The sequence below is a fragment of the Salvelinus sp. IW2-2015 genome, linkage group LG2 (genome assembly GCF_002910315.2).
Source record: "Salvelinus sp. IW2-2015 linkage group LG2, ASM291031v2, whole genome shotgun sequence".
NCBI classification, from domain to species: Eukaryota; Metazoa; Chordata; class Actinopteri; order Salmoniformes; family Salmonidae; genus Salvelinus; species Salvelinus sp. IW2-2015.
Genome location: NC_036839.1, coordinates 12,587,825 through 12,732,003, shown reverse-complemented (window position 1 = coordinate 12,732,003; position 144,179 = coordinate 12,587,825). Strand labels below are relative to the sequence as shown.

The 144,179-nt window shown below is 42.4% G+C and overlaps 4 protein-coding genes, 2 long non-coding RNA genes and 1 pseudogene across 10 annotated transcripts; 3 read left to right on the top strand and 4 right to left on the bottom strand.

The window, feature by feature from the left end:
- The window catches only part of LOC139029422 (coiled-coil domain-containing protein 148-like), a 51,285-nt pseudogene extending 24,638 nt beyond the window's left edge, over window positions 1-26,647 (top strand).
- Window positions 26,648-30,003: 3,356 nt separating this feature from the next.
- LOC111974528 (uridine phosphorylase 2) lies at window positions 30,004-33,021 on the bottom strand. Its single transcript, XM_024002284.2, has 8 exons — window positions 32,931-33,021; window positions 32,736-32,810; window positions 32,491-32,626; window positions 32,230-32,388; window positions 31,416-31,530; window positions 31,097-31,306; window positions 30,775-30,921; window positions 30,004-30,612 (listed from the first exon to the last, which is right to left on the bottom strand). The coding sequence occupies exons 2-8, from the start codon at window positions 32,792-32,794 to the stop codon at window positions 30,470-30,472; spliced, it is 969 nt and encodes a 322-aa protein (XP_023858052.1). The 5' UTR covers window positions 32,795-32,810; window positions 32,931-33,021; the 3' UTR covers window positions 30,004-30,469.
- Window positions 33,022-33,879: 858 nt separating this feature from the next.
- On the bottom strand, window positions 33,880-43,171 carry LOC111974535 (uncharacterized protein C7orf57 homolog). Of its 4 annotated transcripts, none has more exons than XM_024002303.2 (9): window positions 43,036-43,171; window positions 42,771-42,823; window positions 42,340-42,516; window positions 41,465-41,573; window positions 40,790-40,886; window positions 40,128-40,207; window positions 37,738-37,776; window positions 34,766-34,866; window positions 33,880-34,384 (listed from the first exon to the last, which is right to left on the bottom strand). In XM_024002303.2, exons 2-9 carry the CDS (start codon window positions 42,805-42,807, stop codon window positions 34,371-34,373), a joined length of 654 nt encoding a protein of 217 aa, XP_023858071.1. In that variant the 5' UTR covers window positions 42,808-42,823; window positions 43,036-43,171; the 3' UTR covers window positions 33,880-34,370. The 4 variants fall into 4 exon arrangements, with proteins under 4 accessions (XP_023858071.1, XP_023858064.1, XP_023858090.1 ...); XM_024002296.2 differs by having other exon boundaries at window positions 42,331-42,516; window positions 43,036-43,149; XM_024002322.2 differs by lacking the exon at window positions 37,738-37,776.
- A 10,125-nt stretch (window positions 43,172-53,296) lies between these two features.
- On the bottom strand, window positions 53,297-54,686 carry LOC111972149 (uncharacterized). Its single transcript, XR_002878386.2, has 4 exons — window positions 54,287-54,686; window positions 53,998-54,101; window positions 53,810-53,898; window positions 53,297-53,641 (listed from the first exon to the last, which is right to left on the bottom strand). It is a non-coding gene; the product is annotated as an uncharacterized lncRNA (long non-coding RNA).
- A 103-nt stretch (window positions 54,687-54,789) lies between these two features.
- Window positions 54,790-55,618, bottom strand: LOC111972147 (uncharacterized). Its single transcript, XR_002878385.1, has 3 exons — window positions 55,532-55,618; window positions 55,249-55,327; window positions 54,790-55,129 (listed from the first exon to the last, which is right to left on the bottom strand). It is a non-coding gene; the product is annotated as an uncharacterized lncRNA (long non-coding RNA).
- Window positions 55,619-57,353: 1,735 nt separating this feature from the next.
- On the top strand, window positions 57,354-95,872 carry LOC111974512 (activin receptor type-1-like). Of its 2 annotated transcripts, none has more exon segments than XM_024002254.2 (12): window positions 57,354-57,608; window positions 72,956-73,029; window positions 73,584-73,838; window positions 74,162-74,425; window positions 74,922-75,182; window positions 83,536-83,741; window positions 85,856-85,955; window positions 86,714-86,860; window positions 87,443-87,718; window positions 92,104-92,301; window positions 94,505-94,635; window positions 95,124-95,872. In XM_024002254.2, coding segments are annotated over 11 exon segments (2,040 nt in total). In that variant the 5' UTR covers window positions 57,354-57,608; window positions 72,956-72,962; the 3' UTR covers window positions 95,259-95,872.
- Window positions 95,873-114,672: 18,800 nt separating this feature from the next.
- Window positions 114,673-143,891, top strand: LOC111974507 (activin receptor type-1C). Its single transcript, XM_024002240.1, has 9 exons — window positions 114,673-114,860; window positions 126,551-126,781; window positions 131,786-132,037; window positions 132,552-132,782; window positions 132,932-133,099; window positions 133,861-134,017; window positions 134,610-134,734; window positions 139,279-139,409; window positions 140,871-143,891. Exons 1-9 carry the CDS (start codon window positions 114,791-114,793, stop codon window positions 140,994-140,996), a joined length of 1,491 nt encoding a protein of 496 aa, XP_023858008.1. The 5' UTR covers window positions 114,673-114,790; the 3' UTR covers window positions 140,997-143,891.
- The last annotated feature ends 288 nt before the right edge of the window (window positions 143,892-144,179 follow it).

The window sequence follows — 144,179 nt, the reverse complement described above, 5'->3', positions numbered from 1 at the left end:
ATTCAGACCATTTCCTCAGTATAATGTTGAAGCACCTTTGGCAGCGATTACAGCATTGAGTCTTCTTGGGTATGACGCTACAAGCTTGGCACACCTATATTTTCCTATATCTTCCTATATCTTCTATATCTATATCTTCTCTGCAGATCCTCTCGCGTCGCTGCACAGCTATTTCCAGGTCTCTCCAGAGATGTTCAATCGGGTTCAAGTGAGGGCTCTGGCTGGGCCACTCAAGGACATTCAAAGACTTGTCCTGAAGCCACTCCTGCGTTGTCTTGGCTGTGTGCTTAGGGTCGTTGTCCTGTTGGAAGGTGAACCTTCACCTCAGTCTGAGGTCCTGAGCGCTATGGAGCAGGTTTTCATCAAGGATCCTGACTAGTCTCCCAGTCCCTGCTGCTGAAAAACATTCTTCTCTGATGCTGCCACCACCATGCTTCACCGTAGGGATGGTGCCAGGTTTCCTCCAGACATGATGCTTGGAATTCAGGCCAAAGAGTTCAATCTTGGTTTCATCAGACCAGAAAATCTTGTTTCTCATGGTCTGAGTTAGGTGCCTTTTGGCAAACTCCAAGCGGGCTCTCATGTGCCTTTCACTGAGGAGTAGCTTCCGTCTGGCCACTCTACCATAACGGTCTTATTGGTGGAGTGCTGCAGAGATGTTGTCCTTCTGGAAGGTTCTCCCATCTCCACAGAGGAACTCTGGAGCTCTGTCAGAGTGACCATCAGGTTCTTGGTCACCTCCCTGACCAAGGCCCTTCTCCCCGACTGCTCAGTTTGGCCGTGCGGCCAACTCTAGGAAGAGTCTTGGTGGTTCCAAACTTCTTCCATTTAAGAATGATGGAGGCCACTGTGTTCTTGGAGACTTTCAGCGCTTCAACACTTTCCCAGATCTGTGCCTCGACAAAATCCTGTCTCGGAGCTCTACGGACAATTCCTTCGACCTCATGGCTTGGTTTTTGCTCTGACATGCACTGTCAACTGTGGGACCTGATATATACAGGTGTGTGCCTTTCCAAATCATGTCCAATCAATTGAATTTACCACAGGTGGCCTCCAATCAAGTCGTAGAAACATCTCAAGGATGATCATTGGAAACAGGATGCGCCTGAGCTTCATTCTGAGTCTCGTAGCAAAGGGTCTGAATACTTATGTCAATATAGTATTTCTGTCTTTTTATTTGTAATACATTTGCAAAAAATTCTAAAAACCTGTTTTTGCTTTGTCATTATGGGGTATTGTGTGTAGTTTGATGAGGGGAAAAAACAATTTAATACATCTTTGAATAAGCCTGTAACATAACAAAATGTGGAAAAAGTCAAGGATTCTGAATACTTTCTGAACACACTGTGAAACACACACACTCACAAATTCCAAAAGAGCAAGGGAGAAAGAAACGGAGAGAGAGGGACAGAGAAGGAAAAGGATGATGGATCATCTTGAAGTTGTAAAGTTGTGCATTAATAAACAAGATGTGCTCGGCTGCCTCTGGCGCGGCGCCGTATGTTACATTGGCAGATCTGTCAGCTCACTCACTTTCAATAAAACCAGTCAGCCGCATAATGCCTTCACACCGGCAGTTAGCCACTATTAGAACATAGATTAACATCATTCCCTCCGTTCCAATAAGGTAGCCAAGTGAAGCTGCCTCTGTGTGATCGCTGACACAATAATAAATAGCTACAGACACCCCTCATGGAAAACCCTAGAGGTTTCCTCCGGAACATTTTACCATAAAGGGAAAAGTCAATTTTACACCACGTACAGTTGAAGTCGGAAGTTTACATACACTTAGGTTGGAGTCATTAAAACTCGTTTTTCAACCACTCCATGAATATCTTGTTAACAAACTATAGTTTTGGCAAGTCTGTTAGTTCATCTACTTTGTGCATGACACAAGCAATTTTTCCAACAATTGTTTACAGACAGATTATTTCACTTATAATTCTCTGTATCACAATTCCAGTGGGTCAGAAGTTTACATACACTAAGTTGACTGCGCCTTTAAACAGCTTGGAAAATTCCAGAAAATGATGTCATGGCTTTCGAAGCTTTGAGTCAATTGGAGGTGTACCTGTGGATGTATTTCAAGGCCTACCTTCAAACTCAGTGCCTCTTTGCTTGACATCATGGGAAAATCAAAAGAAATCAGACCAAAATAATTGTAGACCTCCACAAGTCTGGTTCATCCTTGGGAGAAATTTCCAAATGCCTGAAGGTACCACGTTCATCTGTACAAACAATAGTACGCAAGTATAAACACCATGGGACCACGCAGCCGTCATACAGCTCAGGAAGGAGACGCATTTGGTGCGAAAAGTGCAAATCAATCCCAGAACAACAGCAAAGGACCTTGTGAAGATGCTGGAGGAAACAGGTACAAAAGTATCTATATCCACGGTAAAACGAGTCCTATATCGACATAACCTGAAAGGCCGCTCAGCAAGGAAGAAACCACTGCTCCAAAACCGTCATAAAAAACACAGACTACGGATTGCAACTGGGGACAAAGATTGTACTTTTTGGACAAATGTCCTCTGGTCTGATGAAACAAAAATAGAACTGTTTGGCCATAATGACCATCGTTATGTTTGGATGAAAAAGGGGGACGCTTGCAAGCCGAAGAACACCATCCCAACCGTGAAGCATGGGGGTAGCAGCATCTTGTGGGGGTGCTTTCCTGCAGGAGGGACAGGTGCACTTCACAAAATAGATGGCATCATTAAGAAGGAAAATTATGTGGATATATTGAAGCAACATTTCAAGACATCAGTCAGGAAGTTAAAGCTTGGTCGTAAATGGGTCTTCCAAATGGACAATGACCCCAAGCATACTTCCAAAGTTGTGGAAAAATGGCTTAAGGACAACAAAGTCAAGGTATTAGCATTCCCGTCAAAAAGCCCTGACCTCAATCCCATAGAAAATTTGTGGGCAGAATTGAAAAGGTGTGTGCGAGCAAGGAGGCCTACGAACCGGACTCAGTTACACCAGCTCTGTCAGGAGGAATGGGCCAAAATTCACCCAACTTATGGAAGGCTTGTGGAAGGCTACCTGAAACGTTTGACCCAAGTTAAACAATTTAAAGGCAATGCTACCAAATACTAATTGAGTGTATGTAAACTTCTGACCCACTGGGAATGTGATGAAAGAAATAAAAGCTGAAATAAATCACTCTCTACTATTATTCTGACATTTCACATTCTTCAAATAAAGTGGTGATCCTAACTTACCTAAGACATTGACTTTTTACTAGGATTAAATGTCAGGAATTGAAAAACTGAGTTGAAATGTATTTGGCTAAGGTGTATGTAAACTTCTGACTTCAGCTGTGCACTACATGACCAAAAGTATGTGGACACCTGCTTGACATCTCATACTAGAGTTGGTCCCCCTGTCACTGCTAAAACAGCCTCCACTCTTCTGGGAAGGATTTCCACTAGATATTGAAAAATTGCTGCAGGGACTTGCTTCAATTCAGCCACAAGAGCATTATTGAGATCTGGCACTGATGTTGGGCGATTAGGCCTGGCTCGCAGTCGGTGTTCCAATTCATCCCAAAGGTGTTCGTTGGGGTTGAGGTCAGGGCTCTGTGAAGGCCACTCAAGTTCTTCCACACCGATCTCGACAAACCATTTCTGAATGGACCTTGCTTTGTGCACAGGGGCATTGTCTCGCTGAAACACAAAAAGGCCATCCCTAAACTGTGGCCATAAAGTTGGAAGCACAGAATTGTCTAGAATGTCATTGTATGCTGTAGCGTTAAGATTTCCCTTCACTGGAACTAAGGGGCCTAGCCCGAACCATAAAAACATCCCCAGACCATTATTCATCCTCCACCAAACTTTACAGTTGACACTAGGCTTTGGGGCAGGTAGCGTTCTTCTGGCATCCGCCAAACCCAGATTTGTCTGTCAGACTGCCAGATGGTGAAGTGTGATTTCTCACTTCAGAGAACGTGTTTCCACTGCTCCAGAGTCCAATGGCGGCGAGTTTTACACCAGTCCAGCCGACGCTTGGCATTGCGTATGGTGATCTTAGGCTTGTGTGATGGCTGATTGGCCATGGAAACCCATTTCAATAAACTCCCGATGAACAGTGGTGCTGATATTGCTTTCAGAGGCAGTTTGGAACTCAGTAGTGAGTAATGCAACTGAGGACAAATGATTTATACGCACTACGCGCTTCAGCACTCGGCGGACTGACTTGTTGGAAAGGTGGCATCCTATGATGGTGCCAAATTGAAAGACACTGAGCTTTTCATTAAGGTCATTCTACTGCCAATGTTTGTCTATGGAGATTGCATGGCTGTGTGCTCGATTATATACACCTATCAGCAAATGATGTGGCTGAAGTAGTCGAATCCACTAATTTGAAGGGGTGTCCACATACTTTTGTATATATAGCGTATCTAAAGCCAATATCAAGACCTGGTTGTTACTCCGTAATCTCTGTATATCTGCTTTAGCACGTTAGTCTAATCGAATGTATGAATACAGGCTTACATGTTGCTATGCTGCATATATGCTATATACAGTATGTTGTTAGATATTATATGTTACGATAAACTTGTGACAGCACTGTTGTGACAGGCTATATCGCTGCATAAACCTAGCAAAAGGTTCCTTTCGCAAAAGTGGTTTCTAACCTCAAGAGCCTTTTCCTGGTTAAATAAAGGTTTAGAAAACTAGACTCCTGTTCTGTTCTAGTTGTAATTACATCTCCTTGCTGTCTTGTTGCAGACGGAACACGAGCCGAGCTTTGACTGGCATCGCTTCACCCTGACCCAGCTGCGTGCGGTGGCCCAGAGCTGGCAGCAGGACCGAAAAGCCCTGGTGATGGAGGTGGCCAGGCAGGCCCACCAGGAGGAGCTGGCCCTCCACACAGACCGCCAGCACCAGCAGGACATCTTCTCCCGACTCAGAGAAAGGGTAGAGGTACATGAAGCACACTGAAATGGCATCCTATTCTCTATATAGTGCTCTATTTTGACCAGAGCTCGTGGCAAAAGTAGTGCACTATATCGGGAATAGGGTGCCATTTGGGATCTATCCTATCAACAAGGCAGGTCCTACAGGCCCTAGTTTTTTCGCACCTCGACTACTGTCCAGTCATGTGGTCAGGTGCCACAAATTGGCTCAGAACAGGGCAGCACGCCTGGCCCTTAAATGTACACCGAGAGCTAACATTAATAATATGCATGTCAATCTCTCATGACTCAAAGTAGAGGAGAGATTGACTACATCACTACTTGTTTTTGAAAGAAGTACTGACATGCTGAATGCACCCATTCATAACCCACAAGACATGTCACCAGAGGTCTCTTCACCATCCCAAAGTCCAGAGCAGACATACAGTACCTTCGGAAAGTTCAGACCCCTTGATGTTACAGCCATATTCTAAAATGGATTAAAAAAATCAAAAAATCTGAAATCTACACACAATAACACATAATGACAAAACAAAAACAGGTTTTTAGACATTTTAGCAAATGTATTAAATATTATAAATATAAAAAACAGAAATATCTTAATTACATAAGTATTCAGACCCTTTGCTATGAGACTCGAAATTGAGCTCGGGTGAACCCTGTTTCCATTGATCATCCTTGATGTTTCTACAACTTGATTGGAGTCCACCTGTGGAAAATGTAATTGATTGGACATGATTTGGAAAGGAACACACAGTTGACAGTAGATGTCAGAACAAAAACCAAACCATGAGGTGGAAGGAATTGTCCGTAGAGCTCCGAGACAGGATTGTGTCGAGGCACAGATCTGGGGAAGGACACCAAAACAATTCTGCAGCATTGATGGTCCCCATCATTCTTAAACGGAAGAAGTTTGGAAACACCAAGACTCTTCCTAGAGCTGGCCGCCCGGCCAAACTGAGTAGTCGGGGGAGGGCCTTGGTCAGGGATGTGACCAAGAACCCGATGGTCACTCTGACAGAGCTCCAGAGTTCCTCTGTGGAGATGGGAGAACCTTCCAGAAGGACAACCATCTCTGCAGCACTCCACCAATCAGGCCTTTATGGTAGAGTGGCCAGACAGAAGCCCCTCCTCAGTAAAAGGCACATGAGAGCCCGCTTGGAGTTTGCCAAAAGGCACCTGAAGGACTCAGACCATGAGAAACAAGATTCTCTGGTCTGATGAAACCAAGATTGAACTCTTTGGGCTGAATGCCAAGTGTCACGTCTTGGTGGTGGCAGCATCATGCTGGGGGATGTTTTTCAGTGGCAGGGTCTGGGAGACTAGTCAGGGTCGAGGGATAGATGAACGAAGCAAAGTACAGAGAAATTCTTGATGAAAACCTGCTCCAGAGCGTTCAAGACCTCAGACTGGGGCGAAGGTTCACCTTCCAACAGGACAACGACCCTAAGCACACAGGCAATACAATGCAGGAGTGGCTTCGGGACAAGTCTTTGAATGTCCTTCAGTGGCCCAGCCAGATCCCGGACTTGAACCCGATCGAACATCTCTGGAGAGACCTGAAAATAGCTGTGCAGCGACGCTCTTCATCCAACCTGACAAAGCTTGAGAGGATCTCCAAAGAAGAATGTGAGAAACTCTCCAAATACACGCTGCCAAAGGTGTGCCAAGCTTGTAATTACAGACCCAAGAAGACTCGAGGCTGTAATCGCTGCCAAAGGTGCTTCAACAAAGTACTGAGTAAAGGGTCTGAATACTTAAGTAAATGTGATATTTCAGCGCTTTATTTTTAATAACTTTGCAAAAAATTTGCTTTGTCATTATGGGCTATTGTGTGTAGATTGATGAGGGAAAAAAACAATTTTATCAATTTTAGAATAAGGCTGTAACATAACAAAATGTGGAAAACGTCTGAATAGTTTCCAAATGCACTGTAGAGCCATGGCTACATGAAACTCTACTCCACAACAGGTAACTGATGCCAGCAGTAGAATCTGATTTTAAAAACGGATACAAATACACCATATGGAACAGCAGGGACTGTGAAGAGACACACACACACACACACACAAGCACAGACACACGCATACACACACACACGATAACACACGCACTCCACACACACGTACACATGGGATTTTGTATTGCAGAAATGTGGTAGCAGAGTAGTGGCCTGAGGGCATGAAATGTAATGTGATGTAATATTTTTTATTGTATATAACAGCCTTAATGTTGCTGGACCCCAGGAAGAGTAGCTGCTGGCTTGGCAGCAGCTAATGGGGATCCTTAATAAATACAAATGCACGCTCTGTCTGACTGTGCAGAAGGTCTTCACTAAGGAGGCAGCTTACTGACACTCACTTCCTGTTGCCAGCTAGCTTCTCACGCTCGGTTTGGGCTGCCACTGGAGATGGGCTGTGAATGCTAACAAGCTAATAAGGACAGCCTTGTCTTGCTGACATGATGTAACTGTCTAGGGAATGTTTGGTTCGCTCAACAAGCGAGTTGCGTACATGGAAAAACTCCCTCACTGTTGCTGAAGTGGCATCACAATTAGGTTTCCGTGTCAATGATGAACACCTTCTGTTTGTTTCTGTAGCCGTCTGTAGCATGCTTGCTTGGAGGTTTAAGTCGTATTGAAGCTGATTAGATAACAAAGCTCTAAGACCTGTTCTAACTCCTAATGACCTGGTGTAACTGGCCATTGTACACATGTGGCTTCCCACGCACTGTTGTCATGTACATGTTGACGATAACATCACTTGGCCTGTCCTATCTATGGCCCACATACTGTTCCATACAGTAGATACAACAAAATACATACACTAGATGGACATCATCAGTGCCTCACCAACACCTTATGGTAAAAGTGATCAAATCATATCTGTGGCCCACATAGAGAAAAAAAGCGTAGGCCCATGACCTATAGATGGCTCCCTCGGTGCACAATGCACAGACTGTAATAGAGGGAATTCATGCATTTTGTGCGATGATTCAAGCGCATTGCCAACTTAATCAGAGTCTTTACCAACCTTACCTTATATGAATCCCATTATAGTCATACTGTATATTTCTGTGCTGGAGTGGAGTTGGAGCAGAGATGGAAGTCTCCTTCCAGCCAAATCTCTCCTGGCTTCTCAGAGCCTTTATCATCCTGACACAGTGACACGAACAGAGCACAAGATGGATTCCCCTTGCCATTCTGTCAGCCTTCTTACAAATGCTTTGTTTCTGCATCCTTTGTCTCTGTTTCCAGGAGCCTTGCTAAATGAACAATGATTTACATATTCATCAGGATGAAATCCACTTTTGCAATTTCATTATCTTACACTGAACAAACATATAAATGCAACATGTAAAGTGTTGGTCTCATGTTTCATGAGCTGAAATTAAAGATCCCAGAAATGTTCATATGCACAAAAAGCGTATTTCTCGAAAATGTTGTGCACAAATTTGTTTACATCCCTGTTATTAAGCATTTCTCATTTGCCAAGATAATCCATCCACCTGGCAGGTGTGGCATATCAAGAAGCTGATTATGCAGCATGATCATTACACAGGTGCACCTTATGCTGGGGACAATAAAAGGCCACACTAAATTGTGCAGTTTTGCCACACAACACAATGCCACAGAGGTCTCAAGTTTTGAGGGATTGTGCAATTGGCATGCTGACTGCAGGAATGTTCACCAGAGCTTTTGCCAGAGAATTGAATGTTAATTTCTCTACCATAAGTCGCAACCAACGTTGTTTTAGAGAATTTGGCAGTATGTCCAACTGGTCTCCCAACCGCAGACCATGTGTATGGCGTCGTGTGGGCGAGCGGTTTGCTGATGTCAACGTTGAGAACAGAGTGCCCCATGGTGGCGGTGGGTTATTGTATGGGCAGCTATAAGCTACGGTCAACAAACACAATTGCATTTTATCAATGGCAATTTGAATGCACAGAGATACCATGACGAGATCCTGAGGCCCATTGTCGTGCCATTCATCTGCCGCCATCACCTCATGTTTCAGCATTATAATGCACGGCCCCATGTCACAAGGATCTGTACCCAATTCCTGGAAGCTGAAAATGGCCCAGTTCTTCCATGGCCTGCATAGTCACCAGACATGTCACCCATTGAGCAGGTTTGGGATGCTCTGGAACGACATGTACGACAGAGTGTTCCAGTTCCCAACAATATCCAGCAACTTCGCACAGCCATTGAAGACAAGTGGGACAACATTCCACAGGCCACAATCAACAGCCTGAACAGCTGTATGCGAAGGAGATGTCTCACGCTGCATGAGGCAAATGGTGGTCACACCAGATACTGACTGGTTTTCTGATCAACGCTGCTACATTTTTGTATCTGTGGCCAACAGATGCATATCTGTATTCCCAGTCGTGTGAAATCCATGGATGAGGGCCTCATGCATTTATTTAAATTGACTGATTTCCTTATATGAACTGTAACTCAGTAAAATCGTATAAATTGTTGCATGTTGCGTTTATATATTTTTTCAGTATATTTCATTACCTGCTATTGTAAAGCATTGGTAATGTATGATTTAAATTGGTTTATCAAACATTTTATGCACAATTCAAACATTGTTGTATTTATATCATAATTTGAGGGGACATGTTGAAAAGGTCTCAGTATGATTCCCTACCCCTATCACCCTTCAAGCGTCCCCATGATCCTCTCTGTGATTTACTGAAATCATGGAGCCTGAGGTGAGGCCTGGTGGTGCTGGAAGCAGCCTGGTGGTGGTACTGGAAGAGGCCTGGTGGTGGGGCTGGAAGAGGCCAGGTGGGGGTGCTGGAAGAGGCCAGGTGGGGGTGCTGGAAGTGGCCTGGTGGTGGGGCTGAATAGGCCTGGTGGGGGGCTGGAAGAGGCCAGGTGGTGAGGGGCTGGAAGAGGCGGCTAGGTGGTGGGGCTGGAAGAGGCCTGGTGGTGGGATGGAAAGAGGCCTGGTGGTGGGTGGAAGAGGCCAGGTGGGGGTGCTGGAAGGGCCTGGTGGGTAGGTGCTGGAAGAGCCCTGGGTGGTGGTGCTGGAAGCAGCCTGGTGGTGGTGCTGGAAGAGGCCTGGTGGTGGGGATGGAAGAGGCCTGGTGGTGGGGATGGAAGAGGCCTGGTGGTGGGGCTGAAGAGGCCAGGTGGGGGTGCTGGAAGCGGCCTGGTGGTGGTGGCTGGAAGAGGCCTGTGGTGTGCTGGAAGAGGCCTGGTGGTGGGGCTTCGGGAAGAACAAGAGATGCCACGCGAGCGCCAGGCCTACTACACCCTGCGACACACACCCCGATCCCCCTGGTCGTGGGCTGGAAGAGCCTGGTGGGTGGTGGGTGGCTGGAAATAGGCTGGTGGTGGAGGGGCTGGAGGAAAAGCCTGGTGGTGGTGCTGCAGGAGGCCTGGTGGTGCTGGAAGAGGCCTGGTTGTGGTGCTGGAAGAGGCCTGATGGTGGTGCTGTAAGATGCTTGGTGGTGGTGCTAGAAGAGGCCTAGTTGTGGTGCTGGAAGAGGCCTGGTAGTGGGGCTGGAGGAAGCCTGGTGGTGGCGATGGAGCTGGAGGAAGCCTGGTGGTGGTGATGGAGAAGGCCTGCTGCTGGCATCATTGGGAGCTGGGCTGTGTGCTGTAGACTGATGACCCACTGAGCAGCTCTCCTGTGGGTTATTATGGTGTGCAGTGGGAAGAGCTCCAGAATAAATGTTTCTGGGCCAAATTGACTACTGCAGCTCTGAAGTACAACTCTTCCCCCTGGCCAGGCTAGTGTAATGTGCAATACCAGGCCCTGGTGTGTTAACCTAGCTACCAGAGACACCAAGCCCCCTCAGATTTGTCCTGTTTAAAAAAATAAATAGTGGTATTTTCTTCTCTGTAATATTACTACCCACCTAGACATTTTATGAAGTTGGCTTTAGCTAGCCCAGATAGGTTCCCAGTCTCCCAACCTCATAATTATCTACCAAGAAGCCATTTCAGGGTATTAATCAGATTAGAGTAGCTAGCTTGTCTAACAATCTGAGCTGGCATGCCTGCTGACAAGGTTGGTAGACTTGAGAGAAGCAAGCAATAACTAAATGCAAGGCTTTAAAGTGCGACCAATTTGGCCGCATATGCGACAAAATATTTTGCTGTGCAACCAGGAGTTTTATTTTGGGAGCACTGTGTGACTATGAAAAAAATATCCCAGATAATAATTGTTGTAATAATAAGGCTTTGAGTGCCCTAAAGAAACAAGTGAATGCAGATTCGTTAGCGTCATTGTTGCATCATTACTACAGCGAAAACGTCGTTCTTCCAGCTCAACCAGGTCAAAACATCTGACCAATATTAATTAAGGGCGCAACATTTTTATCTTCCTATAATGGATCGCCGAGACCACATTTTTCATAAACCATGTCGTGGGCCATTCTAAAACTACTCGCGTGTTGACATCGTTAACCATTTGTTAGCTAACAAACAACCTGGTAACTTGACCAGTATGCCCAAACATGTGGGGGCACAGAAATAACGGAAAAAGGTGCTTCTTGCATGTCGCGTCATCCCAAAACTTGACCTTTTTAAAGAGACAGTGTACAATTTTAAGTGTAATGCATCTCAAAAGGAAAATAGTGCTTTTACACAATATAACAAATGTATATTCCACAAATGACTTTTTAATTTCAATGACAGGTATTCATACTAATATTTTAGCTTTTATAACAAACAAATGTATTTGCAGTGTTACATATTCGTTTCTAGGCAAAACATGTTGCTCAAAAGTATCTAGAATTCTTATAGGCCCAATATAACCTGTATCTCAATCAATTAAATAAATCTTATTTTCTGGTGCTTCTAAATTTCACCAGTGCTACAAATGAAAATGTTTCATTTAGAGCCCTGACTAAATGATATGGCTCTAGATTGAAGGAAAAATATATTTCAGATTTATTTAAATGGCCATATTAAGCCATATTAAGTCAATGGTTGTGAAGATGGGGAGATGTCTGTCCCAGTGTCGTCATTAGGCCTGGGCGTCCGGTGCTTCGGCCCCGGATGATTTTGATCCTACCCCGAACCTTATATATGTATATATATATGTATCAGTCAAAAGTTTGGACACACCTACTCATTCAAGGGCTTTTCTTTATTTTTACTATTTTCTACATTGTAGAATAATAGTGAAGACATCAAAACTATGAAATAACACATATGGAATCATGCATTTTAGATTTTAGATTTGTCACGACTCCGACCGAGGCAGGCTCTCCTTCCTGTTCGGGTGGCACTCGGCGGTCGTCGTCACCGGCCTATTAGCTGCCACTGATCCTTTTCTCCCCCTCCTTATGTGGTTATTGGGTGCACCTGTTTTGTATTTTGTTTGTAATTAGTTGGGCTTATCAGTCAGCCGGCCCGCCCGTTTCTTTATGCGGGATTGTTAGTTGGTAAGCGTGGTGTTTGTGTCAAACTACGTGTGTACGTTGGTACTGGACTGTTTTCGTTCCCCCCGTGTCTAGGGTAGTTTTATGAGAGTGTAACAGTATAACTTTAGACCGTCCCCTCGCCCCGACACGGGCGCGAACCAGGGACCCTCTGCACACATCAACAACTGTCACCCACGAAGCGTCGTTACCCATCGCTCCACAAAAGCCACGGCCCTTGCAGAGCAAGGGGAAACCCTACTTAAGTCTCAGAGCAAGTGACGTAACTGATTGAAACACTACTAGCGCGTACCGCCTAACTAGCTAGCATTTCACATCCGTTACACTCACCCCCTTTCAACCTCCTCCTTTTCCGCAGCAACCAGTGATCCGGGTCAACAGCATCAATGTAACAGTTAACTTTAGTACGTCCCCTCGCCCCGACCCGGGCGCGAACCAGGGACCTCTGCACCACATCAACAACGGTCGCCCACGAAGCATCGTTACCCATCGCTCCACAAAGGCCACGGCCCTTGCAGAAGCAAGGGGAACCCTACTTAAGTCTCAGAGCAAGTGACGTAACTGATTGAAACGCTACTAGCGCGTACCCGCTAACTAGCTAGCCATTTCACATCCGTTACAAGAGCACCCAGTGTTTAGAAGGGTGGCATAGTTTCACAGTGTTCATTAAAAGAACATTTGTTATTGCACCCTCTGTTTCCTGCGCTTGACTTCGCACTCCGACACCCAGTCCTTACAAGATTCTTCAAAGTAGCCACCCTTTGCCTTGATGACAGCTTTGCACACTCGTGGAATTCTCTCAACCAGCTTCATGAGGAAGTCACCTGGAATGCATTTCAATTAACAGGTGTGCCTTGTTATAAGATAATTTGTGGAATTTTCCTTGAGTTTCCTTGAGTCAGTTTTATTTACATACATATATTTTTTTAAATATATATTTACATGTCAGTATGATATGAGTTTCCATAACCACACATACTATGCAGTATTTTTTATTTTTTTTAACTGACACATTTTTATGACAAAAATAAACAATACAATATACTGAGCTAGGCAGTAGCAGGCACTGCAAGAAGCCCCTCGAGTGACGAGGTGCCTACTGTGACTGGTCGAAATTTCACAACGTAGTGGACCGCTCATGTCCCTTGACCCCTCGGCCACCCCTACAGCACCGGTTAGATGTCAATGTCATGACTCAGAAAACCGCCTGTTACATAACACAGAGCAAATATGGATATTGTGAACTTATTCCGAAACAGTGGCGAAAAAAGCGAGCAGGTTAAGGCAGAAGTGAATGAGATGGAGAGGGCAGAACAGCCAGAAAGTCAAAGTGCTACAGCAGCAGAGTTAGCCACAGGTTTGTGCAAGGTTGGGTCGGAGCTAACTAGCTAGTAGTCTCCCTCAGCATAAGGGTTGGCTGATGCTAATAAGCTAGCATTAGCACTCAGCATCCTTAAGCGACTGGGTGTCAGTCAGAGTTATTTAACAGTATATTTAGTGAATTCAATGACTTAATTGAATGAACCAAATCTAAAACGAGGCCGAATCAGCAAGTGCAGTCACCCTTTAAAACTAAGTAATGACATAGGAGTGAGCCAAGGAGGAGGACAGATGAGAACAGCAGGCCAGTTGAGCACTTAGAACAGCAGCAGCCAGGGGTAAATAGTAGGGAAGAGGCTGATTTAGGTGGCCCAGACACAGGCCCAAAACAAGTTAAGCTACCACAGTATCCCCTTGACCGTTTAAGATTGAAAAACTAAAAAGACACACCAGACAAGACACAGAGACAGCAACAGAAAGAAGAGTAGATGATGGAGAGAGACACCAGACAAGCCACAGAGACAGCATCAGAATAATAGGATATGATGGAGAGAGACACCAGACAAGACATAGAGACAGCACACGAATAATAAAATATGATGGAGAGAGGACACCAGACAAGACATAGAGACAGCAACAGAATAATAAAATATGATGGAGAGAGACACCAGACAAAACATAGAGACAGCAACAGAATAATAAAATAGGATGGAGAGAGACACCAGACAAACATAGAGAACGCAACAGAATAATAAAATATGATGGAGAGGACACCAGACAAGACATAGAGACAGCAACAGAATAATAAAATAGGATGGAGAGAGACACCAGACAAGACATAGAGACAGCAACAGAATAAAAAATAGGATGGAGAGAGACACCAGACAAGACATAGAGACAGCAACAGAATAATAAAATAGGATGGAGAGAGACACCAGACAAACATAGAGACAGCAACAGAATAATAAAATAGGATGGAGAGAGACACCAGACAAGACATAGAGACAGCAACAGAATAATAAAATATGATGGAGAAAGGCACTAGAAGAAAAGAACAGGCCATAACAGAAGAGGATAGACAAAGGAGGCAGTAACAAACAAGAACCTGAGACAGCAACAAGAGAGACTGATTACATCACTTCTTTTATTATAAGAAACAATGTGTTGAAAATTCCAAATGGTTTGCATAGTCAACTTACACACAGCACTGACATACACACTTACTACACCAGACATGGCACCAGGGTTCTCTTCACAGTCCCAAAATCCAGAACAAATTCAAGAAAACGTACAGTATTATATAGAGCCATGATTGCATGGAACTCCCTTCCATCTCAGATTGCTCAAGTGAACAGTAAACCTGGTTTCATAAACAGATAAAGCACAACGCCTCTCCTCTATTTGACCTAGATATTTTGTGTATGTACTGATATATAGGCTATGTGTGACGTTTTAAATGTATATAGTTCTGTCCTTGAGCTGTACTTGTCTATTAATGTTCTGTATTATTTCATGTTTTGTGTAGAGCCCAGGAAGACTATCTGCTGCTATTGCAACAGCTAATTGGGATCCTAATAAAATACCAGATACCCCCCCCACATAATTTGTGCCCCCTCAGATTTTTGGGGTGCATGACTCCCCTGGTAGCTACCCTGTGGATCAGGCAGCACCGATGGCGGCATGGATCAGGGGAAACTAGGCTGAAGAAACTCCCATGGGAGTGGGGGAAATCAAGTCTGTTACTGTACGTCTGGACAGAGATGAAATCAATCATTATCTAAAAATGTTTTTCTATGACATTACAGATTGATTGTAGTTTTATTGATGCTACATCATCTTGATTTGAAATTCACCCATGTTGGTACATGGAGAATGAGTTGGCACATTTCTATGAGATGAATATGGAATGGAGAACTAGACTAGGTCATTTCCAAGAAAGGTGGAGTTTAGTTAAGAAACACCTCTGCTAGCTGAAATTGAAATAATGTAATGTAAACAACAGTTATTTTCTTAAGATATTTCACACAATGTACTAGCAGACTTCGTGTTCACTGACTTGATTATATATTTTTTATCAGAGTACATTGTTCTGGCCCCTACTTAACACTACCACATGTAAGGACATTGCCATGGTTAGGCTACTTGAACCCAAATACCCTTGTTTACGTTCTTCATTTACTCCTCCACAGCTGTCTCCCGTTTAGATATTTGATTAACTATTATGCTTAGCACATCAACAAATGAACCAAATAGATTATGCATTGCGTTGGAAATCAACCCTGTACACCAGATGCTGAAAAGGAGACAAAGAGGGAGGTTTAATTGGCAAGAGGGGGGAAGAGCTCATTTTTTAGTCAGTGCTATCTGTAGTACTTGGCAGTAGCGACAACACTGTTATAAATTAACTTGTGTTCAGGCAGGTGTTCTGTGTTGAAAGCCTAATGGACTGGTGTTTAGAGAGGCTTAAGTGGGTATTGGGTAAGACTGTGTGTGGACCACACAAGGTGCTTGAGCTGCCATTTCCCAATAATTAAACACTCATCTGGGTCAAATTGATCTCCCACAGGACATATCATCCTGAAACCAAAGGCCTAGTGTGCTGTACCTTTAAAGTCACATGACTGGAGTGGAGTGTACACTATCCTTTTCCCCTGACACATCCAGACTGGCACCCTATTCCCTATATAGTGCAATTATTTTATCCAGGGCTCTGGTCAAACGTAGTACACTGTGTAGGGAAAAGGGTGCTATTTGAGACTCACATTGTATTTCTCCCTCGAAATTACCACAATAATGGCCAGAAGTGTAGTATTGCATGGCGAGATCTACAGTGGTTCCATACAGTGCCACACTCAATCTTCATATCCACTTCACCATCACTGTTTCTTATTGTACAATGAAGTGTACAAATTGATTCTGTGAATATCTTGGCTGACCACTCATTGTTTTAGGGAAGGCAGGGTTTACAGATGTAAAAAGCAGCTATGCTTTTATCATTCTGACATTTCTCGATTTAGTCATCATTTTTTAAGGCTGCCATGTTCAAACAGTATGTTTGTACTTGGCAGCAAGGCACAGAAAGTAAGATTTTAGTGATGATTGTGAGTAATGAGCATATTAGTCCTCTTGTGTTCTCAAAGATTCATTTTCATCCAACTCTAAATAAGCAAGACATATCCAATCAGTTCAAATGTTTTCAGTGTTTTCTCTGGAGCTTGGGGAAGATGAAGTAAGATTAGTTTAAGATCTCAGTTGGCTATGATGGGCACTACACTGTGCTGTTTGGTTCTTCATACGTACACAGTCATATTCAGTAGAGGACATGATAAACACTAAGACCGGCTAAAAGGCTAACTTGACAGAACAAAGCATGCACACACGATGCATGCACACACACACACGTGCAGGGGCACACACACACACACACACATATTTTGTTTTTATCAAAAAGGAGCTTTGGAGGTGGGCATGAGGAGGCTGTGACAGGAGGTGTGGCAATGGGTGCAGTCGGCCTGTTGCCACGGCTGTATTTTAGCTCACATTTTAGAGACCCCAGCTTTGTGGTGTAGAGAAATGTTTATATTTTTATGCCAATTTCCTACAATTCTACACATTTCTCCATGGAGCTGAGAGAAATGTTGCTGTTTTAAAGCACATTTCCTGCAATTCTATGGATTCTGTCATGGCTAATGTTGTGTTGTTTTGCTCAAACATAATAAAATCTGTAAGACTTTATTTGGACAGTCCATCTGTAGATGCTCTGCAGACTTTCAGTAACATTTCAACTAACGATCTGCAATAGCCCTAAACCTAACTATAGCCCTAACCTTAACCCATATCCTAACCCTAAACTTAACCCTTACCCTAACCGTAGCCCTAACCTTAACCCTTACCCTAACCCTTATTATAAACCTAACCCTAACTGTAACCTTAGCAAGCAGTTGCTTATCAACAGATGGTTTTTTAATAGTATGAACATCTGTAGAGCATGTACAGAAGGGCAATTCGGACAATCCAAAAAAAGTGTGATAATTGTTAGTTCTCAAAAATATATATTTTTTACACTGGTTGGACTTATGCACCCCGAAAAAACACGTAGGTGGCCCGCCCAAGGATTTCAATGGAAGAAAACACACACACACACACACACACACACACACACACACACACACACACACACACACACACACACACACACACACAACACACACACACACACACACACACACACACACACACACACACACACACAAAACCAGGTTTTTTGCCTCCCTCACATTTCTCCACATTCCCAGCATCAAGCACCCAGCTATCTTATCTAGGCCAGAGCAGAGTTTGATTGATGGTGCAATATGTGTGCTAGTTATCAAGGGTTTTAAAAACCTACATTTTCTCTGGTGGGTTTTTTCACCTCCATTGGTTACGTAACAAAGTTTGTGTTCTAAATGGCACTCTATTACCTCTGTAGGCTCTGGTCAAAAGTAGTGCACTGTGTAGGGAATTGGGTGCCATTGGAGACAGAGAATGTACCTGTGAGAGTAGCCTCTCAGGTTGAGAAATAGTGCACACAAAATAGGTATTGATCAAATGGGACTTTTAAATCACAATACGCTGATTGTCTGTTTGTAAGTATTGTTTTGATGTAGGGAAGATATTCGATTTTCCGTGTTTTCGTACAGTATGTTTGTGTCGTCAGTAGACTTTGCATGGCTATTTCGACTCAGATATCACATTCAAAATACGTAATATACTGTACGTTGACACAGAGAGCTGACATCCATGCACTCTGGCTTTTCCAGTACCTTACAGTAATGTGCAGCAATCCTTGAGTATCTAAGTCTTTGTCTAACTCAGTCATTAATAACAAGCCCTGCGACAGACTTTCCAGGGCGTGTACCAGTGCATCAAGCTGCTTCACGCTAGAGAAACAGGAAATAGGCTCCTGACCTGACTTTTCTGGCTCGGAAAAAGCTTACGGAAAGTATTCAGACCCCTTGACTTTTTCTACATTTTGGTACGTTACAGCAGTAAAAAAAATTATTGATTACATTGAATTGTTTCCTCATCAATATACACACAATACCCCAAAATGACAAAGGGGAAACAGTTTTTTTGACATTTGTACAGAAAAAATATTTTAAAAAATACCTTATTTACATAAGTATTCTAAATGGCACTCAACAAGATTCTCTGGTCTGATTAAACCAAGATTGGCCTGATTTCCAAGCGTCACGGTGATGCATGGTGGTGGCAGCATCATGCTGTGGGAATGTTTTTCAGCAGCAGGGACTTAGAGATTAGTCAGGATCGAGGGAAAGATGAAGCAAAGTGCAGAGAGATCCTTGATGAAAACCTTCTCCAGAGCGCTCAGCACCTCAGACTGGGGCGAAGATTCACCTTCCAACAGGACAACGACCCTAAGCAGACAACCAAGACAATGCAGGAGTGGTTTTGGAACAAGTCTCTGAATATCCTTGAGTGGCCCAGCCAGAGCCCGGACTTGAACCCAATCTAACATCTCTGGAGAGACCTGAAAATAGCTGTGCAGCGACGCTCCCATCCAACCTGACAGAGCTTGAGAGGATCGGCAGAGAAGAATGGGAGAAACCCCCCAAATACAGGTGTGCCAAGCTTGTAGCGTCATACCCAAGAAGGCTCAAGGCTGGTTTTGCTGACAAAGGTGCTTCAACAAAGTACTGAGTAAAGGGTCTGAATACTTATGCAAATGTAATATTTCAGTAAAAAAAAAAAAAAAAATCGCAAAGACGTCTTAACCTGTTTTTGCTTTGTCATTATGGTGTATTGTGTGTAGATTGATGAGGGAAAAAACTATTTCATCCATTTTAGAATAAGGCTGTAACATAACAAAATGTGGAAAAGTCAAGGGGTCTGAATACTTTCCCGAATGCACTGTAAGAGCTTTGTCCGGTACTCATGCATGGGAAGTGTTTGTTTTCCACTCTGGGGTTGTCTGCTTCAGGCAGGGTCACTCCATGTTAGTGCTGTTGCAATTACAGCGAACTCATCTAAGACGTAAGGGTGTCATGTAGAAATACCTCTAAACTCGTTAGAGCTCAGTCTGGACGAGGACGCCACCCACAGAACCTGCTGCTGCAATATCCACAGGCTGCTCATTAACATCAAATGTTAGGACTCACTCTCTCTCGCTCTCGCTAGATGAATTGCAAATGCTTACATTGTCAAAGSAAGTGAAATAGATAATAAACAAAAGTGAAATAAACAGGGCCTCCCGAGTGGCACAGTGGTCTAAGGCACTGCATCGTAGTGCTAGCTGTGCCACTAGATATTCTGGGTTCCAGGCTCTTTCGCGGCCGGGAGACCCATGGGGTGGTGCACAATTGGCCCAGTGTTGTCAGGGGAGGGTTTGGCTGGCAGGAATGTCTCCTGTGGCGGGCCGGGCGTAGTGCAAGCTGACACGGTCGCCAGGTGTACGGTGTTTCCTCCGACACGTTGGTGCGGCTGGCTTCTGGGTTAAGCAGGCATTGTGTCAAGAAGCAGTGCGGCTTGGTTGGGTCGTGTTTTGGAGGACACACGGCTCTCGATCTCCCGAGTCCGTACGGGAGTTGCAGCGATGGGACAAGACTAACACCAGTTGGATACCACCAATTGGAGAGAAAAAGGGGTACATTTCAACTACAATTGTTTTTAAATAAAAATAAATAAATGTGAAATAAACAATAAAAAATTCACAGCAAACATTAATCTCCAAAGGAATATTTCAAATGTCTTATTATGGCTATATTCAGTGTTGTATAGTACAAGCACAAAAGGGAAAATAAATAAATATGGGTTATAGTTACAATGGTGTTTGTTCTTCACTGGTTGCCCTTTTCTTTTGGCACCAGGTCACAAATCTTGCTGCTGTGATGGCACAATGTGGTATTTCACCCAATAGATATGTGTCTCTAAATGGTCATACAGTTGGCAGGAGGTTAGAAAGCGCAGTTCAGTTTCCACCTCATTTTGTGGGCAGTGTGCACATAGCCTGTCTTCTCTTGAGAGCCAGGTCTGCCTACGGTGGCCTCTCTCAATAGCAAGGCTATGCTCACTGAGTCTGCACATACTGTAGTCAAAGCGTTCCTTAATTTTGGGTCAGTTACAGTGGTCAGGTATTCTGCCACTGTGTACTCTCTGTTTACGGCCAAATAGGATTCTAGTTTGCTTCGTTTTTTTTMTTAATTCTTTCCAATGTGTCAACTAATTATCTTTTTTGTTTTCTCATGATTTGGTTAGGTCTAATTGTGTTGCTGTCCTGAGGCTATGTTTGTGTTTGTGGACAGAGCCCCAGGACCAGCTTGCTTAGGGGACTCTTCTCCAGGTTCATCTCTCTGTAGGTGATGGCTTTGTCTGAAAGGTTTGGGAATCGCTTCTTTTTAGGTGGTTGTAGAATTTAATGGCTCTTTTCTGGATTTTGGATAATTTGTGGCTGTCAGCCTAATTCTGCTCTGAATGCATGGTGTTTCATGTTGTACACAGAGGATATTTTTGCAGAATTCTGCATGCAGAGTCTCAATTTGGTGTTTTTCCCATTTTGTGAGTTATTGGTTGGTGAGTGGACCCAAGACCTCACAACCATAAAGGGCAATGGGTTCTATAACTGATTCAAGTATTTTTAGCCAGATCCTAATTGGTATGTAGAATTTTATGTTAATTTTGTTGGCGTAGAAGCCCCTTCTTGCTTTGTCCCTCAGATCTTTCACAGCTTTGTGGAAGTTACCTGTGGTGCTGATATTTAGGCCAAGGTACGTATAGTTTTTTGTGTGCTCTAGGGCAACGGTGTCTAGATGGAATTTGTATTTGTAGTACTGGCAACTGGATCTTTTTTGGAACACCATTATTTTTGTCTCACTGAGATTTACTGTCAGGGACCAGGTCAGACAGAATTTGTGCAGAAGATCAAGGTGCTGCTGTAGACCCTCATTGGTTGGGGACAGAAGCACCAGATCATCAGCAAACAGTAGACATTTGACTTAAGATTCTAGTAGGGTGAGGCCAGGTGCTGCAGATTGTTCTAGTGTCCTCACCAATTCGTTGATATATATGTTGAAGAGGGTGGGGCTCAAGCTGCATCCCTGTCTCACCCCACGGCCATGTGGAAATAAATGTGTATGTTTTTTGCCAATTTGAACCGTACACTTGTTGTTTTTGTACATGGATTTCATCATGTCGTATGTTTTCCCCCCCAACACCGCTTTCCATTAACTTGTATAACAGACCCTCATGCCAAATTGTGATAAAGGCTTTTTTTTTTTTATCAATTAAAGTATGAGAAGACTTTCCCTTTGTTTTGTTTTGTTTGTGTGTCAATTAGTGTGTGCAGGGTGAAAACGTGGTCTGTCGTATGGTAATTTGGTAAAAAGCCAATTTGACATTTGCTTTCACTGAGGAAATGTACGAATCTGCTGTTAATAGTAATGCAGAGTATTTTCCCAAGGTTGCTGTTGATGCATATCCCATGGTAGTTATTAGGGTCAAATTTGTCTCCACTTTTGTGGATTGGGGTGATTAGCCCTTGGTTCCACATATTGGGGAAGATGCCAGAGCTGAGGATGATGTTAAAAAGTTTAAGTGTAGCCAATTGGAATTTGTGGTCTGTACATTTTATCATTTCATTTAGGATACCATCAACAAATCAAATCAAATGTATTTATAAAGCCCTTCTTACATCAGCTGATATCTCAAAGTGCTGTACAGAAACCCAGCCTAAAACCCCAAACAGCAAGCAATGCAGGCGTAGAAGCACGGTGGCTAGGAAAAACTCCCTAGAAAGGCCAGAACCTAGGAAGAGGAACCAGGCTATGAGGGGTGGCCAGTCCTCTTCTGGCTGTGTCGGGTGGATATTATAACAGAACATGGCCAAGATGTTCAAATGTTCATAGATGACCAGCAGGGTCAAATAATAATAATCACAGTGGTTGTCGAGGGTGCAACAGGTCAGCACCTCAGGAGTAAATGTCAGTTGGCTTTTCATAGCCGATCATTTAGAGTATCTCGACCGCTCCTGCTGTCTCTAGAGAGTTGAAAACAGCAGGTCTGGGACAGGTAGCAGGTCTGGGACATCAACACCACAGGCCTTTTTGGGTTGGAGGGTTTGTATTTTGTCCTGTAGTTCATTCATTGTAATTGGAGAATCCAGTGGTTAATAGTTGATTTTAAGATTTGTATTTAATCATGTACATCCCTCAAACTCAGCTCTGGACCTCGAAGCCAGTTCCACTGAATTGTTTTATTGTTCCCCTAGAGTCAAAGCCGAGCATGTTGAGCATCTGATACATACTTCTCTCTCTCTCTCTGTCTCTCTCTGTCTCTCTCACGACAACAAGGATGACTAGACACTATACTGACAGATTGAAGCCTGAGAGACAACCTCCCACAGGTCTGATCTACGGCCAGTCTGAGGAGCCTTAATGCGAACATGAAACTCCATATATTTCCAACACTAAGTCAGCGTCCCAAATGGCACCCTATTCTCATAGTGCACTATTCCATATAGTGCAGTACTCAAAAGTAGTGCACTATATGGAATAGGGTGCCATTTGAGATCTCAATGTCATTTGATTAAGTCAGGGTAGGGCCTTTCCTCAAAGCTTTCCCCAAACAGACAGACAGCAGCCAGTTGTTGGTTCCTCTCAGGCAGGCAGGCTGATTGATTTGATGATATTACTGGTGCTAATGTGTGATAGACTGTGTTAATGCTTGGCTCTCTTTGGGGGATTCCTAAGCTCTGTGTTGATGAATCTGTAAATCTGTCTGCCTGTTTGGAATGCAACACTTCACTGCACATCTTGCCACAGGGACCCCGATGCATAACCAACCTGTCACTCACTCCTCAACAACTGTGTTTGTGTGTGCGTGTATGTGTGCTTGTGTGTGTGTGTGTGTGTGCATATGCGTGCCCATGCGTGTGTACTCACACTTTCACAGAGACTGATTGCACATGTAGAGTGTGTGTTTTTTCACAGGTCTGATTGGGTGGGTGGTACTGTATGTGTTGTGTGTGTGTCGCTGTGAGACCACGGTTCTTGGCAGTATGTCGTTGATGAAATAAGTGTTGTGCAAGGTAGGGCATAAAGAGCTGRATGTAACTGCCAAAATAAAGGAAACACTTGAGTAAATGAGGGTTCTGGCAGCTCTGTTATGGCCCCTTCGAGTGCAAGGTAAACACCAATAAATACACAGGCATTCTGAGTGATCACCTTCATATTGTGAATCACTTCTATCCTGATGGGAGTGGTCTTTTCTAGGATGGCAATGCCCCCATCTGTCACCAGATCTCAACCCAATTGAACACTTATGGGAGATTCTGGAGTGGCGCCTGAGGCAGTGTTTTCCACCACCGTCTACAAAACCCCAAATTAAGGAATTTCTTGTGGAAGAATGGTGCCACATCCCTCCAATAGAGTTCCAGACACTTGTAGAATCTATGCCAAGGTGCATTGAAACTGTTCTGGTGGGCCGTGGTGGCCCAATGCCCTATTAAGACACTTTATTTTGGTGTTTCCTTTATTTTGGCAGTTACCTGTACATTAGGGAAAAGGGACGGTGTGGGAGCATGATTTTCTGGGTCTCTGTACTGTCCTGAAGTATTCTAACACAGATGTGCTGTGGGGTGCTGTTTCAACACCACTCTTTCTCTTCCATTCGTCACCAGACTCTGGGGCTGTTACCCAGCTGGGGATCTGGCAATGTGATTTGGTCAAGAGAGGCAAATCATGTATCGGCACTAACCTACGGGCCTCTGTGTTTATTTGTGTGTGTGTGCTTGTTCTTTTCTGTGTGTGTGTTTGTGTGTGTGTGTGGCGCACGCTCGTGCTTGTTCTTTTGCGTGGGTGTCTGTGCGTGCGTGTCCAGCTGCAGCAATGGCGTGTCTATCAGGAGGAGGTTGCCAGGTTGGAGGCAGCCATTGTTGCCAGGCAGCAGGAGGAAGAGGAGGACAGACTGAGGAGGGAGCAGGAGACTTGGCCATGAGGTCACTGCAGAAAGAAAAAGTCAAGACCCCTTACACCCGACCCTCTCCAGCATATTGCATTGTCCCCAGTCATACTATGTTTGAACTTGTTCTGCGCTCCTCAGATTCTCTGACGGTCTATAATAACAGCTTAGTATCCATTCAATGTTAGTGTGGCCCAGGTTCATTTGAATGTTTTTAACTCCATGGATTATAATGTTGTCAGGAGGAAACGACCTATCTATGTTTGTTAGGCGAGGCATGGGTCATGATGATTTTCATTAGCTTGATTCATTGCATATTCAGCTGAAGGAGGTAAAATGGTGTGTGTGAGAGTCAGCGTGTGTGTTTTTGTGTGTGTTTGTGCGTGCGTGTGTGTTGGAGTGTGTGTGGTCCCTGACCCGCATTGCCCCTGGCATCCCCCCCAGGGTGTGTAGGGGAGCCGGTACTGTTTGATTGCGCCTCTCTTGTGGGGCTTGGTACGGTAGCACGGAACAGCTGGGAGAATCTCTGATTAATGATGTCGTTTAGGCTGAAATGGATTACATATACTTCTCCACCATCATCTTGCAGACAATGAAATATTATCTCATTCATTTGATTTACTCTTATCTGATTTCGCAGTGTCACAATCAATAGTGTTTCCTTCGTGTTGACTCGCTGCGGGCATTGTAAACTTTTGAGTTGCTTTGTGTTGGGAATGTTTGTTCCTCTGTATCTTGGGTGAACCTGTATTACGCAAAGAAACAGAGGAAGAGAGAGGAGCTGGAGAGTAGAGGTCAGCGAGACTAACAGAGCTGAGGAGACTCATGGGCAGAGCAAGCTGAGGGCGATAAGGAAAGGTAAGCATGCACCATGGGCCCTGACTGCAGCAGCAGCAGCTTCGCCTCAAGGACACTAAAGGAGAGATCTCGACAGTTCACTCCATGGCTATGGATGATGTTCTGTATGTTATTCTTTGTTTATGTTTAACAATGACTAATTTATGAACATGTATACACAAGTCCATGACCATTTGAGGAAATATCCCATGCGTTTCACGAACCACTGGTATGATTCGATGTCGTGTTTTCTCTTCTGTTCGGTACAGTCTCCTCTTTATCCATGGTCCTTGCTAAAATTCTATCCTCCTTTCAATCTCTGGCATTTAAACCGTGCTAGGAGAATGAGAGAGATGTTGAGTTAGTCAGGACAGGGTGAGGAGGACGGAGGACATGGGGACTGAGGGGAGATAAGATGTGAGGAGCAGCTCGTAAAGCTCTCTCAGCCTGCAGGGCCGCTGTGCCACCACAGATAGGTGGTTTCTGGGCTGAGGCTGATGTCCTTGGCCACTTCTCTCCCTTCCCGCTCTCTGTCCCTTCTGCCCTCAGGGTTTAGTTGTGCGAGGAGGTGCTGCTGCAGCGCAAGGAGCAGAGGGAGGCGCGGGAGCTCGAACGCCTGGAAGAGAAGAGACAGTCGTCTGGGGGCCGRGAGAAATTAGGTACGTCGCTTATCAGCACTTTTTCCCATTAGCTGCCCTGATTGGATCTGCCATGTAAAATGCTATGCCGGGGAAGATTTGTGGAAGGTTTTGACCCACTGTTTCATGTTGCTTTTGAGGCATCACTGCCACTTACTGGTGAGATGGAGAAATACAAGGAAATTACTAGGCAAACATCATATGGGTTTTTGGAAGTGTTTTCCCCACCCTCCACAGTGTCAAGGTGGGAGAAACGGCAGCGCCAGACACAGAGAGAATGATGGGAGGTGTTTAACAAAAAAAATACATAGTTCTCAATCCATCTTTAGGTTTTTATCAGCGAGCTGGACACAGTGAAGAAACTGTATGAATGTAGGTCCATTATCCTTCTATGTGAGGGTCGACGCTGGAGACGAGAAGCAGGTACAGGGAGAACATTTAATGAACAACAGACATGAACCAGGACAGGACCAGCGTCTGAACAGGGGAAAAATAACGATATCTATGCTGACACAGGGAATAACGTGAGGAGCAGACAGATAAAGAGGGGGTAATCAACAAGGTAATGGAGTCCAGGTGAGTCCAATATTGCGCACCGGAGCGTAATGATGGTGACAGGTGTGTGTAATCAAGGGCAGCTCCCCCTCTCTGGCAGTTAGACGCGTGACATTCTACACAYTTTCGATTTGGTTGTAGTTATTCGAAATTATGGAGTCCCCCCTTCCTGTGATTGTTTTCAATTAAAATTGTCAAAAATATATATTTTTAAATGGATTCATAGCAAAGAGCAATTTCTCAAGCTAGAATTTTGCTAACTCTCTTTTTGTCACCATGGAAGACCAAAACTGTGCAACTCAATATTAGGAAGGTGTTCCTAATTTTTTGTACATTCAGTTTATATAAAACACAGAAAATCACATTTTTGACTCCACTAGGCCTTTAAACATTTTGTATTATAATTTTGTTTTGCTCAAAAGCCCTCTAGGCCGGATCAGACCCCCTCGTGGGCCGGATGCGAGCCATATGTTTGACACCGTTGCTTTAAGTGTTTGGTTTTCTCCACTAGTTCCAAAGTTTGTTAACATGTGTCAATGTACTATTTTGTGTTTACTGCTTTTCTGTCTCACTCACTGACAAAAACCCCAGAAAATCATTCACAACAATGTTTGACCTTGCTAAACCAAACGTTACCCTCATGCAGTCAGACGTTCAAGCGGCTTCCCATCAAGGCCGGTGGGTGAATCAACATACAGTCCGTCTGTCTGGTACATTGTGTCATGACTCCACTGTGCAGGAGAGCACACTGGTTTACCTGCAGTCTATTGTGTAATCAGGCCAGTGACTGTCAGATCATCTCCAATTGAAATTTGTGATCAATGACTAACTGACCTTGGTTTGAGGAATGTGAGGAAAACACAGACACGTTTGACTAGAATACCAAAATATTTAAAAAAAAATGACAGACAAGGGTGTAACAGTATCGTCCTCATATTTTTTTTGACGCCTTTTGGACCGTACAATGTGTGCATCCCAAATGGCACCGGTATTTCCAGTGTACTGCACTTCTTTTGACCAGAGCCCTATTACTACTCTATTCCCTCTGTTGCTTTCCATATTGGGTCTAATCAAAGAGTAAGGGTTGAACAGGCCCTCCGGGTAGAAGGACTCCACAACACACTGTATGCCAAGGAGGTTCTCTAGTCCAGCCACCCAGACGGGACACTGACTCCACAGGATTCAAGTCTTCCACAAAGACTGTTTAGCCCTATTCAATCAAAACCGCTAACCAGTTGTCCAGAATAAGTCATAATATAAATAGCATTTTCCCAGGCCAGTGAGAGAGCATATTTGCATTGATATGAAGTTGAATAGCTTTTTACGCAACTTGGAAACCTGGCTGCAGGTACAGGTAATATACAGTGGGGAGAACAAGTATTTGATACACTGCCGATTTTGCAGGTTTTCCTACTTACAAAGCATGTAGAGGTCTGTAATTCTTATCATAGGTACACTTCAACTGTGAGAGACGGAATCTAAAACAAAAATCCAGAAAATCACATTGTATGATTTTTAAGTAATTCATTTGCATTTTATTGCATGACATAAGTATTTGATACATCAGAAAAGCAGAACTTAATATTTGGTACAGAAACCTTTGTTTGCAATTACAGAGATCATACGTTTCCTGTAGTTCTTGACCAGGTTTGCACACACTGCAGCAGGGATTTTGGCCCACTCCTCCATACAGACCTTCTCCAGATCCTTCAGGTTTCGGGGCTGTCGCTGGGCAATACGGACTTTCAGCTCCCTCCAAAGATTTTCTATTGGTTCAGGTCTGGAGACTGGCTAGGCCACTCCAGGACCTTGAGATGCTCTTTACTCCTTAGTTGCCCTGGCTGTGTGTTTCGGGTCGTTGTCATGCTGGAAGACCCAGCACGACCCATCTTCAATGCTCTTACTGAGGGAAGGAGGTTGTTAGCCAAGATCCGCGATACATGGCCCATCCATCCTCCCCTCAATACGGTGCAGTCATCCTGTCCCCTTTGCAGAAAAGCTACCCCAAAGAATGATGTTTCCACCTCCATGCTTCACGGTTGGGATGGTTTTTGGGTTGTACTCATCCTTCTTCCTCCAAACACGGCAAGTGGAGTTTAGACCAAAAAGCTCTATTTTTGTCTCATCAGACCACATGACCTTCTCCCATTCCTCCTCTGGATCATCCAGATGGTCACTGGCAAACTTCAGACGGGCCTGGACATGCGCTGGCTTGAGCAGCGGGACCTTGCGTGCGCTGCAGGATTTTAATCCATGACGGCGTAGTGTGTTACTAATGGTTTTCTTTGAGACTGTGGTCCCAGCTCGCTTCAGGTCATTGACCAGGTCCTGCCGTGTAGTTCTGGGCTGATCCCTCACCTTCCTCATGATCATTGATGCCCCACGAGGTGAGATCTTGCATGGAGCCCCAGACCGAGGGTGATTGACCGTCATCTTGAACTTCTTCCATTTTCTAATAATTGCGGCAACAGTTGTTGCCTTCTCACCAAGCTGCTTGACTATTGTCCTGTAGCCCATCCCAGCCTTGTGGAGGTCTACAATTGTAGCCCTGATGTCCTTACACAGCTCTCAGGTCTTGGCCATTGTGGAGAGGTTTGAGTCTGTTTGATTGATTGTGTGGACAGGTGTCTTTTATACAGGTAACGAGTTCAAACAGGTGCAGTTAATACAGGTAATGAGTGGAGAACAGGAGGGCTTCTTAAAGAAAAACTAACAGGTCTGTGAGAGCCGGAATTCTTACTGGTTGGTAGGTGATCAAATACTTATGTCATGCAATAAAATGCAAATTAATTGATTAAAAATCATACAATGTGATTTTCTGGATTTTTTTTATTTTTTAGATTCCATCTCTCACAGTTGAAGTGTACCTATGATAAAAATTACAGACCTCTACATGCTTTGTAAGTAGGAAAACCTGCAAAATCGGCAATGTATCAAATACTTGTTCTCCCCACTGTAGATAAGTGATATTTGTCCAGAGTTGTCAGTATTTCTTATTTGGGCTATTTCTGTGATTGTCAATTCAGACGATGTTGTCTCAACTTTGAACTTATTCCTTGCAGTATTTCCTCATATGCCTCCCTCTGCTATTCATCAACATCTGATACTTCATTGAACACAGAATTTCTGTGTTTTATGCCACTGTGACTTTAGATAAAACTTGCCTGTCATGACAAACCTTTCATGTATGTTTAGCTGTATATATTTGCTCATTTGACTGTGTAACATCCATGGATATTGTGACAATATGCTGATTGTACTACGTGTCAGTGCAGGCTGGTCTAGGCCGCAATTCTGTAGTGTCTCATCTCCATTTCGAAGCTAGTCCTTTCTTACTAATCCATGCGGAATAAGAGGATGTGGACCCATATCAGCCAGGCCTGAAATGAATTTATTCAGGATTTTAAAACGTCAGGTACAATGAAGTCAGATGTATTTCCATTTCTAAATATATCCCAGCTACACCAGTGCCTAACTCCTGCATGAGTCATTTGATTCAATTACAGTGCTTCTTTGTTTAAATATTTGATTCATTTTAAGTCACAGGATTTAATGTCATCCAGTAGTAACACAGAAAAACGATTTCATCTACACAGTCAAAGTACTCAAAGTCACACAATATATAATACCATACAAATATACACAAATACCACACAATTGCATAAGAGCATTTGAGCTTCGTTTAAACAAATCTGCAAAATGTATTTTCATGTACTCTTAGAACGCTTTTTAAATAATATCTGATCACATATCAACTTGTCTATATACATATATCCACATATCAGTTGGGACTGTAGCTATTTACACTCCAAGGGCAGCAGAGGTGATCGGAGGGAGCTTAGACGACGAGGCCCAGGCGTTTCTTGATGAAGTGGGCCACCAGAACCTGAGGTCTCTGTTGGTACTCCACCAGCACATCATGAGGGGTGGCGATCTGGTCCCCATCGAAACGGTTCAACAAAGTCACGCATACGACTGCAGCTGTGGTGAAAAAAAGTGAAATCTGTTAGAAATATCAAAACAATGTAAAAAAAAAACATTGTTAAAAAGTTTTTTTTTTTTTTAACTTTTTGATTACAGGTTCTCTCTGTCAAAGTTAGTGGCATTGGAGACAGTGGGACTGTAATTTATTTGGAATAATACCTTTGATGCCACAGGCACGACACATGGCTGCGAAGACGGTGGACTCCATCTCAATATTCCTGACTCCCGTGTTATAGGCTTTCCTCAGGTACTCCAGCTTGTCCTCAGTGGAGAAGGAGCAGAGAGCTCCATCCAGCCGACCCTGGCCTGGTGGACCACAACAGAAAACAGACTGGGTTAGACCAGAAGGCTAGTAGGCAACATTGGGAATGTACATCCTAAATTAAAGAGGCAGAAATACAACAAAACTTGCAGACTGTAGCTTTAACTTAGGGCTTTTGTGTAGCAGAGTGTACAGAGGTGAGTTACGTGATGTGGTTACCTTCATAGAAGTCACTGGTGCACATGGTGTTGCCGATGATGGTGGGCACGTCCTCTAACTCGGAGGAGCACTGCAGCAGCTCCTTGGAGACGCCCACGTCAAGCTCTGTGCTCCTTGTGATCACCTTACCTAGAACCACCTGCTCAAACTGGGCACGGAAGAAGCAGTCCACCGCCTTGTCTGTGACCACTACTGTTCCTGGTGCCAGACCTGTAATGGTGATATGATTTAGAGAGCTGTGGCACTCAACTAGATAAACATGTATTAAATGTGTATCAACATTTGAAAGAAGAATGGAAGGGGGACAGTATGCTCTTACCGACTCCACCGGAAGTGCCAATGCGAAAGAGGATGAAGTCGATGCAGCGGGCATGATGCAGCAGCTTGATGAGCTCATGGAGCATGATGGAGATGGAAGGGATGCCCATACCATGCTGCAGAAACAGTGGGGTGAGGTTAACAATCTTTACTGACTAAGGTTAACAGAACTGCAGGAAAGCAGTGCTCGGCAGGTGGGGTGGCGAAGGACACTACGTCCTGGTGTTGTGAAACACCGACTTGTCGTGCATGCTCTCCCTATCGAGTAGACTGTATCACGGTGACATCCAGACGGTTACCAAATGAACAATTATTTTCCCATGAAGGCTACCTTACTTGGAGGAAAACATTTGGCCACATTAGCTTTTGCCGGCGACACCGTGATACAGCTGCGCAGCGGGAAGCAACTCAGGTCGCCAGGCACTCTTCCCACTGGGCACACACTGGTTCAATCAACGTTGTTTCCACGTCATTTCAATAACATTCCTTTGAACCAACGCGGAATAGACTTTCAATTCCGTTCTGGCACAAAAAATGACTGCTGTGCATCACCCAGATATGTACCATACAATGGTGTTGGTAGAGGTGAGCATCGAGGTGGAAAAGCGCTATATATATCCAATACATTATTATTAGAAGATACAGCAACACACCAAACTGGACAAACATCTGAAAATAATAGAACACCATTTCAGGTGTCAGTCACCACATAAAGAATCTTCACTTCCAAGTTTTAAAGTCTTATACAGGCTATCGAAAGTCAAGTCAGATCATCATCTTGTGTGAGGGAGATGTATCCATCGTGCAATACTTACACTGATAGAAAGTACAGGTCCCACTTTGTACATGGAGTAGCGGTCGGTTCCCTCACAGATATCGGTGACGTCATCCATGTTTCCGGGCAAGGCCAGCTCCTGGTGAATGAACTGGGCAAAGGACTTCATCCGATTGGCACTGCCGCCGACGCACACAAACTTCATGGGGGAGATAGAAAGGCCGTTGTATTCCTCCGTCTATGAGACAAGCTTTCATAAATCAGGTATTGCAACTATTTGGTCTGGGTAACTTTCACAAACCTTGATGTCTCCAAACATTTCAGGTAGGTTGTGGGTCTTGGTCCCCAGGTTGAAGTGATAGAGAATGTCCTCTTCCATTGTATCCAAGTGGGGGTTCTTAACATGGATCTGGGGGATCTTGAAAGGGACCTCGGGTCTGTAATTGATATYGGAGAGCACATGACAATTGCATAACAGAAGGTTCTTTAGTGCAGGACAATAACCAGTAGTATAATAAAACCTCAAAGTAAAATACATATACTCACTCGATATATTCAGAATGGTCATTGACAGTCCCTATACCGTTCAGTAAAATAGGTGACATAGTTGTTCACTGTATACTAAAAGAAATATGAAGAAAACATTTATAATTACTATCAACTATTGAATTATAACACAATATATTATAAACACAATATTTATAGCCACAATATTACTACAGCCACAAGTGCAAAACATACCTTTCAGGCTAGAAAGGTTCTTCTGATTTCAAAGGGTAATATTCTCTGTTGTGCTGTGTAGCAGTTCCCAAATACTCTTTGCCTGTCTCTGCCTCTTGGGCTGATATAACTTTGACCTGTGACTTCTCTATGGAGTGATTGGTTGGGGAGGGAAGGGTAGTGACTGTCTGGTCCAGTCATTGGTCTGGTCTCTCCCACTGAAACGTTAAGTGATCTCAAACAAACGCTAACTTTGACAGACAAACTTTCCAAATACTTGGCCCAGATCCAAAGTCATGACTCGAAACAGTATATATATATATATATACTGAAAAATACTGTACAAGGGCCATGCAATTGAAATTTAGTGAAATAGTAAAAAGCCAAGTCAATGTTCTGATTGCCAGGTGCATTCAACCATTCTCAAAACATGATGAATGATGTTACATAAACAAAATCGCTGTCCTGGCAAGTTTTCAAACACGAGCTAGACTGTTACGTAATTGTCACCGAATCCCGGGCATCTCATGACGTTCAGATTCCAAACCAATTGAGTGTGCACAAATATTTGACTGTGTGTGTGTGTATCATCAAAACATATTACCTTAACCGGTTGTTTTAGATATGCCACATATCCTAGTCATTTTTTTATTTTWAAAAATCTTTAAATATAACCTTTTATTTAACTTAGGCAACTTGTTTAATCATTACGGGGAGAAACATGTCCGATGATATTGAATATTCACTTTGTATCCTGTGTCAATTACGTCGGTAGAACACAATTTCTACTATGACGACAGTGGAAAAGAGGAAAGAACAATTATGTAAGTAAAGTCATAGAGATCTCAGGTTTCTGGAACAATCTAGCTACGAATCACACTTCAACTAACACATGTCTAGATACCATTTCAAATGGTAATGAGTGCTTCATTGAGCTTCATTAAGCACACAAAGAGAGCGAGAACACATCCAATGTTTCCATGCACAACACATTTATTTTCTTTCAAACAAATCTTTATAGTAATCATAACGAGGCACAAAAAAAAAAAGATAACACTTCAAAACAGCAGGCATTTTTAGAGGAGCCCTTCTAAGCCATAGACACCTTTTAAAAGTAAACCATCAATCCCCAAACTACAACAGACAAACAAGAGCATAGCTCAGGCTAGTACATTAGCTGTTATTAGTGTTACAGTGAAAATGCAGTTCATTAGCAACTTCAGGCACAGAACAGAGCGGGTCTGTGAGGGCAATCTAACAGAATCAAGTTTTGCAGTTGTGTATACTTCTTGGGACAAGCATAAACACGTAGCATGACAAGAGGGCCTTAACTCTGACTTGAACCAAAATGAACTGCTTTAATTGATCTATGAGCGGTTGTGAACAGGCAAAACCTGGTGAAGGAACGTTGTGGAGGAGAACATTGAGGAGTCAGTCGTGCGTCACTGCCTTTGCTCCTTTCTACTCCTTGGAACCTGCAGGAATACACACAAGTTAATTTGTGTGGGTGTTTTCCCCCCACACATTTTGATTTGCAGTCCCACCCCATGATCACGGATAACAATGCAAGTCAGGATTTCCCCGACTGATTTATCAACAGGCATATCATCTTGTCTGAACAGAAACATCCATTGAAATTTTGCAACTCTACTTCGGTGTCCTTTCTGTAGATCTATACATTATGTAGATCTATACATGATTTATTGTAAAATAAATCTATATGACTTTATATACATTCAATATTTTATTAGTTAGTCTATGGGGCATGTGCTTCTGAGCAATGAGCCAAATTGCCAATTGAATTCAAATGAACTTGAAGTTCCAACATCAACCCACTGTCACGAACAGCTACTTACTTGATGAATGCATATTTGGTGCCCCTTTCTGGTCCTCTAAATAGCCAAAGCTCAAGAGCGTAGACATGTTGACAGGGGTCGAATTCTGAGATTTCTGAGATCTGCAAGACCAAAAGGCAAGCATTTAAAACACAGTGGTGGGACAAAATGGGGCCTAAATAAAATGCGGAAAACAAAACATTGAGCTCTTGAACATTTAAAGCTAGTGGAGGGTTCATAACAACCATAAAAAAAGTGGGAGAATCTGTCAGCTGATTGATATGGTGAGGGGGGAGTACACTAACAGCAAACACTGAATTTSGACCCTGAAAACACTTACCTCTAACAGATACAGTTGAACTAATACATGTTTTTGTACRCTACAAAATGGGTCAACAATATCTTCACATTTTAAAATGTCCTTTTATTCATTATGGTTCTAATAATTTATTGACTGTGTAGACGTAGCCATCTCTGACATAACGCTGTACGCTTAAAAGGGACATCTCTGTAGGCCTATGTTTGACAGGTCAATGTCACAGGTCACTGACAGGTGGCAAATGTAAAAAACAACATTTGCACTGTGACTTGCATTGTAGAGTAAAGACCACATTGGTAGCAAAAACAAAGTCAGGGGAGGTCATGTCATCACACTATTTGAAGCTAGCGATCTGTTTGTTGATGTATTGGTTCATATAGCTAACTGAGCTGAACGGTTTGTGAGGACATCTGTTTTCTTTCATCAGTATTATTTGCAGACAGGCAAGTCTGGCATTGGCCCATAGTGTTAGAGGACCCATTTRTGCATGYACATTGCCATTAAGATCTTCCACCATGTTGAAGTAGTTAACTGGGTGGGGATTCCTATGGGCTGGGAGCGATCAGATAATGTTTAGAGCATTGTCTACTAGTGACTCATAACCCGCAGTCCCATTTGTTTTATCCGTAGGGCGGTGATTCATAATCGCAGTCCCCTGAAGGGCGGGTAGGTGGCGGGTTGAATAAAGAGAAAACAATGCATTAGAAATCCCGAAATATATTTATTCTGCAATTCATGTCTATAGGCTACATTGAGGTTTTTGTTACATTATTTTTTATCTGCCATTAGTGGGTAAGCCTAAGCTTTAGCGCCTAACTGTACGCCCGCCACATACATGCCAATCGGCAAACGCTTTTGGGAACTTGGGAGATTTTTTTTTACGCCGGTCCGCTGAGGCAAAAAGGACAATGTTGGAGTTTAATTCAATAAGTAAAAAAAAAAGCAGCGAAATGGAGAGTTGAAAATAAAGAGAAGGGAGGGCCAGAAAAGCAATGTTTGYGAAAGATTTGGTGAAGTGGTAAAAGAGGATGATAGCAGTGCCGACTACGTTGTGTGTGATGACTGTGATGCGTTAGACAAATTCGAGAGTCAAAAGACGGGGACTTRAAATATGGCACCTCAAGGGAATTGTAGCCAGATGGGTTAAATGGAATTGTAACCTAACTGAAAACTGACTGTAGGTCTATGAGCTCTCACTTAGCCTAATATAATATAAACTCCTCCAGAATTTWGCACTTATTGCTGTAAAGTGATACACCAAATGTACATTTGGACTCTGGAACAGGAGTAGAGAAAAWTMATTTATTTCTTTCAGCATCTTGAAATAATGAATGCGCGGTTAGGGAACGTCTGTAAAGGTGCCATCTTTATCAGCGTCATAAAAYCTSATAGTATTCCAACCACATAAAATATGCATCCGAGACAAACTTAAATCMTATCAGAAACATGTTGGGTTGTTTTCACTGCTTTTAATTTCAAAATGATGTCATTTGGAAATTTTGCACGGAAAGCCTATCCTTTTTTAWATTTTTTATTATMCATTTTCTTCCAGTTCCTAAAAGTCTGCTGCARGAGAGCAGAGATAAAAGGGGAACTTAACCGACGTCAACTAGATTGAATTCATTGATTTGTTACATTGATGTCATAAATCACATTGATGATATTATTTCAGGGTTTATTTAATCTTCTAGGGCAGTAATGACTGAAGAAAKGCTGCATGTATCCAATTATAGACAAGTTGAAAAGCAGAAACATATCAAAAATAGGCTGAAAAAAAGAAATCCGGCACCCCGTCAAAAAAATTGTTCCGTCYTCACTGACTGTACATCACATTTTCTATCAGCCTATTTGCGGGTTAGGGTCCCAGATTTTCACTTTAACACATATAGTCGGGCGGTTGCGGATGGGTTATTAGGAATTGCAGGTGGGTCCGGGTGAACAAACAGCTGACCCATGCATCACTATTGTCTACTTCTTCAAGTTGGTTTAACTATGGTTTGTAAATGTCATCGCCATCTGGTGCCACAATAGATCAATGAGAAGATTTGGTTCAGGTCGCCAGCAATGCAGGTGGTGGTAAATCACCATTATTAGCTTTGTGCTTTTTTCAAACACAAAAGAAGAACTGACTACTTCAAAATGGAGATGGCCTCAATGGCGCTGCCCGTGCTGTTACAGACGCCATAATGGGACAAATAGAAAGACGAGCCCTTTAACTAACTCTATTCCTTGGCCACATCACATCGGCCTTATCCATTCTAAAAAAAGTATGGGGCAGGAGTTTTGGGCAGCGCTATATTGCATGAGAACTAGGGAGGCCAGGTTCAAGACTACCACAACAAATATTGTCAGCACATTGAATCTGCAAGCTTCTGGAGAGACAAAGGTGCAATCTGGGATATTTGCGCCCTATTTTGGTCACCAAAATGAATGATATGAGGCCAATACCTATCGATTCTTGAATAATGTCAAAAGAAAATTGTATAGCATAACTTGCCTCGTGAGCTTGTGAGTAAAACGGTCCCTTCATAACTCAAAATTGAATGTTGTTTTAATCCATTGTTTTTAAACAAATGCCTTTGTTAACAATATATGGCTTCAAACATTTTTAAAACTATATTGATGATACCATTGAATTGCAACCAAAGCGGTCTGTAAATGTTAAAATAGTTACATTTCTTCAGCCCCATCAATTGGTAGCGGGGCTGCTGGGCTGAAACACAAATACACCAAGAGTGTAGATTTAATTAACACTCATAAACTGTTGCGCTTGGTAAATGACCCTACTTTTCACATTGCAATCTACGTTTCACATTTAATGCATAAAATGTTGCCATGTGGCAACATACCATTTCTCTTCATCCACTTGCTTCCATGAATGAAGAAATACAAACACCATTGAACTTAACAAAAAAAGGGGGGGGGGGGGGGCCTTACACTAGCCAATGATGTCCTTTGGTGAAGTCACATGACATGCAACTCCTCTCCAGATCACATGCTAGTGGGAATAAGGAAACTCTGAAATTTCTGACTTGCTAACTGGTTGAACGCAGCACTTGTAGAACTACAACTAGTTAGCAAGTCGGAAATTTCAYAGTTTGAACTAGCCGCYAAGGCAGAAATAGCTAGCTGCTACTGAAATGCCCCACAAATTGTTCTCATAAAACTGTGTACACATCTCCTTCAATAAAAAAAATGGAAACTCAATCTCGGGTGATAAACATTKAATCAAATTTTCCAWGTATTTGTTCTTATGAYACGGATCAAATGCATTTGTTGCCAAATGTAAACAAGAGGGAGGGCCCTGGAAGTCATAGGCAAAAGACAGTGAAAATTGCATTTTCTGTCATTTTTAAGTAATTTTGGCATGAGTCATATGATTTTAACACATTTTTTGTAAAGATAAAATATGGCCAAACAATGTTTTTATATACGCATGGATAATACAGTACAATACTGCTTTAATAAATGTACAATATCATTAGTAAAAATATGGCGTGAATTATTTTTTCAAGATAACAATTTCAGAGAGTGTGAATGAATAAAAACAATAATTATAATTCAAATACCTAATTTATATTAGAAACCAACATTTATGATTTTTGTAGTTACCGTTGTCACACAGTGTTTCCATATCAATAAAAAAAAAAATGGATTTAGTATTTGTATATTTAAGGCCATTTTATGTACGAAAAACTAATCATAGTTCTATCATAATGTGTGCAGTAATTGAGTACACTATTTTGTGGCGATATGCAGCTTAGACGAGACTTAKATTTTTAAAGTTAGAAACAAACTATGTTCATCCTGTATAGGCCTAAGAGCTGGCCTCTGTTCTATCAAAACCGGTAAGCGGCAACAAATTATATATTTTTCCCATATTACTTCAAACACTTTGTCACATTTTGTTTTTGAATGAACACAGAAATGATGTTACCAGTTGTTTTTTTTCACATTACAAAACAGTACTTTATAATTATTTGTATTCTTACAGTACAAAGAATCCCATATCATTAACAATCAATAGGAATTACATACTGAAGTCATGTGTGTTTGACCTCTATTTCTATTTGACATGAACTATTTGAATGTAAATACACTGAACAAAAATATAAACGCAACATGTATAGTGTTGGTCCCATGTTTCATGAGCTGAAATAAAAGATCACATACATTTTCCATACACACAAAAAGCTGTTCTCTCTCAAATGTTGTTGACAAATTTGCAGACCATCCCTGTTTGTGAACATTTCTTTTTTGCCAAAATAATCCATCCACCTGACAGGTGTGGCATATCAAGAAGCTGATTAAACAGCATAATCATTACACAGGTGCACCTTGTACTGGGAACAATAAAAGGCCACTCTAAAATGTGCAGTTTTGTCATAACAACACAATGCCACACATCTCAAGTTTTGAAGGAGCGTGCAATTGACTGCAGGAATGTCCACCAGAGCTGTTGCCAGAGAATTTAATGTTAATTTCTCTACCATAAGCCACCTCCAAAGTCATTTTAGAGAATTTGGCAGTACGTCCAACCGGCCTCACAACTACAGACCACGTGTAACCACGCCAGCCCAGGACCTCCACATCTCTTCCACTGCGGGATCATCTGAGACCAGCCACCCAGACAGCTGATGAAACTGAGGAGCATTTCTGTCTGTAATAAAGCCCTTTTGTGGGGAAAAACTCATTCTGATTGGCTGAGAATGGCTCCACAGTGGGTAGGCCCATGCCCGCTTAGGCCCACCCATGGTTGCACCCGTGCCCAGTCATGTGAAATCCATAGATTAGGGCCTAATTTATTTATTTCAATTGACTGATTTCCTTATATGAACTGTAACTCATTAAAACCGTTTAAATTGTAGCGTTTATATTTTTGTACAGTATATATTTTTGTACAATATATATATATGACTGAATCTTTGAGCCTATAACAAAGAGTTACATCTTGTAAAGGTACCCAAGCTGTCTGGAGCTGCACTCTGCTGTGCTGTGAATGAAAAAGTATAACATTGCCATCTTGTGGATATATGGTGTAAATATTTCAATGGGGTCACTCACGTTTTCTTGAAATTGCCTGCTGCATCTTCATTCTTTCCTGATGCTAAGGACAAGTTCTCCATCTGGCTGTTGGGAGAGATCTGACAGCAAAAACAAAAAGTGTCTTGAATAGTCATTTATCATCTGGAATCACATCAGGGTTGAACACGAGGTGAAACCCCCTATTTCAGTTGGCAACATCAGCTTCTATTGGACATACTAGGTCATTTTATTCTCTATCACTGCAACTGCAAGAGAGGAATCTGATAAATATAGAATAATTCAAATATGATAAACGCTAGTGACAATTTGATGCTAATCAAATACATTTCAGCAACAAATGGGGACATAGCCAAAGATGGTGGTATAGTGGTTGGTTATAAGTTCACTAGATACGGTAGGTGTCATGTCTGAGAACTCTATCCATTGTTAGCTAATATTTGTACTGAGTCAAAAACATGTAGCTTTTCATGATACTAGGCAGGTGATATAATGCTGTCAAAAGGGAAGTCAATGTCCAAAATAATCTAAACAGGTCTGTCTGCATACTGGACTTCGAAGACTTCAGAATTAACTATTAACWCAATTTATAGTAGCCCAATATGATATGAATGGGGAAATATTGTTACATTTGCTGGGTAGCGCATCATCAGAAGTGAAATTGCAAGGATTTCTCCATTCACCTTCTCTTTGTCATCAAAGTCCCTTTCCCAAGTTGACTTATTATCACTCCCAAAGGGAGCATTAGTTGACATGTAGTTTTGAAAGCTCTCAGTTGGGCTGGAAGAAAGACAAATTTACAAATGTCAAATAACCCATTATACTAATAATAGCCTTAGCCTGTATAACTGGGCTGCAATCAGCAGGACTCAATAGTGTGCAATGTTTGATGCGTCAGAGGCGGCGGATGTTCTGAAGGACTAGTTGAAGGATGTTTTGATAACAGTGGCCCAGAGGGTGAATGTGCATACAGTGCTCTGCATGAGTTTTGCGATATCAAATGGTAACCACGCCCATATTGATCAGCCCACACCCCACCACACCCACCAAACGGGAGCAAACATACAAATGCTGTTGAAGAACGGTGCGCACTGTTTGGCGGAAACGTGTCATTCAGTACAAACCGCCACGCAATGTAGCAAAACGTTTAACAAACTGAACACACCCCTGTTTTACAATAGGGTACATCAACCATATAACCTCAAACAAATATGAAATTTGGATGATCAATGCACACAATCCATCTTGGCCTGGCTAAGTAGCCATAAATTACTAACAAACTAACTTCACAAATATATTCTTTTTTAATCCAGAGTAACCGTCATTATTCTCATCTTAATTTGCCTTTTTGGCTTTACCTTGCTTGCTCTTGAGCTTTTGGAGATCCAGAGAACCAATTTGGAGCTTTGTAAGATGACGCAGAATTAGGTTTGGTGTCCAAATTGGTCTCCTCGTGCCACAATAAACCTGTAAATGAATGAAAAGAACTTGGTTATCAATGTTGTACACTACAGTGGTTCCCAAACTGTGGGGTGTGCCCCAGGGATCAGCAAAGGGGGGGGGGGGGGGGGGGCCTTTTTAAAGGAAATCAGTCCGGCAACTTACTCTTTAAAGTTGTAATAGTAGAATGCACAAGCCGTCATTTTGAAATTGGGTAGCGCATCATCAGTTTTCCTCTTGTCATGTCATTAAAGGAAATCAGTCCGGCAACTTACTCTTTAAAGTTGTAATAGTAGAATGCACAAGCCGTCATTTTGAAATTGGGTAGCGCATCATCAGTTTTCCTCTTGTCATGTCAGTCATTGCATACCTTAGGGACTCTGCATACAGCCCTTAGCCGTGGTATATTGACCATATACCACAAACCCCCGAGTTGCCTTATTGTTATTATAAACTGCTTACCAACGTATTTATAGCAGTAAAAATAAATATGTTTTGTCATACCCGTGGTATACTGTCTGATATACCACGGCTGTCAGCCAATCAGAATTCAGGGCTCGAACCACCCAGTTTAGAATACTAGCTATTTGCTAGTTAACGATAAAAAAATGTTTTTAAAGTGTCTCGCTAGGCCATCCTTCCAAACTGGATGGGTGTGTCATTTTACCTAGCTGCACTTTTTTTCAGTCTATGAGCTAGACAGATAGCTAGCTATAACTTACTTCATTTCCACAGATGAAAGGGGAGATAATAATCTTTGTTATTTCTAGGTCAAACAGAATACCGTTTTTACCCCTCTGTCCTCCTTGTTTAGCCAGTTTAGTATAAGCAGAATCGGACTCATTGACTCCCGTACGGCGTCCTTTAGTCCTCTCCTCAGGACCATTGTTAGCATCGTCAGACATCCCAGGAATCTGCGAGGTCGGGGCAGCTTTTGTTGAATCATCATCACCATCACCATTGCCAACGCCTAAAATAAAAAAAACACACACAATTATAAAGGCTTTGCTTCAAGTTGTAGCTAGTTCGTTAGCTACTTCAACTAGCTAGCACCTTCACCTGGTAACGTTACATCTTAGATTCTTGTTAGAATTAGAGGTGTAACGTTAGCTAGCTAGCCAAGAGTAATATTCAGAGATATTAGCTAGGCCTTCACAGCTAACGGCGGTTAGCTACGTTAGCTAGCTAGTCAGCTTTGCACATTTGAAGACCAATTGTACTTGCCATGGTCGTTTTGTCGGCGATCTGTGTCAGTGTTCATATCTACTGTTGTCTTTCTGTTGAAAAAAGAACGCAGTACATTGTCATCCTAGCGTACACTGCTGGTCAAATTGCTAGCTCGGTAAGGACGTTAGCTTAGCAATAAGGCGTTGCCAGCTAGCGTTAGCAACTAGCTATACATGTTCGTTTTAGTACATGGATGTAAGTGTAGTGTAGGTAGCTAGTAAGTTAATGTGATGTTGAAGCATCATTCCAAAACATTACTTACATTTCCAGCTATACTGCGGTTGCAAATCTGGACACCAGCAAAAATAGTGCGGAGAAAACCCGAGTATGGATTTCGAGCTAACTTGCAGGGAGTGACAAAACAAACGTCTGACTGTGCCGAGAGTTTTGTTACCATGGAAACAGGGCTGGAGCATTACTTTTTTAGGGATGTGTTCAATAACCTTTTTCGGTAATGGGTTTAAAAACAGAAATTATGTGAAATTCATTTGAATCAGAGATGATATCTATATTTAGTTTTTGACTGTTTATTAAATAAAAATAAAGATATTTAAATTATGAATAATCCACCAAACCCTTTATTTGCTACTTATTGTAGCCTATCCATAACCCACAGTATAGTTAAAAAAATATGTTCAAAATATATATATTTAAAAATAATAACAATATTTTATCTTCTGCTTTATTATTTGAATACCTTGTAATTAGACCTCTATTATGCCTAGTCTTAAAACATTAGGCAAATTTTCCATGAATGGGCTTGCAATGCAGAAAATGAAAACAACATCTTTCCTCCCATCTCTATGGAAGCTCGTTCCTGCCACCAAAAAATGAAAATCTGACTACAGGTTATAAGATAGTAAGTCATTATTATGAGATAGTATGTCCTAATTATGAGATATGTAAGTCCTTTTTATGAGATATGCAAGTCATATTTGTGAGATAGTAAGTCATTATTATGAGATAGTAATTAATCATTATGAGCTAGATAGTCATAACTATGAGATAGTAAGTCATTATTATGAGATATGTGAGTCATAATTATGAGATACTAAGTCATAATAAGGAGATACTAAGTCATTATAATGAGATACATTTAGGCGATCTGTATCACATGAATCCAATGTGCACTTTGCATTGGGTCCTCAGCTTTCAAGGATAACCTTATGTATATCCTATAGTCAATCACGTGTGTGTGTGTGTGTGTGTGTGTGTGTGTGTGTGTGTGTGTGTGTGTGTGTGTGTGTGTGTGTGTGTGTGTGTGTGTGTGTGTGTGTAGAGAGAGAAGGTTTGTTGTGATATTGTTCCATATTAATGGATTGGAGCGTTTTGTTGATGTGAGTTGGTGTCTGTTTGATGACATCTGGTTGACATCAGATTTAATTACAGACCTGCTCCAGAACTTTGGCGACTACTAAGTGTATTCTAAACATCCCGCTTTGGGCTGGATGTGTCAATGTGTAGTTCATACATGCATAATCTCTGAGCAGAATTACTGTTTTACCCCAATTAACCACGAAATCCCTAGTTTGAAAGCAACAGTTTTTCTGGAAGCTGTGCTGCGCTAGTCTGAGTACCAGTCTCTTTAGCTAATCCATTCCGTGTACTCCATGTCATGTGCCAAACAGACTGGCCTTTCTGACATCTTCAAATATGAACATCATATCATTAATGTGCTCGAAGAGAACAGAGAATTTAAACCTGACTCAATCACCCTCACAGCTATCCTCCAATCACAACGATTATGCAAATATTGGAACTCAATCACTTTTTTTCTCCACAGAACATGTTGGTATCRGGTTGCTCAGCATCCGTTTTTTGTTTGTCTAGATGAAACCAGTTTGTAAAAAGTTGCTTGATTTTAAGCCTCAAAATACACCTTGCCAAGCTAACAGCTAAATGTTTGTTTTTGACTATGTTATACATTTTCATTATATTTTTCGAATGCTCCACATGTTGTCATGGAAAAAATGAAAGTTATTTCCAACAACCAATGAGCAACTCTGCCGTAAATCCAGCACATATTGAATGTTTCGATTGCTGAAAGGCCAGTCTTTTTGGCATTGACAAGGAGAGGCAAGTGGAATGTTAGCTAAAGAGAGAGACTGGTACTCAGACTAGTGCTGCGCAATTTCCCCTACAGTTTCATCCACTTCAAATCAAATCAAATCAAAGTTTATTCGTCACTTGCGCCGAATACAACAGGTGAAATGCTTACTTACAAGCCCTAACCAACAGTGCAATTTTTAAGTAAAAAATAGGTATTAGGTAAGCAATAGATAAGTAAAGAAAGAAAAATAAAAATAAACGTAAAATGACAGTGAAAATAGCAGTAGCGAGGCTATATACAGGTGGTACCGATACAGAGTCAATGTGCCAGGGCACCGGTTAGTCTGGCTAATTGGGGTAATATGTACATGTAGGTATAGTTAAAGTGACTATGCATAGATGATAAACAGAGAGTAGCAGCAGCGTAAAAGAGTGGTTGGCGGAGTAGGAGAGGGGGTTGGGGACGACACACACATGATGCAAATAATCCGGGTGGCCATTTGATTACCTGTTCAGGAATCTTATGGCTTGGGAGTAAAAGCTGTTGAGGAGCCTTTTGGTCCTTGACTTGGTACTGCTTGGCTTGCGGTAGCAAAGAGAACAGTCTATGACTGGGGTGGCTGGGGTCTTTGACGATTTTTAGGGCCTTCCTCTGACACTGCCTGGTGTAGAGGTCCTGGATGGCAGGCAGCTTAGCCCAAGTGATGTACTGGGCCGTACGCACTACCCTCTGTAGTGCCTTTCGGTCGGAGGCCGAGCAGTTGCCGTACCAAGCAGTGATACAACCAGTCAGGATTCTCTCGATGTTACAGCTACAGAACCTTTTGACGATCTGAGGACCCATGCCAAATCTTTTCAGTCTCCTGAGGGGGAAAAGGTTTTGTCATGCCCTTTTCACGACTGTCTTTGTGTGTTTGGACCATTCTAGTTTGTTGGTGATGTGGACACCAAGGAACTTGAAGCTCTCAACCTYCTCCACTACAGCCCCGTCGATGAGAATGGGGGCGCACTCAGTCCTCCTTTTCCTGTAGTCCACAATCATCTCTTTAGTCTTGGTTACGTTGAGGGATAGGTTGTTATTCTGGCACCACCCGGCCAGGTCTCTGACCTCCTCCCTATAGGCTGTCTCATCGTTGTCGGTGATCAGGCCTACCACTGTTGTGTCGTCTGCAAACTTAATTATGATGTTGGAGTCGTGCCTGGCCATGCAGTCATGGGTGAACAGGGAGTACAGGAGGGGACTGAGCACGCACCCCTGTGTTGAGGATCAGTGTGGCAGATGTGCTGGTACCTACCCTCACCACCTGGGGGCGGCCCATCAGGAAGTCCAGGATCCAGTTGCAGAGGGAGGTGTTTAGTCCCAGGATCCTTAGCTTAGTGATGAGCTTTGAGGGCACTATGGTGTTGAARGCTGAGCTGTAGTCAATGAATAGCATTCTCACGTAGGTGTTCCTTTTGTTCAGGTGGGAAAGGGCAGTGTGGAGTGCAATAGAGATTGCATCATCTGTGGATCTGTTTGGGCGGTATGCAAATTGGAGTAGGTCTAGGGTTTCTGGGATAATGGTGTTAATGTGGGCCATTACCAGCCTTTCAAAGCACTTCATGGCTACAGACGTGAATGCTARGGGTCTGTAGTCATCTAGGCAGGTTACCTTWGTGCTCTTGGGCACAGGGACTATGGTGTTCTGCTTGTTGGTATAAAGACTCAGTCAGGGACATGTTGAAAATGTCAGTGAAGACACCTGCCAGTTGGTCAGCACATGCTCGGAGCACACGTCCTGGTAATCTGTCCTGCCCAGCGGTCTTGTGAATGTTGACCTGTTTGAAGGTCTTACTCACGTCGGCTACGGAGAGCGTAATCACACAGTTGTCTGGAACAGCTGTTGCTCTCATGCATGCCTCAGTGTTGCTTGCCTCGAAGCGAGCAGAGAAGTGATTTAGCTCGTCTGGTAGGCTCTGGTAGGCTCGTGTCACTTTGTAGTCTGTAATAGTTTGCAGGCCCTGTCACATCCGACGAGTGTCGGAGCCGGTGTAGTACGATTCAATCTTAGTCCTGTATTGGGGCTTTGCCTGTTTGATGGTTCYTRGGAGGGCATAGCAGGATTTCTTATAAGCTTCCGGGTTAGAGTCCTGCATCTTGAAAGCGGTAGCTCTACCCTTTAATTCAGTGTTCAGTGTGAATGTTGCCTGTAATCCATGGCTTCTGGTTGGGGTATGTATGTACAGTCACTGTGGGGACAACGTCCTCGATGCACTTATTGATAAAGCCAGTGACTGATGTGCGGTTTCCTGTTTGCTTATTTCCTTATACAGCTGACTCAGTGCGGTCTTAGTYKCAGCATCCGTCTGTGGTGGTAAATAAACAGGCGCAATTTTTWWAAATGAAAACTCTCTTGGCAAATAGTGTGGTCAGCAGCTTATCATGAGATACTCTACTTCAGGCGAGCCAAATCAAGAGACTTCCTTTGATTTCGTGCACCAGCTGTTGTTTACAAATATACACAGATCGCCCCCCCCCTCGTCTTATCGGAGTGTGCTGTTCTATCTAGCCGGTGCAGCGTATATCCTGCTGAATGTTTTCCATGTCGTCATTCAGCCACGATTCGGTGAAACATAAGATATTACAGTTTTTGATGCCCCGTTGGTAGGATATTCGTGATCGTACCTCGTAACATCAGGCTGTGCTCAAAAAAACAATGTCAGACGGAAGGGAGGGTGGTGCGGCAGCTGCCGSTTCTCATACAGATGCTGTTATTTCATCTAAAACATCAGGTGTACGCCGACCCCAGCTAAGTAACTCATGCAAAGATTTAAAGTGCAATTATGTGTTTTATCTCCAGTACATTGCCATGATTATCAGTTATGTAGCTGCTCTTCTGATAATCTCAGTGCGTCCTTGCTGGGATGACACAATCAATCTACTGCCGGAGAATATCAACACCAAACACATTGGTTCACCGTTCCACGGGAGCGGACAGTACACAGCATACCATAATGTTCTGAATAATGGCCAAGTCTACCTCGCTCCCTACTCCACTGAACCGCATAGGCGTAACATACACAAGTCCAACATTTATCGGAAACTGTTAAACTACCTGTTCACTCCTCTCCTCCTGGGATGTGCAACTCAATCCTGGGCCTAACATCACCGAGCCAGCCTCAACCCTGGGCCTAACATCACCGAGCCAGCGACACTCACCAGAGTGGAAAGCAGTGGATGGCCTCGTCCACTGATCGTCGCCGCTGCGGAAGTGGGTGAGTGCTATGGTCCCATGGTTTCTCTCGACTCACCCGGATTCAGGAGGGAATTTGACTCTTCAAACATATCCAAGTCACTATATGCGATCCCTGACTCTGCTTCTGGTACGCAAGTTGTTTTAATTAGTTCCCTGCATCCAGTGCAAGCGGGAMGGATAGTTAATTGCACTATCGAACTGCCTCTAATCAAAATGAAATAAAAACACTGTCAGATAACACAGAAAAACTTTTTTCAATGTGTCAATCCCTCTCGAGTCATCTGGGATCCACAAGCTAAGCCCAATGGACTACTAGGGGGACACTTGAACATTCGTAGTGTCATTTCAAAAAGTGATCAAGTTCAACATCTTCTCACAGACTCCAACCTTGACTTCCTCTGCCTTTCAGAGACATGGCTCCATAAAAACTCTCCATATGCTGCTTTGATTGTGCCTGGCTACAATGTTTTCAGGAGAGACAGGACTGAAGGAAGTGGAGGGGGTCTGATGATTTACATTAAAGAACATATCCGATGTAAACAAATTGAGTGGTCATGTGATAATGGACCAGAATGTATTGGCCTGAACGTTACACTGTCTCTTCAAATGTATTTTACCCTTATTGGAATGAATAGACCACCTTCCACCAAAAGTGTGTTTTTTGATCAATTTAATAACATGCTTAGGGAATGTGATTTTGGGAAAGAGGTCATCTTAATGGGAGATTTTAACATTAATTATGAAGACAAGTCTTGTAGGAAAACCCTCAAACGGATCACTAATACCTTTGACCTTACACAGCTAGTTAAATGGCCAACCACGGTGACTTGTTGCTCGAAAACACAGATTGATTTGGTGTTCAGTAATAAACCAGAGAGAGTGACTAAATCATTCAATATGGTTAATGGGCTATCTGATCATAATCTGACAATTATAGCCAGAAAGCTTTCTAAGAGCAGGTTTAACCTCTCTACTGTTAGAAAGCAGGATCAACTAAGAATACCTAAGAGTGAATTAAATTATTTTGAAAACGCAATTAAGGGAATTAACTGGAATGATCTCTTGTCCTATACAGACGTGGAAGCTGATAGTCAGGTTTTTCTATCCACAATCCAGACTACAATAAATGGTTTCCTAAAGAAAAMKAAATCCAAACCTGGCCAAAAGAGCACTCTTCCTTGGCTAAATGGAGAAATCTGGAAATTGATGAAAGAACGAGATTATGCTCTAAAAACAGCCCTGAAATCCAAATTAGAGCACGATAGATGTAGGTTTACCATGTTGAGAAATAAGGTGATGAAAGAAATCAGACAGGCCAAGGCAAACTTTTTTATTAACATAATTAGTGAAGCAAAGGGAAATTCTAAATTGATCTGGGAGAATCTAAAAAAGTTAACAGGGAAAGACCATAGTAACATTGCAAAAAGACTAGAAGTCATGGTGAATAACAATCTAACACAGGATGCAGTCGAAATAGCAATAGCCTTCAATTCCTACTTTATTGACCCTGTCTGGGTACCGACACAGAARCCCTCCACTGGTTTCTTGGGCTCAGTCCTAGTGAATGACGCTCAACCTGTCTTCATCATAAGGGAGGTTTCTGAGTCAAAGGTGAACAGGGTGATTAGCTCACTAAATAACTCTAAAGCCAAAGATGTGTTTGGGCTGGACTCTACTTTTCTTAAAAACTACAAAGAGTCACTCATTGGCCCCATTACTAAGGTCACCAACACATCTATTCGTCAGGGGGTGTTTCCAAGGATATGGAAGTCGGCCATAATAATGTCCATCTTTAAATCGGGTGACCCTGCTGACGTGAGTAACTACAGGCCCATTAGTATACTACCTGTGGTTTTGAAGGTTGTTGAAAAGTGTGTAGCAGAACAACTGATAGGTTTCAGAGCAAGTGAGTGTAACAGATGTGAAATGGCTAGCTAGTTAGCGGGTACGCGCTAATAGCGTTTCAATCAGTTACGTCACTTGCTCTGAAACCTAGAAGTAGTGTTTCCCCTTGCTCTGCAAGGGCCGCGACTTCTTGGTTTCAGAGCAAGTGACGTAACTGATTGAAACGCTATTAGCGCGTACCCGCTAACTAGCTAGCCATTTCACATCCGTTACACCCACCTCAACAACAGCCCCTTCACATTACACTCCATGCAGTTTGGCTTCAGAYTGAAACACTCCACAGAAACGGCCAACTGTTTTCTTCTGAAAAATGTGAAGTCCAAGGGGGCGTTGTTGGGGCTGTGTTTCTGGACCTAAGGAGGGCTTTTGATACTGTTAACCATAAGGTTCTCATCACAAAATTGTCCAAGTTCAACTTTTCCCCCGATGCCTTGAGATGGATGAAATCATACCTTGAAGGCAGAACTCAGTGTGTCAGAATGAGCAATGAGCTGTTGCCCACTCTTAGCTATGATGTGGGCGTGCCCCAAGGGTCAATACTGGCACCCCTACTGTTCATCCAGTACATTCATGATCTGCCTTCTGTCTATACTGGGTCTGAAGTTCAAATGCATGCAGATGATACAGTGATATATATGCATGCAAAGAGCAAACAACAAGCTGCACAAGAACTCACTACTGTAATGGTCCAGGTTACAAAATGGCTCAGTAACTCATGTTTGCATCTCAATGTGAAAAAAACTGTCTGCATGTTCTTCACAAAGAGGACAATTGATGCTACTGAGCCAGATGTCTATGTGTCAGGGGAGAAGCTCCAGATGGTATCTGATTTTAAGTACCTTGGCATCATACTTGATTCCAACCTCTCTTTTAAAAAGCAGGTGAAAAAGGTAATTCAAATAACCATATTCAAACTAGCTAATATCCGATTTATATGAAATTGTTTGACTAGAGGTAGCAAAACTGTACTTCAAATCTATGATACTCCCCCACTTAACATACTGCTTGACTAGTTGGGCCCAAGCTTGCTGTACAACATTAAAACCCAATCAGTCTGTCTACAAACAGGCTCTCAAAGTGCTTGAAAGGAAGCCCAATAGCCATCATCACTGTTACATCCTCAGAAAGCATGAGCTCATGAGTTGGGAAAATCTTGTGCAATACACCGACGCATGTCTTGTATTTAAGATTCTAAATGGCCTGGCTCCCCCTCCACTCAGTACTTTTGTTAAACAGAAAACCCAAACAAATGGCAGCAGATCCACAAGGTCTGCCATGGGAGGTGACTGTATAGTTCCCTTAAGGAAAAGCACCTTTAGTCAATTTGCTTTCTCTGTGAGAGCTTCCCATGTCTGGAATACACTGCCATCAGACACACATAACTGCACCACCTATCACACTTTCACAAAAAACATGAAGACATGGCTAAAGGTCAATCAGATTTGTGAACATAATCCCTAGCTGTGCATTGCCGCTTTCCATGTTGTCTGTTGTCTGTAGCTTGTGAGGTGTGGAAACACTTTGTTGCTTTTATGGATTTTGTCTTGTTGCTTTTGTACTATGTTGCTCTGTCTGCATGCTCTGTCTTGCTTGTCCTATGTTGCTRTGTGTGTGCTCACTGCTCATTGATTGTCTGTATTGTAATTGTTTTTAATAACCTGCCCAGGGACTGCGGTTGAAAATTAGCTGGTTGGATAAAACCGGCACTTTTACTGAAACGTTGATTAATTGTGCACTGTTCCTGTAAAAWAAATMGAATAAACTTAAACTCAAACTCAGTATTGATGGTAAGGGCAGATTTCCCACTCGCCATCGGCAGATTCTTACGAGGCACCCCGCCCTGTGTCCTCTATACCTGCGTCTCTTTCTCTTGCCAATGACGAGGATTTCGGCCTTGTCGGGTGTCTGAAATACATCKTGTGCGTCCTGCTTGTTGAAGAAAAAAATCTTTGTCTAATCCGAGGTGAGTGATCGCTGTCCTGATATCCAGAAGCTCTTTTTTGCCGTAAYATACGGTAGCAGAAACATGATGTACAAACTAAGTCACAAATAACTCGAAAAACCACCACATAATAGCACAATTGGTTAGACACCCATAAAACGGCTGCCGTTTCTTCAGGCGCCATCTCTTTTTCAAATCAACACCCTAGCTGATTTGGAAAGGCACACACCTGTCTATATAAGGTCCCAAAGATGACAGTGCATGTCAGAGCAAAAACCAAGCCATGAGGTCGAAGGAATTGTCCGTAGAGCTCTGAGACAGGATTGTGTCAAGGCACAGAAAAAAAWYATTCTGCAGCATTGAAGGTCCCCAAGAACACAGTGAGAAACAGGATTCTCTGGTCTGATGACYCCAATGTTGAACTCTTTGGCCTGATTGCGAAGCGTCACGACTGGAGGAAACCTGGCACCATCCCTATGGTGAAGCATGGTGGTGGCAGCATRATGCTGTGGGGATGTTTTTCAGCAGGAGGGACTGGGAGACTAGTCAGGATCGAGGCAAAGATGAATGGAGCAATGTACAGAGAGATCCTTGATGAAAACCTGCTCCAGAGCACTCAGGTCCTCAGACCGGGGSAAAGGTTCACCTTCCAACAGGACAATGAACCTAAGCACACAGCCAAGACAACGCAGGAGTGACTTCGGGACAAGTCTCTGAAAGTCCTTGAGTGGCCCAGCCAGAGCCCGGACTTGAACCRGATCAAATATTTCTGGAGATACCTGAAAATAGCTGTGCAGCAACGCTCCCCATCCAACCTGACAGATCTTGAGAGGATCTGCAGAGAAGAACGGGAGAAACTCCCCAAATACAGGTGTGCCCAGCTTGTAGTGTCATACCCAAGAAGACTCGAGGCTGTAATGACTGCCAAAGGTGCATCAACAAAGTACTGAGTAAAGGGTCATTTGTGACATTTCCGTAAAAAAAAAAGAAATTAGCAGACATTTCTGAAAACCTGTTTTTCTTTGTTATTATGGGGTATTGTGTGTAGATTGACGAGGGGAAAAAACYGTTTAATACATTTACGAATTAGGCTGTAACCTAACAAAATGTGGAAAAAGTCAAGGGGTCTGAATACTTTCTGAAGGCACTGTATATGTATCTATTGTAGGTCCTAGGATACAACAATGAATAATGTGGAACAAATAAATACCACCAAAGGATACCTTACAACTTACAATAATGAACATCTTGTGAAACAGCTGTGAAAACCAACCTGCCAATATTTAAGATTTTAATACATAAACYTTGATATTTTTTCGGTACAGTTGTGTCATGAATACATTTTCACAGATTGTTTGCACACATGGCAATCATAGACTAAAATACTGAATTCTGTTGTGTAGAATATAGAGGAGGTGGTTGCTGTGTGGGTCGGAGTTTCCGCCTGTCACTTCTTCTCAACAGGCAGCCAATCGCGGAATGGGGACTTGAAGAGGGAGAKTGCAAAGTCCAGGTACAGCTGCTCTCTTTGTTCTGAGTGTTTGCAGTGCTAGTGTTTTTAGGTAATCTGTGTATCTCACATATTATGTGCCCAGTATGATAGAGCAAGAAAACGTTTAATCAGACAATGACAACATGACAATAACCGTAGCTGTAGATTATGTAATGAAAAGTTGAAGGGTTGTTGTTAATGGAGGACATCAGGTAGATCCACATCTGGGTGTTGGGGAGAACATCTAGGTCGTGGAGAACAGGAGCAGATTTATAGGGAAAAGGGTAGGAGACAGAGATGTAAACAKGCAAACACACAGGTTACACTTTACTGTTAGAAAATATGATGGATTAGTGCAGTGTTATAAATGGGAGATATGTACTTTTAAACAATTTTGGAAGGTATAGCCTACCTCAAGCTGGTCCACCTCCGACTCAGAGCACAGAGAATCAGACCGTTCCGTACGCACTGGCTCTGGTGAGGCTTGGACAGTCGATGGTCCTAAAGTCATTTGGAGGTAAATTGAAGAGGTAKATTTTTATAAGCTCAGCATAACTACCATTTCTTGCTTTCTCAAATGTCAACCAATGRTTAACATACTTTGTCTATTGGGCTTCACTGAAGWATAGGCTGTCAGGGRTTTCAGTGGTCAACCTTCCAACTGCTCCTACTGGGGAAGATTGTTGGCTTCCACCAAGGTAACTCTAGGAAGACAAAAAATATCAGTGTTAGGGAATCTAAAACTAGCTTCAGGATATTTTGTGTGCAAATGCAAATAGTTATTATCTGAGATGTTTAATATTCACTTTAACAGATGGTGACCCCAGCTAGGAGCAAAYGAGCAGCGAGGTTTCCCAGGTCTTCCCAGGCTTCCTTTTGTCCTTCTTACATTGTTGCCTGGATGTCATAYCACTTGGTCCCCTTCTTGATTCTGCTCCYGTAGCTCTCCTTCTGTTTCTCCTGTGCCTTGTCGATATTCAGTTTCACCTTGATTGATAACAGGAATACATGCAATTATAGTTCATTTTACAAATACATTTCTTACATATCTCTTGGAGGGACAGAAAATTAATTAACACCGGATAATAATTTCTTCCTGGTCAAAAACCACCACATCCTTCTCAGTCCGTGCCTGAAGGTGGTCCTCGAAGGCGTTCTGATCTGGTTTGTCAACTTCCACCACATCAGATGGGGTTTCAGTGATCTGAAAGTACGTTATACAAAAATAGCAATAGACAAACAACAACACTAAGTCAATCACAAATTTGAAAGACTACAGTAAATGTAATAATTATATCTACAATTGCATTGTTTACCTTAGTCAACAGCTGCGATTCCTTCCGTACTCGGTGGAGGCCTGGAGGCTGCTGTTGTGTGCAAAGAGAATTACCTTCAGGTTGTTCTCCCACCGTTCCTGGTACCCGTCAAGGGACTTGCCCTTGAGGGTCTTGAGGGTCTGGTTGGGCCATTCACCAAACCTGGAGGAGGGGGCTAGGAAAGCGATATCTATTGACACTGTAAGATATTGAAATATGTCTGATTATGTACCATGGAAAAACAAAAACAAATTGTAAAAAATAAATAAAACAAACCCTTAGTGATAGAATATAACCTATAACATCCGTACCKTGTTCAAGCGCTCATGACCTCGGTCACTCAAGATGACCTCAGGAGAACCGTGGGTGTTGAAGATGTCCATCATCGCCTTGGAGATGGCCTCGCCAGTCTTGTCCTTGATGGGTATCATACAAAAAAAAACATTTTTGGTTCCAAYCACCCTTTTTGATGGGTTACAGAAGGGAATTTAAGGTTAAACACGTTCTCTTCTTTTACTGAATGGGTACCACCCACTTGGTAAAGTGATCGGTCTCCGTCAGACACCAGCTGTTGACATTCCTTGATTTTGTGAAGTGTCTGATGAGGTCCACCCCTAACATTTAAAGTGTTCGAGAGAAGATTACTTTATTCTTACATGTATCGGTGTCATCCAGTATGCAGATTTTCATATTTGTAAGGATACTGACACACACACACACACACACACACACTCTATAATATTGAACTCTACTGTGGTCAAATAAAGCAACCATTACAAAACAGCTTATCAGGGCAAAATTTGAATTGGGACAATTACCGATCAAGTGCCATGGTGAAGCAACTTTGATGGGCTTCAGCTCCGGGGCCACAGTCTTCACCCCCTCAAACTTCTAGCAGGTTAGACAGGGTACTGACCTTTAAGCAAAAAGTGACAAATTGAGACATTGCGTGCTCTCTGATATGACATTCATTGAAATCATAATAATTTCATATATGACAGAATGAGATTGATAAACAAAAGCTTATTTCACTTGCCCAYCTGTCCACCTCCTTGACAATTCCTCATGAGAAGAAGTGTAGGTTGATTTTAGCAATCATGGGCTTCACTCCGAAGTGGCCAGCATGCATCTCGGTCAGCACGGCCTCCTTCTCCTCCTTAGTAAAAATCCCCATCCTGTGTGGCTGGCCATCCTTCCCCCGTAGGTACGTGTGATTGCCTAACAAGTTGGAATAGACGAGTTGTTGAAATACCCAAGTCTAAGTACATTTGCACTGCTATGGCACTTTTTGGTAAAGGGACACTATTTGTAATGACAGTCCCTAAATGAGATTTGGATGGGGGGGCCCCCTACCTCGTGGAAAATACACGAATTACCTGCCTTTCTACACATTTTGCCATGATTTATGACATGTTAATGATTTTGAATGAGAGTGACTAACAACATCAATGGGGGCTCCCTGGAGGTAAGGGCACCTGGGCACGTGCCCTGCATGCCCGGTTGGTATTCGGCCGTTATTAATACAAGTTTAGATAGCTGGCTAGACTAACTTAACAGTATAACAATTGTTAGCTGACATGGCTAATTGAGTGACTGTCAGTGACTGACATAACAAGAGAAAAACGGTTGATGCACAACAACATTTCTAAATTGCACCTTGAGTATCTTACTATTCTAACTCACAACAGTAAATTGAGACCCCGACTGAGTTCCAAAAAATGATTATGCTCAGGTAAAACAATTCGGCAAATCTATATTTCCAAGTCATATTCTTGAAGATCAAGGGGTATTGCTTTAATTGGAATGACTAGAAATCTGACAGACCTTGGTTTTTAACGTAACGATATAGCCTAATCGTATTATTATCTGTAGTACAAGCAATGGGTTATAAGAAGCCTACATAATCAACCCATAAAGTAAAATGCAACATCCATTACAGGCGAGCTATGTAAACTCTGATATTGGTTTATCCTGCAATAGATGTCGTTCAATTGGTCATATTAATTTTGCCTTCTTCTAATGCCTCTTAAAGGGAAAGCAATCTAAAAGTAACGGAAAGTAATCAGATTACGTTACTGAGTTTGGGCATTAAAAAAATTATGTTACTGATTACAATTTTGGAAGGGTAACTAATAACTGTAACAGATTACAACCTACCCAACCCTGCTTACTATCTCATAACTGGTAATCAGATGTATTTATTTTTGCTTGCAGAAATGAGCTTCCARACTGATGTAACTCGATTGGATAGAACTAAGGTTGGTTTTATATTACGACTCCTTGTATTTTATAAAATAGCGTATGGCTATTCAGGGATTTTTTGTTCTTGAATGTAGGTCTCAAGGATTAGAATTTGTTGAACACTATTACATAGGCTATAATATTTTCCTAACATGCATGTTTTTCAAATCAGATTACTGAAAATGTATACATTTCAAATTCAAATATCCTAGATGACCGCCTGCCCAGGTGGCTGGTGTGGGAATATGCGCAGAGGAAATGATGTGGTAATGGTCCTCTTATTACAGTGAGTTGCAGGCTACTTCCTCCTAGGATTTGCCGTAGCCTAGCTCTGCTACATGAAATATCCGCCTAGGGGTTATTACCGTTCGTGTATCGAGTGAAGAACACCAAAGCTTATGGAACGCTGGCGAAGTTACTGACCGCAATTTTGCATCACTTTGGATTATGAGCATTCGTTGTATTGTAACATAGTATCGAAGCCGAAGTAGGGCAATGTCGGCTGAAACCGGAGTCTTGCATTTAAGAAACCAAACAAATGGGCTATTGTCGGTGAATTTTCGGGATATAGCAGAATAGCCTGACTTGTGCAGTAAGCACATTGTAGGTTACGTCTGTGCGTCCTCAAATCACTTCGTAAGTTTTACACGCYAGGTAAGTTGTTTTGGTTTGTTTTTATAATTATATATTTTATTAGGAATGTGTGGCTAACGTTACCTGTAGGCTAGAGTCCTATGCGTAGCCTATACTTTGGACTTGCGGGGACCCTAAATAGTACAAATGTAGCCTTGTATGTAGCCCACTATCACAGTAGTTTTCTCGCTAAATAAGGCAGTGAGTGGCACATTCCGTCTCTCACAAGCTTTACGTCAACCAGATAAGGTTAATTTATCTATTTGAAATATTAGCCCTATATATAAACTATTATTTAGGTAACTTTTTTCAATCTGGAGAAACAAGAAACAATACATAAAAAGACTGTTGTGGAGGAAAACATTGGTGTTATTATTTACAGAAGCCTAGACAGGATCAACGTTGCCACAATAACCAACGCAAACTCAAGTATGGCAAGATATAACGTTAGGCTAGATTTGGGTATTTTTTTGGCGGCGATTTTTGATGCTCAGGGGTTAGTCACTCGTAGGCTCAATTGCGTCAAATTTTCTTTCACTTTGTTAGTGTGCCTTTTGTCATGCAGACTTTGTTGGGAGCATCACTCTTGATCGTGTGCCTCCTTCAAGCCCACGCTGGGCAATAAGAACCACAATGGTCCTGTAGCCAGAGTGGGGGGAGAACTATAAATATTTAACGAGATTGGGGCACACATTGAATACTACCTGATAGTTCACAGTTAACTTTGTGTGCACAGACAGCACACTAACTAATTACTTTTTGCATCACTTGGGCTACATTACATCATATGAACACTTTATATAGCATGTACTTATTAAATATTTGTTCATTACGTTTTGCACTAGTATGTTTTCGGGTTTGTCTTATCACAGAAGTGAGGTGCAGAAAAAATGTGATCAAATTATCACGTGGCAAAGAAAGCAGACTGGTGCATCTGAATGTGGTGCATATTCAATTTGAAAGGTATAAGGATTTTTGTTCAATCATCATACAACACTTACAGGTCATTGGTATCATCATTGAAAAGAGCAGGACCTCTAAATTAACTTCTCAAACAGGTTATACACACACACAGTCAGTTATTGGCTGTGAATGTCAATCTTAATATTATCAGCTGTCCCGTACTCCCTTCTAATTGATGAAACAAATAATGTCCTTCCATCCCATGGGCATTGGTGTCTCCAGTGTGTCATAAAGTCTCCAAGGTTAGCTGCCATGCTCAAATGAGTCAAGAGGTCATGATGATGATGATGATGTGTAAATTCTCTGCTATCTGAGTAACTGGGTTACAGTTGCGACAACTATGTGAGATCATCGTAATGTGTCGAGGCAGGTATGCCTCGCAGCTCGCCCAGAACCTTGAAAATAGTCTCTTTTTGAAGCTGATGATTGACTGCCCTGCTGTTGACGTTGTCACACATGTGCACGATGTGTGTATTGGCAGGTGAATTTGGTCATGGAATAGACTTCTAGACAGATTGGAATACACAAATGAGTGTTGGTCACTGGTCATTTCTTTGGTTGGAATCTGTAGCTCTGACCTGTCTATGAAACAATGCTAGAAATGGTGCCTATAACTGATACATTTCTTTTGAGGAAAGTTGTTAATAATAGTTTGTACCTACTACTGGAGCTGTGTGAGTGGTTGGTGAACTGGAGTGTCTCCCTAGGTGAGTTGATTCCTGCAGTCTGCTGATGGCGGTCAGATAGCGCGACGTCAGTCTGGACGGAGACAGGGCTCCCACTCTATTCAGCTGAGGTGAAAGGTCCGTCTGACTTGTTCGTGCCTGCTCACCCATAACGTCCTAATAAGCTCTCTTTCTCCAGTGTCCCTCCTGACAATGTAATCATTGTGCTTTGGGCCAATGACACTAGTGGATGTTGTGGAAATCTATTGTAGACTCCTCAGCGCTTTAGTGCTCCTTTCTTCCGTAAAGTTAATTTCAAGTAGCGGTCAAAGCAATGGTATCTTGCGTATGTGATTCTGGATATTACCATTTTCCCTTTATTGTCGCTCCTTAATGTTTTTTTCAAAACTTTATTTGACTTATGGAGTATATTCTGCGAATCTCTAGAGGCTGTTTGATTCATGCACCCTTTACCTACTGGGGTGTTATAATGGCGTACAGCAACCAGAAATGCTCTATTCTGATGTTTATGTTCAAGTCAATTTCAACGCCAAGTGTTCATGTTGGGTTAGTGGGTTCAACATAGTTTCTGATTCATCATACTGTAATGCCAATTGTTTCGAACAGGCTGTTTCTAATTCTCTCCCATAGACATTATCAAAGTAATTATTCCCACATTACAATGATATCCACTTCCATTGGAGCAGATATGCTGGCCTTTCCTCAGCAGATCCGTTCTGCAGCTGTTCTTTCAGAGCACCACAAAGTGTATAATTTGCCCACTGAGGCCTGAACATTTCAGAAAGCAGAGGCGCGCGAGAGAGAAAGAAAGAAAGAGCGTGATGGAAAGAATAGTCCTCCGACAGCAATCATTTCTCTGTGCACAGTAATTTGGCTGTCAGAAACAGCTGGCAGTATGGACTGAGACAATAGCAGAGCAGAGGGAGAAGGGAAGAGCTTGCCTTGCTCCAAGACAGAGCGAGGGATCCCTGGCTGGCCTGCTGGAGGATCAGGTTACACACACGCTGTCATTAGCAGCAGACTGTGCCATGCACAGAGATGCAGGGCTTCAAGTCTGAGCAGGAATCTGGGGCTGGCTCAGGCGTGGTGGTGTAAGTGCCTCCGTCTCAAACCAGCCTGGGAGTGAGAGAGAAGAGGTTGTGTGAGAGAGCGGAGGGAAGGAGGAAGAGAGAGGGAGGCGGGACTTGGCGGAGACTCCAACGACAGACGAGCGATCTCCTACAGTCCCGCTGTGACGCCGGCGCGTTTTGGATTCTAACCCATTTTAAACATTGTGCGTTTGAGCTACAGACTGCTGGGTTGTTGCATTGGATTCGTCTATTTCTTCTGCATCCACTAATACCAACCATTAGTTAACGGGGGCTGAGCTAGAGCTGTGTTTTGCTCTACGACGCTTACAAGCTACAAGAGAGTCGTCGGAAGGTAAGAAGTTCTACATAGAAGATCATATGAAATCCCAGGACATAGTGCATTAGACTACTGTAATGAGCTCACATAGTTGCTGTCAAACTCCACACAGTTGTCATTGACTACTTGGATATTCATTTCTCACTGAGCAAACAATTTCTGTACTTACAGCATTCTTATAAATTCATTTTTTTCAATCAGGTTTTTGCTTGGTGGACCTTTTTTGTTGTTGACATTTGTCAATAAAACTCATGAATTCAACTGTTTTTATTTCAAATAGTTTTGTTTTCCTCGTAGCCCTGGTTGTCCTGAAAAGAAAATGGTAAAACAGTCAATTGTGAGGCTAAATATGAGGGCAGAGAAAGCCGATGAATGAAAGTAGTGACTTTGAGCTTTTTCACTGTGGGATTTCCTGAGACTGATAAGGTTTTAAGGACCCATCAGCTGTGAGGTTGGCACTCTTGACCTTATGTGGCGCGCGCTGACATGCGAGTAAGTTGTACTTTTAGTTTTCTGTTTGGATTAGCGTTGGACCTGGCAGTTGTGGCTGCGGAGGAACACAGCATGTGTGTGGCATTGCTTGTTCCCCCCCCATTTCCCACTGCTTTTTAAGACGGTGTTATTTTTAGTCAAAATCCTTGAGCCTTTAATAATCATAAGCCCTGTGCAGCCAAAACATATCAGGATGAGTGCAGCATAGTCGTCTGGGGCCTAGCTGGCTCTGCAGCCTCGGCTTGATGCTAGACAGGAAGTCAGACAGCGGCTGTGCCCCAGACAGACTTTGGTCCTACGTGTGTGTGTGTCTGCTTCCAGGATCTCCTTTGGTGGCTCTCCAGTGGGTTATTGATTTCTAGTTCTATTCTCTCTGCAAATGTGAGTGAAAGGCAAACAGAGAGGAGACTGGAGTCTGCTGTCTACGCAGACTAAAGCAGACATAGATACGCAGTGTTCCTGTCCTCTCTCTCTCCCACTACCCCGAGACTGCACTGGAGACCATCTGCAATACACATTTTATGAGCGCTTCACTCGCTTCAGAGCTCTTATCGCTCAGCTGTTAGGGGGAAAGTTATGGCTCTGTTTGGTTCTTCTGCCTTTCCCCATTCCTGGGCTTTGAAGTGGATGTAGTTTACTAATAGAATTAAACAATGATCAATTCCCTCATTTAGCAGTGACCTCTGTTTGATCGATCCCTTGATTTGTGTGATTGTACATTCATTTAGTTTATTGAATTATTCCCTCATTTAGACAATTTAAGGATTCCCTTATTTAACTCAAGTCTGTTTGGAAAGTTAAAATTAGCAGTATTAGAGATGTGGGGCATGTACGGTTTTGTGTGATGTAATAAGCTGATGGTTGAAGAGATACAAAGATGCCATTTTTGGCATGACGTGTAAATCCTCAAACTATTTAGAATTGATCTGTTAGGATTTATTTATCTGCCAACAGATACCCATAGACTTAGCCATTGCGCTAATGCTAGTTAGCATTGGCTCGCGAAACTACCTTGAACTTACTTTCATACTGGACACAGACATAAAAATGGTATCCATGAGTTTCTTTTGACTCTGGGGAAGTAGATGAAGGACCTCATTGCAAAAATCCCAAAGTATCCCTTTAAGACTAACATTGGTTAAACTCTCGCTAACATCAAACATATGTGCGTCTGTGGTGTGTTGCAGTTCTTGGACTTCCTTTCCAATTTTGTGATGCTGTTATTTGTTCTCTCTCCATGGCTTTGTAAGGAAGCTAGCTAACACCTGAGGATTGAGGCAGAACAGGAGATTTCTACACATTTAGAAATAGCCCAAAATCTGTCGCCTATTACCTCTCTTCTCAATGACATTATGTGAAACTTTTGTGTGCTCCTATGCTTCAAGATCAATGAGAGCAGATAAACTATAATGTCTTGTCACCTATCCTCTGTAATTGAAAGAACAATTGAATGGGAGTTGGTCCCACTCCTATGAAGAATTCTCACTCAGGAATATAAAACAACCCCAGGTCATAAAGCTTCCATTGACAGGAGGGTGTGACTGATGGTCCAGCTGCAGTAGTGCTGTGTGGGACTCAGTCAGTGTGGGAAGACTCAATCTGACAGGTAGACACGCAGGACTGGAGTGGGGGTGATGTGTGTGGCTGGGGGGGCTGATCTTGTTAAGCCCACTCTCAATGGCAAAGCTCACTTTCTGCCACAGGACATCAAATCAATAGAAACGTATTGAAATTCTGTGCTTGGTGAGGTCGCCTATGATTCTTCTCATTGCTACCATACATTGCGGGCTTCGAAGGTGAAACTACAGTATCTTTGGTCACATTGGACTCCCGGACAACTATCCAATCAGGTCTGACGGTGGAGAAGAGGTGGAACAAGGGTCTGTGTGATACAAATCAAGGTGCTCTTGGAGAGCTGTGTCACTCCAGCACACTGAACTTTATCAGTGGGTCATTCAGAGGGAGAGAGTGTTTGTGCATTCCACTTTCTGCAAACATTGCTAAAGGTCATAAAGACAGTGTTTGAATTGGCTCTGTCGAGTGTTGTGATGGTGGTCCATACAGAGAACTTCGCAGTGCCATGGTGACTGCTGCCGGTAGCAGTAAACTCTGTCCATCAATATGCTGACTTCTCGTCTTGAATGTCTTCACCGTGGTGCTTGAATAATTGCCCTTGATTCATCTCTGTAGCACAAAGCACCTTTTTAAATGTTTTATTTGTTCAGGAATTCACTTGATGCTTGGGGTTTTAGTACATTTTTAGAGCTTCTGTGATTGTGCAATCGTACATTTTCCTTTTCTTGCTTTCAAGTCTCACCTGTACAAAGTGTCAGCGGTTGAGGCTGAAGGCGTTCTGTTTCGTTCAGATCCTTTTGCTGTATTCAATGGGATCAAACCCGCAGCCATCTCCTCAATCCAATGTAATTTCAAAGTAAACAAGGTTGTTTTGACCATGTTATTAGTCCCTGCCAACATCTTTCATTCTACTCCGTGAGGAATGGATCATCTGAGACTAAGGAGAAACAAAATGGCCGTTCAAGTCTGACCATTTTCAGGAGGGTCTCTCTGGTCGTTGTCGAAGCCAGAGTGATGGTAAAAAAAAGTACTGCTGAAAGAGAAGACATCTTTTGTCTCAGATTACAAGGGATACACACAGTGGCATGTGTATTATATCAGAAATGACCCTTTACTGCACTGAACCAAACCTGCTGCGCTCACCTCTTACCAGGAAAGGAGTGTCAGTACTGTGAGTTTACAAGAAAAGTCCCATTTGCATTTGATTACATTCCTTACATTGTGAGAGAGTCTGCTGTTGAGTGGAGCCCTGGAGAGAGAAAGGAGAGAGAGAGAGCCCAGGCAGGGTCAGAATGGGCAACTGTAGGGTCCTGGGGGCCATGGAGGGCTGCCTGTGGGCTTTTCACTTTCTCTTTAATCTCCCATTTGATGAGGCCCCTAGCAAGGGTGGAGGAGGATTTCCATCGCTTAATGAATGTTTTCTTCCAATGAACAGATTTAGTGTGATTATGGCAACCCCCAGTTGTTAGCTGTCTTGCGTGCCGTAATTAATTAACATAGCAGAGTTGTTTGCGGCCCTGGAATTCCTTCGACTGTTTAGCTTTTACAGAGCTCTCTGTCTCTCTCTCTGTCTCCTTCTGTGGATTGTTCATTTTCTTTTGTTTGCATTTTTATTGTTGTAGGATGACACATTCTTGAAGTGTAATATCTCTAAATGGAATTGCAAATGCTGCATGAATATGCAAGCCAAAACCCCCCCACACAAAACTGATGATTAATCATTGGATGAGTTAAACAGCAGTGCCTGGGTAAGACAGAAGTTGTCCTTGCTCTTGATTTTAAGCACTACACTTAAACTTAAAGTGCAGCATTTCACGGCTGTTCAATTGGAAGCAAGGCCATTTTCTTTTGTCTTCCCATGCTCCTAGTACACTGTAATAAAAAAACATGAACGTCTAATTTGTTGGTTGAAATTGGCACATTTTCAATTTGAATTGTTTGTTTTTTATATGACATGTCAAAACCAGTCGTGGGCTGCAATCTGTTGTGCAGTTATGAGTATGTGTTCCAGTTCCTGTTCCACATATAACCTATAGTACCATTTCTATTTATCGTACGCTGCACCTATCTTTAACTCAGACTATTCTGAGTTCTCTCTCTGGAGTTTCCAGACAGGTCTTGTAAACAACCGAATAAACACTGCAAATGTATGTCTGCGTTACTTTGTTCGCTCTGATGCACTTGGCTGTGAGCAGAGATTGGTGGAGTGTTTGATTCGATATGCTGTGTTAGTCTGCTGTGTAAATGCAAGGTGAGCTCGCAGGGGACTAGTTTGCCCCCAGCGCTGTCTGTGTCACACCCATATCTACCTCGGAGCGGGCCATCTGCGTGTTCCTGGTGTCACGCTCCTCTGAGTGGAATGGGTACATGTGAGGGGAGGCATGGGCCCCGGAGCAGGCCAAGACTGGGTCAGCTGTGCCTTGCTCTGCCCAGCTCTCCCTGTGGCTCCTCTGGCACTGGGGCTATTTGTGCCATGGTAACTATGCCAGCGCCAGCTCAGACACAGATTCCACCTCCTGTCTCCCAGCTCGGCAGCCTGATGACTCAGCAGCTCCTGCAGGGCACCCAGGCCCAAGCAACACACACACACACACACACACACACACACACACACACACTCTCTCAATCACTCACTCACTCAATATACTGTTATACAATGCATCGCACCAATCGTTACCTGAGCATATCGCAACCGACCAAACAAAGATGATGGAATCATGATGGTTGGGTAAAAGAGGATGAATCCAAATATCTGGTGTATGCATGTGACTCAACAGTCAACAGTGAAATGTTCATCTTGATGCAAATGTAGGGTTTTGAAAAGGAGCAGGGACTTTGAATCGTTTGAGAGAGAAGGACGACTGCATGAAACTTGATTATTTTTCGAGCTGCTCCGACCACAATTTGGCCACATTTTTGTTTGGTCCCACTTGGTCCTCAAAGACAACATCTCAGCAAAGCCTTTCCACTGCCAACACCCACCCCTTCCAATCCCCTGCTTATGTACTTTATAGGGCGCTCTGTTTTTGATCTCCCCTCTTGTGTTTTTTATCCTCCCCTTGGTCGACTATTACAGTGATACTAGATTCTAGCCCAAGATGCATAAAATGGCAGCCAACGAGACGCCTGGCTCTGCCTGAGACAGAGAGAGAGGGGGGGGGGGGGGGGGGGGTTGTTAGGGGGTTTGGAGCAGCACACCCCTCTCAGGATGTCTGCTCTGTTAACTCATTGCAGCTAAGAGACTGCCAGAGATTTCAATATGCAGGGACAGAGGGAGGCACACCACTCCAAAAATTTACTGGTCTTTCTGTTTTGCTCAATGTGTTCTGCAGATGTTGCTGGCCTTGTTTGTCTCCAACTTTGAGGTCTAATATCAGGAGGAGCACATCTTCATCCCTTAGCAAAACTACTGCATCAGATCTGTCTGACTCTGCCTTGCAGAACCCAACTTGTTATTCATCACCGGCATTAGTGCAAGCTGGCCTCTCAAGGTGGCGGTAGGGTTTTGCCTTTGATACGGTTCAAAAGCTAGGCAATCCTCTCTCAAATTGGGTTGCGTTCTTGTCTTTGTGCGGAGGCAGACTGCAGACAGTGACATTTTTTGTAAAAGATAACAAATGAAACACCCCATTTTTAGGTAAAGGCTAGTGGCAGATTAAGTGGAAGTGGCTGAGATACATTGGGCAGATAATTGAGGTGATGTATTAAGTGCCTGAAGGGACACATCCTGTATCAGGGTGTTGGGGAGATCTGTGTCATTTTATGCCATCCCTATCTGCTTCTGCACCCGTGGTGTTTGTTGCAAAAATCTGGCAGTTACCCAAAATCAGAAGGGAACACCATAGTGCCCACGAAGCTCATCACTAAGCTAAGGACTCTGGGACTAAACACCTCCCTCTGCAACTGGATCCTGGACTTCCTGACGTGCCGCTCCAGGTGGTAAGAGTAGGCAACAACACGTCTGCCACGCTGATCCTTAACACTGGTGCCCATCAGGGGTGTGTACTTAGTCCCCTCCTGTATTCCCTGTTCACCGACGACTGCGTGGCCAAACACGACTCCAACACCATCATTAAGTTTGCTGACGACACAACAGTGGTAGGCCTGATCACCGACAACGATGAGACAGCCTATAGGGAGAAGGTCAGAAAACTGGCAGTGTGGTGCCAGGACAACAACCTCTTCCTCAATGTGAGCAAGACTAAGGAGCTGATCGTGGACCACAGGAAAAGGCGGGCCGAACAGGCCCCCATTAACATCGACGGGCTGTAGTTGAGCGGGTTGAGAGTTTCAAGTTCCTTGGTGTCCACATCACCAACGAACTATCATGGTCCAAACTAGAGGTTGACCGATTAATCGGAATGGCCGATTTAATTAGGGCCGATTTCAAGTTTTCATAACAATCAGACACCAAAAAAAAAAAACGAAAAAAAACAACCTTTATTTAACTTGGCAGGTCAGTTAAGAACACATTCTTATTTTCAATGACGGCCTAGGAACGGTGGGTTAACTGCTTTGTTCAGGGGCAGAACGACAGATTTTTACTTTGTCAGCTCGGGGATTCAATCTTGCAACCTTACGGTTAACTAGTCCAACGTTCTAATCACCTGCCTTACATTGCACTCCACGAGGAGCTGTCATTGCACTCCACGAGGAGCTGTCATTGCTCCAACGTGTACCTAACCATAAACATCAACGCCTTTCTTAAAATCAATACACAAGTATATTTTTAAACCTGCATATTTAGTTAATATTGCCTGCTAACATGAATTTATTTTAACTAGGGTAATTGTGTCACTTCTCTTGCAACAGAGTCAGGGTATATATAGTTTGGGCCGCCTGGCCCATTGCAAACTGTGTGAAGACTATTTCTTCCTAACAAAGACAGCCAACTTCGTCAAACGGGGGATGATTTAACAAAAGCGCATTTGCGAAAAAAGCACAATCGTTGCACGGCTGTACCTAACCATAAACATCAATGCTTCTCTTCAAATCAATACACAGAAGTATATATTTTTAAACCTGCATATTTAGCTAAAAGAAATCCATGTTAGCAGGCAATATTAACCAGGTGAAATTGTGTCATTTCTCTTGCGTTAATTGCACGCAGAGRCATGGTATATGCAACAGTTTGGGCCGCCTGGCTTGTTGCCAACTAATTTGCCAGAATTTTACGTAATTATGACAACATTGAAGGTTGTGCAATGTAACAGGAATATTTAGACTTATGGATGCCACCCGTTAGATAAAATACAGAACGGTTCCGTATTTCACTGAAAGAATAAGTCTATGATTTGATAGAGCAGTCTGACTGAGCGATGGTAGGCAGCAGCAGGCTCGTAAGCATTCAAACAGCACTTTCGTGCGTTCTGCCAGCATCTCTTCGCAATGCTACAAGCATTGAGCTGTTTTGACTTCAAGCCTATCAACTCCCGAGATTAGGCTGGTGTAACCGACGTGAAATGGCTAGCTAGTTAGCGGGGTGCGTGCTAAAGCGTTTCAATCGGTGACGTCACTCGCTCTGAGACTTGGAGTAGTTGTTCCCCTTGCTCTGCAAGGGCCGCGGCTTTTGTGGAACGATGGGTAACGATGCTTCGAGGGTGACGTGTCGATGTGTTCCTGGTTCGATCCCTGGTAGGGGCGAGGAGAGGGACAGAAGCTATACTGTTACACTGGCAATACTATAGTGCCTATAAGAACATCCAATAGTCAAAGGTATATGAAATACAAATGGTTTAGAGAGAAATAGTCCTATAATTCCTATAATAACTACAACTTAAAACTTCTTACCTGGGAATATTGAAGACTCATGTTAAAAGGAACCACCAGTTTTCATATMTTCTCATGTTCTGAGCAAGGAACTTAAACATGAGCTTTTTTACATGGCACATTACATTCTTCTCCAACACTTTGATTTGGCATTATTTAAACCAAATTGAACATGTTTCATTATTTATTTGAGGCTAAATTGATTTTATTGATGTATTATATTAAGTTAAAATAAGTGTTCATTCAGTGTTGTTGTAATTGTCATTATTACAAATACATTTAAAAAAATCGGCCGATTAATCGGCATCGTCTTTTTTTGGTTCTCCAATAATCGGTATCGGCGTTGAAAAACCATAATCGGTCGACCTCTAGTCCAAACATACCAAGACGGTCATGAAGAGGGCACGGCAAAACCTTTTCCACCTCAGGAGACTGCAAAGATTTGGCATGTGTCCCCAGATCATCAAAAGGTTCTACATCTGCACCATCGAGATCATCCTGACCGGCTGCATCACTGCCTGGTATGGCAACTGCTTGGCATCTGACCGTAAGGCACTACAGAGGGTAGTGCGAACGGCCCAGTACATCACTGGGGCCAAGATTCCTGCCATCCAGGACCTGTATAATAGGTGGTGTCAGAGGAAACTCCATAAAATTGTCAGACTCCAGTCACCCAAGTTATAGACTGTTTTCTCTGCTACCGAACGGCAAGCGGTACCGGATCACCAAGACTAGGACCAAGAGGCTCCTCAACAGCTTCCACCCCCAAGCCATAAGACTGCTGAACAATTAATACAATGGCGATTTCCCACATCCGTTTTGTACACTGCTGCTACTCGCTGTTTATTATCTATGCATAGTCACTTCACCCCCACCTACATATACAAATTACCTCAAATAACCTGTACCACCACACACTGACTCTGTACTGGTGCCCCCTGTATATAACCTCATTATTGTTGTTCTTATTGTCTTACTTTTTTATTATTTTATTTTAGTCTACGTGGTAAATATTTTCTTAACCAACAGCTAGCTAGCCTTTTTAGCTTCCCATGTCTCCATGTGAATAATCTGATGTATAGTTACGTAAAATATGCCCTGTCAAATATGTGTATACTTGTCAGTGTAACATACAACATTATCCCAATTTGATATGCTACTTCAATGTATTCATTCCCATATCAGCTAAAAATAGAATATCATTTTTAGTCATGGAGGAGAAAAAAGAAAAGCAAGACTACAGCTGTTTTTACAAAATAGCATAGAATCACATAGTAATCCCTTCTAAACAAAATACCTTGTTGGAGGATTCTAAGGCTACGATGTTGTCTGGATTATATTTGGTTATCAATGCAAAATGGGCTGCTTATTCAATGGCAAGCTAAATCAAGATAGCAATCTTGAAGTGATTTTTGAAGTTGATTAGCTTCCCACGTCTCCATGTGAAATAATCCGATTTATAATTAGATAAATATTATACTTGCTGGTGTAACCTAGAACATTATCACAGTTTAATATGATGCTTGAATGTATTCACGCACATATCAGCAAAAAAGGTCATGTTTTTGTCATAGGGAAAAAGCACATGGCTCGCATTTTTTTTTTTTTTTACCAAAATAACCTGTAATCACTAGTTATTACTTCTAAACAAAATACTTTTTTTTGCGGGGATTAATAAGGCTACATTGTTTGGTTTATTGTCGCTGAGATTATATTTGGTTGTCAATGCAAAATAGACTATTTTGATGCATTCAGAAAGTATTCAGACCCCTTGACTTTCCCCACATTTTGTTACAGCCTTATTCTAAAATGGATTAAATTGTTCCCCCCCCCCTCAATCTACACACAATACCCCATAATGACAAAGCAAAATCACTTATTTTTTTGTTGACATTTTTGCAAATACACAGTACTTTGTTGAAGCACCTTTTGGCAGTGATTACAGCCTTGAGTCTTATTGGTTATGACGCTACAAGCTTGGTACAGCTTTTTTCAGGTCTCTCCAGAGATGTTCGATCGGGTTCAAGTCCGGGCTTTGGCTGGGCCGCTCCAGGACATTCAGAGACTTGTCCCGAAGCCGCTTCTGTGTTGTCTTGGCTGTGTGCTTTGGGTTGTTGTCCTGTTGGAAGGTGAACTGTTGCCCCAGTCTGAGGTCCTGAGCAGGTTTTCATCAAGGATCTCTCTGTACTTTGCTCCTTTCATCTTTGCCTCGATCCTGACCAATCTCCCAGTACCTGCCGCTGAAAAACATCGGCACAGTATGATGCTGCCACCCATGCTTCACCGTCGGGATGGTGCCAGGTTTTCTCCAGATGTGACGCTTGAGTGCCAAGCGTCACATCTTGGTGGTTTCAAACTTCTTCCATTTAAGAATGATCCATCCTGTTCTTGGGGACCTTCAATGCTGCAGAAATGTTTTCGTACCCTTCCCCAGATCTGTGCCTCAACACAATCATGTCTCGGAGCTCTACGGACAAGTCCTTCGACCTCATGGCTTGGTTTTTGCTCTGACATGCACTGTCAACTGTGGGACCTTATATAGACAGGTATGTGCCTTTCCAAATCATGTCCAATTAACTGAAATTTACCACAGGTAGAATCCACGTTGTGTAAACATCTCAAGGATGATCAATGGAAACAGGATGCACCTGAGCTCTATTTCGAGTCTCATAGCAAAGGGTCTGAATATTTATGTAAATAAGGAATTTACATTTTTATACATTTGCAAAAATGTCAACCTGTTTTCWCTTTGTCATTATGGAGTATTGTTTGTAGATACATAAAAGGTAATCTATTTTAGAATAAGGCTGTAATGTAACAAGATGTGGAAAAAGTCAAGGGGTCAAGGAACCAAGCGAGTTGGTGGTAAAAAACAAAAACACTTCATTGCCTACACAACACTGCACCCACGGCTGCGCAAGGAATGATCAGGCACAGGAGTATGTAGGAATTTCTGAGAGTAGTACAAGGAGCTGCCCCTTTTAGTGACGAAAAACGGCATTGCATCACTGCGCTACAAATTATGCTTTTCCATTGGGTATAAATACTCCTTTACCTGTCTGTACCCTGTGCTCATTTTTGGGTGGCACAATATTCACCTGCCCCCCTCCTTTCCTCCTCAGTGCCCTCCCCTACCTGGTCGTCACTAGTTAACACAGCCACAAAGTCATTATGGCTAAAGCCCGACCATTTATACCACTTTTCTTCTTAATCTGATTTTAAAACTAAACCTAATCTTAACCACACTGCTAACCTCATGCCTAACCCTAACCTTACATTTTTGTAGCCAATTTGGACTTTGTGGCTGCATTATCCCTCTGCCCTCTCGTTGCCCCCTGGCCATACTTGTGTGTCCCCTGGGTGCCCCCCTCGGTCCTCCTACCCCCGCTCTGCTCTGCACAGAGCCCATGATTATCTTTCAGTGGCAGCCTCTGTTTTGTGCTCTGATTAAAAGGAGCAACATGTGGTCTGTGTGTGAGCGGGGCCATACAGACGCCGTTGGGGTAATGCTAACATTACGTGCTTAATCATTTATGTCTGGGAGCAGGCACAAAGGCTTTGGGGGAAACACTGGGGTATTTATCAGTGGGCAGACACAAACACTGCCAAGATAACGGTCTGCCCTGGCTTAGTATGTCATAAACACGCTGCATGGGGAATAGGTGGCGGAATTGTAGGGAGTTTTTGGCCAACGGCAACAATCATCAAATCTTATCAATGTGGATTTGGTACAGGAATAGTTTGGAAAACATGCATCCTAATTTTTATGGGGTGTGGATGTGTTGCTCTAGAGGGCGGTGTGCTCTGTTTGAATCAGTCAGACAGATCACAGCCGAAGTCAAACGGACGTAAATGTACATTTTATGTCGCTGTGCCTAAAGATACATGCAATATTGAATGGTTAGAGGCAGCCTCTTCATTTGAAATGTTTCTATTTGGGCTCCCTGCTGTGATCATCTCGTCCTCCTCCTCGTTCTCCTCCTGCGTCTGTCTGCTCCACTCGCTGCCAAGTAGGCTGTCTCTCTCTCCCAGTACAGCTCAGCCAATAGGAGAGCACTAGTCGCCCAATTGCTTGCCACTCAATGCCTTGTTGCCAGGACAACAGGAAGGCATGAGACCCACTTTACTTGAGCATTTTAAACTTGGTGTTGACTCTTTACTGAAAACAAGGAAAGGTCTTTTTTTCTCGCAGTAAAATTCCCCTCTGTCATGGTGCTCTTTAGATCTAAATCCTTTTCTTTCATCTCTTTCTTTCCTCTTATACTGTCACACCATTGGCTTGAATTCATTTTAGTGGACATAACAAAGGCATTTATACAGAAGCTGCTTGTCAATTTATCTGTGTGATGCAAATAAATGTATTTGTCTTGTCAGGGAATCTTCTGAGTACATAGATTGTAAGCTATCCGGCAGGTCCATGTTTAGCGAACACACTATTCAAATGTCATTTGGTGGAACTTCTACCCTGTCTTCCAGGTCTACAATGTTAGATGGCGACATGTTTTTCCTGGTCTTCATACTTCTGGTTTTACCCTCTTCCAGCGTGAAAGGTAAGTTTTTGACACGTCTCCTTAAAAAAACATGGCTACTCTCACTTACAAAGAGATTGGGGTACATTTAGCGTGTCTCTTCGGAGACTACACCCATTCAGTACCATTTCCCATCCAGTTGGCCAAGTACACGGCTCCGAATATGTGTAGTGAGTTAAAATATTTCTGTCAAGGGCATGTTTTGGCTCTCATTCTGTCCCTGTGCCTCTCTCCCTCTCCCCCCGCTGTCTTGCAGCATTTTTTAACAACTGCAGTGACAGGCTCTCAGACTGAGAACTGAGGAATTCTCACTGTCTCTGTCTGGCTGGCTGGGGATACTTATTATTCTGCATCATCTACTTTAGTGTAGCAGCTAAATGATAAATCTCTCAAGTCAAAGAGAGAAGAAAATGAGGAAGGTTGAATATACCAAAGCTACTGCACTAAGATGACCACAATATGACCATGATATTCACAATGCCGAACATCCACATAGGATACTGTATGCCATTATCGATGGTTAAATGTGTTTCCTTTTCGGTTCTGTCCCATGTCTGACTGTGTTTCCTGTGCAGATGAGGGGAGCGTGAGCGACTACGAGTGTGCGTGCGATGGGCCGTCGTGCGACGTAGGAGACCGGTGTTTTGGTCAGCAGTGCTTCTCGGCCCTCTCCGTCCAGAACGCCATTTCCGTCCAGCAGAAGGGGTGCATTGTGGGGCGGAGCGAGGAGTCCATAAGTTGCGAAAGTCCCCCATCCCATAACCTGATGGTGGAGTGCTGCCATGGCGACCTTTGCAACATGAATGTCACAGTGGCAACACCAGCGAGAGGTGACACATTTATTCTCATTGGATTCATCACGCTCATGTTTTTATCCCGCCCTCAACGTAGGCTTAGCACTAGCAATGTGCTGACTCATAAACATTTCCACTACCGATACCGACCTACCTAAGCAGCACATCACCACTTTGCACATAGATCTAGCTAATGACACATTTTATATTCAGTGTGTTCATTTGTGTGACGGCCATTTGGGTACATGCGTGAATAACAACAAAACTACCAGAAGATTTGTTATATTCTCTTCAATGATTGAGAATTATAAGCGTTTGTAGATTTCTCCAATCTCCACCTCCCTTTTTATTTTTAACAGATGAGGAAGTGATGCCTGCCTTGCGAGACATTGACTGTGTGTGTGAGGGGCGGTCGTGTGATGGCGGAGAGCGCTGTACGGGCCAGCAGTGTTTCTCCTCTATCAAGATCAGTGACGGGTTTGTGGTTCACCAGAAGGGCTGCCTTCAGGATGACGACCAGGGGAGATCCACCTGTGCCACCCCTCCTTCTCCCAGCCGCATAGTCAAGTGTTGCCAGGGGCACCTGTGTAACGTGAACATCACTGTGGAAGCAACAGCGAAAGGTAACCCACCACCCTGTTTTCACTGAAATCATTACCATATATATTTTTAATGATCTTGGCCTCATTGAAGCTCTATCTCACTTTGTGTTTCATAATTCATCTAGATTTAGTTAGTGATACAGATATGCATTAAAGCAGCAATCAGCAGTTGAAACAATAACAGAGTACTCCCTGCCCTTGTTTCGGTAAAAAGCTGAGGGATGGGGCTCAATGTTATCACTCTCAAATTCATGGACAGCACTATAGGATGCAAGGACTGACCATCCATGGTATCATCATTATTATATTTTTGGAGGCTATAAAGTGTTTCTTTTGGTTTACACACAGGAAAGTAAATGTTAGTATGGGGAATAACTTGCTCCTGGGTGAAGCTGGCCCTAAGTACAGATCTCGTATCCGCTTCCCCCATTAACCATTAGTGGGGGAAATTCTAAACTGACCCAAGATCAGCGTCTAGGGGCAACTTCACCCTGCTGTCTTTCTGTTACCTGCATAGAGGATAAAGTGAAGTCTGTTGGCGAGCACGAGTGTGTGTGCGAGGGGCGCTCGTGTGCCACCGGGCGGCGCTGTATAGGCCAGCACTGCTTCTCCAGTCTGACGGTCAGTGACGGAGCCCTGGTCTCCCAGAAGGGCTGCTTCAAGGTGTACGAGCAGAGCAGGATGACCTGCAAGACGCCGCCCTCCCGCGACCAGATCGTGGAGTGCTGCCAGGGCCACCTGTGTAACATGAATATCACCGTGGCGCTGCCTGTCATAGGTAAATAAATACACTTGTGTCCCAAATGGAACCATATTCCCTAAGTAGTGCACTATATAGGGAACAGGGTGCCATTTGGGACCCGCAACCAATGTCTCACATTCATTTATATGCATCCCTTTTCTAATGAGAGGTCTGTGTGATGCACATTTGCATTCAAACCAAGGTTATTCATGCCAGGAAAACGAAAACATTTCTGTGCCATATGCTCTCGGTGATCTGCTGTCTCTAATGGATTCACTGACACGGTTCACGGGCAGGTGCTCAATTGATAAACCAGTGGTGACGAGGCGCTGTGATTTTTTTCTTTGGGATATAGTTTTCTTACCCATTCATTCATGATGCTCTGCCAGTTTCGCCTTATTGTCAGGCCAAGTGCAAACAATACTCTAGGAATCCTCTTTTCCAATTAGGACTGTCTGTAACCGTCTATAAGGGTTAGTTCTGCCCGCGTTTAAGGTCCGAGGGAGCGTCATTCCATCCACTTGGCCGTTCTCCCGCGAGGGCACCACGCCAGGGTGTGTGAAATCGTTTTCTGCACGGCCATCTATTGCTTTTCAGGGTCTGTGTGGCAGTTCRACCCTGAGCACCTCTACAGCAGAGGAGGGGAGAGTCTGAGAAAAGAGACGGACGTTTGCATATTGTTTAGTCGCGGTCTACTTCCTCCTCTGTCCTCTCTGAGATTGTCAGCGTGGTTTGACACAGAGCTCTAGGGCAAAGCAGAACAGAGGACACTGAGATGCGTCCCAATTGGCACCCTATTCCCTATGCCAGTGGTTCCCACATCCGGTCCACAAGTACCCRCAACAGTAAACATTTTATCCCCGGACAAACGCACCTCATTCAACTCAGGGCTTGATGATTAGTTGGCAAGTTGAGTCAGCTGTGCTTGTCTGGGACCACAATAAAAATGTGTACTTTTGGGGGGTACTTGATGACTGGGGTTGGGAAACATTGCCCTACGTGGTGCACTCCTTTGGACCAGGACCCAAAGGTTAGTTTAATAGGGAATAGGGTGCCATTTGGGACACAGACTGAATCCATGTAGAGCTGTGGTCACCCAACTCTGTTCTATGAACCTTAATGACTACTCTCCTATCCCCAGTAAAAAGAGTGTGTGTGTGTATCCACGATAGATATCTCAGCAAAAAAAGAAACGTCCCTTTTTCAAATAACTTCACAGATCTTCATTGTAAAGGGTTTAAACACTGTTTCKCATGCTTGTTCAATGACCATAAACAATTAATGAACATGCACCTGTGGAATGGTCATTAAGACACTAACAGCTTACAGACYYMAGGKAATTAAGGTCACAGTTATGAAAACATAGGACACTAACGAGGCCTTTCTACTGACTCTGAAAAACACCAAAAGAAAGATGCCCAGGGTCCCTGCTCATCTGCGTGAATGTGCATTAGGCATGCTGCAAGGAGGCATGAGGACTGCAGATGTGGCCAGGGCAATAAATTGCAATGCCCGTACTGTGAGACGCCTAAGACAGCGCTACACGGAGACAGGACGGYCAGCTGATCGTCCTCGCAGTGGCAGACCATGTGTAACAACACCTGCACAGGATCGGTACATCCGAACATCACACCTGCGGGACAGATACAGGATGGCAACAACTSCCCGAGTTACACCAGGAACGCACAATCCCTCCATCAGTGCTCAGACTMTCCYCAATAGGCTGAGAGAGGCTGGACTGAGGGCTTGTAGGCCTGTTGTAAGGCAGACATCACCAGCAACAACGTCGCCTATGGYCACAAACCCACCGTCGCTGGACCAGACAGGACTGGCAAAAAGTGCTCTTCCCTGACAAGTCYAGGTTTTGTCTCACCAGGGGTGATGGTCGGATTCACGTTTATCATCGAAGGAATGAGCGTTACACCGAGGCCTGTACTCTGGAGCGGGATWGATTTGGAGGTGGAGAGTCCGTCATGGTCTGGGGCGGTGTGTCGCAGCATCATCGGACTGAGCTTGTTGTCATTGCAAGCAATCTCAACGCTGTGCATTACAGGGAAGACATCCTCCTCCCTCATGTGGTACCCTTCCTGCAGGCTCATCCCGACATGACCCTCCAGCATGACAATGGCACCAGGCATACTGCTCGTTCTGTGCATGATTTCCTGCAAGACAGGAATGTCAGTGTTCTGCCATGGCCAGCGAAGAGCCCGGATCTCAATCCCATTGAGCACGTCTGGGACCTGTTGGATTGGAGGGTGAGAGCTAGGACCATCCCCCCCCCCAGAAATGTCCCGGAACTTGCAGGTGCCTTGGTGGAAGAGTGGGGTAACATCTCACAGCAAGAACTGGCAAATCTGGTGCAGCCCATGAGGAGATGCACTGCAGTAACTTTAAATGCAGCTGGTGGCCACACCAGATACTCACTATTTGGATTTTGAACCCCCCCCTTTGTTCAGAGACACATTGTTCCATTTATGTTAGTCACATGTCTGTGGAAATTGTTCAGTTTATGTCTCCGTTTTTGAACCTTTTAGGTTCATACAAATATTTACACATGTTAAGTTTGCTGAAAATCAACTCAGTTCACAGTGAGAGGACGTTTCTTTTTTTGCATATACAGTTAAAGTCGGAAGTGTACGTACACTTAAGTTGGAGTCATTAAAACTAATTTTTCAACCACTCTACAATTTCTTGTTAACAAACTGTAGTTTTGGTAAGACGTTTAGACATATACTTTGCATGACACAAGTCATTTTTCCAACAATTGTTTACAGACAGATTATTTCTTTATAATTCACTGTATCACAATTCCAGTGGGTCAGAAGTAGAGGTCGACCGATTATGATTTTTCAGTCGCTCTGGATAAGAGCGTCTGCTAAATGACTTAAATGTAAATGTAATGTAAATGTATTGGAGGACAAAAAAAGCCGATCCGATCGATTTAATAAAAAAATATATGAAAAAATTATATAATACATAAATACACACACGCGCACACAGCTCTGAAGTGCTGTACTGAGAGTCTGCTTAGGAGACAAATACTCTAACTGTTTGAATAAAAATAGAGTTTAAGTTACCTGTAATGAATGTTGAAAACCAAAACTTTAATTTCTATATGCAGGAAATCCTATTTTAATAATGGCATAGTAAGAATTGACAACCAAAGTGCGAGTCATAATTCCATCACACCTTCTAGCAAAATCTGAAAAGCGGTTCCTTCATTTATTCCATAGGATATTTTTAGATTCACTTAAAATAAGGTGTGTGTTTCGTGTAGGCTTACATCACGTGCCAATTTTATAATGTGTAGATATCCATAGGACAAGGTAACTCTGATCAATATTGGCTAAATATAAGTGAAGATAAAAAAATTGTAGAGTGGATTTATGAAAATATGTTGATAAACGTTACCTTATCCTAGTGAGATTTCACGGGTATCAAAACGTCGAGGCGGTTTAAGCCTGCACGAAACACAGACCTTATTCAAATAAGGTAGAGATCAAGACATTCTCTATGGAAGACATGAAGGTAAAATAACGAAGGAACCCTTTCAAATTCAGCCGCAAGTTATTACAGGAATTATAACGCGTCGACTATTTCTCTCTAAACCATATAACTTTTGACTAATTCAGAAACTATCACCTCGAAAACAAAACGTTTATTCCGTTCCGTATTTTATCTAACGGGTGGCATCCATGAGTCTAAATATTCCTGTTACATTGCACAACCTTCAATGTTGTCATAATTAGTAAAATTCTGGCAAATTAGTTGCAAAGAGCCGGGCGGCCCAACTGTTGCTATTACCCTGACTCTGCGTGCTATGAACGCAAGAGAAATGAACAATTTCACCTGGTTAATATTGCCTGCTAACCTGGATTTCTTTTAGCTAAATATGCAGGTTTAAAAGTATATACTTGTGTATTGATTTTAAGAAAGGCATTGATGTTTATGGTTAAGTACACTTTGGAGCAATACAGTCATTGATTGATTTTTTTTTTTTATAAGATAAGTTTAATGCTAGCTAGCAACTTACCTTAGCTTACTGCATTCGCTAACAGGCAGGCTCCTCGTGGAGTGCAATATAATCAGGTGTTCGAGCATTGTACTAGTTAACTGTAAGGTTGCAAGATTGGATCCCCCGAGCTGACAGGTTAAGAATCTGTCGTTTGAGGCAGAACGTTCCTAGGGTCATTGAAAATAAGAATGTGTTCTTATGACTTGCCTAGTTAAATAAAGGTGTAAAAAAAAAAACGGCAAATCGGCGCCCAAAATACGATTTCCGATTGTTATAAAAACTTGAAGTCGACCTCTAGTCAGAAGTTTACATACACTTAGTTGACTGTGCCTTCTAAATAGCTTGGAAAATTCCAGAAAATTGTTATGGCATTAGAAGCTTCTGATAGGCTAATTGACATAGTTTGAGTCAATTGGGGGTGTACCTGTGGATGGATTTCAAGGCTACCTTCAAACTCAGTGCCTCTTTGCTTGACATCATGGGAAAATCAAAAGAAATCAGCCAAGACCTCAAAACAAAATTGGAGACTCCACAAGTCTGGTTCATCCTTGGGAGCACCAAACGCTGAAGGTACCACGTTCATCTGTTCAAACAATAGTACGCAAGTATAACACCATGGGACACGCAGCTGTCATACCGCTCAGGAAGGAGTTCTGTCTCCTAGAGATGAACGTACTTCGGTGCGAAAAGTGCAAATCAATCCCAGAACAACAGCAAAGGACCTTGTGAAGATGCTAGAGGAAACGGGTACGAAAGTATCTATATCCACAGTAAAACGAGTCCTAAATCGACATAACATGAAAGGCCGCTCAGGAAGGAAGAAGCCACTGCTGCAAAACTCCATTAAAAAAAGACTACAGTTTGCAACTGCACATGGGGACAAAGACTACTTTTTGGAGAAATGTCAGCTGGTCTGATGAAACAAAAATAGAACTGTTTGGCCATTATGACCAATCGTTATGTTTGGAGGGAAAAGGGGGAAGCTTGCAAGCTGAATAACACCATCCCAACCGTGAAGCACGGGGTGGTAACATCATTTTGTGGGGGTGCTTTGCTGCAGGAGGGACTGGTGCACTAAACAAATAGATAGCATCATGAGGCAAGAAAATGATGTGGATATATCGAAGCAACATCTCAAGACATCAGTCGGAAGTTAAAGCTTGGTCGCAAATGGGTCTTCAAAATGGAAAATGACCCCAAGCACACTTCCAAAGTTGTGGCAAAATGGCTTAAGGACAACAAAGTCAAGTATTGGAGGGGCCATCACAAAGCTCTGCCTCATCCCATTTTTGGGCAGAATGAAAAAGCGTTTGCGAGCAAGGAGGCCTACAAACTGACTCAGTTACACCAGCTCTGTCAGGAGGAATGGGGCAAATTCACCCAACTTATTGTGGGAAGCTTGTGGAAGGCTACCTGAAACGTTTGACCCAAGTTACAACAATTTAAAGGCAATGCCTACAAGTGCTAATTGAGTGTATGTAAACTTCTGACTACTGGGAATGTGATGAAAGAAATAAAAGCTGAAATAAAATCATTCTCTCTATTATTCTGACATTTTACTTTCTTCAAATAAAGTGGTGATCCTAACTGACCTTAAGATGGGGGATTTTTTACTTGGATTAAATGTCAGGAATTGTGAAACTGGGTTTAAATGTATTTGGCTAAGGTGTAGTGCTGTTATTGTGAAGTGGAAACGTCTTGGAGCTTGGTGGTAGGCCCACAAGCACACAGAACGGGATGACGAGTGCAGAAACGGAGGCTGTTTTAGCAGCAAATGGGGGACCAATTTCATATTAATGCCAATGATGTTGGAAATGAGTTCTTCACATCAATCTCAAACAAACCATTTCTGTATGGACCTCGCTTTGTGCACAGGAGCATTGCCATGCTGAAGCAGGAAAGGGCCTTCCCCAAACTGTTGCCACAAAGTTCAGGACACAGAATCGTCTAGAATGTCATTGTATGCCCTCGCGTTAAGATTTCCCTTCACTGGAGCTATCTCGAACCATGAAAAACARCCGCAGACCATTATTCGTCCTCCTCCAAACTTTACATTTGGCACTATATACATTGGAGCAGGTAGCATTCTCCTGGTATCTGCCAAACRCAGKTTCGTCAGTCAGACAGCCAGATGGTGAAGCGTGATTCAGCACTTCAGAGAACACGTTTCCACTGCTGTGGCGGTCACAAAATTCTGTGAGACTGTGATTTGTCAATCAAATTATTGACCCTTAATTAACAAACACATTTATTATCTCCTGGCTTCCATAAGCCACTGACGCATACCTTTTTGTAGTATTTTTCAGAAGAACAAACTTCGTACTTGGAGTTATCCTTATGTTCGGTACTGTTCTGGCTATGCTATATGGCTGTGACCTACACTAGTTGATTTAGCAGACAAGATTTTCTTAGAATTCTGTAGCATAATTTTATAGTATGAAGAATACAATAGAACAAAGCTGAATAAAATAAAGGATATTTTCTCCAAARMATTTGAAGGAGTGCACACAAGGCTATTTTGTGTTGAGCGGTTAACAAGGAAATCGGGACTCCRAWATGCTGAATTTAGMTATTAATGTAACTTTAGTTGTTCTAAAAAACGTTGGGCTATATGTTTTGAATTTTAATAAATTGAAAGACGTGAGTTTGCGCAGGCTGTACACACTTCATCAGTCTCTTATTTACAATTTGACAAGCACTTGATAATGCCTCAAATTTCCCGTTGACATCACCTTTGTGTGGCCGTAATGCACCCCCAAAAAATCCATGCCTTTTGCTGTCAATGGTGTTGTGCCCTTGGGCTTAATATAATCATTATAATTCCCTTCTCCCTGAGTGCTGTGTGCTCCGAAGCACCTCTCACTCACATGTCTCTCCATCCATGTAATCGGGTCTTTCTCACAGGCTATAAGTGAAGATCGACACATCGGGGACGTAACTGCGTGCGTCCTTATCCAATTCCGAGGTGCATATTGAAGATAATGGAACAACTGTCCACATTTACTTTTTGTCAGCAAACAAGTGTAGGCCTAATGAACAGCAAAAGCACTAGKCTATGTCAATGTCCTAGCCCCCATAATACCAAAGTTGACTTATTCTGTGCGAGAAATAAATATTCCAAACATAGTCTGGGACAGTTGTGGAATGCGATAGATCCCAAATTAATACAAAATTGTTTTACGCAATGAGGCTGACGCAACGTGTAGCTTAACATTTTCATAAACTATTAGTGTAACGTATACGCTGGGAGTCGGAAAGCAAGTGCAGGTGGTGAGTTTAATAATAAACGGAACATCGAACAATATAACAAACACGYGCCATGCTGGTTAAGTGTGCCTTGAATTCTAAATAAATCACTGACAGTGTCKCCAGCAAAGCACCCGCACACCACCACCTCCATGCTTCACGGTGGGAACCACACATGCAGAGATTCAGTTCACCTACTCTGCGTCTCACAAAGACACAGCGGTTGAAACCAAAAATCTCGAATTTGGACTCATCAGACCAAAGGACAGATTTGCACCAAATGTCCATTTGCTCGTGTTTCTTGCCCCAAGCGAGTCTCTTCGTCTTATTGGTGTCCTTTAGTAGTGGTTTCTTTGCAGCAATTTGACCATGCAGGCCTGATTCACGCTGTCTCCTCTGAACAGTTGATATTGAGATGTCTGTTACTTGAACTCTGAAGAATTTATTTGGGCTTCAATTTCTGAGGCTGGTAACTCTAATGAACTTATCCTCTGCAGCAGAGGTAACTCTGGATCTTCCTTTCCTGTGACGGTCCTTATGAGAACTAGTTTAATCACAGCGCTGAAATGGTTTTTGCGTCTGCACTTGAAGAATCTTTCAAAGTTCCTTTAAATTGTCCAGATTGACTGAACTAAATGTCTTAAGGTGATGGACTGTCGTTTCTCTTTGCTTATTTGAGCTGTTCTTGCCATAATATGGACTTGGTCTTTTACCAAATAGGGCTATCTTCTGTACACCACCCATATCTTGTCACAATGCAACTGATTGGCTCAAGCACATTAAGAACGAAGTAAATTCCACAAATTTACAAGGCACGCCTGAAATGCACTCCAGGTGACAACCCCATGAAGCCGGTTGAGAGAATGCTAATAGTGTGCAAAGTTGTCATCAAGGCAAAGGGTGGCTACTTTGAAGAATCTCAAATGTAAAATATATTTGTTTAACACTTTTYGTTACTACATGATTCCATCCGTGGTATTTCATTGTTTTGATGTCTTCACTATTATTCTACAATGTAGAAAATAGTAAAAATAAAGAAAAACCCTTGAATGAGCAGCTGTGTCCAAATGTTTGACTGTATGTACCAAGATGTTCAAATGAACTTAAACCTCTTTCTTCTCCTCGTAGCAGGCGACCTTCCCAACTACAGCTTGACTACACTGGCCATCGTCATCGTGGCTCCGGTCATCGTGCTCATCGTCCTCTCAGGCATCGCCATCCTGGTGTTCAGACGGATCCACCAGAACCAGATGGAGAGGCTGACGGCCCGGGAGGCGGAGTARGGCACCATAGACGGACTCATAGCCTCCAACGTGGGGGATAGCACACTGGCGGTGAGTAGGACATGATCCTACGGCACCATACCAGGGCCCATATTATCAACATTTCAGAGTAGGAGAGCTTTACAAGGATCAGGTCCTGCCTGTCCATAATGTAATTTCATTATGATCTAAAAGTTAACTGATCCTAGATCAGCACTCTACTCTGAGAGGCTTTAGAAATATGGGCCAAGGTCTYGGATGGGCTGGGTGGGGAGCTGTGGTTTGAGTGGTTAGTCCACACAGTACAGCACTGAAAACATTTATGGACTCGCAAGCTATGTGATTATGTTGAGCCCAAAGAGCATTTTTGTGTGCTCTAGACTAGAGTGCGTGCTAGGTAGTCGTGCACTCCATGTTCCTGGGTGTTCATGTAGTAGGCCTATATCAACTGTGCTGGGATTAATTTTCTGCCCTTTCAATTGGTAATGAAAGTGTTTCTTCTACTACTGGGATGGAAAATGGGCATCTTGTTTTACCAGAGCAAATTGAGCCTATCACGGATACACATGATTTCAACAAAATTGCTTGTTTTGTAGAATTTTGCATACTGTAGTGAAAGAATGCTTTGAGCTCGCAACTGTAATCAGTGTTTGTTTGATAAACGTCTGCAATTTACCCACCGCAAGAAAATCCCATGAATTTAATWAAAAACTTAAAGGAAAACACTAAACACGCCTAGTGTTTACAGCAAAGCGTGACCACTGACCAGTATCCCTGAACACTGGGCTGGGGTGTGCAAGAGGAATTGCTGATTTTTGGATCTATTTCAAGCTATTTCCAAACCCATCACAGTACTTGGCAACGGAAACCCAAAATATGCTGCCGCAGAATGTTTGTTTCAGTGTAATTAAAAAGTGCTTGGCAGCACCCAGAGGAAAGTTATTAGGAACAGTGGTGACAGTCAAACATGTAAACACATTTCCTTAAAACACATGCAGGTCCCCCTCTCCCTAGGCCCTGGGTGCCTAAGTCTGTGGTGATTATGATAATGCTGTGGCTGAATTTCCCCCCACGCCTCTCTCCCCTACCCCCTTCCACCGAACAGCCCAGATCTGCCCTCCCACCAAACAGGGATGTTAAACTCACAACAAAATGAGTTCTCATTTGGATTTACAGCTTCCATTTAGCATTCCTTTCCTTTACTTGCTTTCACACAGCTGTTGTTTTATGCATTAAGTATCTATCTCTTAAATGTTTCCATTTTAGTCCRCTCTTCTTGTTAGTGTTTTTCTCAGCCAAATTTGGAGTTGCTAAACACTGCCCCCTTGTGTCAGTCATGGTGCCCTGCAGAAGCCTGGAGATAAGATGCACATTAAAGGCTTAGCAGCATTGTGCCTGTTTGGAGTCTAGGGCTGGGATTACATCACATCTATCAGCCCCCTCAGCTCACTAATCACCAGGGACTGCTGTTMTTTACCAAGCAGAGGACCCTCTGCTGCTCCAGGGAGGCCAGACACACAGACAGACCCAACCAACCGGACCCTGAACAGCTTTTACCCCCAAGCCATAAGATTGCTTAATAGTTAACCAAATAGCTACCCAGACTATCCGCATTGACCCTTTTTTGCAGTAATTCTTTTGACTTACCACATACACTGCTGCTACTGTCTATCTATCCTGTTGCCTAGAAACTTTATCCCTACCTATATGTAAATATCTACATCAATTACCTCGTACCCCTGCACATCGACTCTACTGGTACCCTGTGTGTATAGTGTGTGTATATACGTGTATACACACACACACACACGTGTATATATATAGCCAAGTTGTTACTCATTTTGTATCTATTCCTTGTGTTACTATTATTATTATTATTTTTTTATATCCTCTGAATTGTTTGGAAGGGCCTGTAAGTAAGCATTTCACTGTTAGTCTACACCTGTTCTTTACGAAGCATGTGACAAATAAAATTTGATTTGACAGACCGACGTCTCTGCAGCGTGGCCACTAACCAGACCGAGAGACGGCGCAGAATGAACAACTCCCACTCCAATCAGACTCCAATGAATCCCATATGCTCTGCTATGTCCGGGGCTGGGACACCTTTTTCATCTAGGGACTACCGGCTGATCTGATCCCTCTGGATGCTGTTCATTTATTGGCTGTCCCTCCCCTTCTCTCAGGATTTGCTGGATCATTCGTGCACGTCGGGAAGCGGCTCCGGACTCCCCTTCCTAGTTCAGAGAACCGTCGCCCGACAAATCACACTCAACGAATGTGTGGGTCAGTATCCAATACAGTCTGTTCTCTCTTTGTTCAGTAACTGAGGTGTACGTTRAGGATCAGGGCGTCCATTGTATGCACGGACACGGTTTTCGAGTAAAATGCCCCTTTAAGACATCTTAAAGTGAAACGCCTTTGGAACAGATTTGTTTTGCAAAACAGAGCCCGTGCTGTTCCCTGACCCCGGGAGTTTTCTGAGTAGATTTTTTTTGGAAGTGTTCTTAGTTTTCTTACAACTCGGTTTGAAACTAGGCCAGATAGCCAAAGTAACTACCAACCAAAAATATTTTTTAACAAACATGTTTGGTTTCGTGTCAAATGGGGATGTAGTTCATGCAAAAAGTCAAGTTGAGTAAGATGACCAAAATAAAGGTACTGTGTGTTCCATTAACTAATGGTCTGCAGTTTTGTGTAACACTGCCTTTTATAAAACCAATACAATCAGCAAAACAATCTCTATGTACAGAGATGATCTGACTTTTGAGTTGGGAGGGAACATTGGGGGTATTCCTGTCATAGTTTGACGGGTTGATATTTTTCCACTGTATTTGATGAATGTCATTTGAGGCCAGATCTGTATTCCCAAAGCATCTCAAAGTGCTGATCTGGGATCAGGTCACCCCTGTCCATATCATTTTAGTAATGATGATCTAAAACTGATCCTAGGTCAGCACTTCTGCTCGAAAACATTATTTATGAATGCAGGACTTGAGAATGTCTGCTGTTTTCTCATCTCTCCCCTGTTTCCCCCGCTATAGGTAAGGGGCGCTACGGTGAGGTTTGGCGAGGCCAGTGGCAGGGGGAGAGTGTGGCCGTGAAGATCTTCTCCTCCAGAGATGAGAAGTCCTGGTTCAGAGAGACTGAGATCTACAACACAGTGCTGCTGAGGCATGAGAACATCCTGGGTACGTACCTCCAGATACGRTCTAGGCGAAGCAACCCAGTCTGACAGGAGCTGGTCTATATGGGGCAAATCCAAACTCCCACCGATGTGGAATGTTTTTTTTGTCCTGCATTGGTGTCAATGGAAGACTAAGTGAACATTTGACCTGTGGGAGTTAGGATTCACCCCATCTGTCTGTCATATTGAATTTGAAGAAATACCTTTCCCAGCTTTTCCCTGCGCTCTAATGTGTCTGAGGAAGTACAGTTCCCGCTCAGCCCAGTCAAAACTGTTCGCTGCTCTGGCACCCCAATGGTGGAACAAACTCCCTCACGACGCCAGGTCAGCGGAGTCAATCACCACCTTCCGGAGACACCTGAAACCCCACCTCTTTAAGGAATACCTAGGATAGGATAAAGTAATCCTTCTAACCCCCCCCCTCCCCCTTAAGAGTTAGATGCACTATTGTAAAGTGGTTGTTCCACTGGATATCATAAGGTGAATGCACCAATTTGTAAGTCGCTCTGGATAAGAGCGTCTGCTAAATGACTTAAATGTAAATGTGTGTGTGTGCCTGTCGGTCTGTGTGCGTCCTTGGCTGCAGGCTTCATCGCTTCGGACATGACTTCCAGAAACTCGAGTACACAGCTGTGGCTAATCACACACTTCCACGAGATGGGCTCCCTGTACGACTACCTGCAGCTGAGCACCCTGGACACAGCCAGCTGTCTGCGCATGGCTTTGTCCATCGCCAGCGGCCTGGCACACCTCCACGTGGAGATCTTCGGCACCCAGGGCAAGCCGGCCATCGCCCACCGAGACCTCAAAAGCAAAAACATACTCGTCAACAAGAACGGCCAGTGCTGCATCGCCGACCTGGGTAAGAGCATAGTGTTGTGGATATAAAGCATACTGTATGCGTTCATTCAAGATTTGTATTGGTTGTTGTCAGAGGAGGCTGGTGGGGTGAGCTATAGGAGGACGGGCTCATTGTAATGGTTGGAATGGAATAAATGGAGCGGTATCAAACATATAGAAACTACATTTGACTCGTTCCATCGATTCCATTCCAGCTATTACAAGGAGCCTGTCCTCKTATAGCTCCTCCTACCAGCCTCCACTGGTTGTTGTTCATTTAGATGTTGTAAATTAATCTATATAATGTGACCTTTTTCTGTTGTGTCCATATTATATATTGGTGGTAATAGGGCCTCCCGAGTGGCGCGGTGGTCTAAGGCACTGCCTCGCCGTGCTAGCTGTGCCACTAGAGATACTGGTTTGAGTTCAGGCTCTGTCGCAGCCGGCCGCGACCATAGAGACCCATGGGGCGGCGCACTATTGACCCAGCGTCGTCCGGGTTAGGGGAAGGCTTGGCCGGCTGGGATGTCCTTGTACCATCACGCTCTAGCGACTCTTGTGTTTCCTCCGACACATTGGTGTGGCTGGCTTCTAGGCTAAGCGGGCATTGTGTCAAGAAGCAGCTCGGCTGGGTTGTGTTTCGMAGGACGCACGGCTCTCGACCTTCGCCTCTCCCGAGTCCGTACGGGAGTTGCAGCGYTGGGACAAGACTGTAACTACCAATTTGATACCACGGAATTGGGGAGAAAAAGGYATAKAAATAAKATTTWAATAAAAAACAGTGGTGGTAATAGCGCCTTTGCAAACTGTCACKAAAGTTCTTGGTAGCGATCTAGCTATCTAGCTTCATAGTTTGGATCATGCGACGCAGTTGCTGGGACTGCTTGTCTCTTTCSAGTGATCCTGCCGACCAAGGGCSGGTCTGAGGAGCTATTTGGCGTCGCAGCTAGCCTAGCAGCTAGCTAGCTGCATATCAAGCTAGCGAGGTTTTCTTGAACGCAGCCCGCGACACGGTTAGCCTTTGTGGCTGGYACCGCGTATTGTCCCGGGTTTGTGGCTGTCTAGATCCCTGCTGTTTTGTTATTTTCCATTTTCCCCGTGACCTGCCCTGTCTGGAACTGTGTGGAGATACAGCATAACCTACGTTGCTAGCTACCATGACAAAGACCAAAGGAAGTATTTGGTATTTTATTAGGATCCCCATCAGCAGCTACTCTTCCTGGGGTCCACGCAAAACATGAAACATAATACAGAATTACATAATACAGAACATCATTAGAACAGCTCAAGGACAGAACTACATACATCCATTTAAAAAAAGGCACATGTAGCCTACATATCAATGCATACACACAAACTATCTAGGTCAAATAGGGGGGAGGCTTTGTGCCYCGAGGTGTTGCTTTATCTGTTTTTTGAAACCAGGTTTGCTGTTTATTTGAGCAATATGAGATGGAAGGAAATTCCATGCAATAAGGGCTCTATATAATACTGTATGTTTTCTTGAGTTTGTTCTGGATTTGGGGACTATGAAAAGACCCCTGGTGGCATGTCTGGTGGGATAAGTGTGTTTGTGTGTGTCAGAGCTCTGTGTAAGTTGACTAGGCAAACAATTTGGGATTTTCAACACATTAATATTTCTTATAAAAAGAAGTGATGCAGTCAGTCTWTCCTCAACTCTTAGCCAAGAGAGACATGCATAGTATTTATTTCAGCCCTAATTACAATTAAGAGCGAAACATGCCGCTCTGTTCTGGGCCAGCTGCAGCTTAACTAGATCTTTCCTTGCCGCACTAGACCACACGCCTGGACAATAATCAAGATTAGACAAAACTAAAGCCTGCAGAACTTGCTTTTTGGAGTGTGGRGTCAAAGCAGAGCATCTCTTTATTACGGCTAGATCTCTCCCCATCTTTGCAACCATTGAATCTATATGTTTTGACCATGACAGTTTACAATCTAAGGCAACGCCAAYTAATTTAGTCTCCTCAACTTGTTCAACAGCCACACCATTCATTACCAGATTCAGCTGAGGTCTAGCACTTAAGGAATGATTTGTACCAAATACAATGCTCTTAGTTTTCCATCCATTCCAAAACAGACTGCAACTCTTTGTTAAGGATTTCAGTGACTTCATTAGCTGTGGTTGCTGATGCGTATATGGTTGAATCATCAGCATACATGGACACACATGCTTTGTTTAATTCCAGTGTCCGGTCATTGGTAAAAATAGAAAGAGTAGAGGGCCTAGAGAGCTGCCCTGCGGTACACCACACTTTACATGTTTGACATTAGAGAAGCTTCCATTAAAGAAAACCCTTTGAGTTCTATTAGATGGATAGCTCTGAATCCACGATATGACAGAGGTTGAAAAGCCATAGCACTTAAGTTTTTTCAACAACAGGTTATGGTCAATAATATCAAAGGCTGCACTGAAATCTAACAGTACAGCTCCCACAATCATCTTATTATCAATTTCTTTCAATCAATCATCAGTCATTTGTGTCAGTGCAGTACATGTTGAGTGCCCTTCTTTATAAGCATGCTGAAAGAATGTTGTTAATTTGTTTACAGAGAAATAGTATTATATTTGGTCAATCACACTTTTTCCCAACAGTTTGCTAAAAGCTGGGCAGCATGCTTATAGGTCTGCTGTTTGAACCAGTAAAGGCCGCTTTACCACTCTTTGGTAGCGGAATTACTGGCTTTCCTCCAGGCCTGAGGACAAAGACTTTCCTCTAGGCTCAGATTAAAAATATGACAGATAGGAGTGGCTATAGAGTCAGCTACCATCCTCCGTAGCTTTCCATCTAAGTTGTCAATGCCAGGAGGTTTGTCATTATTGATGGATAACAATCATTTTTCACCTCTCCCACATTAACTTTACAAAATTCAAAACTTGCACGGCTTTCCTTTCATTATTWGATTTTTTTTATGCATGAATATAATTGCTCACTGTTTGTCGTGGGCATTTCCTGCCTAAGTTTCCCCAATTTGTCAATGAAATAATCATTGAAATAATTGGCAACATCAAATGGTTTTGTGATGAATAAGCCATCTGATTCAATGAAAGATGGAGTTTAATTTGTCTTTCTGKCCATAATTTCATTTAAYGTACATTTTTCCCCATCATTCTTTATATCATTGATCTTGGCTTCATAATAAAGTTTKTTCTTTTTGTTGAGTTTAGTCACATCATTTCTCAATTTGCAGTAAGTCAGCCAGTCAGATGTCCAGCCAGACTTATTAGCCACTCCTTTTGCCCCATCACTTTCAACCATACAGTTTTTCAATTCCTCATCYATCCATGGAGCCTTAACAGTTCTAACAGTCAGTTTCTTAACAGGTGCATGTTTATCAATAATTGGAAGAWGCAATTTCATAAATTCATCAAATGCAGCATCTGGATGCTCCTCATTTATCASATCAGACCAACAAATATTTTTAACATCATCCACATGAGTCACAGCAAAATCTTTTGTATGATCTCTTATACACTATTTTAGGCCCAGCTGTTGTAACTTCGGCTTTCCTGGATATAGCCACTATATTGMGATCACTGCATCCAATGGGTACGAATACAGCTTTAGAACAAAGTTCTACAGCATTATTAAAATGTGATGGATACATGTGGATGATCTTGTTCCTGTAGTGTTTGTTAACACTACAGTGTAGGTTGATTTAATAACCTGAACCAACTCAACTCATCTTCCTTCCATCTCATATGCATTGATATGTAGACTACGTGTGCCTTTTAAACACATGTATGTAGTTCTGTCCTTGAGCTGTTCTTGTCTATTGATGTTCTGTGTTATGTCATTCTGTATTATGTTTCATGTTTTGTGTGGACCCCAGGAAGAGTAGCTGCTGCTTTTGCAACAGCTAATGGGGATCCTAATAAAATACCAAATYCCAAACCACTCCAACACTCTTCCCTCCATCTACCCTGTTTTTGTTTTTTTTAGCATTAGAGGAAGAACCGAGCAGGAAGCTCTTTAAGCCTTAACCAAACATGCATTAAGGAGCACTCATGTCCCAAACGCAAAGTTCTCGGTGCCAATGATAAGTGTGAGTCATTTCAGGTAGCTCTGACTACTCATTGAGACTACTACTAAGGTCACGACCATCATCCCTTTTAAGTTGTTTATGTGCTGCATTCTGCTCACAAACAGGATGTTGATGAGTTGTTTTTGTTGTGATACGATCGTGGCGTAATTTGATATTGGATAAATATGGTTGTTTTTGACAACAGTTCTAAGCTATTTGTTTTTTTTTGTGTCTAATCACATCCACCAGAGGACAGTATACTGTGCTTTAGATATATTAATTTAATAAGGACAATCATTTTGGTCCAGAGACAGCATATTTTGAATCCTTTTAATGATTAAAAAATGTTTTCTGTCCTAGGTCTTGCTGTGATGCATTTCCAAGACACAAACGAGTTAGACGTGGGCAACAACCCTAAAGTGGGCACGAAGCGCTACATGGCCCCAGAGGTCRTGGACGACTCCATCCAGATGGACTGCTTTGAGTCCTTCAAGAGAGTGGACATCTGGGCCTTTGGCCTGGTCCTGTGGGAGATTGCAAGGAGCACGGTCAGCAACGGTCAGTACAATACACGTTGAATGGTTTCTTCTGTTCTCTCTCACTCCTTCACTCATTGACCATCAAATCAAAGTTGATTTGTCATATGCWTAGAATACAGTGTAGTGTACACAGTGCGATGAAACACMTACTTGRAAGCTGTCATCTAAAACAGTGCAGCAACTATAAAAAGTATTCAGTAAAAAGGTAGTATTAAAAACAAACATCTAGAATGTCATGCATTTAGGGCTATTTGACAAAGCATGTTAAACATGTCATGTAGTAGTTTGATTATACAGAGCTTCTGTAGGTATCTTTCTGTTACCTGCCTGTCTGCATATGCATGCTGATCTTGGAATATTCTCTAATGTCTCTGTCAGGGCATAATCAAAACCTATCATAATACAGTTGAAGTGAGAGGTTTACCTACCCCTACGCCAAATACATTTAAACTCAGTTTTTCACAATTCCCGACAGTTAATCCTCATTCCTCCTGACAGAGCTGGTGTAACTGAGTCAGGTTTGTAGGCCTCCTTGCTTGCACACGCTTTTTCAGTTCTTCCCACACATTTTCTATAGGAATGAGGTCAGCGCTTTGTGATGGCCACTCCAATACCTTGACTTTGTTGTCCTTAAGCCATTTTGCCACAACTTTGGAAGTATGTGTGGGGTCATTGTCCATTTGGAAGACCCATTTGCAACCAAGCTTTAACTTCCTGACTGATGTCTTGATGTTGCTTCAATATATCCACATCATTTTCCATCCTCATGATGCCATCTATTTTGTGAAGTGCACCAGTCCCTCCTGCAGGAAAGCACCCCCACAACATGATGCTGCCACCCCTGTGCTTCACGGTTGGGATGGTGTTCTTCGGCTTGCAAGCCTCCCCCTTTTACCTCCAAACGTAACAATGGTCATTATGGCCAAACAGTTCTATTTTTGTTTCATCAGACCAGAGGAAATATCTCCAAAAAGTACAATATTTGTCCCCATGTGCAGTTGCAAACTGTAGTCTGGCTTTTTTATTGCGGTTTTGGAGCAGTGGTTTATTCCTTGCTGAGCGGCCTTTCAGGTTTTGTCTCTATAGGACTCGTTTTACTGTGGATATAGATACTTTAGTACCTGTATCCTCCAGCATCTTCACAAGGTCCTTTGCTGTTGTTCTGGGATTGATTTGCCCTTTTCGCACCAAAGTACGTTCATCTGTAGGAGACAGAACGTGTCTCCTTCCTGAGCGGTATGACAGCTGCGTGGTCCCATGGTGTTCATACTTGCGTACTATTGTTTGTCCACAGGTACACGTCCAATTGACTCAAATGATGTCAATTAGCATATCAGAAGCTTTTAAAGCCATGACATAATTTTCTGGAATTTTCCAAGCTGTTTAAAGGCACAGTCAACTTAGTGTATGTAACTTCTGACCCATTAGAATTGTGATACAGTGAAATAATCTGTAAACAATTGTTTGAAAAATTACTTGTCATGCACAAAGTAGATGTCCTAACCGACTTGCCAAAACTATAGTTTGTRAACAAGACATTTGTGGAGTGGTTGAAAAAACGAGCTTTAATGACTCCAACCGAAGTGTATGTAAACTTCCAACTTCAACTGTATGTAGAACATAATGTCCAGCTGGATTTTTGAGAATTGAATTCTCCACTTTTAGAGGAAGTGTTTAGCAATCTAATAGCAAAACCGCCGTATCACTTTGCTATGCATAAAGTTGTGTTGACCATTGGCAGAACAAATCAATACTTGGGCTGACAGTCTCATTGAGGAAATGAGTGAATGTGACTTCAGAGGAGGACAGACAACTCTCCCCCGTGTCTGTGGTCTAGTCTGGGACTAGAGGCYCTGGCATCTTATCTGAAATGGATCTTGCTTTCTCCACACAGTTAAATGACGTACTTTCCCCATGGGTTTCCACCTAGTACACAAGTAGCAAGTGAGAACTATGCAAACAATGCACCTTGTTAGCGTTTTTCTATGCTATTTCACGTTTTGTTTTGTCACTTTTACTTGGCTAACATATTTCTGTCATTAAGTAGGATGAAATACAGTATAAAACCCCATTCGGCAGATTTTATGGATATTTCTGTCATGTATTTTTCCTATTCTCTGTTACACTTGCATATTGCTCAATATTAAAATTCCCATGCYGTTTAATGTGAGATCGCATAGACATTTATATGTTGTGTATTCTCCCACATACTCTGTGTGTAGGCATTGTAGAGGACTACAAGCCTCCCTTCCATGATGCGGTGCCCAGCGACCCCAGCTTTGAAGACATGAAGAAGGTGGTGTGTGTGGACCAGCAGAGACCCAACATCCCCAACAGATGGTTCTCAGATCCAGTGAGTACAGAGATGAGACAAGCAGAGGTGGAGAGAGAACTAGCTAATATATGTTTTCATAAGGAATGAGCCTCTCCAAATCTGTCTATTTATAAYCGGTGCAGAATGCTGCGCTGTCTGCTAGGTTGTCCTTCCTCATCAGACGGTTACATGTCTCTGTAAACAGCTTGTCAGCCGCCAACCGCATTTCCCAGCTCCATTGAAAACATAATACGGTCTGATTGGCAGTTAGTCTTTTGTGCTTAGAATTCATTTTTGCTTAGAATTCTAGCCTTTTATATTACTCATTCTGATATTTGTTATTTTCGCTGCACCTGTGATAACATCTGCAATTCTGTGTACTGGACAAATACACTTTTTTTATTTGATTTTAAGAATAATTGCTTTACCCTTTGCTTTGCGAAACTATACACTTTCACACTTTTTATTTTTATTTTTTTAAGTGAACTTTAATGGATTTTTAACTCTGATTTCCTCTTGCTTTCCAGACTTTAACGTCCATCGCAAAACTTATGAAGGAGTGCTGGTACCAGAATCCATCCGCCAGATTAACGGCGCTACGCATCAAAAAGACTCTGACAAAAATCGACAACTCTCTGGACAAAATTAAAACGGACTGTTGAGCTTCTTCCTTGTTGGTGCGCAGGGAGAGGAYACCTAAAGGCCTTTAAAGACATCCAGCAGGCAGTTCGGTTCCCCTGGACAACACACAGGAGAAAATGGACCGGTTGGGCTCAGTGCTCTTAAAGTGGCACATTTGTATTTATTTTAAACACTTGGTGGGACACATTTTGGCATCCAAAGATGGCTTACAGGGCATTTAAGACTGCCAATAGTCTTGGATATTAGGTGACTATCCCTTTTTAAGATATAGGAATATTGAACTAATAGTCACGTTCTTCAAGGAAGAAACTGTTACCTGGGCATTTGAGTACTGTATATCGCTTTAGAGCTGCCGATTTTCGGAGAAATGTCTGAACATATTTAATTTAGCAATATTGGCCGTGCTTTATTGCTGTTTATTGCACTAGCAATCTTTGCATTCCTGGCTTGCACTGTTGCTGATGCATTTGGAGAGAAAAAACAACTTGCCAAAAATGTTTTGTTTTATAGTTCACACAAACTCCAGTAATCAGAATGAGGAAAAAATAGTTTTTTGCTTTCACTGCATCTCTCGTGCACTGCTGTTTACAATATTGTTAGAACAATTCTCTTGGTATTTCATCCGACCTGTAACGTATTTAGCTAACACACTGTGTTGTAGAATTGTGCTGCAGACAGTTATAGCCACTCTTTACTTCTTACTTTGGCGATGTCGTCTAACGTATCCTGTCACAAACTTTTTATATCGCCATACATTTCACATTATGTACCTGTTCTTTTGTTTGGTTGTTTCATCAGCTTAATTGAGACAAATCCTAAAAGAGCAAATCAAATATTTACTAGATGACGCTGAACTCTATTCATACAGGAGCAGAAGTTATGCCTGTAAAGTAATATTGTCTTAATTTGTGCATTGTCAAAGTAATTGAAGTCCAACTTCAGCCTTTTCTTTTTCTTTTAACATTTTATATCAAGTAGTGATTTCTATGAATTAAATAGAGAAAAACATAGATGCTCTGTCTCATCTGTCAGTTACAACATCAAATGAACCTTTTTCCCCCTCATCAAAATATATTCCCCACAATATTTGCTCTGCACATCTCTACCTAAACATGAACTTTTTTACATGCTGTGATAGGTTTGCAAAAGTCTGGTAACCTTCCAAAATCCTCAGGTTTTTCCAGAAATGACAGTTGGAAGATTCACAGAATTTAGGTCGGAATAAATTGCTGGAAAACCTGGGAAGTTTGTGAACGTTATCACAGTTTTGCAACTATGTCAGGATAAGTAATATGCTCGTGGTGAGTATTAGCAGTGGTTGTTATTCAAATCCAGAGTGTATTTTAATTTCATCAGCTCTGCATATTTTCCTTTGTCCTCCCGGACTAGACAGTTCCTTTGCCTTGGCATAGTGCCGCCCCTAAAGTCTTACTGACCTGCAGCAGAGARGTAAGCTGTTCACTGCACAAAGGAACTTTTCTTGTGTCCAGCTTGTCGACTACTAAACAAATAATGAAATGCAGCAAAGTATGTAGGGCATGTTAATCCATTTCCATATTAAACACAGCTCAATCTCGGTTGTAAAATGCAACAAATACATTTTAATTTGGGAAATGTCAGAGGGTATTCTAGGCCCTAATGACTAAATTGAACTGCTAAAATTGTGGAGCAGTTGCCCGAAGAGAAACAAAAGGCAAGTCTAGAATGGTACTGTAAATGGTGTCACCTGCACTCATTTGTATTCCTGAATCAGTATGGGGCCGGTAAAGAGCAAAGCAATTGATATGTCAGTTGTCTGCCAGGACTGACTGGCACCCAAAATGAGCATCTCCAAATTAGCATATTTTATAGACAACATCCTAGGYAATGTCCCAAATGGCACCCTATTCCCTATATAGTGCACTACTTTTGACCGAGGCCAATAGTGATCTGGTCAAAAGTAGAGCACTTTATACGGAATAATGTGCCTTTCGGGACTCACTCATGGTCATTATTAACTGGTCATGTGAACGGTCTCCTGACTGTGCTACTGTGAACTGATCCACAATGACCAGATGTAGTTTTTAACAAGGTCTCATTTTGCTGCTTTGTGTATACGGGCAGTTGTTCACTCACTATGCTCCCCATTTACATGCAAATAGAAGAAATGATTTTCGACTAATTCCCACTACAGCACTGCAAGATGACAGTAATGCATATTGTTTGTGTACTTGTTTTCCCTCAGCTTTTAGGTTTGGTAGCTTTTCAATTAAAACATTGAAGCAAAGTGTTGCTGCTGTTGTGGTGGTGATCATTCAACAGAGCTCGAGAGATCCTGAGGGCCTGGAATTCTTCGTATTCATTTCTAGAGTTCATTTCTCCAACTTCGTCACTAAGCTGGCAAATAATTTTCTTTGAAGCAGTTGCTTTTTCAACTTCCTACGCAGCCTGACACCTGGAAAACACACACAGCCCTCTCGTTCTCTTTCCCTCTGTTACTTTCTCTCTCGTTCTTTCAATCTTCTGAAGCTGTGCTATTCGTCCAGGGACAGCATGTACTGTAGGTAGCCTTGGCCTTGAAGAATAGAGAGATCATGTGAGAATGAAAAGCGAATAGAACCCCCGCGTTCAACGTGGCTTTGCTAATAGGTTCGTAATGGGATCCTACGGAAATGCATTACATTTCCATTTTAGTCATTTAGCAGACTTAAAATAGTGATAGCAATGCGGTCACCCATGGCTGTTGTGTAGTGATTTTCATGCAGGTAGCTGTATGGGAGGCCTTCCGTCAGATTCACTTTGGATTTACAGACCATAGAAAGAGAAGGGAACACTGCCCCTACCTCGCTCTTCAACTAAGGTGCAAGAGGAAATCAATCTATTCTTGAAGGACAGTGGAAGTTGATAAGTGTTTATTGTTAAAACCTGATGAAGGCTAAGGATGCATTGGTCAATAAAGAAGCGCGCTTTATCAAGTTCCACTATCCTGCAAGAGTTCAGTAAATAGTACGGTACTCTCGAGTGGTTGTTGGACTTGGTCTGTATATGGAATACCCTTAACCTTATTCTGTTGCCCAGTTGGCTGACCTCTACATTCTGAAAGTTACAGCACTTAGATCTACATTAGGGACCTGATATGGAGGACTGAGTCCCAGACTACACCAGAGGCATGTCAGGGGTTGAGGGACTGTTGATCAGAAAAGTGCAGGGACTTTTCTAAACCGTTTTTCCAGATGTACCACATTGGTTTCATAACTGGGATGGTGTTGCCAAGAGGCCATAGATGGGGCTTAGAGTTTTTCCTGACCACGTGATCTGACCAGGAGGTATGCCGGTGCTTGAGGTACCGTAGAACAGACAGCATACAGGGTGCATACAGCATATGGTGCTAGTGCAGTGTCCTGGCTATTGTACCATGTAGGTTTGGCGCCAAGTTAAACACAGAGGCTGAAGTAAATCACTTGTGATTTCACTTCGGGGCGCAGTCAGACACCTTGGTGTAATGGCTTTGATTGTACAGCTGCAAGGTTGTGTCCAGCTCTGGTGAATCCCTACACATTTGAAACAGTAGGAACWGTATTTTACAGGTATAGCACCTCCCAGCATTTGTAGATAGCATTCACCATGGCTTTTCATCAGTTTAATTAAAACAATTGTGTTGGGGTAGGGGGCYGTATTTTCACGTCCGGATGAAAAGCGTGCCCAGAGTAAACTGCCTGCTACTCAGGCCCAGATGCTAGGATATGCATGTTATTAGTAGACTTGGATAGAAAACACTCTGACGTTTCTAAAACGGTTTGAATGATGTCTGTGAGTATAGCAGAACTCATATGGCAGGCAAAAACCTGAGAAAAAATCCAACCAGGAAGTGGGAAATCTGAGGTTTTTAGTTTTTCAACTCTTTGCTTATCCAAGAWACAGRGGAAATGYMGTCATGTTGCACTTCCTAAGGCTTCCACTAGATGTCAACAGTCTTTAGAACCTWGTTTGATGCTTCCACTGTGAAGTGGGGGTGAATAAGAGGGGATTGAGTAAGGTCTGCCATGAGCTGACCATGCACGTTCATGTGAGAGTTAGCTTGAGTTCCATTGCATTTCTGAAGACAAAGGAATTCTCCGGTTGGAACATTATTGAAGATTTATGTTAACATCCTAAAGATTGATTCTATACTTAGCTTGACATGTTTCTACGAACTGTAATATGACTTTTCGTCTGAACTTTTGCCTGGACCTTCCCGCGCGTCATGAGTTTAGATTGTGTACTGAATGCGCGAACAACAAGGAGGAATTTGGATATAAATTATGGACATTATCGAACAAAACAAACATTTATTGTTGAAATGGGATTCCTGGGAGTGCATTCTGATGAAGATCATCAAAGGTAAGTGAATTTTTATAATGCTATTTCTGACTTCTGTTGACTCCAACATGGCGGATATCTCTGTGTTGATTTGTCGTCTGAGCGCCGTACTCAGATTATTGCATGGTTTGCTTTTTCCGTAAAGTTTTTTTGAAATCTGACACAGCGGTTGCATTAAGGAGAAGTGGATCTAAAATTCCATTATAAAACTTGTATTTTACGTCACCGCTCCTCCGCTCTCTCCACTGGCTTCCAGTTGAAGCTCGCATCCGCTACAAGACCATGGTGCTTGCTACGGAGCTGTGAGGGGAAAGGCACCTCCGTACCTTCAGGCTCTGATCAGGCCCTACACCCAAACAAGGGCACTGCGTTCATCCACCTCTGGCCTGCTCGCTCCCTACCTCTGAGGAAGTACAGTTCCCGCTCAGCCCAGTCAAAACTGTTCGCTGCTCTGGCACCCCAATGGTGGAACAAACTCCTCACGACGCCAGGTCAGGAGTCAATCACCACCTTCCGGAGACACCTGAAACCCCATCTCTTTAAGGAATACCTAGGATAGGATAAAGTAATCCTTCTAACCCCCCCCCTTAAAAGAGTTAGATGCACTATTGTAAGTGGTTGTTCCACTGGATATCATAAGGTGAATGCACCAATTTGTAAGTCGCTCTGGATAAGAGCGTCTGCTAAATGACTTAAATGTAAATGTAAATGTATTTTCATCAATTTTTGATGACTATTTTTTGTAAATTGATGTGGCTCTCTGCAAAATCACCATGTTTTGGAACTACTGAACATAACGCGCCAATGTAAACTCAGATTTTTGGATATAAATATGAACTTTACCAAACAAAACATACATGTATTGTGTAACATGAAGTTCTATGAGTGTCATCTGATGAAGATCATCAAAGGTTAGTGATTAATTTTATCTATATTTCTGCTTTTTGTGAATCCTCTCTTTGGCTGGAAAAATGGCAGTGTTTTTCTGTGACTTGGCTCTGACCTAACATAATCGTTTGGTTTGCTTTTGTTGTAAAGCCTTTTTGAAATCGGACACTGTGGCTGGATTTACAACAAGTGTATCTTTAAAATGGTGTAAAATACATATATGTTTGAGGAATTTTATTATGGGATATCTGTTTTGAATTTGGCGCCCTGCAGTTTCACTGGCTGTTGACGAGGTGAGARGTTACCGTKCKACATACCCTAGAGAGGTATTAAGGTGTTTTTGATATCCCTGGTGACTTAAAAATGTATCAGATTTTTTGACCATTGGTTTTAGATGGACAATTAGTTGGTAGATGCATCACTTTATATCAAGGTACCTTTTTAAAAACATGATATAGGGATTATAAGCAGTTCTGAAACGAGTTTATAGATAGTAAAAAGGGAAATTTAAATATTGCTTATCGTAGATGTTGATTCTGGTGACAATATTGCTTTACTGGATCATGGTGATATTGTCTTCTGATATGCCTACATAGGTGAATGAGAAAAGGAGAGTGCAGTTGATTGTGGTGCCAGATGCAGAGTTGAGTCATCATACATCACAAACTATGTTTTAATTTTAGTGCTATGATGTTTTGGGAAAACCCAAGCACAGGACAATTTTATAAATGTAAAATTGATTTCATGTAGGCTGCAGTTTTTTGTTCATCACAGACAAGTGTGTGCTCCACAATTTATATGGATTAAACAGACCAGGATATTCAGCCTCTCTCATTCACTTGTCTTTATCAGTGGGCTAGACCCAGCAAGCACATAATGTTCTGAGAACCATATGTTTCTTAGAGCTTGGTGAGAGAGTGGTTGTCCTATGGTTATTTTGCATATAACTTTCCCACAACTTTCTGGGAATTGTACAGGGTCGTTGCTTGGCTTTGGAACATTATCAGCAGCACATTTTAAGGAACTTGACAAAAACGTTATTTTCTTGGTATTTCATTACTTTAACAGAATGTTTCCTAAAAGTTAAAAAAATGGTTACATTTCATTTAAATGTTGGTAAGGTTCTAGGAACATTCTCCAACTGGTTTGACATTGGGAATGTTCTCAAATAGTTCAGAGAACGTTACCGTTCTTTTGTGGCGATTTCAGTACTTCAGCATAATGTTTCCTACAGGTTTCCTCATGGTTCTATTTAAAGTCATGTTCTCAAATTGTTCAGAGAAGATTAAAGCCCCCATGCAGTCTTTTAAATGTCATTTTAAAATTGTCACTTTGTCTAATAAGTCACTTTGTTTATTTATTTTTTATAAAACTCATATTTGTCAATTTATCTAGCTTCATCTCCCTTGGGCCACTGAAATGCTCAATCGCATTGTGTAGGCATTAGGAAACAAAATGTAAGATGAAATTAGATATTTACATARACAGACTATTTGCCTTTTCATTCTCTCTGCATTGTTGGGAAGGGCCCATAAGTAATAATTTCACTGTTAGTCTACACCCTGTTTTTTTACAAAGCATACAACAAATTACATTTGATTTGAATTTGATTTGGCCTTACCCCTTCAAAAAACAACAAAGGCCTGTCAGTTGGAGCTGGAGTCGGACCCTGAAAGCGTCAAACTTCCKCAGGTGTGTAGGCTACTTTGTTTTGTCATCAAACCAAAAAGCATACATAATGCATCTTAATTTGCTKTATCATTATTMTATTGTTTTCAATAGGTCACAAGAAGATATAGGACCGGAACAGCCTGTTTACCTGGTGGACCATCCTGACCGTCTATTCATTGCAGAATGCCATGATTATCTACAGGGCTATAGGCCTCTGCGTCTGAGGCCAAACACAGTAAACAATACTAAGTTTACTTATTATTACTTGCTGTCTTAGGCCTCTGAGATGCAATGGCCCATGGTATAATCTTCAGTATCAAAGTCTATTTCATCATTTTGCAAAATAGACTTTGATGATACAGGAGATAACTTTACATTTTTCTAATGAGTAAACATTCTTAGGTAAATAAAGAAATCAGACTCCATTGAAAGGTTGTCATTCTTCATAAATTCTCTCAATTATTTATATAAGACAATAAAACAGATGCACTGCAATTGTTTTCTTTACTGTAAACTGTCAACGTGCTCCATTGTGGCACATGTATTTGTATAAATAAAACCTATATTTGTCTCAGATCGCAAACAAGGTTATAATGAAAGTAAAAATCACGGCATGTATATCTTTTCAAGTTGTTTTACAACTCAAGCTCTGGAAGGTATAACTCGTTCTCAATAAAAGGTATTTCCATTCTGATCCTTTTTTTGTGACTGATGGTACTTTTCTACAATTCTACGGAATATTCCGTGATCAGACACTTTCTTATCCAGCTAGTAAATTAAATCTGCACCAAAATCACAGAAAGCACTGACTCTTCCATATAAGGAAAGACAAGTAATATATTAATAAAACAACTTTATTGAAAGAATAAGGTTAGGGGAATACATGTTCAAATTAAAACCTGAAAACAATGTTCAAGTTCCATCACTATCAGAACTATAACATCATACACTACTGCTTGCCCTTGCATTCAGGTGCCACACAAAAAAAGTAATTCTATCTTTCCTGTAACAAAGCCAACAATTTCTAGAGTAGTCCTCAAGTACATTGAAGTTCCATTCTTTCTGTTCTGACAATCAGCCAAATGTTACCTTGGTCTTTGATCTGTTTGTGCTATATACCAAACTCCTATGTATAGCCAAGCCAACTGCTATGGTAARATGGCATGACAACTATCATACATTAGTAGTTAGCAAGACAGCATAAACAGATCTGGGACCAGGCTATAACATTTCTACGACTTGCACACCAGCTTGGTATGTACAGTAGCCACCTCCACCAGCATCAACCTAGGAAGGTTAGAGGGGGGACCATTTCAGTGGCTTCTCTGCTAGTAGATGTTCGCCTGTCTGTCCTGTTTGTGTGTGTGTCTCATACTTTCGTCCTAGTCTTCACCAAGTAGCTCCTCATCAAAAGCATCTTCCTCCAAGAAGTCCATGATATGATCATGTACAGTGGCAAGAAAAAGCATGTGAACCCTTTGAAATTACTTGGATTTCTGCTTAAAATAATAACACTCAAACAATTATACATTTTCATGTATTTACTGAACACACCATGTACACATTCACAGTGCAGTGTCCAAAAAGTATGAACCCTTGGATTTAACAACTGGTTGACCATCCTTTGGCAGCAATAACTTCAACCAAATGTTTTCTGTAGTTGTGAATCAGACCTGCACAACTGTCAGGAGGAATATTGGACCATTCCTCTTTACAGAACTGTTTCAGTTCAGCAATATTCTTGGGATGTCTGGTGTGAACTGCTCTCTTGAGATCATGCCACAGCATCTCAATCAGGTTGAGGTCAGAACTCTGACTGGTCCACTCCAGAAGGCGTATTTTCTTCTGTTGAAGCCATTTTGTTGATTTACTTCTGTGTTTTGGGTCGTTGTCCTGTTGCATCATCCAACTGTTGAGATTCAATTGGTGGACAGATAGCCTTACATTCTCATGTAAAATGTATTGATAAACTTGGGAATTTATTTTTCCGTCTGATAGCAAGCTGTCCAGGCCCTGATGGTTTGGAACAGCAAAGCAGCCCCAAACCATGATGCTCCCMCCACCATACTTTACAGTTGGGATGAGATTTTGATGTTGGTGTGCTGTGCCTATTTTTCTCAACGCATAGTGTTGTGTGTTCCTACAAAATAACTCAACTTTAGTTTAATCTGTCCATGGAATATTTTGCCAGTCGCGCTGTGGAACATCCAGGTGCACTTTTGCAAACTTCAGACAGCAGTGGCTTCTTCCGTGGTGTCCTCCCATGAACACCATTCCTGTTTCGTGTTTTACGTATCGTAGACTCGTCAATAGAGATGTTAGCATGTTCCAGAGATTTCTGTAAGTCTTTAGCTGACACTCTTGGATACTTCTTAACGTCATTGAGCATTCTGTACTGTGCTCTTGCAGTCATCTTTGCAGGACGGCCACTCTTAGGGAGAGTAGCAACAGTGCCGAACTTTCTCCATTCATAGACAATTCGTCTTACCGTGGACTGATGAACATCAAGGCTTTTAGAGATACTTTTGTAAATCTTTCCAGCTTTATGCAAGTCAACAATTCTTAATCTTAGGTCTTCTGAGATCTCTTTTGTTTGAGGCATTATTCACATCAGACAATGCTTTTTGTGAATAGCAAACTCATATTTGTGAGTGTTTTTATAGGTCAGGGCAGCTCTAACCAACATCTCCAATCTCGTCTCATTGATTGGACTCCAATTAGCTTTTGGAGAAGTTGTTAGCCTAGGGGTTCACATACTTTTTCCAACCTACACTGTGAATGTTTAAATTATGTATTCAATATAGACAAGAAAAATATAGTAATTTGTGTGTTATTAGTTTAAGCACACTGTGTTTGCCTATTGTTGTGACTTAGATGAAGATCAGATCAAATTTTATGACCAATTTATGCAGAAATCCAGGTAATTCCAAAGGCTTCACATACTTTTTCTTGCCACTGTATGCCTGTAGTAAAGTCAAACCAGCTAGACCTCCAGCCTGAGCTTTTATAAGTCATATGATATATCATAAAGGGTATACATTCATTCTTGCATTCAGCAGCCAGAAGGCTTTTAATTTTGGGGGGGAATCATATATCAGTAGCCTAAGCAGCTGATAATCCTGATAATCCAAGATGGCGTAGCAGTCGGACGTGTCTTTGTCATGTCCTGTCCCGTGTAAATAGTCTTCGTATTTTTCGTGTACATTTCGTATATATTTTAATTTCACTTTCCATCTAGGAACTGAATATACATTCCTACATTCCGCCTCACCCAATGTGGTACGGACCTGCTATTTTTTTATACTTTAGAACCGTAACCCCAATCAGAAGCTAGCCAGATAACTAGCTACTAGCTAGTAGTCAGTTAGCCACTGCTGCGGTCTTCACCCTCAACTCGGACACAGCCAGCTTCAATACCGGGCCAATACCTGCCAGTCTGCAAGCGCGATATCAACCCAGAGCATATAGGACTGCTTTTTCTCTACCACATCACCGGATTCCTGACGCAAGCTCTGGACAATTACACCGTATCATCACAGCTAGCTAGCTGCAACTGATGGCTACTACTGGCTAACACCTCTTCCCGAAGCAAGCACCAGTTAGCCTTGAGCTAGCCTCGAGCTAGGCCATCTGCCGGCTAGCTGAAGAGGTCTACCAGCGAATTCTTGGGTACCAATACCAGCTACAAGCTAATTTAGCCATTTTTTTGCCGCTGCTAGTAGCTTTTACCTTCTGCACAGACACCAGCCCTGTTATTAGCCTGGATATTACTCACCAATTTACCAGCATCGGACTGTCTCTCGACAACAACGCCGGATTCCTGCCGTAATCCCTGAGCCACTACTTCTGATCCTCACAGCTAGCTCGCAGCTAGCGCTGCTAGCGCCACTGCCACGAAGCTAGCACCAGTTAGCAAACACAATTCTACAATTCACACCTCTCTTTCGCCATCGCCATCTGGCTGGATTCTCTGTCGAACGACCACGTCTGAGCAGACCCCCTCCGTCTGAGCAGACCACCCCCCGGGCTACTAACTTTAAACGCGCCGTGCTAGCTTAGTGGAGGCCTCCTGCTCTATCTACGGCTGCCCCCTGGACACTATGATCACTTGGCTACATAGCTGATGCATGCTTGACTGTCCATTAATTCACGGTACTCCATTCTGTTTATTTGTGTTTATCTGCCGCTCTGTGCTTTAACTCAGGATCTGTGTGTAGTTAATCCGACCCTCTCTACTAGCGTCGCCATTTTTACCTGTTGTTGCTGTGTTAGACTAGCACCCTGTTATTGCTGCTGTTATCTTACCTGTTGTTTTAGCTAGCTCTCCCAATCAAGACCTGCAATCACTTTATGCCTTATTGTATGTCTCTCTCAAATATCATATGCCTTGCATATGTTGTTCAGGCTAGTTATCATTATCATGTTTTGGTTTGCAATGGACCCTGTAGTTCCACCTCTCGTACCTCTGATACCTCCTTGGTCCCACCCCCACACATGCGGTGACCTCACCCATTGAGACCAGCATGTCCAGAGATACAACCTCTCTTACATCACCCAGTGCCTGGCTTGCCTCCGCTGTACCCACGCCCCACCATACCCTGTCTGCACATTATGCCAGAATCTATTCTACCACGCCCATAAATCTGCTCCTTTTATTCTTTGTCCCCAACGCTCTAGGCGACCAGTTTTGATAGCCTTTAGCCGCACCCTCATCCTACTACTCTCTGTTCCTCGGGTGATGTGGAGGTAAACCCAGGCCCTGCATGTCCCCAGTCACCCTCATTTGTTGACTTCTGTGATCGAAAAAGCCTTGGCCTCATGCATGTCAACATCAGAAGCCTCCTCCCTAAGTTTGCTTACTCACCGCTTTAGCACACTCTGCCAACCCTGATGTCCTTGCCGTGTCCGAATCCTGGCTTAGAAGGCCACCAAAAATTCTGAGATTTCCATACCCAACTATAAACTTTCCGTCAAGATAGAACTGCCAAAGGGGGAGGAGTTGCAATCTACTGCAGAGATAGCCTGCAAAGTTCTGTATACTTTCCAGGTCTATGCCCAAACAGTTCGAACTTCTAATTTTAAAAATTAATCTCTCCAGAAATAAGTCTCTCACTGTTGCCGCCTGCTACCGACCCCCCTCAGCTCCAGCTGTGCCTGGACACCATCTGTGAATTGATCGCTCCCCATCTAGCTTCAGAGTTTGTTCTGTTAGGTGACCTAAACTGGGATATGCTTAACACCCCGGCACCTACAATCCCAGCTTGATGCCCTCAATCTCACACAAATCATCAAGGAACCCACCAGGTACAACCCTAAATCCGTAAACATGGCACCCTAATAGACATATCCTGACCAACCTGCCCTCCAAATACACCTCTGCTGTCTTCAATCAAGATCTCAGCGATCACTGCGTCATTGCCTGTATCCGCCACGGGTCCGCGGTCAAACGACCACCCCTCATCACTGTCAAACGCTCCCTAAACACCTTCTGCGAGCAGGCCTTTCTAATCGACCTGGCCCGGGTCCCTGGAAGGATATTGACCTCATCCCGTCAGTTGAGGATGCCTGGTCATTCGTTAAATGTTACTTCCTCACCATATTAGACAAGCATGCTCCGTTCAAAAATGCAGAACCAAGAACAGATATAGCCCTTGGTTCACTCCAGACCTGACTGCCCTCGACCAGCACAAAAACATCCTGTGGCGAACTGCAATAGCATCGAAGAGCCCCCGCGATATGCAACTGTTCAGGGAAGTCAGGAACCAATACACGCAGTCAGTCAGGAAAGCAAAGGCCAGCTTTTTCAAGCAGAAATTTGCATCCTGTGCTCTAACTCCAAAAAGTTCTGGGATACTGTAAAGTCCATGGAGAACAAGAGCACCTCCTCCCAGCTGCCCACTGCACTGAGGCTAGGTAACACGGTCACCACGATAAATCCGTGATAACGAAGACTTCAACAAGCATTTCTCAATGGCTGGCCATGCCTTCCTCCTGGCGACTCCAACCTTGGCCAACAGCCCCGCCCCCTCCGCTGCTACTGCCCAAGCCTCCCCAGCTTTCTCTTTACCCAAATCCAGATAGCAGATGTTCTGAAAGAGCTGGAAAACCTGGACCCATACAAATCAGCTGGGCTTGACAATCTGGACCCCTATTTCTGAAACTGTCCGCCGCCATTGTCGCACCCCCTATCACCAGCCTGTTCAACCTCTCCTTCGTACATCTGAGATCCCCAGGATTGGAAAGCTGCCGCGGTCATCCCCTCTTCAAAGGGGGAGACACCTGACCCAAACTGTTACAGACCTATATCCATCCTGCCTGCCTATCTAAGGTCTTCGAAAGCCTAGTCAACAAACAGATCACTGACCATCTCGAATCCCACCGTACCTTCTCCGCTGTGCAATCCGGTTTTCGAGCCGGTCATGGGTGCACCTCAGCCACGCTCAAGGTACTAAACGATATCATAACCGCCATCGATAAAAGACATTACTGTGCAGCCGTCTTCATCGGCCTGGCCAAGGCTTTCGACTCTGTCAATCACCATATTCTTATCGGCAGACTCAGTAGCCTCGGTTTTTCTAATGACTGCCTTGCCTGGTTCACCAACTACTTTGCAGACAGAGTTCAGTGTGTCAAATCGGAGGGCATGTTGTCCGGTCCTCTGGCAGTCTCTATGGGGTACCACAGGGTTCAATTCTCGGGCCGACTCTTTTCTCTGTATACATCAATGATGTTGCTCTTGCTGCGGGCGATTCCCTGATCCACCTCTACGCAGACGACACCATTCTATATACTTCCGGCCCTTCCTTGGACACTGTGCTATCTAACCTCCAAACGAGCTTCAATGCCATACAACACTCCTTCCGTGCCTCCAACTGCTCTTAAACGCTAGTAAAACCAATGCATGCTTTCAACCGTTCGCTGCCTGCACCCGCACGCGACTAGCATCACCACCCTGGACGGTTCCGACCTAGAATATGTGGACATCTATAAGTACCTAGGTGTCTGGCTAGACTGCAAACTCTCCTTCCAGACTCATATCAAACATCTCCAATCCAAAATCAAAGCAAGAATCGGCTTTCTATTCCGCAACAAAGCCTCCTTCACTCACGCCGCCAAACTTACCCTAGTAAAACTGACTATCCTACCGATCCTCGACTTCGGCGATGTCATCTACAAAATAGCTTCCAATACTCTACTCAGCAAACTGGATGCAGTTTATCACAGTGCCATTCGTTTTGTTACTAAAGCACCTTATACGACCCACCACTGCGACCTGTATGCCCTAGTAGGCTGGCCCTCGCTACATTTTCGTCGTCAGACCCACTGGCTCCAGGTCATCTACAAGGCTATGCTAGGTAAAGTGCCGCCTTATCTCAGTTCACTGGTCACGATGGCTACCCACCCGCAACACGCGCTCCAGCAGGTGTATCACTGATCATCCCTAAAGCCAAAACCTCATTTGGACGCTTTCCTTCCAGTTCTCTGCTGCCTGCGACTGGAACGAATTGCAAAAATCTCTGAAGTTGGAGACTTTTATCTCCCTCAACAACTTTAAAAATCTGCTATCCGAGCAGCTAACCGATCGCTGCAGCTGTACATAGTCCATCTGTAAACTACCCACCCAATTTACCTACCTCACCCCCATACTGCTTTTATTTATTTACTTTTCTGCTCTTTTGCACACCAGTATCTCTTCTTGCACATGATCATCTGATGATTTATCACTCCAGTGTTAATCTGCTAAATTGTAATTATTCGATGATTGCCTACCTCATGCCTTTTGCACACATTGTATATAGATTCTCTTTTTTTTCTTCCATGTTATTGACTTGTTTATTGTTTACTCCATGTGTAACTCTGTGTTGTCTGTTCACACTGCTATGCTTTATTCTGGCCAGGTCGCAGTTGCAAATGAGAACTTGTTCTCAACTAGCCTACCTGGTTAAATAAAGGTGAAATAAAAAAATAAAAAATAAAAAATAGTGGGCGCTAGATCTGCACTATTGTCTAAGATTGATATGCATTCCCGGTAATACACTCGTGTCCGCCATGGACCGGCATGTACATAAAGCATCCTCCATTCAGGCTAAATTGTCCGAAAATACGTTAAATGGTAGTGGAAAAAGGGATTTTCAAAACGATTTAGTGACGAAGCATGCAACCCATGAATAGCATGTCCTTTACTTATAATAGGAAAATAACTATCTGGATACTTGATGAATGGTTGCTGCTGCTGCTGATTTCAAGATCTATGCGATGCTTGATGGAGCTGCTGGGAAATCCACATGTATACCTAGCCTGATTTGCAACGTAGTCTGATGCAAAGTGTGCTGTGCAGGAGGTTCGACTGAACTCTGACTGTTGATTATGAAAACAAATCAGATGAAGTGATTGTTTGGATGGAATACAGTGCTAATGCAGCCATACTGCACAATCGCTCTTGCTTTTGGGTGGGACCAGCACCAAAACTAGGAGGCAATATGTAAATAAACTATGAATGTTAATTGGTTTATTATAATCAATAAACTATAAACGTTAATTGGTTTATTATAATCAGATTGCCGATGACCTTYTCCCTTACGAAAAAAGATTGCAGTCAGAGTGCAGTATAACTGGAGTCCACTGCAGTATAACTGCAATTAGAGTGCAGTATAACTGAAGTATGCTGCAAATACTGTGTCCAAAATAACACCGTTTTTTTACTGCAGTAATTTTGCAGTATAATTAAGCAATAAGGCCCAAGGAGAAGACTTCTAGCTATACCCCAATGACTCTCATGTAGTTCTGCCAATAGTCTGCTTTGCTTGCTTTGTGGAATCACCACCCTGTAACCCCCAAAGAACAGAGTCATCCTCCCATAATGGTAAGTTCAAACTTTCTTTTGACATAAATGCTTAACTATTTTCAATACAGGATCTTTCTCAGTTTCAAATGCTGTATCTGTATAAATGTATTATCTGTATAAATGACACTCTACACGGTGGATTTGGGGTAGGACCCCTACAATCACTCAGGGGGAGTCTGGACAATGCATCTGATTTGCCATGCTGCTCTGATGGTTTGTACTGTATCTCATYTGTGTAAGCTGCTAAAATCAAAGACCATCACTGCATTCTAGCTGCTGCAAGTGTTGGGACACCTGTTTTAGGACCAAAAATCTTAGGGTGTGTCAGCAAGGTACATTTCCTACCATACAAGTGAAGTTCAGAAAACGTTCCAAGAATGTTATTTCTCTGTCTCTCCTTTATTTTGTTAAGTGTGTTCAGGTGTGTGTGATTTACCGGTATTTACCCCACAAAACCACTCCCTTTTCCTGGGATAAATAACTGAGAGAAACCGGTAAATTATAATAAATAATTTATATGAACAGCAGGGCGTMAAATGGAACTGTTAAATTATATAAAATGTCTAAATCTGGCTGCTCTACAGCCTCTGCATGATGAATCATCAACACTCAGGYTGGGGACAGACAGCCCATTTCAGTATGGAGCKCACTTCACAATGCATGTTGTAGACCTATCATCTCATCATGGTTACTTTTGTTCTTGTGACAGGTAGGCCGGCATTTGCTGCAGCATAGTCTATGCTACAGTAATATAAAGACCGAATACACGTCTAATTTATTCATCTCCATCTGGCTTTTGAAGGTCACCTTATTTTTTAATTGTAAAGATGTTTTGTTTTTATTATTGCAGCTCCTGAGTTTTAAAACAGCCTATCACTCGAATATCGTTGCTTTACATCAGTGCCCGCGCGAGCATCGACTCCATTRAAATTGCATCCAAAATAGATAATCCTGTTCTAGATTGATACGGTGCATTCGGAAAGTATTCAGCCCCCTTTACTTTTTTTCACATTTTGTTACCTTACAGCCTTATTCTAAAATGTATTAACTCGTTTTTTCCCCCTCATCAATCTACACACAAATACCCATAATGACAAAGCAAAAACAGATMATTAGAAATTTGAGCAAAAAAAATACAAATGAAGCTGAAATATCACAGTTACATAAGTATTCAGACCCTTTACTCAGTACTTTGTTGAAGCACTTTTGGCAGCGATTACAGCCTCGAGTCTTCTTGGGTATGATGCTGCAAATTTTCCCCATTAATCTCTGTAGATCCTCTCAAGCTCTGTCAGGTTGGATGGGGAGRGTTGCTGCACAGCTATTTTCAGGTCTCTTCAGAGATGTTCGATCGGGTTCAAATCCAGGCTCTGGCTGGGCCACTCAAGGACATTCAGAGACTTGTCCCCAAGCCACCCCTGCATTGTATTGGTTTAGGGTTGTTGTCCTGTTGGAAGGTGAACCTTTGCCCCAGCCRGAGGTCCTGAGTGCTCTGGAGCAGGTTTTCCCCTCAATCCTGACTAGTCTCCCAGTCCCTGCCGCTGAAAAACATCTCCACAGCATGATGCTGCCACCACCATGCTTCACTGTAGGGATGGTGCCAGGTTTCCTCTTTGGCATTCAGGCCAAAGAGTTCAATCTTGTTTTCATCAGACCAGAGAATCTTGTTTTTCATGGTCTGAGAGTCTTTAGGTTCCTTTTGGCAAACTCCAAGCGGGCTGTCATGTGCCTTTTACTGAGGAGTGGCTTTTGTCTAGCCACTCTCCCATAAAAGCCTTATTGGTGGAGTGCTGCAGAGATGGTTGTCCTTCTGGAAGGTTCTCCCATCTCCACAGAAGAACTCTGGAAGAGTGACGATCGGGTTCTTGGTCACCTCCCTGACCAAGGCCCTTCTCCCCTGATTGCTCAGTTTGGCTGGGTCGCCAGCTCTAGGAAGAGTCTTGGTGGTTCCAAAGCAGAKCTTTATGGTAGAGTGGCTAGACGGAAGGCTGTTGTATTCGGCGCATGTGACAAATAACATTTTATTTGATTTAATGTAGGGCTCATAATGTATTTAATGTATGGCTCATCAGGCTCAGGTAGCATCAGGCTTGAATTTTCGATCAAAGCTCTAATCAAATCCAGACAGGCCCATTTTTATGCTTTTATAATGCTTTTGAATTTGGCAAGAAATACTGGGTTACCCGGGAGAAAAGTGATTTATTCTCGGAATGGAACATTTGCAAAATACCTGGAAAAGATTCAATCTTAGTCTGTTTGAATAGACTGAAATTAATGGCTTTGTATGCGTTACAAACATGGCATGCTAGCTCTATCCTGCTGGCGCAGTGGACTAATTCCAGGGATAGAGATCATAGTTTGAATCTCACGGATTTCCATGTGAATTACTGTATTTGTGCATGGAGGTCAAAAAAAGTTAGCAGTGTTACTACAAAACTTTCACAAKATTTAGAGAATGTTCTCAGAATGTTATGTAATTACCTTTAAGCCTCTTAAGCTGACAGTACCCAAAATCGGGCTCTAGAATTACTTAAAAATATATGTATATGTTTACATTATTTTATTGATTTCCCACCATTTTATAAGTCAGAAGACAGACATTCATTCCTTCCTAGGACCATGTAAACGTCCTCTGTTGAATAAACGTGTATTTGCCTCTCTGTCGGCTYCATCATTATATCCATTTATATTACTTCACTGCAACGTTATGTTAAACGGGCGGTCCTTAAAAAACATTTATCCAGATCGACTGCTTCATGGCACAGACATGGCAAAGCAATCGCTGAATTTGTCTCAAGCAGTGGAATCTAAATACATAACTTTCATAGCTCTACGATAAAGAATGCAACATACGCACTTCCTTAAACCTAAAATGAGTAAGAAGAAGTAATTTTGTGTGGAAGTCAAACATTTGTTTTACGTCGGAGGCAGACACATTGAGCTCTTTAGATAACCCTTCTCCCCTTGTTTATAGGAGGGGCACCTGTTGTTGATTTAGACGTTCACAAATGTTACAGATTTTGACTATCACCAACGTCATATGTTTGTTAAAGTAATAAAGAAGGTGAAATATTTTGGGTAGAAAAACAGAACTGTATATGGACATATTATAAAGTATGAAAAGGCTTATTCATTCACAATTTGTTTTATTTATCATATCATATTTGTATATGTTTAATTATACTTTTATTGTGTACTAGATCATATCGGTTGGATCGTTTTTTTTTTCTCAGACATAAATAAACAATTCCAGGTGAAAAACAAAGGTCATAGCTTTCTGGGGGCAGGGACAACAATACTACATTAATAAAATATTGCCCTCTTGCTAGATTGATGACTAAAGCCACAGCAAAACTGTCYGTTGTCAATTCAACTGGTTTTAAAAACTATGATTTCCATTCTCAGAAAGTTGATAAAACCTCCCAGGAAATGTTTCAGGGAACCAGAGTAAAATGTTCTCAGAACCTCCCTGTAACCTAAAAATTAACATTCCCAGAACAGGCAAAATGTCCACTTCTGTTTGCAAAACATTTCGTTTTGCGGGTCAGGAAATTTATGTGGCTTACTTCCCACAACCAATGTGAAACCAAAAACAGACGTTCCCAGAACGTTTAATGTGCTAGCTGGGGAGCGTTAATCCTTTTAAATTCCAGTCGACAGAGGCGGAGCAAATCTGCCTGCTTATTCAGCTCTCTCACTGCTTATTTAGAGTGGACTGTACGTGACGGATTTAAACACGAAAGGAATGATTTTCTCTAGAAACATGGTATAGACAGGGCGTCCGCGAACCAAGCAGATGTGGCTCCGGCCATGACTCATCCCAGGCTCAACACGGTTGAAGCGGCGTTGATATTTATATCCGTCGCACAGCTGAGCACAGGTAGGCTATAAGACAAACTTTGTGCGACCACTGCATGTATCATGTGTTTCGTGAGAACTTGTTTAGGCGGTAATTGTAGGCTGTTTTTCTGTGTCATGTGTTGCAGTTGGACTTGAAATTTAGGCAACAGCCTGACAGTTTGAGTGGACTCAATCATATGTCGGCCGTTCATGTATGATATAGTTTGCGACATCTTTTTGTTACCACATTCTGTATCCTGAACATTAAGTCAAATAGTTACTCTAACCATATGAAAAATAGCTAATGTCAAAAGATCAGTCGAAAGCGCTTGGTTTATTTTGAATCAACGTGATAGAAGTTCACATGCATGTGCTCAATTCATATGACTTGGCTAAACTGTAGGCTACTAATGTCATAAACCTAATTCGCTCTACTTTTGAAATTAATTGCTTTCGCTGAGACTGAATTTGTTCCATCTTTCTAAACTGAACCAAACACAAATTGTAATACCTTTTAAATTTTTAAAATTATTATTTATAAACGTTTTCTACAGTACTATGATGAAACCATTTAAAAAAAATTAAATAGGTAGATTTAATGTAAAATCATGATAAGAGGCTCTTTACATTGCTGGTCCAACTCGAGGTGTCAAATGCACCCTCCTCCACAACCTTAAAAATATTTTCACATGACCCTCCCCTTGTACTGTAAATAAACNCCCCCATAAAATTAACAAAAACATGATATTACCTCCATAAATAACAACTGTAGCAACTCTGTGTTTATAAACTAGGATATCGATTTGACCGCTTCAGCGTGTTTTTTTTGTGGCACAGTTGATGCCATGCAGGTCTAACGGGCCAGAAGGTTGAGGGTTCGCGGACCACCACGGACGAGCTCACCCTGCCTGTTTTGTCTGCAGCTACGATCATAGCCGGCTGCAGACAAAAATGCTGGAAATCAGATGTTCAACATTTGGCTGCTATACTCATAGAAAACAACTGCAAATCATTTTCCACCAACAGATTTCTGTGCCAATGCACCACACACAACCAATAAACAACGCATAAATGCATAKCGATTTACTAACTTTGAGCGTTCATCATCATCAGCTTTGACAAACTCAATTTAATTGAGGTGTTAATCTCGACAAACCGAAAATACATCCACCGCTTCCTACCTTGTTATTTTTAGTATTTACGTTGATTGATTACTGCGTTGTTGGGTTTAGAGTTTGCAAGAAAGGCATTTCACTGTACTTGTGCATGTGACATTAACTTGAAACAGGATCGATCGAAGGCTTGGTTTGACAATCCCCGAATGTCATTAAACTTTTGGGTGTTTTGTAACAGATGTCTCTATCCTTTAGTCAAATGGATTTTGCGCAGTTTGGATGCTGTAATTATCAGTGTGGATGAACGTGTGCAGGTAGCGCAATCCGGTTAAAACATTGTGACTAGTTGTTTATGCCACACATACACTGAGTGTACAAAACATTAGGAACACCTTAATATTGCGTTGCACCTCCGTTTGCCCTCAGAACAGCTTCATTCTGTCTGGGCATGGACTCTACAAGGTGTCGAAAGCGTTCCACAGGGATGCTGGCCCATGTTGACTCCAATTGTTGCCACCGTTGTGTCAAGTTGGCTTGATGTCTTTTGGATGGTGGACCATTCTTGATACACACAAACTGTTGAGGGTGAAAAACCCAGCAGCATTGCATTGCAGTTCTTGACACACTCAAACCGGTGCGCCTGGCACCTACTGCCTACTACTATGCCCCGTTCAAAGGCACTTAAATCCTTTGTCTTGCTTGCCCATTCACCCTCTGAATGTTTCAATTGTCTCAAGGCTTTAAACCTGTCTCCCCCTTCATCTACACTGATTGAAGTGGATTTAACAGGTGACATCAATAAGGGATCATAGCTTTCACCTGGTCATGGAAAGAGCAACTGTTCCTAATGTTTCGTAAACTCGATGTAAAAGGTAATACATTTTAAAAAGTATTGAAGCATTAGGTTCCCGGTTGACGAATAGCCGCTSGGATTGGAAAGGAGGCAGAATAGAATGCGTGTTAAGCTTTCCTGAATAACTGGGCCTGCTGGGAGCATATACCCCGCTGTTTCCCAAACTTGGTTCTCGGGACCCCAAGGGGTGCACGTTTTGGTTGTTGCCCTAACACTACTCAGCTGATTCAAATGATCAAACTTGTTGATTCATTTATTTGAATCAGCTGTGTGGTGCTAGGGGAAAAAACAAAAGGAGCAGCCCTTGGGGCCCGGAGGAACGAGTTTGGGAAACCCTGATGTAGGCCTATCTGGTCACGACTTGGGAGAATGATGATCGGCAACAGCCAGCTGTTCAAAAAATAGAACCAGACTGGTCTGCAACTGTGCCTTTCTATAATCTATCGAGAGTAGACCCACAACTGATCCAAATGGAATGAAACATTTAAATAACAGGGCTTTTGCTCTATTATTCAAGTTACATTTTCACTGCAMATTGCAGCCTAGAGTAGAATTGTACTCACTTGAAAACAATAATGCAATTATTCATTGGATTGTGGTGTTGTAGGATAATTGTTTTGTCCCTTAACAAGATCAATAGGGGAGCTTTTTGAGCTGCGTCTCTSCGCTCTTCTTTCATGTGTAATGATGGACCTGGTCTCCCCACTGCCTATCAGCTATTCCTCTCTTGTGGATTTTATATATAAAATTGGTGCAGATTTGATTAATTGTATGCGTGGTATAATTGCAAGATAACACATTGCAGATCTGGACAAACAGTCCAACTGTCACTATGGATGGAGTGCAGGATAGACAGTTGACTGGTATACTATACTGAACAAAGTTTTTTTTTTTTTTTTCCGGAGTTACAGTTTATACAAGGAAATCAGTCAATTGAAATAAATTCATTAGGCCCTTATCTATGGATTTCACATGATTGAGCAGCCATGGGTGGGCCTGCAGGGTGGGCCATGGGTGAGCCCACCTACTAGGGAGCCAAGCCCAGCTAATCAGAATTAGTTTTCCCCCACAAAAGGGCTTCATTACAGACCGAAATACTCCTCAGTTTCATCAGCTGTCCAGGTGGCTGGTCTCAGACGATCCCGCAGGTGGAGGGGCTGGAGTGGTTACGCATGGTCTGCGATTTTTAGTCCGGTTGGACATATTGCCAAATTCTCTAAAATGAAGTTGGAGGCGGCATGTGGTAGAGAATTGAACATTAAATTATCTGGTAACAGCTCTGGTGGACATTCCTGCAGTTGGCAGGCATTGTCATTAATACGTGTCACATATCAGTTTGCAAACAATGTAATAAAAAAAAAATGCAGGTGTTTCAGCCTAGCTCCGTGCTTTCTGTGTTGGTGGGGCAGCCAGCGGAAAATACGGAGAGTAGGGGTTGCTAATGTTCTCTAGTTGCGCCATGATTGGCTCAGTGTTCTGTCACTCATGGGGACACTACGTCACTGCCAAATCTAAGGGTAAAGCTCAAATTCAAGCCCCTTCGGTGCTGCCATAGCGTTACATTAGAAGTGCCCATCCAAGAAGGCTCAAGGTCATTGGCCACAGATGAAATGACGTCAAATCACGTTATATCCACAGAAGCTTTGATTGGACTGAACATCATACTTTCAAAATCTTAGCTAGCAGTCATCATCATGAACAAAGTTCACAATATACTGGCAAATCCTTTTTAATCCTTGTCATATGAAGAGAAATAATGAAGAGAAATTATAGATAAAACATATCTGCTCGTAGGCCATTGGACATAAACATTACACAAGTTGGAAATTGCAAATTCAACAATGAGTGGTTTAGAAGGAATCAGTAGCTAACTGCAAGCATTGAAAAGCAATCACTAGCCTGCTATTCAGTGGAGTGGGTGTGTGGTCCCTATTCTGGGTTTAAGGTACGGATGCACAATATATCGGTGAGCATATCGGAATCGGCCGATATTAGCTAAAAATGCCAGCATCGGCCCGATGTCTAGTTTAACACCGATGTGCAAAACCGGTGTCAAAGCTGACATACGTTTAAATATAACGTAAGTAGATGACGTCATGACGCCACAAAAAAATACAGCGCTACACAGAACAAAAGCAGAAAAATACTAAGCGCACTTCCAACAACTAAACAAGTTCAAGTCCAGCAGTCATTTGAAAGAGTAAGAACATTTCAGCGAGACAACTCAAAGGCGAAATCCGTTAACGCCAAGATAATGGAATTAATTATGCTACTTGCTATTAGCTTCACAACTAACATTTGGACCAGCGATGTCAGCCCCATGAGTATGCTGAGTTTGACAGCACAGTGGGTCGATGAGGATTTAGTGCAGAGGAAAGCCGTATTGCATGCTCAAGAATGTGCTGGTTCTCATACCGTTGCTGCCATTTCAATGGCATTTGAAAACATGTTTGAAACTTGGAAACATGAACACACTCCTAGCTCCAACTGACTCCAGAAATAAACGAATCAACTGCGTCTGCAGCAGACGTGACACCCTCTGTCATGGCATTGAAACGCCTGCTCAACGCCAGAGAGATATGTATACTGTAGCTAGGAAAGTAATACTAAGTGTATGTTGTGTAGTCAGCTGTTGGTAACCCATGTGACTCACCCTAATAATTTGGTGTATTTTCCCCTTTTAATGTTGCCTACTGTTCTGACTTGGTGGTGCACATGTAGCCTATAACCTGTTTTAGAGAAATGTAATCATCGAATATTGAAAGAGCTTTCATTATCTGCTTATATGCCCCCTTTATTTATCCTACAGCTCTGACTTGGTGTACAGGGAGAACACTGTAAGAACGGCCCGTGTTCTGAACTCTGTCGCTGTACATTTCAAAAGTGTTGAACAAATAGTTATATTGACTAGGTCCATCCTAGCTCGCTCATTAATGTCTTAATCGAAATCCCTCTTATCCGCTTGTTGTCCCCTTATGCCATAGTTTGTACTAGAGGTCGACCGATTATGATTTTTCAACACCGATACCGATTATTGGAGGACCAAAAAAAGCCGATGCCGATTTATTTATTTTCATTTTATTTGCAATAATGACAATTACAACAATACTGAATGAACACTTATTTGAACTTAATATAATACAAAAATAAAATAAATTTAGCCTCAAATAAATAATGAAACGTTCAATTTGGTTTAAATAATGCAAAAACAAAGTGTTGGAGAAGAAAGTAAAAGTGCAGAATGTGCCATGTAAAAAAAGCTAACGTTTAAGTTCTTTGCTCAGAACATGAGAACATATGAAAGCTGGTGGTTCCTTTTAACATGAGTCTTCAATATTCCCAGGTAAGAAGTTTTAGGTTGTAGTTATTATAGGACTATTTCTCTCTATACGATTTGTATTTCATATACATTTGACTATTGGATGTTCTTATAGGCACTTTAGTATTGCCAGTGTAACAGTATAGCTTCCGTCCCTCTCCTCGCTCCTACCTGGGCTCGAACCAGGAACACATCGACAACAGCCACGAAGCAGCGTTACCCATGCAGAGCAAGGGGAACAACTACTCCAAGTCTCAGAGCGAGTGACGTTTGAAACGCTATTAGCGCGCACCCCGCTAACTAGCTAGCCATTTCACATCGGTTACACCAGCCTAATCTCGGGAGTTGATAGGCTTGAAGTCATAAACAGTGCAATAGCTGCTGGCAAACGCACGAAAGCGCTGTTTGAATGAATGCTTACGAGCCTGCTGCTGCCTACCATCGCTCAGTCAGACTACTCTATCAAATCATAGACTTAATTATAACATAATAACACACAGAAATACAAGCCTTTGGTCATTAAAATGGTCGAATCCGGAAACTATCATTTAGAAAACAAAACGTTTATTCTTTCAGTGAAATACGGAACCATTCCGCAAGCCACCCGTTTGTTGAAGTAGGCTGTGATTCGATGAGAAATGCAGGACACACTAGATAAACTAGTAATATCATCAACCATGTGTAGTTAACTAGTGATTACGTTAAGATTGATTGTTTTTTATAAGATAAGTTTAATGCTAGCTAGCAACTTACCTTGGCTTCTTGCTGCCCTCGCGTAACAGGTAGTCAGCCTGCCACGCAGGCTCCTCGTGGAGTGCAATGTAAGGCAGGTGGTTAGAGCGTTGTACTAGTAACCGGAAGATTGCAAAAACGAATCCCCGAGCTGACAAGGTAAAAATCTGCCGTTCTGCCCCTGAACAAGGCAGTTAACCCACCGTTCCTAGGCCGTCATTGAAAATAAGAATGTGTTCTTAACTGACTTGCCTAGTTAAATTAAGGTATAAAAAAATATATATATATATAATTTTAAAAATCGGCAAATCAGTGTCCAAAAATACCGATTACCGATTGTTATGAAAACTTGAAATCGGCCCTAGTAATCGGCCATTCCGATTAATCGGTCGACCTCTAGTTTGTACATCTCAATTGTCAGTAGAYAGCACATTTGTTTAAGCAAGTCAGCCATATCAGCTATGTTTTTWAAAAAAAAGGCTGTTTATAAGGCTGAATGAACTGTTTCGCTGCCAGACAAGGCTCCGCTGATAGCCAGGTGTAGCAGTGGTAAGGTGTTGGGACTGCTGTTGAGACTCTTCTGTTGGGACAGCTTGATGTAGGCCCTAACAGTTTGTGGGCACTGTTTGTCACCGTTATAGTGCAATTAAAGTATTGTTTAGTGTGTTGTGTAGTGGCTATGCTGGCATGCATCCCACATGTTTTTGTTTGTTTGCCTAACAAAGATTTATATGCTAAAATCTCCACTGATAAGAGCAGCATCTTAATGACTACACAGTAAAATATAAATGTAAAAAATGCTCAATGTTGTGATGAGTGAAGACTTCCACCTTCCTCATCACTTATTTGGACATTCTAGARAGAGCAGGTGTACATTCTAACTGCCAAGGAATACTGATCTGCATGACCGTACATGAGCCATCTACATGACTGTACTCTGCCCTTCCCATTAGCCATAGTGGCAAGCAGGGGCCAGAGAGCCTGCCATTTCACTATGGGTCAGGCTGGCACAATTATTGTATAATTGTGTAGCCGAAAAATATGGACAATAACCATGAAGTTTACAAATAATGAATCATGTTAATACATTCATTTTAGGAGAAGGGAATTCAACTTCATATTCAAGTAGATATAGTTTATCCAATATGTGTTTAATTTTTACATGAAAAGGGTCAAGTTGGCAATACTTGTATGAGCAGAACAACACGGTCGGGAGGAGAACATTAATTTCCAAATGTTCATAGTGGTCAAATCCATTAGTTTGTCAGACTGGGTGTCAGGTGTTGTATTCATCAGGTACACTTCCCTCCGTATGTTTTTGGACAGTGAAGCTACAGTTTAAATTTGGCTCTGTACATTTTGGATTTGACATCAAATGTTTCATATTAGGTGACACAGAATGTCTATTTTTTACCATATAGAAGTGATAGCACTTTATGTATCCAGTCCCCCCATTTGAAGAAGTCATARGTATATGATAAAATCACTTAGTGTATTAAAGTAGTCAAAGTTCAGTATTTGGTCCCACAGTCCTTGCACATAATGACTCCATCAAGCTTGTGACTTTGCAAACTTGTTGTATTCGTTTACAGCTTTGTTTAACCCAATAGGAAGTAAGTCAATTTCCTGAATAGCTGGGCGCATATGTGGCCACATTATTATAGGACAACTTGGGAGAATGATGTGCCGTCTGTTACGGCTCATCTCAGAATACAGCCAGACTGGCCTGCTACTGTGCTTTTCTAGACCTTTTGAGTGTAGACCCACAACTGATCCAAACAGAATGAAACATTCATATCACAGGGCTTTCGGTCAGTAATTCAAATGACATATTCACTGCAGTTTACAGCGTAGAGTCGAATTTTGTACCCACTTAAAAACAACAATACAATTGAAGTTCCTTGGCGCTGTGAGGTCACCTAGGCAGAGGGCTCCTGTACATTTGAATATTTTCTTCAGTTTTTTGTTGTTGTTTGAAACATCTTACTTTTTTTCCTTTTTAGTTTTGAACAGCCAAATGTGTACAGATAAGGTCTGGATTGCATCCATTTGTTTCCTGCCTATGAATTCATGGAAAATCATATTTCTAAAGATGGCTAGCTAGCTATTCTACCAGGCTACGGTAGCAATGCTAACTAATGTATTTTGATTTGAATACACATAGACTTATGAGTTGCCTTCATATAGTACAGTTCAAATCAATGACAATTTAAAAACCGTACATGCTGCTAGTAGTAAAACAATTTGCAWTGTGGTTTTATATCGATTTGTCATTATTGTGAACCCCAGATGGCAATTAAGACATATCTAGAGCCACAGGTTACTTACCTGCCTGTCAGAGCTGTTTTCTTTCTTGTAAATAGGCACTCATCTACTCTGCCTCATTTGCAGTCTTACCATTGACAGGTTAGGTTGAGTGCAGCTACTTTCTGTCTGCACTTTATGATTAGGTATAATTTACCAGACATCTGTTCACAGTAGAGTGCCTCTTATGCCAGAAACCCTCTTGTATCTTAGTGTGCCTGCCCATGCTTGCCATTGGTCAGGCACACTAAGAAAGTCCTCGACTTTCACTATGGCTAATAGGAAGGGCAGAGTATAACGTAAACAGTCAATGGTAGATGGAGCGACAGTTTTGACCCCAGCTCAGATGGGAAAAACTTGTGTGGAGTGAGCCGGCATCATCCCAGATGCAGTTGAAGTTTACATACACCTTAGCCAAATACATTTTAAACTCAGTTTTTCACAATTCCTGACATTTAATCCTAGTAAAAATTCCCTGTCTTAGGTCAGTTAGGTTCACCACTTTATTTTAAGAATGTGAAATGTCAGAATAATACAAGAGAGAATGATTTATTTCAGCTTTTCTAGTTTGAGAAATAGACACCTCACAAGTCCTCAACTGGCAGCTTCGTTAAGTAGTACCCACAAAACACCAGTCTCAACGCCAACAGTGAAGAGGCGACCCCCGGGATGCTGGCCTTCAAGGCAGAATTTTTCTGTCCAGTGTCTGTGTTCTTTTGCCCATCTTAATCTTTTCTTACTTACATACTATTTAACGAAGCTGCCAGTTGAGGACTTGTGAGGCATCTGTTTCTCAAACTAGACACTAATGTACTTGTCCTCTTGCTCAGTTGTGCACCGGGGCCTCCCTCAGCCAGTTTGTGCTGTTCTGTGAAAGGAGTAGTACACAGCGTTGAACGAGATCTTCAGTTTCTTGGCAATTTCTTGCGTGGAATATCCTTAATTTCTCAGAACAAGAATAGACTGACAAGTTTCAGAAGAAAGGTCTTTGTTTCTGGCCATTTTGAGCCTGTAATCGAACCCACAAATGCTGATGCTCCAGATATTCAATTAGTCTAAAGAAGGCCAGTTTTATTGCTTCTTTAAATCAGCCCAACAGTTTTCAGCTGTGCTAACATAATTGCAGAATGGTTTTCTAATGATCAATTAGCCTTTTAAAATGATCAACTTGGATTAGCTAACACAACGTGCCATTGGAACACAGGAGTGATGGTTGCTGATAATGGGCCTCTGTACGCCTATGTAGATATTCCATAAAAAATCAACTGAGTGATGGAGGAAGTCACCCAGGAATATTGTAAAGGCATATGGACAAGTGAATTCATTACCACACTGTTTAGAACAAAACATCTATTTGGAAGGGATTAGTCTATTCATCTTCCCATCAGCAGTGTTGTGGGGTGTTCTGGTAGTCTGGGAAATCGAGCTTTGCTCAGACATGTAGCAGGGACCTGAGATAAGGACATGAGAGATTCCCTACAGCTTCATATCAACCTGGCGAACATTACCTCCTATAAAAGTTGGACGTAGTCCCATCCAGTGGCGTTCGGTGCCGTTTAAAAGATGAGGGAGGACGATTATTTTCACGAGCATGGCCTTATTTCTATTGCAACAAAATGGTTCTGTCATTCATTTTCCATTCCCCCAGTTCAATGTAACATCGATTTGGTTTAGGCTACTACATGATACTCAAATTTTACCTATACCCATCATGAGGTTGCTACAACCTAGCCTATGAATGAAAGTTGACAACGTAGGTGCACACAGGTCGAGATTTTTCTTTAGGTGACACATTCAATACTGCCTTGCACACTCTTGCCTGCATCTAGCTGATCTAGGGTGTAGTCATTAGTCCAACAGTTGCAAACAAGAGTTTCTATTGGACYAAATCGGGTATGTTTATCTTTGTTCCGTTTGCTTCCTTTTTAAGAAACATTTTAACAGAATAGGCAGAATGAATACACCCCTGATTACACATAAACATAGTTTACTTTCATAGCAGCCACATACAAACAGCTTGTTGTATTCCTTCTCGCATCTCTGCACTCTCCTCCTCTCACATCAGCTGTCTGTGACCAAGCGAAATAACCTTTCCAAGSCTTCCTATCATAACCGCTACACACAGACTACATCGTTGTCACCATATTAGCTAAAGTAACGTCATAGTCAACATAGCTAATAGAACTAACGTGTTAGTAAGTTAAACCTGCTACAATCATGGAGTACAGTGTACAGTCAGTAAGCAGTTTGGCTTGGAAGAGTTCCAGTGTTGGATAGTCATAGCCAGATAGCTAACATAGCATCCCTAGCTAAGTAAGTGAAAGTAGAAACAATTACGGAATATATCTCTCCTGCTTCGCCTTCATTTTTGAGGAAATTAATTTGTTTAACTGTTCAACTATTGTCTTTCTCTCATAGTCAACTACTTACCACATTTTATGCACTGCAGTGCTACTAGCTAGCTTTAGCTTATGCTTTCAGTACTAGATATATTCTCTGATCCTTTGATTGGGTGGACAACATGTCAGTTCATGCTGCAAGCGCTCTGATAGGTTGGAGGACATCCTCCGGAAGTTGTCATTAATTACTGTGTATGTCTATGGAAGGGGGTGAGAACCATGAGCCTCCAAGGTTTTGTATTTAAGGCAATGTACGCAGAAGAGGACGGAAGCTAGCTGTCCTCCGGCTACACCATGGTGCTACCCTACATAGTGCTGTTTAGGCTACTGTAGATCTTTATTGCAAAACAGTGTGTTTTTTAATCAATTATTTGGTGACATATCAATATATTTAGTATAGGATAACTTTTTAAATGTTTCACTATTAAATAAATAAGGAAATTCACTGAGGAGGACGGTCACCCCCTTCCTCTACTGGTCCCATCCTACAGAATAGACCACCAATTCCTTGTGAGTAGGAGAGCCCTGCTGTCCTCGTGGCTTTATCAAAACAGGACAGGAGTGGGTAGGCGTCCAAGAAGAGCACAATATTATCTGGGTGTTAAACTAAAGGGCATTATAGAATACTCTTTTATTTGTTTTTAAGAGCATGTCCAGGATTACATAACGGGCAGGAAGCATCAGCTTCAAAAGTACGAGTGGCCACTAGCCATAATGGCCACTATCCATAGAGGTCTCTAGTAGACATTGGTCAATGGCCACTGAGCGCCTCCTATTTGTATTGCTGAAAGAATGTATGCAAAGTGGTTCTAAATTGATAAAAACTACCGTTTTCCATGCTGTACCTGAGACAGCTTGTCCTAAAACATGAGGTATACAGTTGTTAATGTTGTTCTTCAGAAGTCTAAGTGATATGTAAGAAAGGCTCTAGACAATCACAAACTTGGGAGTGTACTAAAACCTCTTAGTAGAAAGCCAGGCATCTAATGTCACACTGTTGCGTTTCAGCTCTGAAGTGTGTGTGCCAGCTATGTGCCAACAACACCTGTGAGACGGGTGCAGACGGGGCCTGCTGGAACTCTGTGATGCTGATCAACGGGAAGGAGGAGGCTGTCAAGTCCTGTCTGTCCCCGGCTGAGATGAGGGGACAGGTCTTCTGCTACAGCTCCCGGAACGTCTCCAAGAGAAACTGCTGCTTCACAGACTTCTGCAACAACGAGACCCTGCATCTGCATCCAGGTACTTATGAAGTCATGCTACTTATTACAAAGTCTCTTGTACTGTTATTACAATCTATTGCCCAATCACAATGGTTTTCACTTTCTGGAATTTAACCCCATTGTTTCGAATCTCAAACGCACGTCCCTTAACCATTTAATACTCTCAGCCTGAACTGTGTTTATTCTACCAAAGGACATCGTTAGTAGCTAGAGCGCATTCCAGGAGGGATTTCCCGCTCAGGCCGTGGTCTAGCCAGACGAGCTGAGCTACCATTGATTGGCCTAGCGTATCCCGTGACATAATGTTGTCAGAGGTTACCCGCCGCCTGCCAGTGATCCGCCCGTCAGGTTTATAGACACCTCGTCAGGCCAGGCGTGTGGAATTGGGCGAACCGTCGGCTTTGTCGCAGGTAGAGGGCTTAGAGGTTAGTTAAAGCTGCCGGTACATGTTACTGTTCTCAACTCGGTGACCTCGGTGAGTAAACATTCTCACCTTTGACGTTTTTTTAACGTCGCCTGATTTCTGTTACCGCTCACTATGGAAGATCTGTCGTTAGTTATGGTGTTTTGAAGTTGTAGATTTTGAAGCTGTATAACGTCCACATGCTTCTCCCTTTTTAGTTCCTGGCGTTTTACTTTGCTCCCCTCAAAGTTACTCTTCATTAGGAACGGGAGGGTTTGTACACATTATAATCGGTCAAACGTATATTATTAGGATTTAGGCCTTGAAATTGATATACACTGAGTGTACAAAACATTAGGAACACCTTCGTAATATTGAGTTGCACCCCCTTTTGCCCTCAGAAGAGCCTCAATTATCAGGGCATGGACTCTACAAAGTGTCAAGTGTTCCACAGGCATTCTGGCCCATGTTGACTCCAATGCTTCCCACAGTTGTGTCAAGTTGGCTGGATGTCCTTTGGGRGGTGGACCATTCTTGATACACACAGGAAACTGTTGAGTGTGAAAAACCCAGTAGCGTTGCAGTTCTTGACACACTCAAACCGGTGCGCCTGGCACCTACTACCATACCCCGTTCAAAGGCACTTAAATCTTTTGTCTTGCACATTCACTGTCTGAATGGCACACATACACAATCAATGTCTCAAGGCTTAAAAATCCTCCTCACATTCATCTACACTGATTTTGAAGTGGATTTAACAAGTGACATCAATAAGGGTTCATAGCTTTCACCTAGTCAGTCTGTCATGGAAGAGCAGGTATTTCTAATGTTTTGTACACTCAGTGTACAGCTTGCAGTAGCAGTGCTGTACCTTGCAAGTTAACATCGGCTCGCTTCCTAAATAGCCCAAAACCCTAGAATAGAACATCTTGTACTCTTCATATCATATAATTGACCTATCTGACCTTTTCCATATAACTATTTTTATATATATATATATATATATATATATATATATTAGTATGTGTCATAAAGCTTCTTATATCTATAATCTTATATGTAAGGTTTAGAATAGTCGAATCAGACTGTGCTGGGCTTGAACAAAGGCCTGCACACCCGGTATCTCTCCAGGACCAGGGTTGGTAATAACTGAATTACAGTGACGCTATAGGATCCAGACCAATCATCAGAGTATACTTAGACCCTTTGATGTGAAAAATAAACACACACATTGTGATAAAGCTGTTAATGGTAACATTCATCAGTTCACAGATGATAGTCTACACAACGACTTCGGGTATGAATGGATATGGGGATGTTTAAGCACTTGCTGCTGTTTCAGAGGAGAACTGCGCTATTGCTGACGACCTTGTATTTCAAGAGGGTACGGACTAGACTCTCTATTTCCTCTATTCTTCAGTGCCTGTGCTATGACCTTGATTACCGTTCCCCTGGTAACCACATTGATTGTATGTACCGAAGCAGAGCGCTCCAACAGCTTCCAAATTGCCCGAGCTACAGAGAAAAGATAAGCTCTATATCAATAACTCATAAATGCCACTTAGACAATGATATAACTGACTACTATCGCGGTGGATGAAGTGTGTATAGCTGTTTTACAGTTCATATAAGGTAATCAGTCAATTTAAGTACATTTGGCCCTAATCTATGGATTCCACGTGACTGGGAATACAGATWGACATCTGTTGGTCACAGATACCTTTAAAAAAGTAGGGGCGTGGATCAGAAAACCAGTCAGTATTTGGTGTGACCACCATTTGCCTCATGCAGCGTGACACATCTCCTTCGCATAGAGTTGATCAGGCTGTTGCTTGTGGCCTGTGGAATGTTGTCCCACTCCTCTTCAATGGCTGTGCCAAGTTGCTGGATATTGGCGAGAACTGGAACGCACTGTCGTACACAACGATCGAGAGCATCCCAAACATGCGCAATGGGTGACATGTCTGGTGAGTATGTAGGCCATGGAAGAACTGGGACATGTTCAGCTTCCAGGAAGTGTGTACAGATCCTTGCGACATGGGGATGTTCATTATCATGTTGTAACACGAGGTGATGTCGGCAGATGAATGGCACGACAATGGCCCTTAGGATCTCGTCACGGTATCTCTGTGCATTCAAATTGCCATCGATAAAATGCAATTGTGTTCGTTGTCCGTAGCCTATACTTGCCCATGCCATAGCCCCACCGTCACCATGGGGCACAATGTTGACATCAGCAAACCGCTCACCCACACAACGCCGTACACGTGGTCTACGGTTGTGAGGCCAAATTCTCAAAAACGATGTTGGAAGCAGCTTATGGTAAAGAAATTAACGTTCATTTCTCTGGCAACAGCTCTTGTGGACTTTCCTGTGGTCAGCATGCCAATTGCGCGCTCCCTCAACTTGAGGCATCTGTGGCATTGTGTTATGTGACAACTGCACATTTTAAGGTGGCATTTTATTGTCCCCAGCAGAAGGTACACCTGTGTAATGCTCATGATGTTTAATCAGCTTCTTGATATGCCGCACCTGTCAGGTGGCCAGCATCCCGGAGTTGCTTTTACCCCAAACTTTTGAACGGTAGTGTGTGTATATATAAAGCTGACGTCAATGGATCACGTGGAAACAAGCTCATTTAGATCATTTTATGGATCTTATTGTAACCGGTTAGAGCACATGACTGAAAGTTCAAAGGGTAGATGAGATAACTTTAGCCCACTAACTTTAGCCCACTATGTTTGAAATCTATACTAAAATGGCTCTGTGCATGTAAAATGCTGTATCTGCCTAGTGCATAGAAATTGAATATATGATCTAGCTTCTATGGGTACGCTAGCAATGGCTGCCTGTCCACCCATTATGTCATCAATGTTTTGAATGGGACCGTTCTATAGACTCTATTTCTTGTCATAATGACTGTTCTTTATTTCAAACCGAGGACGTTGATTTCCAGAAATTTGCCTAGTCTTAAGAACACGTTGTTTTCATGCCGTCGCGTAGATATTGAGATGGAGATATTGTGATTTGGATACAAATATTTGAATATGTCAAAAAATGATGAATGACTTGAGATTGCTGCCTTAACACATGCCACCCCCAAAGTAGCCTCCCAACATTAGACACAGATAAGTGGCCTATTCAAAGCATATGGGGAAGTAGATATGTCCCAAGTGCATTCAACTGCTATGCATGTTGAAAAACATTCAATCTTTTCACCAGTAGGGCAATGGAGGTTAGAGACTGATTTTTCCCCCTGTTGTTTTGTGTGCTTCGTTGAGTGACTTGCTTTGCTCTACTTGGACGTGTGGTAGAAAGGCTTTTAGGTAAAAGGGAAAGACGTGTTATGAAATAGTTGACTTGGGTTGTCGTGTTCACATATCTGAATCTGTGTACAGTTCTCACCCTGTCAATGTTGCAAGACATCTTACTAGATGAGGACACTCAAAGACTATTGCTGTAATTGGGGATAAGACCATCAGGTCAAAATAACATGACGCCACTTAAGCTCTAGACGGCACTTTCTGTTTTGTCGATATTAAGGCTATTTCCAACTTTGAACAATAACTGCTTCATTGCTTTTTTATTCTTGAATAATTTAGTATTCCCATGGTAATTCCAGGACATTTGCATAAATGTCATTCAGTCAGTGCTCATTCATTTCCAAAAATAACGACACAAAGTTAGGCTTACTGTATATGTCTGGCAGTACAGCCAGAGCCATGTCATATGTTGAGTGATTCATAGTCTAGATACTTATCGCCAAGATGCATTTTGCAGTCTGTACATGACTCCATGGAATGTATTATTGGTAAAACAAGCTGAACTTATAAAACCTATGGCCAGTAAAACCCTGCTTCTGTATCTTGTGCTGCTGATGAATCTGTTTGCCTGAGAACATCTGGCATAGAACAGGTCTTTTAGAAACGTGTTTAATTGCAAACCTAACTTTGCATCTGCCAAATTCAAATTTCTCAGGATCTGAGAGGATTTAGATTAGCTGAAGGGCTGTATTCATTTTCTGGATGTATGGTTTTCTGTCTAGCCTGGGTGCCTGAGCCTTTCTGTGTTCATACTAACGCACAACATCGTTTGGCAAGTCAAACGCAGAATAGCACCCATGCCAGGTTCGGTCTGACTAAATGATCATGGAGTAAATGACACTGGCAACCCCATAGGGTTCTGGTCAAAGYTAGTGCACTACCTTTGGTTGTCATTTGGGACACAACCATATTCATAACATTGTTAGCTGCTGGTGAACAGAATGGGGCCTTTGTTTTTGGSGAGATTTCTTCAGCTTCATATTTTGACCACAAGCTGGTACAGTATGTTACTACATGACGTACTGTACATTGTTGGTAGTAATGGGTTAATGAATCAAGTTGAAAATGACCACTAGAGGGCATAGGGATCATGAGAAGTATTAGCTGTTGTATTATTTGAGTTAAGGAAGTATATATATTTTTTCATCCCTAAACATTCTCCATCCACGTTTTTAAAATCTTATATCACAAATGTGTGGGCCATTGCACATTTTAATCTACTGATCTGTTGTTACTGAATGAGGCCCTCTGTTTTTGAATACATAGTATGGTGTGTATGCTTCTGTGTGTTGTGTAGGCTATGTTGAGAGGCCTTCGGAGGAGCCCGGCTGGGGCAGGCTGGAGTTGGCAGCGGTTATCCTGGTTCCCTCTGCCCTGCTGTGTGTGAGCATRCTGCTGGGGGTGTGTGTGGTGCAGGGCCAGCGCTGTGCCTACAACAGGGCCCACAAGAATGACGTGGAGGAGCCCRTGGACGACCAGAGTCTCATGTCCCCCGACAAGTGTATTAAAGATCTCATCTATGACATGAGCACGTCCGGCTCAGGCTCCGGTAAGAGAGAGTCTACAAATGCATTTACAGTCATAGAAATAGAATCACTAGAACGGACATCCCTTTTCAAGTCAATGGGTCTGTAATGGTGATTCCATTTAGGCCCACACCAGAGGAGAGCAGGTAATGGCGCTCTGATAGACAGACCTCATGGTGAGTGTAGCGTTTTGAATCAATCTGATGTTTTAATATTGAACATCATTTTATTTGCTTGATATGGACACAATGGGCAGAAAGTGAGAGAAACAAGTCGAGTTCAGAGAGTTTTCAATTAGATGATGTTCCTGGCAGATCAGTTGTAACTCCCGAGGGCTCCCGAGTGGCACAGCGGTCTAAGGCACTGCATCTCATGGCTAGAGGCGTCACTATTGGCCCAGCGCCATCCGGGTATGGCCGGGGTAGGCTGTCATTGTAAATAAGAATTTGTTCTTAACTGACTTGCCTAGTTAAATAAAGGTTAAAGAAAATATAACATGAAATCCTGATTCAACTGATTTTAGTTTTTGTTTCACAGGGCTGCCGCTGCTGGTACAGRGGACAATAGCTCGGACCATCGTGCTGCAGGAGACCATTGGGAAGGGCCGCTTCGGGGAGGTGTGGCGAGGGAGGTGGCGAGGTGAGGACGTGGCGGTGAAGATTTTCTCATCTCGAGACGAGAGGTCCTGGTTCAGAGAGGCAGAGATCTACCAGACCATCATGCTCCGACACGAGAGCATCCTGGGATTCATCGCAGCCGATAACAAAGGTACTTATTGACACATTTGGGCAAATGGCACCGTGTTCCTCGTTAAGGGCACTACTTTTGACCATGTGAGACCAACGTTCTCAATAGGACTGTACGCGTACACTAACCTCAGGTGTATGACCATGCCCTTTGCTGTTTTTGCATTGCAGATAACGGCTCTTGGACTCAGCTGTGGCTGGTGTCAGAGTACCACGAGCACGGCTCTCTGTTCGACTACCTGAACAGGTACACAGTGTCTGTGGACGGCATGATCGTCCTGGCRTTGTCCATCACCAGCGGCCTGGCACACCTCCACATGGAGATCATTGGCACTCAGGGTGAGGGACTGGCACCGCAATCCTCTCTGCCTAGATCGGGCACTACAGCTCCCAGGTCCTAGCCACAGCTCCACAGATAAATATACCAAGCCCTCGGCTCTTATTTGCAGTATAGTAGCCTCCAATCCAGTAACAATTGCAGACCTGTGTATCTGTCAGTCTAGCGTTACAATGATGCCATTCCTGCTATAGATGATCTATTTAACATCCCACAGGATTCACATGTATTTATTTACCACAGGTCAGAAGATTACTCACTGCAACTAGGTGAGGGCCTCCTACTGTACGAAGCACTAACAGCAGAAAACCCTCTTTCGTGGAGCACTTTGTTATTCTTAGCRACTTTCCCAAGCACGCTTCTTTGTGTCGCTAGTTACTTGCTGTAGTGACCTTGTCACATTCACAACCAAAACCCTACTTCAATAGTTGCAGTGTAACACATACGGTATTTTATTCTGAATGGGTTTTCTTTGTGTCAAATGTTTACACAGTACTACTGTTAATCGATTGTGAGCACCAGACTTCTGTTTTGCAAGGGTCATTAAGCAGTGAAAACAAACATCTATCCTGTTAGCAAGTCATTGACATGAAGTATAACTGTATTGTAATGTGTTATTATCTATTATCTATCTAATCTATTATTCTTAGCCCTGGGCATCTATTTTGCAAGGGCCATACAACAGTGACAGCAAACCCCATGTGTCACGTTAGCAAGTTGAAATGACATGTAATATAACTCTGATTTGGGATCTGTCTTACAGGGAAACCTGCCATTGCCCACAGAGACATCAAGTCTAAAAACATCCTGGTGAAGAAGAATGGGACAGCCGTCATAGCAGACCTGGGATTGGCCGTGAAACACGACTCCAGCACCAACACCATCGACATACCGTCCAATCACAGAGTAGGAACAAAGAGGTAACTAGGCAGCTTTTACCTGTGAGAAGAGAGAGAAGGGCATGGGCATGTTTATTGGCCACTTTAATCTACTTATTCAATTATTAGTATTTAATCTTTATGTCCTTTTAGAGAGATGGAGGGAGAAATATTGGGCCGATGATCAGGAAGGTCTCACATTGACTTTGTGTGCGTCCCAAATGCCACAGCTCTGGTCTAAAGTAGTGCACTACAGAATAGGGTGCCATTTGGTACACATACCAAGTCTTTACCTCACATCACTCGCCCTCGTTTCGTTTAGGAAATTGATGGCTAACCCGACAGGTATCCCCTTCCACGAGCTCTCTCCATCATTCAGGGCTCCTTTTTTTTTAGGGCCACCATATGCTTTGCTTGTAAACTGTTAACAGAAMGATTGGACCACAGCTCACATGGAGCCCTGTATCTATAATAATAAACTGACTATGTGTATCTCTGTGTGCCTGCTGCCCATCTGTGTATCTCTGCCAGGACATTGAGTCTTCTTACTCTAAAGGACAGATGCGTCATTGTTGACTCTCACCCTAAAACCCAGTTAATTAGGAGTTAACAAGTGTATCCTCCCTCCCGGCAGGTACATGGCACCAGAACTGCTGGATGACACGATCAATATGAGCAGCTTTGAGTCATTCAAGCGGGCCGATATCTACTCCCTGGGCCTGGTGTTCTGGGAACTGGCACGGAGGTGTTCCGTCAGGGGTAAGTTTTTTTTTTTTTTTTAAGAAGAAAAAAAAGAAGCAAACTGAAGCAAATAAAATGGAAATCCCCAGACTGTGCAACTAATACACTCCTAGAAATGATACTATTTAAAGCTGAAGCTAATATTCTATTCCCTGTATAGTACACTACTTTGACCAGGGAACCTCTATATAGGGTGTCATTTGGGACACAGATCAAGTTATTTAACTGTTAGTACAAAAGCAACCTTAAGCAAATGGAATGGAAGTGTCCAGTCTGTGCAGCTAATGCACTGAAATAAATTACACTGGAGCAGTGACTGATGCAGTTATTGGTTTATTGGGTAGATGACTCAAATGACTTTATTCAGTGATTCGTCATTTTATAAATATTAAAGGTACAGCACAAGAAAAATTGCCTTTTGAAAGAACAAAACATCCATTTTACACTATTAAAATGTTCAGAATTGAATCAAGTTGTACCTTTTTCTCTCATCTCTAACTATCAGGAAGCCTGAAAGAACAGGCAGAGTGGTCAGGGAGTTTATATTCATGAGCACACCTTGACTGGCAGCTTTTTAAAATACCCTTGTGGTTATTCTGAGCCCATTTTATTTTACCAGGTAAGTTGACTGAGAACACATTCTCATTTACAGCAACAACCTGGGAATAGTTACAGGGGAGAGGAGGGGGATGAAAGAGCCAATTGTAAGCTGGGGATGATTAGGTGACCGTATGAGGGACAGATTGGGAATTTAGCCAGGACACCAGYGTGAACACCCCTATTCCTACAATAAGTGCCATGGGCTCTTTAATGACCTCAGAGTCAGGACACCTATTTAACGTCCCATCTGAAAGACAGCACCCTACACAGGGCAGTGTCCCCAATCACTACCCTGGGGCATTGGGATATTTTTTTTAAATCAGAGGAAAGGGTGTCTCCTACTGGCCCTCCAACACCACTTCCAGCAGCATCTCTCCCATCCAGGGACTGACCAGGACCAACCCTGCTTAGCTTCAGAAGCAAGCCAGCAGTGGGATGCAGGGTGGTATGCTGCTGGCATGGGTTATTATCAATAAAACGTCATGATATGGTGCAGTGTTCGATTTGACCACCAGCTCTGCTAAAACCAATGACAACTACGTGCCATTTTCAAGGGATTGTTAAATGTTAGAACTATTTGGTTTCAATATCATCACCTCTTGAAGAGCATTGTCATAACTTCCCATTTCAGATTATGCCACATTTATCTCTATCATCAGAGTTATACAGCATMTAACTGCATAGTTTTCATGATCAGTAAACATCAATTGATCCTCGTCCCGTTGAAGTTGTCAGTAGGACTACTGTCCTCACCACCATATAAGCAAAGCAAATATAGTCTAGCCATCTAAACTCAGCAAAAAAAMAAACTTCCCTTTTTCAGGACCCTGTCTTTCAAAGATAGTTGGATTTTTACAAATTAACTTCACCGATCTTAATTGTAAAGGGTTTAAACACTGTTTCCCATGTTGGTTCAATGAACCATAAACAATTAATGAACATGCACCTGTGGAACGGTCGTTAAGACACTAACAGCTTACAGACGGTAGGCAATTAAGGTCACAGTTATGAAAACTTAGGACACTAGAGGCCTTTCTACTGACTCTGAAAAACACCAAAAGAAAGATGCCCAGGGTCCCTGCTCATCTGTGTGAACATGCTGCAAAGAGGCATGAGGACTGCAGATGTGGCCAGGGCAATAAATTGCAATGCCCGTACTGTGAGACGCCTAAGACAGCGCTACAGGGAGACAGGACGGACAGCTGATTGTCCTCGCAGCGTCAGACCGCGTGTAACAACACCTACACAGGATCGGTACATCTGAATATCACACCTGCGGGACRGGTACAGGATGGCAACAACTGCCCGAGTTACACCAGGAATTCACAATCCCTCCATCAGTGCTCAGACTGTCCACAATAGGCTGAGAGAGGCTGGACTGAGGGCTTGTAGGCCTGTTGTAAGGCAGGTCCTCACCAGACATCACCGGCAACAAAGTCACCTATGGGCACAAACCCACCGTCGCTGGACCAGACAGGACTGGCAAAAAGTGCTCTTCACTGACAAGTCGTGGTTTTGTCTCACCAGGGGTGATGGTCAGATTCGCGTTTATCGTTGAAGGAATGAGCGTTACACCGAGGCCTGTACTCTGGAGCGGGATCGATTTGGAGGTGGAGGGTCCGTCATGGTCTGGGGTGGTGTGTCGCAGCATCATCGGACTGAGCTTGTTGTCATTGCAGGCAATCTCAACGCTGTGCGTTACAGGGAAGACATCCTCCTCCCTCATGTGGTACCCTTCCTGCAGGCTCATCCTGACATGATCCTCCAGCATGACAATGCCACCACGCACAGAACCAGCAGTATGGCTGATTTCCTGCAAGACAGGAATGTCAGTGTTCTGCCATGGCCAGCGAAGAGCCCAGATCTCAATCTCATTGAGCACGTCTGGAACCTGTTGGATCGGAGGGCTAGGGCTAGTGCCCCCCCCCCCCCAGAAATGTCCGGGAACTGGCAGGTGCCTTGGTGGAAGAGTGGGGTAACATCTCACAGCAATAACTGGCAAATCTGGTGCAATCCATGAGGAGGAGATGCACTGCAGTACTTAATGCAGCTGGTGGCCACACCAGATACTGACTGTTACTTTTGATGTTGACACCCCCTTTGTTCAGGACACATTGTTCCATTTATTGTTAGTCACAAGTCTGTGGAACTTGTTCAGTTCATGTCTTGTTATGTTCATACAAATATTTACACATGTTAAGTTTGCTGAAAATAAACGCAGTTGACAGTGAGAGGACGTTTCTTTTTATGCTGAGTTTATCCCCTGAAAGTTAGCTTGTTAACTAGKCATATGGACGTGATCTGTTATTAGCTAACTAGCCAATTTGACGTGGTCCATCAATCAATGTCTGTCAGCAGAAATTGTGATTAAACACTCACAATGTTGAAAAGGGGATAAGATAATGTTAGGCCTACCTAGCGAAGTTGGCTTTGTTAGGTCTACTTACCGCTATGTTTAGCAACTACAAAGTTTCTACCGGTAGCTTGCAAAGTAAACATTAGGCCTTATCAGCTATAGTACATTGGTAAATGCGCCCTTCTGCTGCTTGACAGGTTTTAGGTGCTTCATAGCAAAGAGGGTGAATTAATATGCCCGTACCACTTTTACGTAATTTTTTTATTAAACAAGTTTTTTTTGTTCATTTCACTTCACCAATTTGGACTATTTTGTGTCTGTCCATTACATGAAATCCAAATAAAAATCAATTTAAATTACAGGTTGTAACGCAACAAAAACGGCAAGGGGTATGAATACTTTTGCAAGGCACTGTGTAGGCACCCGGGCCATCCTACAGTGTGCAGGACCCCATTGACTTGTACAATTTGTAACACTCATCTCCCGTCCGAATGCTTGAAAAAGGAAAGTAACAAAATGTGATATCACATAAAAGTGGATTACTCAGGCTTTAGGAAATGCAACTAACAACCAGGGATTGATGCAGAGCAGGGGGGTCCATGTGCCCCACTTTGATCAAGCAGGCTTCAGTCACCCACTTGGCTTCAGTCATTCCCAAGATTGAAGCGGGACACAAATCCAGCTATGGCCTCCTCCTTATCAGGCCTCTCACACCGGGCAGACAGGTGTCCTGGGATGGACAGCTCACACAGCTTCCTCACATACGGCGCTGGATCACGGCTGACATTGAAGATGAGATCCAGGATCCTGTCTACCCAGCCTGTTCTTTTTTAAAAAAAAGGGAAATGTTTGTTAAATGGGTAGTGAATTTAAGTAGTGAGTTATGATGCTCTCAATTCGTTTATGTAGTGATCTACTCATTCTGCAATGTGTATTCTGGCATTTTTGAAGTACTCAATTTGAAATATGCAATATTTTGTCAAGTTTTTTGCTGAAACTTTTCAATGTTTGTATTTGGAATGTGTGTGTCTGAAATGCTCAATTGATTTGAAATGAATAACTATGACTTATAGTATGTTGGGTCGGGCTTCACAGCATATCCCCCCTACTTTGGTCTGTCTTCACAGGCTTCACAGGATATCCCCCTTCTTTTCCTTGGGGGATATGCTGTGATTTTGTATCAAAATATGATTTTCAGGGGTAAATTACAAATACTATACACACTGCAGATCCTTATGTGGACAACGTTCAAATCACATTTTATTTGTCACATGCTTTGTAAACAACAGGTGTAGACTAACCGTGAAATGCTTACTTACAGGGGGGGGGGGGGGGGACAACTAACTTTATGATCAACTTTCTCAATGTACCAGCTACAATCATTTGTCATACTTGGATCAACCTACTATATGAACTGTTTTCATCCAAATATCATCAAATTTGATTTTTTTTTTAAACATGATTTTCACTATTGGGGACCTTTTTTAAAGAATCATTATATTACCACTGATAGTGAATAAACAAAATGTTTAATATTGCCGTGGAACTCATGGAGGTACATTTGTGCCGCGGAACTGATGATAAAACGTGTGTCTTTTTCCCAAAGGACTTCAAGAAGATTTTCAGTTGCCTTACTATGATATGGTGTCTTCAGATCCCTCGGTGGAGGACATGCGAAAGATTGTCTGTGACCAGAAACTGAGACCTAACATTCCCAACCAGTGGCAGAGCTGCGAGGTGAGATAGGATTCTGACTCTAATAGCGTTGCTGAATTCCGGTCYTTTCCCCAAAATGTCCAGGTTTTTCTAGTTGGAAGATTCCTGGAATCAGCAGTAAATGGGCAGTAAATCTGTGAATACTCCAACCGGGAAGCCTGGGAATTTAGGTGAAGTTACCTGAATTTTACAACCCTAGACTGGAATGTTTTATTATTTTTTGCTTTACCACTACAGTGCCATAAGGTAAATACTGTATGTTGGCTTGGCTAGCATTTTGAATTGTACCTCTGTAAATTGAAKTGCTGTTTCTGAAGAAGTTTTTACTTGCGTTGACTGTGATATGGGGTTGTGTTACCTACAGTGCCTTCGGAAAGTATTCAGACCCCTTGACGTTTTCCACATTTAGTCATAGCCTGAATTTAAAAGGATTTAATTGAGAAGTTTTGTCACTGGCCTGCACACAATACCTCATAATGTCAAAGTGTAATTATGTTTTTTGAAATGTTTACAAATGAAAAGCTGAAATATCTTGAGTCAATAAGTATTCAACCCCTTTGTTATGGCAAGCCTAAGTAAGTTCAGGAGTAAACATTTGCTTAACAAGTCACATAATAAGTTGCATGGGCTCACTCTGTGTGCAATAATAGTGTTTAACATGATTTTTGAATGACTACCTCATCTCTGCACCCCACACATACAATTATCATTAAGGTCCCTAATTCAATCATTAAGGACTGGGGAGTTTTTCAGGATAAAACAGAAACGCAATAGATCTAAGCACAGGCAAAATCCTAGAGGAAAACCTGATTCAATCTGCTTTTCACCAGACAGTGGGAGATGAATTTATCTTTCAGCAGGACAATAACCTAAACCACAAGGGAAAACCTACACTGGAGTTGCTTACCAAGAAGACAGTGAATGTGACTGAGTTAGTTTTGACTTAAATCTATAAAAAAATATATGGCAAGACCTGAAATTGGTTGTCTAGCAATGATCAACAACCAATTTGACAGAGCTTGAATAATTTTGAAAAMAATATTGGTCAAATGTTGCACAATCCAGGTGTGGAAACTCTTAGAGACTTACCCAGAAAGACTCATAGCTGTAATTGCTGCCAAAGGTGCTTCTACAAAGTATTGACTCAGGGGTGTGAGTCCTTACGTGAATTAGATATTTCTGTATTTTCAATATATTTGCWAAAATMTCTAAAATCACGTTTTCACTTTGACATTAGGGCGTATTGTGTGTAGATTGGTGAGAACAAAAAATATTGAATCCATTTTMAATTCAGGCTGCAACACAACAAAATGTGGAATAYGTCAATGGGTATGAATACTTTCTGAAGGCATTGTACCTTAGTTGAATGCACTTACTGTAAGTCGCTCTGGATAAGAGCCTGTGCTATATTACCATAAAGTCTGGTCTGACCATGTCAAATCTGGGCCTGTTAATTGATAAAAATCCCTCTTGATTCGTTAGGCACTGCGGGTGATAGGCAAGCTGATGCGCGAGTGCTGGTACGCCAATGCTGCAGCTCGGCTCACCGCACTGAGGGTCAAGAAAACCGTCTCTCAGGTGACTGTACTCAAGGACATCAAAGATTAGCTAGGTAAGCTAGCCCACTGGCTGCCCCCCCCCCGTCCAATGTACTGTTATTAGTTGGGAGCAAACCATCCCCTGGACTACACTGAAGCACTAAACKCTCAACTGGGTGGCATTCATTAGAAACCAAACAATAAAACAGACCGGAGCGGGGAGGGGTCTACCAGAATTTGTCAAATAAGAAACTCAAATTTTCATTTTTTATTTATTTTTTGCTGTGTTGTGCACTAATGAATACGACTCAGCAGTGTGCATTCTCAGCTTGTGATGCCAAAGGCGCCTACTGCTGCTACCCAGCAGGGAACACTCCTGTCCTGCCCTGCAGTGTGTGACTGGAACTGCATCACCCAATCAAGAAGGAACAGGAAATGAAATTCCTGTGACCTTTTTAGATGACAATGGATGATTTCTAATGTACTGATTTGTCTCTGCTACCTCAGATGTTTTTAAGTGCCCAAAGCTTGAAGTTGCACATTGAATGCTTCATGCCATATAATAGTGTATGTACTGTAGTGGCAACAGTAGGCAACATACAAAAAGGATTGTAAATGTTACCGAGTAATGCACTCACTGCTATGCCTGATTAGTAAAGGACACCCAAGGTCTACATCCATAAAGATAACTGCTACTTGGGTGCTGCCCCCTCCCCACCCTATTCTATTTCGTATCCATATATATTTTTGTATATGACTTGAAAAATAATGCCTATATCAACTATACTCTGTATTTAAGTAAAAAAGTCCAAGATGTTGTATATCACAATATGTTATTATTAAAGGGGCAATCTGCAGTTCTAACAACAACAATGACAAAGTGGACATCCGCCGCTATTTTGGTTAACAGCTGAGGGATGGGGCTGGAGAAATGTAACTACTCTAAAATTCATAGACAGAGCTATAGATGCAAGGACTGACCATCCATGATATCAATATTATAGTATTAACCATATCATTAGGAATTAGAATACTAATAGTTGAAATAAGAATAGTGATTTAATAGGATCTCTGGGATTAACCATGCTTTGAGGATATACAGTATTTGTGTACAATGGCACTGTTTACAAACAATGGCGTAAAACATTGTTTGGTTTTCGATGTGCTACGACAGTTTTACTTAGCTCATGAGACATTTACAAGTTATATTCTTTAAGAATCAATGGGTGTATATCATTAATGTAATAAAAGTGAAAAAACGGATGTCGCTATCCACACGCACCTAACAATCGCATCTTCTCTGTGAAGCACAACTTTTGTTATATTACAGAAGAGAGAAGTTTTAGAAAAAAACATTTAAATATATTTAATATATAGATATAATTATGGAAAGACTTTTATTCCATAGAAATATTGTTATATCCAAAGCCTTTAATTGAATGCTACAATATGTAGGGACCCTATGAAATGCCAATGTGAAAATATATACATACACTGTTTAAAGAAAAATAAAGTACAGCATTTACTACATTGTTGGTATAATGTACTCAAAGCAGTACACCCTTTACCCAAGATAATATGCAAACACAAAAAAAGACCAAATTGTTCACCAAATATTTTTGTTTGTCTACTAAAGAGGGATTTTTCAGTGAGTCAAGACAGCCGTGAGTTTGAGCAGTGGCCGTGTTCAGGCTGCTTATGTGAACACTAATGCCATTGTCAGACTTGGCTTGTAAACCCTTGCCATAACAGGTTTAGGAACGGGGACAAATCTGCTGTGGGTGTCTCCTGTACACAACATGGCATGCCTGGTGCTCTGTTTGTGTAGGCCTGCAGCAAGTTCAATCAGAGGTATACGACGTGTATATCACACAGACATTTTGCTAATGTATGTTTGGAAATTTGCCAATGTATTGCCTGTGGTGTCATTTTGCTTAAACAAAGCCTGCGATTTGAGATTGTTTAAGAAGGGTGCTGTTTAGAAAAACACACTTGGCTTTTAATGACTGATGTAGATTTGTTCTTGTTTACTTTTATATTGTTTGCTTATGCAAATAAGGGCTCTTGAATTTGGATCGCTAAAGTTCAGAGTTACAGCGTGATTGAAATCTGAAGGCAAAGTTCCCGCGTTAGCGAAGACTGCATTCACGGTAAAAGCTGCATATGTCGGCTCAATCGGAATTTACCTTTGGATCTCATAACCTGGAACGCTTCAGCGATACAGATTGAATAGAGCCCTGAGCTGTTTAACATCTTTGTAGTTCATGCAAGTCAGCATCTGTCTGTACAGTACAATGGGCAATGTAGCATCTGCAGTTGCTTCATAGGTGTACATAGTTACAGGCTTGCTGCTCTGCTGCCCATATAGCTGTATCATTAAGTCAATGTTACAATTATGTTTTGTACGTAAAAACAATGACCGTTTCACTTTAATATGTGTAATTATTTCCCCCAAATGTTAACAAAATATATATTGACAAATGTTAACAAAATATATATTGACATTGCAGTATTTAGTGCTCTGCCTGTATCCTGTGGACAAGCAAGCTAATGTTAATTGTCTAATTGGAAATTAAGCTGTGCTTTTGTTGTCATGGTTTCCCTGAGGAACTGAACAGTCTGATCAATGTTTGACCACTGCTCAAGATGATGTGTGGAATTGTTTTGCTTCTATAGACTATCTGTCATTCCGAAGGAAAGAGACTAATTCTGTAATTTCTGGTCAAATATCTTTTGAAAATTGTGTATGACACAATTTGGAAGTTTTGCCTGCTCCGGGAATGTGATATTAGTTTTCTAAAGAAGGTTTTACGTTGAGAAATGTCACCCTCCAAWGAATTAGCTTCATTCTTTCTCTTGACAAGAGCAACTATTTTGTGTTGTGAATTCAGATATGGGTCTCTTATGTCAATATGTCTTTCAGTCTTACACTATTTATTATAAATATGTGACAACGGTGAGTCAATAAACTACATTTAATTGAAAATTACATTTTTCTTCAATATCTTTAAAACCTTATTTGTTTGTCATGTGTAARTCCCCATGACAGATTATAATATAATCAGGGCATGATTTGATCTTCCGGAATGAGAGCGTTTCCCTCTCATTTTCGATCATTTACCTGAAATGACAATTTCTTATGTATGTCATCCGTTTATCCTCTGCAATGATTCATAAATGTACTGTGGTTCAGAAGACTTGACAGCTAACTTGACAACTACAGCAGATTTGTCCGTTTAAATGGAGGAAGTAA

What these genes read in the sequence shown, in the direction of transcription:
- LOC111974528 (XM_024002284.2), bottom strand. Translation starts at nt 32,794, where the DNA reads ATGTCACCTATTTTACTGAACGGTATAGGGACTGTCAATGACCATTCT. An exon ending in AAATGTTTGGAGACATCAAG is followed by an intron (nt 32,389 to 32,490) that starts GTTTGTGAAAGT and finishes TCCCCCATGAAG; the next exon opens with TTTGTGTGCGTCGGCGGCAG. An exon ending in CACCAGTGACTTCTATGAAG is followed by an intron (nt 30,922 to 31,096) that starts GTAACCACATCA and finishes GTGGTCCACCAG; the next exon opens with GCCAGGGTCGGCTGGATGGA.
- LOC111974535 (XM_024002296.2), bottom strand. Translation starts at nt 42,807, where the DNA reads ATGAACACTGACACAGATCGCCGACAAAACGACCATG. An exon ending in ACTTTGATGACAAAGAGAAG is followed by an intron (nt 40,208 to 40,789) that starts GTGAATGGAGAA and finishes TTTTGCTGTCAG; the next exon opens with ATCTCTCCCAACAGCCAGAT. An exon ending in ATTGATGGGGCTGAAGAAAT is followed by an intron (nt 34,867 to 37,737) that starts GTAACTATTTTA and finishes TTGGTCTTGCAG; the next exon opens with ATCTCAGAAATCTCAGAATT.